Source organism: Fulvia fulva, chromosome 1 (assembly GCF_020509005.1).
Source record: "Fulvia fulva chromosome 1, complete sequence".
In the NCBI taxonomy this organism is placed as follows: domain Eukaryota; kingdom Fungi; phylum Ascomycota; class Dothideomycetes; order Mycosphaerellales; family Mycosphaerellaceae; genus Fulvia; species Fulvia fulva.
In genome coordinates, this window is record NC_063012.1 from 1838289 (window position 1) to 1976436 (window position 138148).

At 51.1% G+C, this 138148-nt stretch overlaps 35 protein-coding genes across 35 annotated transcripts; 19 read left to right on the forward strand and 16 right to left on the reverse strand.

Moving 5' to 3' along the window:
* Positions 1–11402: 11402 nt before the first annotated feature.
* Positions 11403–11826, forward strand: CLAFUR5_00436 (rRNA-processing protein cgrA; the record flags this gene model as incomplete). Its single annotated transcript, XM_047899584.1, has 2 exons — positions 11403–11627; positions 11686–11826. 2 exons carry the CDS (start codon positions 11403–11405, stop codon positions 11824–11826), a joined length of 366 nt encoding a protein of 121 aa, XP_047757412.1.
* A 2369-nt stretch (positions 11827–14195) lies between these two features.
* On the forward strand, positions 14196–15386 carry CLAFUR5_00437 (uncharacterized protein; the record flags this gene model as incomplete). Its single annotated transcript, XM_047899585.1, has 1 exon — positions 14196–15386. One exon carries the CDS (start codon positions 14196–14198, stop codon positions 15384–15386), a length of 1191 nt encoding a protein of 396 aa, XP_047757411.1.
* A 321-nt stretch (positions 15387–15707) lies between these two features.
* On the reverse strand, positions 15708–16598 carry CLAFUR5_00438 (Short-chain dehydrogenase/reductase ABA4; the record flags this gene model as incomplete). Its single annotated transcript, XM_047899586.1, has 3 exons — positions 15708–16099; positions 16163–16217; positions 16284–16598. The coding sequence occupies 3 exons, from the start codon at positions 16596–16598 to the stop codon at positions 15708–15710; spliced, it is 762 nt and encodes a 253-aa protein (XP_047757406.1).
* A 457-nt stretch (positions 16599–17055) lies between these two features.
* Positions 17056–18033, reverse strand: CLAFUR5_00439 (Xylosidase/arabinosidase; the record flags this gene model as incomplete). Its single annotated transcript, XM_047899587.1, has 1 exon — positions 17056–18033. One exon carries the CDS (start codon positions 18031–18033, stop codon positions 17056–17058), a length of 978 nt encoding a protein of 325 aa, XP_047757405.1.
* A 280-nt stretch (positions 18034–18313) lies between these two features.
* Positions 18314–19717, reverse strand: CLAFUR5_00440 (uncharacterized protein; the record flags this gene model as incomplete). Its single annotated transcript, XM_047899588.1, has 2 exons — positions 18314–19545; positions 19606–19717. The coding sequence occupies 2 exons, from the start codon at positions 19715–19717 to the stop codon at positions 18314–18316; spliced, it is 1344 nt and encodes a 447-aa protein (XP_047756355.1).
* A 547-nt stretch (positions 19718–20264) lies between these two features.
* Positions 20265–23798, forward strand: CLAFUR5_00441 (uncharacterized protein; the record flags this gene model as incomplete). Its single annotated transcript, XM_047899589.1, has 3 exons — positions 20265–20493; positions 21037–21222; positions 21280–23798. The coding sequence occupies 3 exons, from the start codon at positions 20265–20267 to the stop codon at positions 23796–23798; spliced, it is 2934 nt and encodes a 977-aa protein (XP_047756356.1).
* Positions 23799–24304: 506 nt separating this feature from the next.
* Positions 24305–25172, forward strand: CLAFUR5_00442 (uncharacterized protein; the record flags this gene model as incomplete). Its single annotated transcript, XM_047899590.1, has 2 exons — positions 24305–24951; positions 25043–25172. 2 exons carry the CDS (start codon positions 24305–24307, stop codon positions 25170–25172), a joined length of 777 nt encoding a protein of 258 aa, XP_047756353.1.
* A 165-nt stretch (positions 25173–25337) lies between these two features.
* On the reverse strand, positions 25338–27068 carry CLAFUR5_00443 (uncharacterized protein; the record flags this gene model as incomplete). Its single annotated transcript, XM_047899591.1, has 1 exon — positions 25338–27068. One exon carries the CDS (start codon positions 27066–27068, stop codon positions 25338–25340), a length of 1731 nt encoding a protein of 576 aa, XP_047756354.1.
* An 809-nt stretch (positions 27069–27877) lies between these two features.
* On the forward strand, positions 27878–28368 carry CLAFUR5_00444 (uncharacterized protein; the record flags this gene model as incomplete). The annotated part of the gene is made up of 2 exons (XM_047899592.1): positions 27878–27906; positions 27954–28368. The coding sequence occupies 2 exons, from the start codon at positions 27878–27880 to the stop codon at positions 28366–28368; spliced, it is 444 nt and encodes a 147-aa protein (XP_047756359.1).
* A 652-nt stretch (positions 28369–29020) lies between these two features.
* CLAFUR5_00445 (uncharacterized protein) lies at positions 29021–31358 on the forward strand (the record flags this gene model as incomplete). Its single annotated transcript, XM_047899593.1, has 4 exons — positions 29021–29026; positions 29084–29246; positions 29304–29415; positions 29471–31358. 4 exons carry the CDS (start codon positions 29021–29023, stop codon positions 31356–31358), a joined length of 2169 nt encoding a protein of 722 aa, XP_047756360.1.
* Positions 31359–32235: 877 nt separating this feature from the next.
* On the forward strand, positions 32236–36128 carry CLAFUR5_00446 (NPC intracellular sterol transporter 1-related protein 1; the record flags this gene model as incomplete). The annotated part of the gene is made up of 2 exons (XM_047899594.1): positions 32236–35968; positions 36025–36128. 2 exons carry the CDS (start codon positions 32236–32238, stop codon positions 36126–36128), a joined length of 3837 nt encoding a protein of 1278 aa, XP_047756357.1.
* A 2705-nt stretch (positions 36129–38833) lies between these two features.
* On the reverse strand, positions 38834–40769 carry CLAFUR5_00447 (ABC transporter G family member 1; the record flags this gene model as incomplete). The annotated part of the gene is made up of 2 exons (XM_047899595.1): positions 38834–40529; positions 40582–40769. The coding sequence occupies 2 exons, from the start codon at positions 40767–40769 to the stop codon at positions 38834–38836; spliced, it is 1884 nt and encodes a 627-aa protein (XP_047756358.1).
* Positions 40770–43386: 2617 nt separating this feature from the next.
* Positions 43387–45637, forward strand: CLAFUR5_00448 (Molybdenum cofactor sulfurase; the record flags this gene model as incomplete). Its single annotated transcript, XM_047899596.1, has 3 exons — positions 43387–43719; positions 43772–44226; positions 44281–45637. 3 exons carry the CDS (start codon positions 43387–43389, stop codon positions 45635–45637), a joined length of 2145 nt encoding a protein of 714 aa, XP_047756361.1.
* A 1913-nt stretch (positions 45638–47550) lies between these two features.
* Positions 47551–48013, reverse strand: CLAFUR5_00449 (uncharacterized protein; the record flags this gene model as incomplete). The annotated part of the gene is made up of 2 exons (XM_047899597.1): positions 47551–47677; positions 47745–48013. The coding sequence occupies 2 exons, from the start codon at positions 48011–48013 to the stop codon at positions 47551–47553; spliced, it is 396 nt and encodes a 131-aa protein (XP_047756362.1).
* Positions 48014–48147: 134 nt separating this feature from the next.
* CLAFUR5_00450 (3-phytase A) lies at positions 48148–50208 on the reverse strand (the record flags this gene model as incomplete). The annotated part of the gene is made up of 7 exons (XM_047899598.1): positions 48148–48203; positions 48257–48473; positions 48562–48936; positions 48992–49171; positions 49225–49339; positions 49402–50023; positions 50079–50208. The coding sequence occupies 7 exons, from the start codon at positions 50206–50208 to the stop codon at positions 48148–48150; spliced, it is 1695 nt and encodes a 564-aa protein (XP_047755169.1).
* A 202-nt stretch (positions 50209–50410) lies between these two features.
* Positions 50411–50716, reverse strand: CLAFUR5_00451 (uncharacterized protein; the record flags this gene model as incomplete). The annotated part of the gene is made up of 1 exon (XM_047899599.1): positions 50411–50716. The coding sequence occupies one exon, from the start codon at positions 50714–50716 to the stop codon at positions 50411–50413; it is 306 nt and encodes a 101-aa protein (XP_047755168.1).
* A 357-nt stretch (positions 50717–51073) lies between these two features.
* CLAFUR5_00452 (uncharacterized protein) lies at positions 51074–53418 on the reverse strand (the record flags this gene model as incomplete). Its single annotated transcript, XM_047899600.1, has 2 exons — positions 51074–52833; positions 52896–53418. 2 exons carry the CDS (start codon positions 53416–53418, stop codon positions 51074–51076), a joined length of 2283 nt encoding a protein of 760 aa, XP_047755171.1.
* An 814-nt stretch (positions 53419–54232) lies between these two features.
* Positions 54233–55549, reverse strand: CLAFUR5_00453 (BSD domain-containing protein; the record flags this gene model as incomplete). The annotated part of the gene is made up of 2 exons (XM_047899601.1): positions 54233–54540; positions 54598–55549. 2 exons carry the CDS (start codon positions 55547–55549, stop codon positions 54233–54235), a joined length of 1260 nt encoding a protein of 419 aa, XP_047755170.1.
* Positions 55550–56401: 852 nt separating this feature from the next.
* On the forward strand, positions 56402–57415 carry CLAFUR5_00454 (uncharacterized protein; the record flags this gene model as incomplete). Its single annotated transcript, XM_047899602.1, is given in 2 exon segments — positions 56402–57265; positions 57284–57415. The coding sequence occupies 2 exon segments, from the start codon at positions 56402–56404 to the stop codon at positions 57413–57415; spliced, it is 996 nt and encodes a 331-aa protein (XP_047755173.1).
* Positions 57416–57547: 132 nt separating this feature from the next.
* Positions 57548–59062, forward strand: CLAFUR5_00455 (uncharacterized protein; the record flags this gene model as incomplete). The annotated part of the gene is made up of 3 exons (XM_047899603.1): positions 57548–57735; positions 57785–58009; positions 58057–59062. 3 exons carry the CDS (start codon positions 57548–57550, stop codon positions 59060–59062), a joined length of 1419 nt encoding a protein of 472 aa, XP_047755390.1.
* Positions 59063–63306: 4244 nt separating this feature from the next.
* On the forward strand, positions 63307–65769 carry CLAFUR5_00456 (Sporulation protein kinase pit1; the record flags this gene model as incomplete). The annotated part of the gene is made up of 2 exons (XM_047899604.1): positions 63307–63483; positions 63541–65769. The coding sequence occupies 2 exons, from the start codon at positions 63307–63309 to the stop codon at positions 65767–65769; spliced, it is 2406 nt and encodes an 801-aa protein (XP_047755397.1).
* A 932-nt stretch (positions 65770–66701) lies between these two features.
* Positions 66702–67906, forward strand: CLAFUR5_00457 (Exosome complex component RRP42; the record flags this gene model as incomplete). Its single annotated transcript, XM_047899605.1, has 2 exons — positions 66702–67214; positions 67322–67906. 2 exons carry the CDS (start codon positions 66702–66704, stop codon positions 67904–67906), a joined length of 1098 nt encoding a protein of 365 aa, XP_047757187.1.
* Positions 67907–68390: 484 nt separating this feature from the next.
* On the reverse strand, positions 68391–70111 carry CLAFUR5_00458 (NAD-dependent protein deacetylase hst1; the record flags this gene model as incomplete). The annotated part of the gene is made up of 2 exons (XM_047899606.1): positions 68391–69772; positions 69826–70111. 2 exons carry the CDS (start codon positions 70109–70111, stop codon positions 68391–68393), a joined length of 1668 nt encoding a protein of 555 aa, XP_047755177.1.
* Positions 70112–71345: 1234 nt separating this feature from the next.
* Positions 71346–74471, forward strand: CLAFUR5_00459 (Ubiquitin-conjugating enzyme E2 S-C; the record flags this gene model as incomplete). Its single annotated transcript, XM_047899607.1, has 4 exons — positions 71346–71496; positions 71567–71739; positions 71790–72416; positions 73035–74471. 4 exons carry the CDS (start codon positions 71346–71348, stop codon positions 74469–74471), a joined length of 2388 nt encoding a protein of 795 aa, XP_047755176.1.
* Positions 74472–75561: 1090 nt separating this feature from the next.
* Positions 75562–78000, reverse strand: CLAFUR5_00460 (uncharacterized protein; the record flags this gene model as incomplete). Its single annotated transcript, XM_047899608.1, has 2 exons — positions 75562–75592; positions 75722–78000. 2 exons carry the CDS (start codon positions 77998–78000, stop codon positions 75562–75564), a joined length of 2310 nt encoding a protein of 769 aa, XP_047756432.1.
* A 977-nt stretch (positions 78001–78977) lies between these two features.
* On the reverse strand, positions 78978–82333 carry CLAFUR5_00461 (Isoleucine--tRNA ligase; the record flags this gene model as incomplete). The annotated part of the gene is made up of 2 exons (XM_047899609.1): positions 78978–81562; positions 81622–82333. The coding sequence occupies 2 exons, from the start codon at positions 82331–82333 to the stop codon at positions 78978–78980; spliced, it is 3297 nt and encodes a 1098-aa protein (XP_047756433.1).
* Positions 82334–82524: 191 nt separating this feature from the next.
* On the forward strand, positions 82525–85128 carry CLAFUR5_00462 (Transcription activator AMTR1; the record flags this gene model as incomplete). Its single annotated transcript, XM_047899610.1, has 4 exons — positions 82525–82626; positions 82673–82702; positions 82771–84360; positions 84409–85128. The coding sequence occupies 4 exons, from the start codon at positions 82525–82527 to the stop codon at positions 85126–85128; spliced, it is 2442 nt and encodes an 813-aa protein (XP_047756434.1).
* Positions 85129–85180: 52 nt separating this feature from the next.
* CLAFUR5_00463 (uncharacterized protein) lies at positions 85181–86782 on the reverse strand (the record flags this gene model as incomplete). Its single annotated transcript, XM_047899611.1, has 1 exon — positions 85181–86782. The coding sequence occupies one exon, from the start codon at positions 86780–86782 to the stop codon at positions 85181–85183; it is 1602 nt and encodes a 533-aa protein (XP_047756435.1).
* Positions 86783–87576: 794 nt separating this feature from the next.
* Positions 87577–89109, forward strand: CLAFUR5_20123 (Fe(II)/2-oxoglutarate-dependent dioxygenase; the record flags this gene model as incomplete). Its single annotated transcript, XM_059462960.1, has 1 exon — positions 87577–89109. The coding sequence occupies one exon, from the start codon at positions 87577–87579 to the stop codon at positions 89107–89109; it is 1533 nt and encodes a 510-aa protein (XP_059318853.1).
* Positions 89110–89626: 517 nt separating this feature from the next.
* CLAFUR5_20124 (uncharacterized protein) lies at positions 89627–90214 on the forward strand (the record flags this gene model as incomplete). The annotated part of the gene is made up of 1 exon (XM_059462961.1): positions 89627–90214. The coding sequence occupies one exon, from the start codon at positions 89627–89629 to the stop codon at positions 90212–90214; it is 588 nt and encodes a 195-aa protein (XP_059318854.1).
* An 899-nt stretch (positions 90215–91113) lies between these two features.
* On the reverse strand, positions 91114–91884 carry CLAFUR5_00464 (Nicotinamide riboside kinase; the record flags this gene model as incomplete). Its single annotated transcript, XM_047899612.1, has 1 exon — positions 91114–91884. One exon carries the CDS (start codon positions 91882–91884, stop codon positions 91114–91116), a length of 771 nt encoding a protein of 256 aa, XP_047756436.1.
* Positions 91885–92367: 483 nt separating this feature from the next.
* Positions 92368–94192, forward strand: CLAFUR5_00465 (Far upstream element-binding protein 3; the record flags this gene model as incomplete). The annotated part of the gene is made up of 2 exons (XM_047899613.1): positions 92368–92407; positions 92463–94192. The coding sequence occupies 2 exons, from the start codon at positions 92368–92370 to the stop codon at positions 94190–94192; spliced, it is 1770 nt and encodes a 589-aa protein (XP_047756437.1).
* A 960-nt stretch (positions 94193–95152) lies between these two features.
* On the forward strand, positions 95153–99121 carry CLAFUR5_00466 (Dynactin, isoform; the record flags this gene model as incomplete). The annotated part of the gene is made up of 1 exon (XM_047899614.1): positions 95153–99121. One exon carries the CDS (start codon positions 95153–95155, stop codon positions 99119–99121), a length of 3969 nt encoding a protein of 1322 aa, XP_047756438.1.
* A 221-nt stretch (positions 99122–99342) lies between these two features.
* CLAFUR5_00467 (UDP-galactose transporter 1) lies at positions 99343–100524 on the reverse strand (the record flags this gene model as incomplete). Its single annotated transcript, XM_047899615.1, has 1 exon — positions 99343–100524. The coding sequence occupies one exon, from the start codon at positions 100522–100524 to the stop codon at positions 99343–99345; it is 1182 nt and encodes a 393-aa protein (XP_047756439.1).
* A 523-nt stretch (positions 100525–101047) lies between these two features.
* Positions 101048–103487, forward strand: CLAFUR5_00468 (Acetoacetyl-CoA synthetase; the record flags this gene model as incomplete). The annotated part of the gene is made up of 8 exons (XM_047899616.1): positions 101048–101960; positions 102017–102144; positions 102198–102496; positions 102555–102689; positions 102756–102898; positions 102951–102982; positions 103053–103146; positions 103198–103487. 8 exons carry the CDS (start codon positions 101048–101050, stop codon positions 103485–103487), a joined length of 2034 nt encoding a protein of 677 aa, XP_047756430.1.
* Positions 103488–138148: the final 34661 nt, after the last annotated feature.

A 138148-nucleotide genomic window follows, 5' to 3' on the forward strand; every position in this document is an offset into this window, starting at 1 on the left:
CGTTAGTGTCGACTTATATACCCCGGTGACCTTCCTTAGGCATTAGTTTTGGATCTTCGCTAGCGGCGCGACGAGTCCCTTCGATAGGTAGGCCCTCTCGCCTAAGGACTATACTTAGCTACTATAGGTAAGGACTAGCCGTATAATAGCGATATATAGAAGTCGTAACTACTAGAAGTCCGCCCCCTATATAGACGTAGTAAGCCTCTAGTATAATACTATATTCTATTTAGCTTTCCGTAATATTGCCTATACGTACTTCCTCTACCGTAGCGCCGGGTCTACCTATAGTCCGAGGATCCTAAGCTGACTTACCGGGTTAGTCATGTACCCCTATATCTAGATAGAAGCTTATTTATTATAGAACCGTAGCCGGCGCGTAAAGTGTATTAGATTGTACTTCTCTAGGGCAAACCGAGCCCCGTACCTCCTAGCCTAGTCCTCGTAGATCTTATACTTCTCTTCTAATAGCCTATAGTTCTCCTTAGTCGAGGAAGACTACGCTAGGATGTTCGTGTCGTCTATGAAGCCGCTCGTAGCGGTGTTCTAGGATTCTAGGGCTAGGAGTAGCGTCGCTATAAAGAAGAGGAATAGAATAGGTACTAGCGTTAAGCCTTACGGGATTCTAGTATAGACTACTTGAAATGGGCTTCTGTACTAGCCGACTAGGATCGACGTACTACGGTTTTAGAGGTAGGACCGTACGAAGTTGATAAGCTACTTAGGGAGTCCCTTCGACCTTAGGATATAGAGTAGCCGCGGGTATAACACGTAGTTGAAGGCTCCCGATATGTCTAGGCTAAGTAAGGAAGCTACCTTATCCCTATTCTTATACTAGATAGCCTTTACCTAAGAGGTAATAAGTTCTATCGTAGATAGCGTCGATTACTATAGGCGCGTACCTATCTAGGTGTCCGGGAGTAGGGAGTATTCCTCTACCGCCTCGGAGAGTCTCGTTATAACTAGCTTCTTAAGCGCCTTCCTAAGAGTGTTAAGGAGCGCAATTAGGCGGTACGACTTTACCTACGTATAGTCTTCCTTTTACGGCTTACGTAGGACTACTGTCGTCGATTATTTAAAAGCTATCGGGTGGTACCCGGTCTGTAGGTAGGCGTTAAAGATCGCTATAGCTACTAGGGCTAGTTGAGCTCTATACTTCTTTAGTAGCTCGTTTAGGATCCTATCCGGCCCCGGGGCTTTCTTCGCCGGCAACTTCCTTAGTATAGCGGCAACTTCTCCCTCGGACACCTCCTATTAGACCGCGATACTAGGGTCTAGGGGAGTAGAGCTATTTATGTCGCTTAGATTAGCCTCGACTAGGGGCGGGAAGAACTTGCTAGCTAGTAGACGCGCCTTAGCCTCGGGGTCGCTAACCGGGCTACTAGGCGATTATAGTGCTAGGATAGAGAAGGAGGGGCCCTATATAGGGTCCTATCGGGCCTATTTCGCTAGCTTCTATATCCTCGCTAGCTTGCCGGCGATTTCTTCTACTATAGCCCTCTAGCCGACTACTTTCTCCCTCCGTATTATAGCTTTCTTCTATTAGTATACCTCCCTATATACGTTCTAGGCCTCCTCGCTATAGCTGCTCGTCTATACCCGGCGGGCTCTCCTAGCTTCTCTTACTACCGTAGTACACTTTAGCGTCTAGTATAGTTTAGACTATATCGTTAGTTAGGTAAGCGGAACGTAAAGTAAGGTCGCTTTCCTTATTTCGTCTATTAATCCTTAGACTGCCTCGTCTATCTCGTCTTTACTGTTATATTAGTACTACGCGATCTAGACTAGCCTCTCGGAGTTACAGAGGTACGCCTAGTTATTAGCCTAGTAGGCCTTTCCCTAGTTTAGCTTAGAGGTTCTTACTAGTATACGTTATATCTATATTATAATAGAGGTCCTGACTAGTATATAGTCTAACGACGCCTCGAGTTTATATTCGATCCTATAGTAGGTTACCGTATAGTAGTAGCTATCTAAGATCTAGGAGAGGTCGATCGTACCTTAGAGTCCCCCTCTCTTCTAGGTGCCTAGGTCCTTCGGGGTATTAAGGGCAATTACGTTACTCGCTATCAAGTCGAGTACTTCGTCGGCTATAGGGTGCGGCTATATAAGGCTTTCCTAGGAAGGGTAGTATATATTAAAGTCTCCTACTACAATGTGGCACCCTTGTCTCTTGAGCGCACTGTCTAGGTATCTATAGACCCCTAGGTCGCGGCTAGACCTCGAGGCTAGCGGTTATATATATAGGTTGTGTATCTAGGTACTACCTACGTAGAGGGAGGTAATATCGCCCCCGCCTTCTTCGTCTACGTAGTATACTACCTCCTAGTCGGATTCTAGTATGTCCTTACTAATATAGAAGTACGTACGGGGTCTACCGTCGCCTCGTAGGTATATCGTATAGCCTAGTGACTTATAGGTCGTTAGTCTCTTATAGTACGGGTTAATCTATAGCTCCTAGATTACTAGGACGTAGTGGACGTACGGGTCCGCCTCGTATAGGAAATAGTTCTAGACTATGTCCTTACTACAGTTAACGTTATACTAGATAATACTAAGCGTATCGAGGCTAGTTATCGGTATCGACAATTATTTCCTCTATAGCGTCCTATGTCCTACTACCTTATACGTCCTAGTCTACGCCTATCGGCTATATACTAAAGGGGAGCCGGGCCTAGTTAGATTCCCTCGCCGTAGCTAGTAGAGTACGTAGCCTCCCGTACGCCCTAGGTTACGTATCCTTTATATTATTCTCGGCCCTAGGGCGCTTATACCCGACCGCCGCTAGCTAGTTCCGGTATAGGCTAGCCTCGCGGTCGCCGTAGAACCTTAGGGCGACGGTTCTGTTTGTAATTGCCTTGTTTTTCGCTAGTTTCTACTATAGGCATTCCGCGCTATACGATAGGTAGTGCCCCGGACAGTTCGCGTACCGTCTCGTAGCCGATATATAGTCCCTAGACATATAGTCTCCTATATAGTTCGAGCAGGCCTACTTGTTTATATACGTGTAGGTTTAGTATCTATACTATTAGCATTTAAAGCATTAGAGGACATAAAAGGATAAGGAGTGCTTTTCTACTATCTTAAGGCTATATTGCTAGATTAGGCCTTATTCTTTCGCTAGATCCGCCGCTTTCGCGTCTTATAGCTATACTATTAGCGCCGAGGCCTTCTTACCTTCTAGCTATTTCCTATAGAGCTAAGTCGCCTTCTAGATTAGAGAGTTTAGGGTGATCGGGTTGCCCTCTTAGAGAGTACGTAGGTGACCTTAGTTAGTTAGGTCGAACTCCTTAGGTATATCGTAGACTAGGATCGTGAATTACTTCGTTAAGACCTTCGCTAATACCGTAACCTTAGATACCTACTATAGTTATGCCTCTAGGTACCTCCTAGTAGTAGTAGAGCTAGTATAGATCTATAGAGTACCGTTAGACTATTAGTTTACTACGACCACCCCTAGCTAGTTAATTCGTTAGGCGAGCTCCTTATTCGATAGCTTCGTAACTTCGGCCTAGTCTTCCTTTACTATAATACGGATTGTAACTATATCGTACGTTAGGCGGGGGCCTAGTATCGATACCGCGACCGATACCTAGCTATAGGGGTATTGATTCCGGGTGGCCTTATTAATCGCCTAGGACGTCGTCCTTATTTCTTATTGCCCTCGGTAATACGATAGTATAAGCGCCGTACGTAGCTAAGTGATTATTACCTATAGAGACCGGTATAGGGGCTAATTATTACTTTCTATACTTTTTACGTCCTCTATAAGTTGCTACTAGTTGTCTTAGGGGAGCTTCGCCTATAGAGCCGTAGGCGCCGTTAGTACCGTAGCCTAGGCTACTATTACCTAGGAGTTGCCTAATATAGCTAGGCACCTCTACGGCGTCTAGAGCTAAAGAAATAGAGTGAAGAGAACTTTAAGCTATCTAGATTAAATAAGGTAGAACTCCCTTAATACCTCGTATTACCGTTTGAGCGACTTCGAGTCTACTTAATAGGTACGTACGTTATACCCCGACTCGCTATATCGCTTATAGCGTCGTAGCCTTAGTACTAGCCGAACACTATCTAGCGACTCTCTACTTACTTCCTACCTCCTAGTATCCTCTAGAGGTATGAATAACGACGCCTTATCGAAGGTTAGAGACTATCTAGACTAAACGTACTTACGCTTTCGTACTTTCCGCTATATAAGGGCCTCGTTAGACTTATATAGCTAACTAATCTTGCTTCGTATAAGAGCTATCTAATACGCTATCTCTCTACTCCCTCTCTATTACTCTATTAAACGACCTTCCTCTTTCTACTACGCCTTTCTAAACCCGTAACGACGCTCTAAGACGTAATGACACCTATTATAAACCCTGTCTCGTCGAAGTTATAGGTGTCCTAGTTAAGGATACTATACTTCTCCTTTATATTACGTATAAGCAAGAACTGAATATTACTATATACTCGTACTAATATAACCCTACCTACTCGACGCGTCGGCTTATCGATCTCTACGCCAAAATAAGACATATTCGAAAGCTCTTATCAAGGCTATTCTAACGATATACAAAGTAGGCCACTACCCCTAGGACTAAGGGAGTTCTACCTTATTTAATCTAGATAGCTTAAAGCTCTCTTTACCCTGTTTCTTTAGCTCTAAACGCCGCGGAGGTGCCTAGCTACATTAGGCAACTCCTAGGTAATAGTAGCCTAGACTACGGTACTAACGGCGCCTACGGCCCTATAGGCGAAGCCCCCTTAAGACAACTAGTAGCAACTTATAGAGGACGCAAAAAGTATAGAAACTAACGATTAGCTCCCTTACCGGTCTCTATAGGTAATGATTACTTAGCTACGTACGGCGCTTATACTGTCGTATTACCGAGGGCAACAAGAAATAAGGACGACGTCCTAGGCGATTAGTAAGGCCACCCGGAATCAACACCCCTATAGCTAGGCATCGGTCGCGGTATCGATACTAGGCCCCCGCCTAACGCACGATGTAGTTACGATCCGCATTATAGTAAAGGAAGACTAGGCCGAAGTTACGAAGCTATCGAATAAGGAGCTCGCCTAACGAATTAACTAACTAGGGGTAGTCGTAGTGAACTAATAGTCTAACGGCACTCTATAGATCTATACTAGCTCTGCTACTACTAGGAGGCACCTAGAGGCATAGCTATAGTAGGCATCTAAGGTTACGGCATTAGCGAAGGTCTTAACGAAATAATTCACGATCCTAGTCTACGATATACCTAAGGAGTTTGACCTAACTAACTAGGGTTACCTACGCGCTCTCTAAGAGGACAACCCGGTCACTCTTAACTCTCTAATCCAGAAGGCGACTTGGCTCTATAGGAAACGGCTAGAAGGCAAGAAGGCCTCGGCGCTAATAGTATAGCTATAAGACGCGAAAGCGGCGGATCTAGCGATAGAACAAGGCCTAGTCTAGTAATATAGCCTTAAGACAGTAGAAAAGCACTCCTTATCCTTTTGTGTCCTCTAATACTTTAAATGCTAATAGTATAGATACTAAACCTACACGTATATAAACAAGTAGGCCTGCTCGAACTATATAGGAGACTATATATCTAGGGACTATATATCGGCTACGAGACGGTACGCGAACTGTCCGGGGCACTACCTATCGTATAGCGCGGAATGCCTATAGCGGAAACTAGCGAAAAACAAGGCAATCATAAACAGAACCGTCGCCCTAAGATTCTACGGCGACCGTAAGGCTAGCCTACACCGGAACTAGCTAGCGGCGGTCGGGTATAAGCGCCCTAGGGCCGAGAACGATATAAAGGATACGTAACCTAGGGCGTACGGGAGGCTACGTACTCTACTAGCTACGGCGAGGGAATCTAACTAGGCCCGGCTCCCCTTTAGTATATAGCCGATAGGCGTAGACTAGGACGTATAGGGCAGTAGGACATAGGACGCTATAGAGGAAATGATTATCGATGCCGATAACTAGCCTCGACACGCTTAGTATCATCTAGTATAACGTTAACTATAGTAAGGATATAGTCTAGAACCATTTCCTATACGAGGCGGACCCGCGCGTCTACTACGTCCTTATAATCTAGGAGCTATAGATTAGCCCGCACTATAAGAGACTAACGACCTACAAGTTACTAGGCTATACGACATGCCTACGAGGCGACGGCAGACCCCGTACGTGCTTCTATGTCAGTAAGGACATACTAGAATCCGACTAGGAGGTAGTGTACTACGTAGACGAAGAAGGCGGGGGCGATATTACCTCCCTCTACGTAGGTAGTACCTAGATACACAACCTATATATACAACCGCTAGCCTCGAGGTCTAGCCGCGACCTAGGGGTCTATAGATACCTAGACAGTGCGCTTAAGAGACAAGGGTGCCACATCGTAGTAGGAGACTTTAATATATACTACCCTTCCTAGGAAAGCCTTATATAGCCGCACCCTATAGCCGACGAAGTACTCGACTTGATAGCGAGTAACGTAATTGCCCTTAATACCCCGAAGGACCTAGGCACCTAGAAGAGAGGGGGACTCTAAGGCACGATCGACCTCTCCTAGATCTTAGATAGCTACTACTATACGGTAACCTACTATAGGATCGAATATAAACTCGAGGCGTCGTTAGACTACATACTAGTCAGGACCTCTATTACGATATAGATATAACGTATACTAGCGGGAACCCCTAAGCTAAACTAGGGAAAGGCCTACTAGGCTAACATCTAGGCGTACCTCGATAACTCTAAGAGGCTAGTCTAGATCGCGTAGTAGCAATATAACAGTAAAGACGAGATAGCCGAAGTAGTCTAGGGGTTGATAGACGAAATAAGAAAAGCGACCTTACTTTACGTTCCGCTTACCTAACTAACGATATAGTCTAAACTATACTAGACGCCGGAGTATACTACGGTAGTAAGAGAAGCAAGGAGAGCCCGCCGGGTGTGGACGAGCAGCTATAGCGAGGAGGCCTAGAACGTATATAGGGAGGTATACTAATAGAAGAAAGCTATAATACGAAGGGAGAAAGTAGTCGGCTAGAGGGCTATAGTAGAAGAAATCGCCGGTAAGCTAGAGAGGATATAGAAGCTAGCAAAATGGGCCCGACAGGACCCTATATAGAGCCCCTCCTTCTCTATCCTAGCGCTATAATCGCCTAGTGGCCCGGTTAGCGACCCCGAGGCTAAGGCGCGTCTACTAGCTAGCAAGTTCTTCCCGCCCCTAGTCGAGGCTAATCTAAGCGATATAAACAGCTCTACTCCCCTAGCCCCTAGCATCGCGGTCTAATAGGAGGTGTCCGAGGGAGAAGTTGCCGCTATACTAAGGAAGTTGCCGGCAAAGAAAGCCCCGGGGCCGGATAGGATCCTAAACGAGCTACTAAAGAAGTGTAGAGATTAACTAGCCCTAGTAGTTATAGCGATCTTTAACGCCTGCCTATAGACCGGGTACCACCCGATAGCTTTTAAACAATCGACGACAGTAGTCCTACGTAAGCCGTAGAAGGAAGACTATACGTAGGTAAAGTCGTACCGCCTAATTACGCTCCTTAATACTCTTAGGAAGGCGCTTAAGAAGCTAGTTATAACGAGACTCTCCGAGGCGGTAGAGGAACACTCCCTACTCCCGGACACCTAGATAGGTACGCGCCTATAGCGATCGACGCTATCCGCGATAGAACTTATTACCTCTTAGGTAAAGGCTATCTAGTATAAGAATAGGGACAAGGTAGCTTCCTTACTTAGCCTAGACATATCGGGAGCCTTTGACTACGTGTTATACCCGCGGCTACTCTACATCCTAAGGTCGAAAGGACTCCCTAAGTAGCTTGTTAACTTCGTACGGTCCTACCTCTAAAACCGTAGTACGTCGATCCTAGTCGGCTAGTATAGAAGCCTATTTTAAGTAGTCTATACTAGAATCCCGTAAGGCTTAACGCTAGTACCTATTCTGTTCCTCTTCTTTATAGCGACGCTACTCCTAGCCCTAGAATCCTAGAACACCGCTACGAGCGGCTTCGTAGACGACATAAACATCCTAGCGTAGTCTTCCTCGACTAAGGAGAACTATAGGCTACTAGAAGAGAAGCACAAGATCTACGAGGACTAGGCTAGGAGGCACGGGGCTCGGTTTGCCCTAGAAAAGTATAATCTAATACACTTTACGCGCCGGCTACGGTTCTACAATATGCAAGCTTCTATCTAGATATAGGGGCATACGACTAACCCGGCAAATTAGCTTAGGATCCTCGGACTATAGGTAGACCCGGCGCTACGGTAGAGGAAGTACGTATAGGCAATATTACGGAAAGCTAAACAGAATATAGCATTATACTAGAGGCTCACTACGTCTATATAGGGGGCGGACTTCCGGTAGTTACGACTTCTATATACGGCTATTATACGGCCAGTCCTTACCTATAGTAGCTAAGTATAGTCCTTAGGCGAGAGGGCCTGCCTATCGAAGGGACTCGTCGCGCCGCTAGCGAAGATCCAAAACTAATGCCTAAGGAAGGTCACCGGGGTATATAAGTCGATACTAACGAGGATACTTAAGTACGAGACCGCTATACCGCCGATCGACCTATATATCTAGGGACTACGGACCTCCTACTTAGGCAAGTCGGTATAGTACCTAGTATAGAAGGTCATCGCTAGTATAGTCGTAAGGGCCCGCGAATTAGTACTAGCGTATAGGGGCATTCGACCCGGAAACGAGCCGAACTACCGGGTAAGGGACGAATAGCTAGTAATATAATAGGAAGGTAAGAAATCGTTTATAGAGCAACTATAGAAAGAGAGGTGGAACAACTAGGTTGTAGGGTATAGTAGACGCCCTTAGCTAGCGGGACAACCTAAGGAATAGTTAGCTACAAAATCCGCGGTTAAGTACCCCCCGAAGCTTATCTACTACCGCCTTACGAGGGCATAGAGTAGTATAGCAACCTAACTACGAAGCGAACATATCGGCCTCTAGGGGTACCTATTATAGAGGAAGGTTCTAGGATACACGAATACTAGCTACCCCTACGGCTATCGCTCCTAGAACGTACGGTACGCACTCCTCGTCTATCCGAGGTGGTCGCTAGGAAGGGGGGAGTAGATAGCAAAGGCGAGGAACCGGACGATTAGGGCACTTCTTAACAACGCTAAGGACCTACGGCGTATTACGAACTAGATACTAGAGAAGGGCTGGCTAGAATAGTACCGCCTAGTAGGAACAGTATAGGAAGAGAGGATACGACGTAGCGCGACGAGACCGGCTAGGAGCGGGGGCTAACGGGGTAGTGACATAGACTACGTACGTTTAGAGGGAAAGCTAAACTAGATAAGGAGTAGTCGGGGGCGGGAAGGGTTTTCACCTATTCGGGTTTCCCTTTGTATATAACAATAGATATATACCTATATAGGCCGGATAGGGTCCTAGAACAGGGGAATGACAAATCTATCTATCTATAAGCAAGAACTACTTCTTAATAACGTCTAGATCTTCTATTAGGGCTCGCTAACGATCGTATCTACGTATTATACGAACTATTAGCTTACGACACCGCCTAATAAACCTATCTATCTAATTAAGACTAGCGGGCTTAAGACCCTTCTCTTATAGTAATAAATCGGCCATTACTCGTATACTAGCCTTTAATAGCGGGAAACCTCTAAGATCTAGCTCGAGTATATACTTAAGTATCACCCTCTCTTCTAGCTCTATAAGCTTCTTCGAATTAGGCTCGTAGTCACTCCGAGGAGGTTGTCTATTCAATCGATACCCTAGTATAGTTCGAGACGCGTCGTATACCTTTATAGCAAGTCGATTCGTAATTATCGCGTCGCGTTTTGTAGCCTAGATAGCTAAGGTTAGTTTGGCCTCGTTTAAAGACAATATACGCTATAGTAGTAGTTATATAGCTATATCTATAGAAGTGGTATAGTTCTTAGCAAAAGTGGCCCGCTCGGTAGTATAGCCCGCTTAGTAGTAAAGTACGTTAGCGTATATTGTCTTTAAACAAGGCTAAACTGACCTTAGCTATCTAGGCTACGAAACGCGACGCGACAATTACGAATCGACTTGCTATAAAGGTATACGACGCGTCTCGAACTATACTAGGGTGTCGATTAAATAGACGACCTCCTCGGGGTGACTACGAGCCTAATTTAAAGAAGCTTATAGAGCTAGAAGAGAGGGTAATACTTAAGTATATACTCGAGCTAGATCTTAGAGGTTTCCCGCTATTAAAGGCTAGTATACGAGTAATGGCCGATTTATTACTATAAGAGAATGGTCTTAAGCCCGCTAGTCTTAATTAGACAGATAGGTTTATTAGGCGGTGTCGTAAGCTAATAGTTCGTATAATACGTAGATACGATCGTTAGCGAGCCCTAATAGAAGATCTAGACGTTATTAAGAAGTAGTTCTTGCTTATACGTAATATAAAGGAGAAGTATAGTATCCTTAACTAGGACACCTATAACTTCGACGAGACAGGGTTTATAATAGGTGTCATTACGTCTTAGAGCGTCGTTACGGGTTTAGAAAGGCGTAGTAGAAAGAGGAAGGTCGTTTAATAGAGTAATAGAGAGGGAGTAGAGAGATAGCGCATTAGATAGCTCTTATACGAAGCAAGATTAGTAAGCTACGTAAGTCTAACGAGGCCCTTATATAGCGGAAAGTACGAAAGCGTAAGTACGTTCAGTCTAGAGGGTCTCTAACCTTCGATAAGGCGTCTTAATTGATACCTCTAGAGGATACTAGGAGGCAGGAAGTGAGTAGAGAGTCGCTAGATAGTGTTCGGCTAGCACTAAGGCTACGACGCTATAAGCGATATAGCGAGTCGGGGCATAACGTACGCACCTATTAAGTAGACTTGCTAGATAGCGAAGAATCTGAAGAGGAATTGTCCTCCTAGTAACGATTCTGTAGGATGTCGTCGTGTTAAGATACCGTCGTAATCAAAGTGGAAGTGGTATAGTTCTTAGTAAAAGTGGCCCGCTCGGTGGTGTGGCCCGCTCGGTAGTGAAGTACGTTAGTTAGTTAACTATATATATATTGTCGATCTAAGTCTAATAGCGACGAGACAACCTAGGTAAAACAGACAGCTTGTGTGGTTTTGTAAGGTGAAATGTACACGAGAAATACAAGTCTGCAAGGCGCGATGTTGCGGAAGTCGGAAGAAACCAAGTGGGGGTCAATTACTGCCATGGTGAGTTGTTCCTTCGTGAGAAGAAGCGACTCATTGAAGTCAGATTTCGATGACATCCAAGACGAGGGCCCGCGATTGGCGGCGGCTCGCTCAAGCGGCTCCATCAACCTAGAGCCCGGCAATTTTGCGCCATTTTCCTGTGAAGATCTTCCCACAACTCGAAATCGTACGAGCGCCGAGTGTTCGTAGTCGCTAACATCGCCATGGCTGAGACGGTAGCTTCGACGCCCGCTGCGATTCCTGTCGCAAAGGCTGCGCAGGTGACCGGTCTCCGCAAGAATGGCAAAGGCTGGCACGAGACTAAGAGGCCCTTCCGTCCGACTGCGGGACAGACAGCGTATGCGAAGCGCGTAGCGCGGGAGTCGCAGGTCAACGAGATCAAGGCTACTGAGAAGGAGATGAAGGCAGAGAAAGAGGAAGAGCGACAGGTACGTGGGACTTCTCGGAGTACAGTAGCCACCTGCAAATACTGATTTTCTGGTTCAGCGGAGGATTCAAGCCATCAAGGACAAGCGCGCTGCGAAAGAGGAGAAGGAGCGCTATGAGAAGATGGCAGAGAAGATGCACAAGAAACGTGTCGAGAGATTGAAGAGGAGGGAGAAGCGCAACAAGCTGTTGAAGTCATGAGACACTGAGAGCACGTTCAAATACGCTATGATCGCACGAATGTCAGCCCGGCAGACGTGTTGTGCGGGACATACTACATGCACAGAACGCAGTGACAGAGAAGGTCTCCCTCCTCTCAGGGGCACATAGCTGGCTCTGTCAGGTCACGACAAGGGGCTGCAAGCAGTGGACTGGCCGACTTACGTGCAACATCAGGTCGCATAAAATGGCCGTGGAACCATACGAGTTCAGGCTTTGTACTCGAAACAGCCCACGCGCATGCTCATATGCGCCGCAGCTCTAATATCCTACCGGAAGTTATATCAGACACGATCTCCGATGAGACGGGCGCCGATCTACAATCGCGGACGGCGAATGGAAGCACTTTACCCAGCATGGTCATCCGGTGCTGCGAAGAAGTGAGAAGAAGCGTGCTGCGATCATACGGCTCTTGTAAGGGAGGGCGCGCGAGGGTTGCGGGATTCGTGAGACTATCACCTTCCGTGCACGGCTGCATGTGAAGTCACCACTACAACAATGATTGTAAACATCAGTACACCTTGTCTCATTCAATCGACGCAAGAAGTCTGCAGATCAGGCACACAGCTATACGTGACAGCGATCGAGGCCAACGCATGCAAGATCGTGCAGTAGTGCCTCACCTTCTGCATTCCTGCTGTGGGATTAAAGTCTTTGGACACTTCTTGCTGTCCGTTGAGGAGCAGAGAGCAGAGCTATGTGAAGACCGCAAATCAATCGGTGTACTGTACATTTTCTTCGTGGCTGGCTCCAGTCTGAAATGGGCCATAAGATCTGGATGGTCAAACGGCTCGGCTCCAATGCTTTTGCGCATAGCCGTGAGTAGACTACACTAACTCAACGTCGCTTATGTGCGCGCTTCTCAGCACATGCCCCAGAAGTGGGAACAGGAAGGCGAAAGACGAGACAACGAAGGCCCATCGCTTCGAGGGACGACACTCGGCAGCCGGGACCGAATGGAAAGTTTTGTGTATCGAACCTTCCACTTCCACATCTCGACCTCGAAGACTCTCATCATCAGGCCACGTCTCGATAGTGCTTCAGCACTTGCGAAACAGGTCTGCTCGGCAGGGCGCTTTTCCCAGTCGACACAGGTTGCTCGCATGACGAATTTGATGGTTTCTTTCCCTCATGCCGAACCCTTACTATGCCGCCTTTCAATCGAAGCCACCAAGGCCACCTGCTCGGCACTGCTCAAGATGGACCCAGCATTTCGTTTGCGGAGAGCGTTCACCAGCAGGGCAGATACCGTTTCAACTCCAGACTTCGTACCGCGTTCTGATTTGGAGCGGCGAGAAAAGGTCCCAGAAAAGCGGTCTAGTCCATTCTTCGACGGCAGCCACATGCGCGCTCCACAGATTTGCTAGACCGAAAAGAGACATTGACGGCTTCAAACTTCGACACCATCGCCTATCCCGTCAAAGCCGTGCTCGTAACCATCACCTGCAGGCTTGAGATCAACATGCCGGTGAAAGAGCAGTATGCGTGCTGCATCTCACTGTAAGGCCCCGTATACCTCATCGCGATTAACCTGATAATTTGCTATAATCTCTAGACATTATCGGTTTTCGATTATGAGAACCTGTGCGTATGCCTCGAGAATCGATTAAACTATAAGATTATGAGATTATCTCGCTGTTCGCTGCTCGCTGTCTCGAACAGGCAGCTATATCCTGATAATCGAATAACCTGCTTTCTGGAGGTTGTTTCTCACCCAGAATCCGATAATCTACAGCTTGCATTTCAAGGGCACGTGACGAATAACTTGGAACCTGAAGCCGTATACCAAGAATCCTTAGGTTATCGATTAATCTGGCCCTCGATTTTAGATTATTGAGAATCTATCAGATGATCGATGAATCGCGATGAGGCATACGGGGCCTAAAGCAATGGCAGCGACTTCACACACTTCAGACTGCTACACATCCAGTCTAGCGACTCACTGTCCAAGCTAACCTTGGTGGCGGACAGCAGACATCCACAATGTTCTCGGCGACGCCACGACTAGAGGCCGTTGTATCTTAGTGCACGCTCAGCAAGGAGAAGAAGGTTCACATCGAGCTAACGGACAGACAGCCGTGCGTTCCACGCTTCAATCATTTCAATGCACATGGCGCCAGCCAGAACACCGTTAAGATGCCACGACCACGCAATATAGATCTCCATGGGATAGCGAGGCGTAAGGCTCACCTACGTTTCGCTCCTTCATTGCCCATCACTCGTCTGAATCTTTGTTGACCAGTGACCTGAACTTGCTTCAACTCACTTTGGGACGAGCACATACAGCAGCCTGTTGCGTGTAGCATACGGAGTCGATTCTACAGCACGATACTTGTTTCACATCAAACGACATGGGTCTTGCGTCCTTCTTCGCCCAGTGGCGTGGACCGAAAACAAAAGCCGAAACACATCGGTCGCAACCAGCACGTCGCTCAAATGGCCTTCGTTTGGCGTCCACTCCGAGACACGAAAGGATCGGCTCATACGAAACAACAACGGGACCGATGATTGCATTGCCTTCACATCCATCCACCGCTGCAACAGCTCGCGTTCCCGCCAGCAAAGAAGAACGGAGGAAAAGTAGAGGTGCAAACTTGTCACAATACAAGACACAGACTCGATCGAGCGACCGCCGCAGCAGCATTGTCGGAGGCCGACCTGATGATGATGAGAATGTTCCTTCCATGCCAGGACGAGCCTTCAGGCGAGCCGAGAAGTCGCGAGATGAGTTCGAGATGATGCCACCCGGCACTGCTGCGTCGAACGAGTCGCAGACGTCCGCCACTACTTCCAAGTCGAAACGATTCTCCTTCGGACACACGTTGAGCAGGAGGAAATCATGGTTCTCGTCCAACCGACCGACCATAACGGCAGCAGATATGCCACCACTGCCGCCAATGCCAATTAGCGTGCCTGAAACGAATCCGTCCACGACAGCCACCGTGCCTTCGGATAAGAGACATCGCAGAGCTGCGTCCAGAGCTGCGTCCATCGGATCTACTACCAGCACCGTGAGAGGACCAAAGCGCCGCTCCTGGTGGGCATCCTCAAACCCAGACGACTCGGAAGATGAGGAGGTCCCCCCGGTCCCAAGTCTTATCCGTGACCAGAATTATACGCCAGATTCCATGAACAGCGATCCGTTCGATCACGTTGATCTGTCTCGCAATCCAGATCTGACCGAGACGACAACACGCACATCCTCCGTCAAATCGCCCCGACCGCTCAGTGTCTGCACTGTGAAAACTGTCAGGTCATATAAGCCCAAGTCAGCAGTGAAAGGCTTCATGAACTCAACAAGCGGCGCAACTGAGTCGGCACGTCTTAGCTACCGGAAATCGTTCAACATCCAGGACGATGCAGCTATGGTCTGCTTGACAGACGAACAGCGTGTAGAGTGGGCGAAACTCATGAATGAGGGGGATACTTTCCGGGACCGACCGAGCCTAAAGTCGACGAACAGCTATGCGTCAGAAGTCAGTGTCAAGGACAGATTTGCGAATGACCAAGCTCTTGCTGCGCTTGAGTTTGGGACTCGGTAGCGCGTGCGACATTACTGCTCATATGTTGAATATAAAGGTGCATTGGTGGCGTCTAGATGGGAACAGGACTTTACGAGTATAGAAGAAGTCATGCATTTTATGTCACCCGGGTTCCGTTTCCTGCTATGGAGGCTATCGCCGTCGTCGCCATGTAGAGCTTCGTAGTGCACTGACTGGCGAACGAACAGAGAATTCGAAGGCTGATCTACCTTCAAGCGTCACATAGTAACAAGCTACGCACCGCTTCCACAGCAACAACCCAAACCTTCAGCATCACCCCCTTTGCCCACAACCCCACACCACCAACCCCCACCACCCCAATCAGCAAGCCCATCCAGCATCAACAGCATACGTAGCCCCCGTCACGAACGTCGCCTCATCACTCAACAACCACACAATCAAAGTGGCCACCTCCCCCGACGTCCCCAGTCGACCCAGAGGCGTCGTCTCCTCACTCTGCTCCACGCCCTCTAAAGCGTTCCGCTTGTCCATCAGGGGCGTCTGGATCGAGCCCGGAGTCACGGCATTCACGCGAACGTTGCGCGAGCCAACTTCCTTGGCAGCAGAGCGGACGAGGCCGAGAACGCCGTGCTTGCTTGCTGCGTAGGCGGCGTGTTTGGCGAATCCGAGAGTGCCTTGGACTGAGCTGACGCAGACTATGCTTCCCGGACCGGGTATTGCTTGGAGTTCGGCTCGGAGACAGTACATCATGCCTGAAGAAGATTTCCAAAGTTAATGCATTGCAGAGAACCACAAAAATGTGGATGGAAGCGTACCCGTAAGATTAACAGCCATGATAAGATCCCACTGATCATCCTCAAGCTCTTCTACCTACACGTCCCACATCATCAGCACATTCCAACATTTCCCCTTCAAATACACCAACATGTTACACACCATCCTCGTCCCATGATGCTTCCCAATAACTCCCGCACAATTCGCAGCACCCGACAACTTCCCGAATTGCTCCACCACACCTTTAATCCAATCATCGACAGAATCTCTCTCCGCCACATTAACTTTCGTATACCTCACCCGTCCCTCAAACGCCCTCAAGGTCTCCTTGGCAGTTACCAGAGCAGCATCGTCGACATCGCCAATTGCGACTGCAGCGCCTCTCGACAGTAGAAGCTGGGAAGTCGCAAGGCCGATTCCGCTGGCTCCACCTGTGACGGCGTAGACTTTGTCTTGGAGGTCGTTGTCGCGACCCATTGTGGTAGGGGACGAAAGCGAGGGATTCGATTCACGGGTGATGGTGTAGGACTTGACAGCGGTATCGATGGGTGACTGACCGGCTCACGATGTACCGTCAAGTCGGATCTTTGGAGAGCGATGTGGAGCTCCGGGTAAATAGAACTACTACCGGGTGAATTGTGAGGGATACGAGAGTCGTGTTCTCTTGCGTTTGGGAAGTCACCTTCTGTATTCGGCGTATTGTCTGCGTCTCAACCGTTACCGTGGGCTAGTGGTATGATCTGTTGGTCGTCTATGGCAGGTGCGTGATCACTTCATGCTCTGCTTCCGCAGCGTCTAGGCCAGGCATTGACGTAGCCACTTGGGAGGCAGAAGTGTGACAACTGCTTGTCCACTGTTCACATGCTTTAATATCTTGTCATACGTTGGAGCATCAAATACCTCCATCATTTTGCCTACCAACGTCACGCTCCAATCATTCCTGAGGATGAGCCAACCTCAACCGCCCCTCCTCATCATACACAAGCTCCCGAATCTTCGCAGACCGCAAATGATTATGCCCAGATATCGAAGTATCATGATAGCAAAGATACGTCTTGCCCTTGAACTCAACAATCGAATGATGCGTAGTCCAGCCCTGTACCGGCTCCAGGATCCGACCGGCATAGGTGAAAGGCCCAATGGGTGAATCCCCTACTGCGTAGACAATGTAGTGAGTATCGCCTGTGCTATAGCTGAAATAGTACCTGCCATTCGGTCCCTTGTGCATCCAAGCAGCCTCGAAGAAGCGTCTGTCGTGGTCGCTGGAGTGGATCGGCTTCCCATCGCGGTCATTGATCACAAGCTCGTGAACGCCTCCGTTGAAGGACTTCATGTCATCGCTTAGTGTCGCCACTCGAGGCGTGAGGGCTGCTTCATCTCCGGCAGCCTCCATAGTTTGATAGGCATTGCCATCAAATTCGCCCGTTCGCCAACACTGAAGTTGACCACCCCAAATACCGCCAAAATACAAATACGCCTCGCTATCATCATCAACAAGCACAGCAGGATCAATACTATAGCTTCCAGCAATAGGTTCCGCCTCCGGTTTGAATGGTCCTTCAGGCGTGTCACTCACAGCAACGCCAATCCGGAAGATACCCTCTTTGTCCCTAGCTGGGAAGTAGAAGTAGTACTTTCCGTTCTTGTAGCCACAATCGGGTGCCCAAAGTTGCTTCGAAGCCCAGGGGACGTCTTCGAGACCGAAAGCTTTGCCGTGGACTGTTACTTTGCCGCCTATGTCGTCCATGGAGAGGACGTGGTAGTCGGCCATGTCGTATTGGCTGCCATTGTCGTCGTCTGGGATGGTGGTGCGGCGATCGTGGGAAGGATATATGTATAGTTTGTTGTTGAAGACGCGGCCGGAAGGGTCGGCGAAGAAGTTGTCCTGGACGAGGGGTGCTGAATCGGCCATGTTCGCGGGGGGAAAGAGTATGTTACTTTGCCCTTTGGAGACGTTTATGAAGAACACAGGCCTCATATAAGTGTACTGTAGATTAGCCTCTTCAGTGACCATGGTCCAGCTTAGGCTAAAGTGAGACGATCGGCTTGGCACCAGCATGCAGTCTGCCGTGTCTGGAAAGTCGCTGCTTAAATGCATGGCTCAACAGCAGAGTGTAGACAGTGCTCAAGGTGGTATAGTGCTTGGTGGTATCAACGATGCTGACAGTAAGGCTATCGGAGACTTACCACACTCAAAGCTTTCTGCACCAGTCTCTTCCGTGATTGACCTGCCAGTTGCACAGCGCCGTCTCCATCCCTGCTCCTAGCAGACCGGCAAAGAAGATACCAGCGCTATCGCTCACAGTGACCGCTCCAAGGCTGAATTCTCGCTCTTCGTCCGCTATGTCTTCGCGGATGGCAGCAAATGTCGAGACGTAGACCAGACCACCAAGTAGACCTTCCCATAAAATGACGACAAACACAAACCAGACTGTTGGGATGAACGGAAACAGAGCGTGTCCTGCGAGGGCGACTAGGTTGAGAACTTGGAGGAAGGTCGGAGTGTACAAGCTCCTGATGCGGATGAATGGTAGTGAAGACCTCGAAATGAAAACTCCCACTTGGTAGATTGTGCCGTAGGTTGGGTAGAATGCTCGGTAGTGTTTGAAGGGCGACTCGTCGAGTGGGAACAGCAAGGTCGGTGCAACGCCCTGGTTGATCGTGTATTCCGCCAGGTAGACCAGGAACAATGGAACCATGTACGGCACGACCAGGCCTTTGGCTCGCACGAGCTTCGCTTTGAGATCAATCCATGCTCGCGCCATCCAGGTGTGATGTTGTCCGTATGCTGGTGAGGCGGATCTGGCAGCGCTTTGCGCGAGCAAGCCGGCTGATTCGGGGTGCTCTGTCGCTGCCACATCCTCCTCGCGGTCCACTTGTTCGTATCCTCGCTCTTTTCGGCGCGCGCCCTTCAACGGCGCCAGAGGTAGCAGCATGAAGTAGCTGCCCAGCATGACCACCGACAGCACGGTGCTCGATAGTAGTGTCGCATGGACGCTGACCCCAAACGTCGTGGTCGCGAGAGTATAGGCACCAGCTCCGATCAAACCTGCTGCACCAGTGCCTGATCCCCACGCTGCTAGACTGAGGTGCCCATAGTAATGTGTGAGGCTGAGGAAGTTCACTTCTCCGGCGCCGGAACTTATGTTTGCGACAACTATGCCAGCTAGCTTACTGGACAAACTGAATGCGTCTGTAGTGTTCGGCGAGAGGGCGACCGCCAGCATGCCACATGTTGACAGCAACGCAAATATCACTGTCCTTACAGAGTACGGTATCAGGTGTATGACATAGGGCGTGACAATCTTCGTCGCCAGTCCGGGCACGATGCATGCTAGAAGTACTGTCGCTTTGGGTATGGACGGTCCGACGAGGTCGAGGGCGGCGGTGAGGATGATCACGTAGAAGACGTTGTTGATGAGGCCTACAGTCAAGTATCAGAAACGTGATTGGAGGTGTGGCAGCCGAAACATTGCAGCCTTACCGAACAGCCAAAAGGCAAGACAGACCCGGATCGATGCATTCTCGAACTTAGAGTTGAGGCGGCTCACAAACAACCGCCACGACGATGAAGGCGCGCCCGGCATCGGTAGCATGTCCCTCTACATGCCCTGAAAGGTGGACACTACGTCGGTGTGTCGGTAGAGGAGAGGGTGAACCGTGAGAGGAAGGAGTGGACTCAGTGGAGAACGACGCAACAAAGAACAAAGGCACGTGAGAGTGTACAAAACGACGATGTTGCTTTCACATGATGCACACGAGGCTTTTGAGCGTCCCGAGAGCTTTTTGGGTAAGGTGCAGGTGCTGATCGGATCCTTGTTCCCTGCTAAACCTTCCAAGATCGACAGGGAAGGTGCGTAGTGCGAAACCAAAACAGTGCGTCCAGTTCTGTGTCCTCTCGAGCCTCTTGCTTCCGCACTGCGCAGGGAGAACCACCGTCTTCTTTCCCTTCCCACTCTTCTGCTTCCGCACTGCTGTAGCATTGTTTCGTCGCTCAATTGCACGTACAACGCGTATATCGCCTACCCACCCCTCCCCGACATGGGAGACATGGCTTAAATGGCGACATGATCGACAACGTCTCGCGCTCGCCGAGAGAGCCGCACGAAACGAAACGCCGCTCCGCATACAACGATACACATAATGGATCGCATGCCGTATGGTCGGCCACAGGAGCGTGAGCTCGGCCACAACCAGACAGCACCACCGCCAGCGAGCCACGCATCTCCGTTCCCACCGCCCACAACGCAGCAGCCACCGATGCAAATACCATTTTCCGACCCGTTTCACTCGAGTCGAGACCCTTTCCTGCCGGGCGGGAGCAGACGCAGCAGTCTGGGGTTGTCGTCAAGAGCATGGCCACCATCGCAAGGTACGTTCCTCGCCCGGCGACATCATCATCACATGGGCTGGAATTAGAAGGGCGTGAAGGGGAGGCGGGAAGACCAGGGATGGCTGCCAGAGATGCGACACGCGCCAAGCAATCAAAGCAGAGCTTCTGCAGAGCGATAGCATCAGCTTATCCCGCAGCCCACCCCAACGCGCGGAGGAACGCCGGGCGGTCAGGTACATGCCATCATCGCCCGCAGCGTCTTGCAGGTGTTTCGCAGCCGCTGCACCATCATCCGCTCGCTTGTCGGAGCTGTGCGCCGCATGATTCAGTCAGCCAGCTCGCCAGCTCGGTCTGGGCGCGTCGGTATGATGCAGAGTACCGTTTGTCCACGTCGCATGGATGTGCCCTGCTGCTGGTCACTGCAGCACAGCGCAGGCTCAGCGGACAGGCATCTGGGGCTGAGTGGATTCACATCCCCGCATCGGCCTGCGCCAGGATCTCAAACTCTATGCGGGAGCTCTCTCGGCAGGCTCTGACAGCTCATGTGAACGAACCTTAATCGCTGACTTTTACTTCGTCCAGGAAACAACGCTCCTGTCTCTCACCAGCACCACCCGCTGCATCTCTCGCCGCCCGCCCAGCCTGTGTCGCAAGGCCCGCCGCTGCCCCCGCCGCCCGCCAATGGTCTCACGATGCCACCGCAGCCTTACGACGATGTGCGACGACGCTCCATTGGCGCTGCGGGCAGCCCTCAGCAGTACGGACGAGGTGACCATCGACTGCACAAATTTTCGAGCTTCGAACGTTACTAATGCTGCCGAACAGCTCCTGTAGACCCACCGCCGCCGCCCCCATCATTCCCTGCACGAAATATGCCACCGCCGTCTCCACCGCAAAACGCGCCTCCTCCCTCGTCGCATTTCGGTCCTGCACCCCGTGGTCCCCCGATCTCTTCTCCGTTTGCAGCCATGCGCGATCCTGCCAGTCACCGACCAGACATGTCGATATCAGCGATACTCGGTGGTGGGGACGGTCACAGGCCGAATGGCTCACCACACAGCTCTGCAGTCGCACCAGCGCTGACGCCACGGTCGATGCAACCACCATCGCCAGGAAGAGCTCGATCGTCTAGTATGCGTGAAGCTGGTGATAGAAACATGAACAACTCGAGTCCTCCGCGACCAGGGATGTTTGGAGAACCAGCGCGCATGGGATCAGAGCCACAAAGAGATGGAATGTATGGATCTCCTCATTTTCGACGAGGACCAGGACATAGTTTCCTTGCGTTTCAGCCTTCGCAAGAGCATGCGCATCACTTGAATGGACACGGCGCGCCAGTGCGACCAAACAGTCAGCCTGTCGAGACCTTCCCACGGCATGTCGATGATCTGGTTCGACGTGAAGGGCCTTTTGAGCAGCGGGCTGGTCCTTTTCGACATTTCGGCGAGCCGTTAGCATCACCCAGGCACGAGCCACCGCCGCTTCGTCAAGAACGACCGATGTTCCAGGGCGGCCTTACGTCCCATCCGCAAGAGAATGCCACATACAGCAGCCCTCGAATGGACCGCGAACGTAGCTCGCAAGGACCGTCGCGATTCCAAGGCGGTAACTTCCCGAATCCACTGCGTGACGAACAACAATCATTGTTCAGGCCGACGTTCCCGCCAACATCACACCCTGCACCTGAAGCACCGAGAGAATCGATCGAGAACCGAGCACAAGACACGCGAAGGCAACTCTCTCGGCCATCGCCTCCTCCAATGCACTTGCCTACATATGAAAGAGGGCGCAATGGCTTCGTGGATCGACCTATGACGTTGGAAGAACATCAGCGGATGGAGATGATGCATCGTGAACAACATCGCAAAGAGAGTGAAGGCTCTGTGCACCGTGCGCTCCTCAACATTAGCCCGGAGCTGGACCGTCGCGGTCGCAACTCGCCTTTACCGCAAGCTGTCCAAGGCGCACAGCCTAGACACATCGGTCCTGGAGGGGATAACCCGGGAATCAAGATGGAATTTGGCCGAATGTTCTCGGGTTTGGGTGCAGGCGTTGGTAGCACCACGCCCAAGCCGCATTCCCACCATCCGCCGAACGGCGACACTACACCATCGCGCATGAGTCCGTCCTTGAGACACGTCGAGGGCAGCGACCTGGTGCGTGCTGCCGTTGCAGAAATAGACGAACGGCGAGCCGGCTCGAAGGCTGGGTCGAGAGCTGGAAGACGCAATAGACGGCGGTCCAGGGACGATGCAGAGCACCTGGAAGGCGATGGCAGAGGCACACCAGATCTGCAGCGCGGCGGCAAGCGTGCGAAGACTGCGCATCATCACCATCATCACGTGCATCCGCACCACCATCATCACCACCATCACGAAGGAGGGGAGACTACTCCGGGGCCACACAACATGCCACGCTTCCCTTCGAATCCACTCTCGCACGCCAATCTCGCGGCCAGCCAAGCGCATCACCATCATCACCACCATGCACATCCCACACATCCTGGACATCACCATCACCACACGCCACGGGCAGCACCGGCTCCTCGGAAGCCAGCAGTCAGTGTTATCAGCAAGAGGGTCCTCGAAGAAACTGCGAAGAAGCCGAGAAGGCATCTTGGCTCTCAGCTCTACACAACTGACGTGACGCTTCCCGCGCCTGCTGATATCCATGTTGACTCGAAGATTAAATTCGGCAGTACATCGAAACCGATACCAGCTTTCCACGACCACCAGAATTGCACGTTCACTGTCAGAGTACCTCGCGACTATCTCATACGCAGCGATACTAATGCAGATGAATACAATTTGGAGGCGATATGTAAGCGACGTCAGCTGTGGGGAACCGATATATACACAGACGATTCCGATGTTGTCGCCGCTGCGGTGCATTCGGGCTGGATTAGAGGCGACTTTGGCGAGCACAATGAAGACATCCGGCAGATCTGCGACAACACTTCAGAGCGCGATGTGGATGACGGCCCACCGCTTTCGCTGGACGAACGTCCGGCTAGGCCAGTCAAAGTGCCAGAAGGCCATGATGCGCATATCACCATTGTAATCTTACCACCGCTTGAAGCCTACGCTTCCACACATCAACACCACATCTGGTCGCGGGACTGGAACAAGACTCACGACGGAATGTCCTATATGATACACAGGATCGACTTTGTTGACGAAGGTAGATCTGGTCGCTATGTAGAACGAAACGGAGCCGCTCGCAAAAAGCGAATCGCGATTGAGGAAGCAAACCGCAGGGAGGCAGCAGCTGGCCTCTTGATGTTTGCCAATGGCTCAGGAGCTGGGCCCAGCAGTGGCAGCGGCACCGTTAGAGTCGGGGCATGAATATTGTAGCAGTTGGTATATGTATGAATGGTATGAGCCACGACTGTAAGCATGCTGAACATCCATGTCTGTATATCCAGCACGAAGCCTGATAGCCTGCGACTAGTGGGTGGCACCTCCGCAACGATTCGATGACATCCCGATTCCTATGACATGAACACTGTGACGCAGCAACTGGTGTAAAATGGCAGTGCCACGCTCTGCTTCCAGTCACTTCCAGGGTCAGAGGAGTCTGGTATCATTGAAGAATGTTAAGATTGCCGCTCTGCGGTGGAAGCTCCCGCACATGTGAGAGTTCCGCGAGTAAAGTGAAACTCGACGTGAGGGCGAAGCGATCACATGCTAGATGTGAGGAACGTGATCACGCGATCTCAAACATGCGTCACTTCTGCCTAACCTCACTTTCACAGTGGAAGTGAGCTTGGTCTCCTGACTATTATATCTCGCCTGCACTTCTACAAGCTTGCCACCAACCGTTATTGCCGCCACAAGCCATTGCCGAGACCATGCAGAACACCACTAACCAGAGCGTTGTTGCTGACGATGCATCACAGAGTATCGACGAGGGCGTGTACATCCAGGAGAATGGTGATCAAGTGGCAGTACCCGCACCCGCATCACTGAAGAAGAACAAGAAGAAGGCACATAAGCCGATGAATGCAGCGGAACAGGTGGCGAGTATGGCGATGCTGCAGGAGAAGCTTAAGCTGTTCGAGAAGGTTGGTGCTACTGCTGCTCGGCCAGTCGATACTACTGCAGAGGTCCCGGTTGCGGTGGAGAGTCCAACGACTCCAGAGCCGGTGGTCAAGAAGCGCAAGGTTTCAGATGTCAGAGCATTGAGCAGCGACATGCCAACCCCAGAAGCTATACCTGCGGCTGTGCCACCGGCCATCAACACCGCCTCACCGAAGAGCGTGGCCACCTCGAGACGCCGCGGCTCTTCAATCGCTTCCAGATCGTCGGAGCAGGAGGATCCGTACTGCCCGAACAAAGTCAAGCAGCTTATGGACAAGCTCAACGGTCTTGGTATCGGAATGGAGAAGGCAATCTCAGAAGTCATATCTCGCGCCAAGAAGCTTGTCGTTGGCGAAGGCGCTGAAGCAATCCGTGACAGACTCACTGAGTTGGAGAAGGAGTGGAAGATGGGAAACAGGTACGTTTCCGCCTCGCTTCCGATCCAACATCAGTTGCTGAGACACTGCAACGCATCTCTGTGGGTATAGCTGACACTCTCCGTCTGGTAGGGAGCATATGCAGAATCTCGTCAAGTTCTCGGAGCGCAATGGCATTGTTGCGATGGGAGGCGTGCAGGTGCCGAGTGGTTCGCTGGATGTGCCTGTACAGTCGGAAGTGGTGTCGAATTCCAACGAGTAGAAGGCGTGTGGGTGGCATGGGAAAAATGACTGGAAGGAGAGTTGCTTGATGCTTGCTGGAATACTGGAGAATAGGCCTCTCGAAGAAAGGACTGCAAGCTGAGCAATGGAAGAAAACATGGAGCTGGTCTCCACACACTGTCGCGCAGAGATAGTGTCCTGTATGCTAAAGCCTCGCCGTACTCTCCTCATCCAACGCCGTCTCAAAACGTTTACACCAAGCCTGCACCAGCGCCGGGTCCAGTCTCGTAGAATCCACAGACGGCACACAGAACAGCCCATCCTTAGTGCCACCAATACCGACCAAGAACTCACCCTCCCTTGCACGCACACTCGATGTCATATCAGTGAAGTCCGCCGCGAAGTCTTTGCTCGGATCATCCAGATCATAGAGGCCTCCCTTTACTAACGCTTCGCGATTCCCCACCGAGCTCACGCCACACGTCTGCATCGTGGGGTTCTGTCGTGCAGGATACTGCCCCTGTACATCGAGACCCGATCGTAGATGCGCAGGTGTCTGTACTTCTGCTCGCTCCAAGCTGAAGAGGTATTGATTCGCCAGCACGAGACCAGCTCCGCGACTGCTTAGAAACTGCTTCGTGGCATCGTCCCCAGTAGGTCTGGCTCGCTTCTGATACGTGGCTAATTGCCGCTGAGCCTGGCGCGCTAGTAATCGGAGTCTTCCTTCGAGATCCAAGTCCGATGATAGGAACGGCAGCGCGATCCCGTCGGAGAAGGCGAGCATCATGGAGTCAGGCTCGTTGTGGAAGTTGAAGAATGCGCGAGGATTTAGAGGGAAACCGGTGATGAAGCAGTCCCGGCCGTTGGCTGGGACGTCTGGGTACCGTCGCTCGTGGAACTCCATCATGATGAGGGCGGCGAGGGCGTATATGCCGGCTCCTAGGCTGGTTTTCACGCTTTTGCATATTCGACTGAGGCGGGCCGTGCTCGTGGCGGAGATGTGGATGTAGGATGGGAAGGTGTTCAAGACAGGTGTTTTTGTGTAGTCCAGCACGCGCTTGTATACTGGCGACAAAGGCACGGCGCTTTCTGCGACCTGCTGGCGTTGTAAAGGATTGCTGAAGCCTACGGGGAGAGGCTTTCGTACGTGGCGAAGCATCCTCGTAATGGCCCAGAACCATCTTTGTCGCGCGATGCTGCCTGTGATCTTGGGATATAGAGCCTCCTGAGGGAGCGGAAGATGCTGCGCCATGGATTCCGGTCTGATGGAGGTGGCAATGCCTTGACGCATAGCATCCGGCGACTCATTCAGGATATTGATGAAGTCATTCATCCAGGCGTACGAGCATAGACCATCTGAAATCTGATGGGCCATTACGAACTGCAGTCGCAGGACAGTACGGCCATTAACCCCCTTCACTGGCAGCACAAACAGCTTTGAAAGGCTCTGTTCAGGGTCAACAATACGCCCAACATTCTTGCAATGAGCATAGAAATCTTTCGTGTCCACTTCATCGTAATAGTCCTCGAGAAAGATTAGATGCCAGCCAGCATCTTCAATCGCGTGTCCTACATTCCTCGGAATCTTGACCTGAAAATGCATGCCTAGTATGGCTGTTGAAGCTGGGTCGTCGTCGTTCTCGCGGCAAGTCCTCGCTTGCAGTAGCAAATGCCGACATCGCATTCTCGTCCACGCCAGTAAGAGTCTTTCTCGAAGATCCACCCTGGAAAGTTTTGAGGTTATTTGGACTTCCAGGAGACAGTTCATGTCGGCCTTGCCTTCATAGTATCGTCCGTCTGCGTCGAAGGAAAATTCCACCGGCCCCAGTGGTCTCGAGAAGACTTTGCCACTCGGTGACTGAGTCTCGCGCCATTGGTAGCCCTCATTGTTGCCATAGCGGTGTAACCAGTGCGGTTGATGCTGCTTTCCAGCCATCCGTGTTCAGGGAGCGATGTTGAAGAGTTGTATACGAGAAGTTGAACATAGTTGACGACATGTTCATTGGCTTGGCTCGACGCTAGGGAAGTGGAGAGCTCAGAGGATCGTCGGGAAGGATGTCAACTCACCAAGGCGACTGTACCGTGAGACACTGAAGCTCAATGAATGTTCGAAGTCCGAGAGCCACAACGCTGTGATATAATGAGACGTCATCACATGCTCGTAGCTTCGACGGGCGTTTCCAATCAAAGTTGCAGCACAGGCACTATCTCAAAAGCCCGAATACCTACAACTTTCACATCACTTTTATTGAACGCAAACCAGGAGAGGTCCTGTTCGCCCTCTCCTGTTGTTTGGTTTGGTAGGGACTGTGGCAGTGGAGGCAGCAGCATGAGGCAGCGATGGCAACGCGTCCGCTACCACCACCACCACCACCACCACCACAGTTCCGTTGTATTGTTGTAGGAAGAAAGAAGAAGGGATGACCTCGAAGAACAGTCTTTTGTGCTGACGACTCGGCTCTCGAGTCTACGCCGAGGCCACGCAAGGATAAAGAGACTCGAAGACGCGAGGAGCAGAGGGCGAGTCGGTCGTTGCTGAAAGTGAGTCGGCATGTGTGTATTGTGATAAGAGATCTTACTAGGGTGTGGTGAGATTGGGCCCGATGAACTGGGTGCGCATGTGCAGTTCGGGTGCGAAAAAGGTCCATTCACTCGACCTTGAATCAGTCCCTCGCGCGTCAGCTTTCGACTCGCATAAGAATTTCTTCGTTCTGAACTCTGACTTCTCACCTGCCACAACACGCAATGGCCCGCACACTCCACAAGGCTCGCAGGTACGTCCTCCAACATGCAATGAGTGACTCTCGCTGATATACGACAGCGCCGGTGCGGCCGAGTCGAAACCATGTCGGCTTCTCGAACTCCCAGCAGAGCTTCGCACTCGGATCTACGAGTTTGCTCTCTTTCCCACCCACAATCAGCCCGTCACAGACGCAGAGCTGGCACGACAGAATTACAGACTCAATGGCTTCGTCCCTCATGGTCGTACCAAACCCGCACTGGCCAGGTCCACGGGCTACTACGACTGCTACATCTGGAAGCGCGACCGCTCCGATCCAACTCTCCAGCGCCCTTCACTACTAGCAGTCAATAAGCAGGTTCGTGGTGAAGCCTCCGAGATCTTCTACAGCAAGGCAGTCTTCCGGGTCCCGCTAGCAGTCGATCTCGGTGGCTCCTTCGGTGTGAGGATGGCGCAGAAGTGGTTGGGCTCGTTGTGGGCGACCAGCTCGCCTTAGCCTTACCGCAAGCACTGTACAATGGTCAGCAGTACAACATGTCTGGATGATGTGCTCAGGTAGTATCATACCGTCTCTGCATCTCACTCGCCATGCGCCCGTTGATAGCATGCGTGTCATAACAATGAATGTCTAGCAGAGCGGACGAACTGTATCTACCAAGTCAGCTAAGCGGAGGGATCATGAAGATTACTTAGATCCTAGAGCTATATACTCGTCTCTACTTGCCCCCTGTTCAGCTCATCTGTACAACGTCGAACCATGCCATGTCGTTTCTCGGGAGTACTCAGAGTACGACAGCTGTAGACTGCAAGGAGCGATGATCTAGATTGATGTGCGGCAAGGAGTTGTGAGGTGAACAGTGACGGGAAGGCGACCGCTCTCGGGCCCCTTGTCCGTTTCCTTGGCGGGCTGGACCGCGAACGTTGCACTTGCTGCTCAAGACGGGACATTGGTTGAAGACGACCACTTTCTGCTTTTTTGCCATCACCACACACACCCGCACCAGAGTCATCGGGCCCCAACTCGGCGCAACCATCTCATCGCGCTCGAATACCGCATCCACCGCACAACACACCACCACCACCACCACCACCACCGTCATCCGCAATCCTTGAACACCCCCGAGACATCCAAACTTTCCCGTAGAGGCATGGCCGTACGCCAGCCCATCTACCTCACACACGCCGTCTGGATGTACTGACTGAGGATGCAGCAACCACCTTCGCAGCCGCGCGCCTACTCGCAAGCATATCTCCCCAACGGCGGCGCACAACAACCCAGCGGCCCTGTGCCAGGAGCTCGACCACTCGACCCCAACCAAGGTCGCGTGCAGCAGCTCGGCCATGCGCGAGTGCTGTGTATCGCAGACGTGCGAGGTAATGACGCATCGGACACATACCACTACAGTAAGAGCATGGCTGACATGTGACAAGGCAACCTGCGACAGCTGAACGAGCTTGCACGCAACGCCAAAGCCGACTACATCATCCACACGGGCGACTTTGGTTTCTACGATGACCAGTCGCTCGAACGCATCGCAGAGAAGTGAGACAAACGAGTCGACGACAACGCAGATCCACCACTAACACACTCACCACAGGACACTCAAGCACGTAGCTCAGTACTCGCCGCTCCTTCCCGAACCTCTCAAGGCCGACATAGCACGCACCGGTCCTCAGCAGTCGATAAAAGATCGGTTCCGGCAAGAACGCCTCCCACTCTCAGAGCTCCCTCAGTTCCTCAACAAGTCCCAGCGCCTCGATGTACCTGTCTACACTGTCTGGGGCGCCTGCGAGGATGTTTCCGTCTTGGAGAAGCTGCGCTCGCAAGAGTACAAGGTCGACAACCTGCACATCATTGATGAATCGCACTCGCGACTACTTGATGTCGGTGGCATCAAGCTGCGACTTCTCGGCCTTGGAGGTGCCGTGGTTATGCACAAGCTCTTCGACAACGGCGAGGGCAGGACAACCATTGCAGGTGGCCAAGGAACTATGTGGACAACCCTCCTGCAGATGGGTGAGCTGATCGACACCGCTAACCGCGTCTACGATCCTACCGAGACTCGAGTCCTCGTCACCCACGCCTCGCCAGCTCGTGAAGGCCTCCTCAACCAGCTGTCTGTGCAACTGAAAGCTGACTTCTCGATATCCGCCGGTCTCCACTTCCGATATGGCAGCTCTTACAACGAATTCTCCGTCAACCCATCTCTCGACCACTACCGCGGCAAGCTTTCCGCATCGAAGGCTTCCTTCAACGACGTGTGGGAGACTGTCAAGCATGAGGTGGAGCCAGCTGTTTCGGAGAACGAGGCACAGAACAAGCTCCTGCAGGGTGCTCTGGATCTGGTCAGCAAGATGCCTACCAACGCCAGTGGCGGTAACCCATTCGGCGGAGGAGGTCAGATCAACGGAGCCGTCGATGAGTCGGCTTTCAAGAATATGTGGAACTTCAACTTGGCTGACGCTGCTTTCGGCTGGCTTGTTCTGGACATCGACCAGGGTAGAATCGGTACGGAGATGCGCGCGCAAGGCTTCAACTTCTCGCATCGCTCAGGCAAGACACCACAGAGAGCACAAGGGCTGCCGCAGGCACCGATCAACGCAACGATGCAGCCAACTGGTGGCGTCCTGCCAACTCCCGGCCAGCAGCCTCCACCAATGGCCCAGCAGCAGGCACGCCCTCCACAGCAGGCGAACAACGTGCCACCTCAGCAGCGCTCGCAGCCACCAAACGCTCAGCAACAGGCACGACCCGGACAACAGCAATCGCCGGCACCCGGTGGCAAGCCAGCTACACCTCAAGCAGCACTGACCGCCAACGGTACAACTGCACCAACTGCTAACCTACCGACCAAGGATCTTCCACAGACAAACGGCACATCAGCAGCTGAGGTCGCCAAGCCTGAGACACCATTCCAGAACAAACAAGCCAACGCCGGACAGTCACCACAGCAGCAGGAGCCATCCAAGGGTATCTTCGTCATGAACGGACCAAGCAGCATTGACGAGGTCAAGTCAGAATTGTTCACTCCTGAAGATGCTGCTAAGATTACGGACGTGACCAAGGCAGGTCCACCAGGTCGCTGGGCAGTCCACTTTGCCACTCCGGAGATCATGCAAGAGGTCCTCAAGACTGGCCAACCCAAGGAGGCCGGCGAGAAGTATAAGGGCGTGAGGCTTACGGTTTATAGACCAAACCCTAGCCGAGGCAACTATGGCGGCGCTGGCGGCTGGGGTCCTGGCCCACGAGGAGGTCACAGCAACAGAGGTGGACCTGAGGGTCGCGGCGGCTACCAATCCGCAGGAGGCGCTACAACTGGTAGTGACAGCGAGTCCGGACGTGGTGGTCGTGGACGCGGCCGAGGAGGAGCATTCCGAGGCGAGAACCGCGGTGGCCGTGGAAGCCGTGGCGGACGTGGTGGGGAGCGTGGTGGTAAGCCTGATGGTGCTGCTGCCGCTGCTGCTCCAGCTGGAGGCGATTCTTAGAGGGGTCCCGCCAAAGGCACGCCATCGCGCGCCGACTCAACAGCACCAACGAAGACACCAGAGGGCCGCAGCCATGGTCCGCAAAAGGCCAAGCCGCAAGCAGACTCACGCCCAAAGACACCCATCATTGTCGATGGCAGCAGTGGCAGTGGCCCCAAGGGTGCTAACGGCGGTGCTCAGGCAGCCGGATCGCGCGTGGCAACACCGAAGCCCAAGCCAACAACGCCGGCTTCAGTGCCAGCGGAGAAGAGGAAGTAAGGTCGGAAGGTGAGGAACATGACGCATATGCATTCTGTCAGAAATTTGGACTCTTCAATAGACTGGAGAGTGGAGCATTGAGGTTGTACTGCCAGTGATATACCAGCCTACTGCATCGTTTTGTCTACGAAGTGGGACACAGATGGGCGAGCTTGAGTGTTGTATGTAGATTATCGTGGGCGCCGAACGTGGAGGAAAGATGGCAGCAGTAGCTAACTATACCCCTACAAGCGTTTTGACTCATGAATGTAATGGCAGTGTATTGAATGTCGGTGGCGCTTCACATGTTTCACTGTGCCTGAGGCTCTGCGGGTGATTGGCGCAGAATGACGTTCCAGAAGTGGTGATGCTGCGAGACGATCAGCTGTCGCCTGCCTGCTGCTACCACGGTACTCCGTAGTCCGTACCTTGGTTTGTGCTCCACCATCTCTCCACCACAAACACAAGCACTCAAACATCTCCTGTTTCCGCCCGACGGCACGACGTTCCAACGAGGGCACATGCGTTACGAATAAGTTCACGAATACCTATCTGAAAGTACCACACCGATAGCTCGACAGCTCTGAGGTCCAGCAACGCCGAGAGAGCAAGACCCGCCGAGGGAGGGGCGGGGCGCGCGATGGGGTGGAAGAGCGCAGCAACGTTGCTGTCAGTCGCTGGCCTGATCACATCAGCGACAGCAGCATCGAAAGAGCCAGACTGGACCACCAAACACGAAGCCGGCCGCTGCGCAATCCGCGGTCAATGTGGCAAGCAGAGCTTCTTCGGCTCAGAGCTGCCTTGTCCAGACAATGGACTGGCCGAGGACCCAGCGGACAAAGTAAGAGATGATCTAGTGAAGCTATGTGGGCAAGAGTGGGCAGATACAAAAGTGTGCTGTGACGGCGACCAGATCGATGCGCTCAAGAGCAATCTCGCGAAAGCGAATGGATTGATCTCCGGGTGTGGAGCTTGCAAGAAGAACTTCTATGATCTGTTCTGTACCTTCACTTGCTCGCCGGATCAGTCACTCTTCGTCAACGTGACCAAGGCAGAGGCGAAGGGCGATAAGTTCATTACGACGGAACTGGATCAGCTTATAGGTGATGGTTTTGGTGCTGGGTTCTATGATAGCTGCAAAGACGTCAAGCTTGGCGCGACGGGAGGCAAAGCGATCGATCTGATTGGAGGTGGAGCGAAGAACTACACACAGTTCCTGAAGTTCTTGGGAGACAAGAAGCCTTTTGGGAGTCCGTTCCAGATCGACTTTCCGAGGCCAGGTGATGGCAAGTTTGAGGGCATGAAGCCGGTATTGGAGGGTCCGATACCTTGCAACACCACGGATGAGGCGTATCGATGCTCTTGCGTGGATTGCGCTGGGAGCTGCCCAAATCTGCCAGAGGTCACGGAGGCGGAGCAGTGTACTGTGGGACTACTGCCTTGCTTGAGCTTTGCGATTGTGGTCGTATACTCAGTCTTCATCACGCTGCTCGTGCTGGCTGTTACCGGTCATGTGGCTGCTGCGAAGCGACGACAGAGCAAGAATGAGCGATTGCAGCTGCTTCAAGATTCTGCTCCGAGCGACGATCAGGACGAAGGAGACATGGTGCATGGTGTGGCCATGACGGATCGACCGACGAAGCAGTATGTCGTCAACACATACTGCGATCGCGTCTTCGCCAGCCTGGCGCGAACATGTGCAAGATTCCCCGGAATCACGATTGGGACCAGCTTCATCATTGTTGGGCTGCTCAGTCTTGGATGGCTACGCTTTGCTCTGGAGACGGATCCTGTCAAGCTTTGGGTTGCGCCTGATTCTGCAGCTGCCTCCGAAAAGAAGTTCTTCGACGACAACTTTGGGCCTTTCTTCCGCACCGAGCAGGCTTTCTTGGTCAATGACACTAGCGATGCTGGACCTGCGCCTGTATTGAGCTATAACACTCTGCAATGGTGGTTCGATGTTGAGAGAAGGATAAGGGTGCAGAAGAGCTTCGGAAATGGATACACACTGAAGGACGTCTGCTACAACCCGACTGGTGAAGCATGTGTGGTGCAGTCAGTTTCAGGATACTTCGCCAGCACTGGCCTGGATCAGGAAGACTGGGAGGAGCAGCTGAATAGCTGTGCTGAGACACCGGGAGATGTTCAGTGCTTGCCAGAGTTCAAGCTTCCATTACCAGCAGAGCGCCTCTTGGGAGGATACAACCACACTTCCCAGCAAGCCACAGCTGCTGCTGCGCTAATCACTACCTGGGTCATCACCAACTACAACCCTGGCGATGAGCGACTCGAGAAGGCAGAAGAGTGGGAGGAGAGCACCAAGCGCCTTCTCAAGGACATCACCAACGAAGCTGCCGAACGCGGCCTGCGATTGAGCTTCAACACGGAAATCAGCTTGGAGCAGGAACTCAATAAGAATACCAATACTGATGCCAAGATCGTGGTCATCAGCTACATCGTCATGTTCATTTACGCTTCGCTGGCTCTCGGCAGTACGACTGTGACCGTCAGCACCATCCTGCGAAACCCTGTCGGAGCTCTGGTTCAGAGCAAGTTCATGCTCGGCATTGTTGGCATTCTGATTGTCCTGATGTCAGTCGTTGCCTCTGTCGGCATCTTCGCAGCCGCTGGCGTGAAAGCGACGCTCATCATCGCTGAGGTCATTCCATTCTTGGTTCTGGCTGTTGGTGTTGACAACATCTTCTTGATCGTGCACGAGTTTGAGCGCGTGAACATTAGCCACGCAGATGAGCCGGTCTCAGAGCGTATAGCCCGAGCACTTGGCAGGATGGGACCATCGATTCTTCTCTCTGCTTCGACCGAGACTGTTGCGTTCGCGCTTGGAGCAGCGGTGGGAATGCCAGCAGTGCGAAACTTTGCGGCGTATGCTGCTGGAGCAGTATTCATCAACGCTGTGCTGCAAGTCACCATGTTCGTGTCTGTGTTGTCGCTCAATCAGCAGCGTGTCGAGGATGGTCGCCTTGACTGTATTCCTTGCGTTAAGATACCACAGAGCCATAGCATGCCTGGCGGGTTTGGCGGTGCTCCGTTCAGTGCCTCGGACGAGGAGGGATGGCTGTCGAGGTTCATTCGCAAGTACTACGCGCCAGCTATCCTTGGTAACAAAGCAAGAGTCGCCATCCTGACTATCTTCTTGGGCTTCTTCGCTGCTGGCATTGCACTCTTGCCGGAGGTTGAGCTTGGTCTGGATCAGCGTATTGCCATTCCCTCGGACAGCTACTTGATCGACTACTTTAATGACCTCGATCGCTATTTCGAGCAAGGTGCTCCGGTGTACTTTGTCGTCAAGGACCTCAATGTTACGCAACGCCTGCACCAGCAGCAATTGTGCGCACGATACACGACTTGCAAGGAGTTTTCCATCAACAACATCCTTGAGCAAGAGCGCAAGAGGCCTGAAGTCAGCTACATTGCAGATGCCACCGCAAGCTGGATTGACGACTTCTTCTCCTGGTTGAATCCAGAAATGGATCAATGCTGTGTAGATGGCTACAAGGCCTGCTTCGAAGGACGCAACCCACCGTGGAACAACACACTTTACGGCATGCCAGAAGGCAAGGAGTTCACCGACTACGCTAAGCGATGGCTGAAGGCTCCTACCGGAGAAGATTGCCCATATGGTGGCTCAGCTGCCTATGGCGATGCAGTTGTAGTCGACGACAAAGCCTTGACGATCCCAGCCAGCCATTTCCGAACTGCACATACTGCACTGCACAGCCAAGCCGACTTCATCAATGCCTATGCCTCTGCCCGCCGCATTTCAAACGACATCAGCGAGCGCCACAACATCGAGGTGTTCCCCTACAGCAAGTTCTACATCTTCTTCGATCAGTATGCGACCATCGCGAAGACGTCTGTTGGCCTTGTTGGCGCCGCGTTGGCGTGTACGCTTGTCATCACGAGCTTCCTGCTCGGATCGATTCTGACGGGCCTGGTCGTCACGATGACTGTCATCATGATTGTCGTCGACATCGTCGGCACCATGGCTGTCGTGGGAGTTTCCCTGAACGCGGTGTCGCTCGTCAACATCGTCATCTGCGTCGGCATTGGCGTCGAGTTCTGCGCTCATATCGCGAGAGCTTTCACAGTGCCGTCAGCTTCTGTCCTTGAGCGTGCGCAAAGCAAATTCGGGGGCAAGGATGCAAGGGCTTGGGCCGCTCTTGTCAACGTCGGAGGGAGTGTCTTCAGTGGCATCACGATTACGAAGTTACTGGGTGTTTTCGTGTTGGCGTTTACACGGAGCAAAATTTTCGAGATCTATTATTTCAGGGTTTGGTTGAGTCTTGTGGTGTGGGCGGCGTTGCATGCGTTGGTGTTCTTGCCGGTTGCGTTGACTCTTTTTGGTGGCACAGGTATGTTTGTTCGATGATGACAGAGGGTGAAGGGTGTGTGCTGACATGATTGACAGGTTACATTGATCCCGAGAGTGATGGAGGGCTGGAGCAGGATTTGGCGAGTCGGAGGTATAGGGCGCTTTTGCCGGATGATGAGTATGATAGTGATGATTATTGAGTGAGGAACGGAAGGGACCGGGTGAGTGTCGAGGGTGCCTTGAGTGGCGAAGCTACATCGAATGGTATCGCTAGATTGGTATTGCCATTGCTGCAGGCCTCTTGAGGATATTGCCTAGATCCTGAACTCACTATGAGCCTCAGTATGACATGAGTGGCGGATTATGATACAGGGTCACAAGGCAGCAGATCCAGACTGCGTACTAAGTGTTATGAATGATGAATGCTGATAGTCATGAAGGTTCTTCAGAAAGACACTAAGTCGTTAAGACGTTCCTGACTCTACGAGCACAAAGCATGCTCTCTGCTATGGCGGAATGAACGATGGATGAACGACATGAACTCGTGGAGGTATCTGGTAAAGGTTCAATACTTGCCTCGCTGACTCTCACAAGTTGCAAGGTCATGGGCGACACTGTCCGGAAAGTTTAGAAGAAGTCGATACAGACTGATCAGCATCAAATACCCTATTCCTGGGCAACACTATAGCGCGCTGAATACTTCCCGATATGGACTGCTGAAACTGGTTCATCTTAGTCCGTGAGAGGTACCGCCAAGCTGGATGATTTGGATATCAAGTGGGCAGAGACGATGGAAGTTTCGTCCCTGCTTCGTGCTGCGGCGCAGCTTAAGATTCATTTGAGGTGGCGATTGATCTGTTTGCGTGCGGCACGGCTGGTAAAGTTGGATGATGCAGATGGAGGAGGCGAAGATTGTGAAGCATGTGAGGCATGTTCGATGCATGGGTTACTCACTGCCTGCCTATCGCTCCACATCTCTCACACCGACGAAGTCTGCAGGCGGAGAACACGCAGTATCATAGTTGGCAAACGTACTGTACTGTACCTTGAACCTTCAAGAGAGGAAGGAAGGAAGGCAGTGTCCGCATCGCAGCGCCAGCACTTTACCGCCACCACACTACACCTCATCATGATGTGCTAGCTCGCGGTTACACTCACAGGATTCGCCATAGCTCACACAAGAGGAACACGAGCTGAAGATGTCGGTACCCGTACGCCAGGCGGGCAGGTTAATCTATCTATGCACGCGATATCCCGATCCCGATGCCACTTTGACGTGGCATCCTGGAGGGGGCTAGTTCGTGGCGTTTCGTGACAGGTGGAAGTGGAGGTTGCAGGGGAGGCGGCGGGGAGAGGGTTTTGCCATGTGGTGGGCTTGAGGATAGGGGAGGGGGAGGTCGAGGCGTTTGCAGGTCTCCTATTCATAAAATGGCCTGTGGGGATGATGGGAGGGTGAACGACGTGAATAGATGCCAGTGCCGCTGCGTTGTGGTACCTCCTCTCACATGGAGGACAGAGACTCAGCACGAAGTACAGCAGGAAAGCAGGCAAGCCAGCACCTCGACCTCGCGTGCCTGGTTCCCTCATGCAACACGACAATACAATGATCGGCACGTGCAGTGCAATGCAATGCAATTGTGCACGAGCACGAGCACGAGCACGAGCTGTTGTGATACCGTCGCAGTCTAACGCAAGTACAGTATGCACAGTAGTCACCATGCAACTTCACCCATCAGAATAGCAGCAACAATCGTCACTCGACTTAGGGCCTGATGGAAAGGACTCGGGTCGTTTTTTTGGTGGTGTAGGTGAAGTACTTCTGTTTGGAGGGCAAGCAAAGCAAAGCAATATTTCCTACTGTCGCTATCCAGCTGGTCGCTCATGCGGCTTGTAGTACGAAGGTACTGTATAATAGTCGTGGCCAGGGTAGCTGGACTGCACCTATCCGCCCAGCGAGTCGGAAGACGGCGAGTATCGTTGCAAAGCAATGTAGCAGGTCGTACTGTATCTCCCACGTCGCGTGCTGTTTGGTGTGTAGTCCCTATCTCCCAATCCCTTGGACATGGCACATACTCTCCCCTCTAACACTGTCCAGTACTATGCAGAGAGCTGTTGTCACTGCCACGGTTGTGGTGGCTTGAATGTCAGAATGTGCCTGCTTTAATCCCTGCCGCCTCGTCGCATGTGCATATGTCTGCGTGTAAGCTGCAGGGCATGGTAGCTTCCATGGCTACAGTATGTGCCATGCCCATGCCGCGTTTCCCACCTGGTCGAGTCGTGTGGTCTGCTATTGCAGTGCTGTGTCACCTTTCATATGTTGAGACGTTGACATTGTGGACCGAGAAGGAGTAGCTTGTGGATGAATGGTTGGAATGGTTCATGAGTGAGAGTGTTCGATCGTATAATCTGTACACAAGAGGAAAAATGTTACAGGATAGTAGCTCTCTAAGAACTGGTATCTACAGTCCTGGGCATAGCTTTTACAACCCCTGTATTTACGCTAACCCCTTCCGGCTATCCATGTCCATCTCAGAAGGTGTTGCTACCTTCAATCTCACTATCAAGAATGGGCCAAGCTCACACCTGAGGACATACAACGTATATGCAAGAGTATGCGAGAACGCTGCGAGGCAGTAATAGCCAACAATGGAGGACACACCAGGTGGTGAGCTACGCCAAGCAGTGGATACATCCTTCCTAATGAGGAAAGGTGAAAGAACAGGGGTTGTAAAAACTATGCCCAGGACTGTACCACAAATATCCTTACTACGCCAGTGTGGCTCCAATTGTAAAACGTCTGTAGGTCGTAGCATTCCTTCTCCCATATTGCAGACATGGCAATTATTTCCGCTCCCATCGTGACTTTCAAAACATCGCAAAAAGGAAAAAAACACAGTTTCGACCCCTAGGTCCTGCGCAGGTAAAGAGTGATCCAGCACAGTATCCGGTAGCCAAGAATGATACCGAGCATGATGCCAACCCACTTGCCAGTCTCACCGGTCTTGTAGCCGTAGTTCTTCAGCACGCCAGTACCTGCGATCATGCACTGGTGTGCAAGTTCAGTCTCGTACATGCATGAACATTCGCCTTGCGAGTCCATGCCGCAGGTGAAGTTTCGCTGTCCGAACTCGTTGACCATCATGCCTTGGAACACGTACGACTGGTAGTCGATGTAGTGGAAGACGTATCGCCAGAAGGGGTTCAGTGTCTGTGGTGGTACCAAGAAACCACCTGTGCACATCCAGAGACCGTTGGCGAAAGCAGTTCCGGCAAGGGCGACCACGAAGATTGGAATCAGAGAGCTGACCAGGACGACCAGAGATTCGGCGGCAATAAGATCCAGGAAGAGCCACATGACCCATGTGAAGAAGGCCTGTGCGGTTGGCCTGAAATTGGACAGCCAGTAGGCAACGATCGAGAAGAGCATCGCAATCAGGAACAGGTAAGGAATACCAGTAATGAAGTTGGCGACCAGGAAGGAAGTTGGACCATAAAGACCGTTGGCGCGTTCCTTGATAAACAAGGCACGATCTTCCAGGAAAGCCGGGATATACGCCACTGCCATGAAGGACATGAAGGCTCCACCGAAGAAGATGGCGTTAATGAAGGACTGAATGTTGCCTTGGTCTGGATTCAGACGGAGCCAGACAGTTCCCATCATGACCGCGAGACCCATGTACATGGCGATTCGGATACCGTAGGCAATAATGTCGCGGTACGACTTGATGAATGCACGGTGGATGAGTGCAAGCGGGATGGCGATAGCGCCAGCGGACTCGTCCTTGAATTCAGCGTTGACGTCGGTGTCCATCGAGTTGCGTGCCATCTCGTCCGTCAGTTCGGTGACTGTGGCGGTGGCGAGACGTGACTTGTGCCACGATGAATGCACCATGTTCAGCTGTTGATCGACTTCACTCCTGTCGCGGGCAAAATCCGTGTTGACGAAGTCGATGATGAACTCTGCTGGGTTCATGTATAGTGGAATTGGGAAGCCACAGGCATCAAAGTACGGCTGCACCTCAGACACTGGTCCACTGTATGCTGTGCCACCCTGTGACAGCAGAAGGAGCTTGTCGAACATGGCAAAGGTCGAAGTCGAAGGTTGATGTATCGACGCAATGACGATGAGGTTGTGCTTCTTGGCAATATCCTTGACGAAGGAGATGACCTCGAACGAGGCCGCCGAGTCCAGACCAGAAGTGGGCTCGTCCAAGAAGAGGAGCTTTGGGCTGGTAATGAGTTGAGCTGCAACACTGACACGACGCTTCTGACCACCAGAGATACCCTTCCTGATCGGTGTACCGATCAAGTTGTTGGCCTGGCCTTGGAGACCGAAGGCTGTGAGAAGTGCCTCAATACGCTGGATGCGCTCCAGCTTGCTGACGGTCTTTGGCAGTGACAATCTCGCTGCGAAGTTGAGTGTTTCCCGGACTGTGAGCGAGCCGACCAATGCATCTTCTTGTTCGACATAGGCTGAGATTCTGCGGAAAGTCTTTGGATTGGCTGCTGAGCCGTTAATGTATATCGCGGCCTTGACGCTGGCGGCCAGCGAAGCTGTTCGGTGGGCGAGGACGTTCAAGAGTGTGGACTTTCCGGAACCGCTGCGATGTTGTTAGGAAGGAGCTCTGTGCGCAAAGAGGCGGTGTGACTTACGAAGGTCCCATGAGAGCAAGAAGCTCACCGGACTTGACGATGCCATTGATGTCTGATAGGATGGTCTTGGGTTGCTGCGACTGTCGGTCCTTGACTGTGACTGTGACACCCTTCCATCCGAAGCTGCGGATGTTGGTGTTGGTGAGCTGGGCGTAGTCGCCACCGATCATCTTCTCGATGTCGGACATCTTGGAGTATCTTCTGCGATCTGGAGTCGCAGCTCGGTCGTGCTGTGCCAGTGTGGTGGGGTGCGACCTGAAGCGCACCGTTGAAGGCGGTTGTGTAGTGAGTGAGACCGCGGTGGTGGTTGGAATGGGAAGAAGACGCCGCCTAAGTCAACGGGCTTGCGTGGTGTGTTCGGTCCCCTCGACGCTGCTGCCGGTGTCAGGCAGGTTGCAGGCGTTTCAATTGCAATGCCCAAGAGTCAGTGATGGTCGAGGTGTGCCACGCCTGCGGAAGCAACGAAGAAGCAGACGCAGAATAGCTCGGAGCGGCCGTTGAACTCGACAAGAGAAAGGAGTGGATCTGTGACAGGCAAGAATGCGGAGCGCTCTCAGTAATATCGATCCGCGCAGACTTGTCAAGTTGTCACGGGGCGATGCCGGGGGTGCAAGAGACGGGCAGGACGAGCAGAAGAGAGCGTTTGGAGGGCAAACGAGGTATCAAGAGCAGCGTTCACGGCTGGAGATGCTGAACGCACCAGCAGAACGGCCCCGTCGCACCCTTGCCACAATCACAATGGACTACTGTATGCCTCCCGGTCGAGAACAGGCGCTGCAGAGGCGTGGCTCTGTGGGCAGCCCAGTGCTTCTCGCATCGCGTCTAGTGAGTGGACGTTCAACACCAACCCCGGACGCCGTCGCACACGATGCGCGATCCCTGTCCGGCGCCCCTGTAGCACTGTTTCAGTGCAGTGGGGGGGGGGACCGGGCCCACGCCTGACTTTTGCGAGCGAACTGCGACCAGTAGTAAGCACCGGCACTGACAAACTGTGCCTGCCAAGCCGACAGATCGAGGTGCACATCTGAACGTTAATCCTGCGCGCCATGTACGAAGGTTCGACTCGACTCGCGCTCCACGCAGGAGTAGCCAGGTACGAGTTTCTTAGTGTGTCCCTGATGAAACTGGAACTCCGCACACAACGCAAGTACTGCTCGGTGGAGGAGGCCGTTGGGGCTCGGCAATCTCTCTGCGGTGATGCTGAATCTTGTCCCCGTCCAACGCCACCGCTCCCCTGTCCGCGGTGTTCTGGCGGTCGCTGGGCAGTCGTCGTGCCACCGACGCAACGACACGCGACTTTGCACGGCTCGCTGCAGCAGCTGCTCTCCCCCGCTGGCCGTCGCTGATGGGTCGTCTAGCTGGCACGCCGTTGAAGGCTTGGGTCAGACACGGGGCCACGCTGCGTCTACCGGCTTGCTGCCGCGGCTTGCCGAGCGTGTCAGAGCAGCAGCACGCCGGCGAGGCTTGTTTGGGAAATTGTCATTTTCCACCGTTCGGCGTTGCGGGCGCCGGGCGGTATCTTTGACGCTCCGAGCGGCGGCGTGCCCAGGTGTGAAGTCCAGACAGGGTTAAAGTCAGTCCTGGTCGCGCTCCAATGCAGCTAGCGGGGCGTCTGAGGCTGTGCAGTAGCGCAGGCATGTCAAGGTCCGATGAGGCTTCCGCAAATCATCGACAAGTCGCCAGTGCCATGTCTCAGGGGCCTTGGAGCTTGTCGATCCATAGCAAGTGACGTGTGGACGATCGTGGTGATGAAGCTGGGGAGCAGCGCCCGCGGCGAGGCCTCGACACAGAGTCATGCCAGTGATGGTGATGCCGATGATGATGCTGGACGCGTCGCACGCGAGGTACAAGCACCCTCGCCACATCTGCTACGGCAGTCTGCCGCACCATACAGCCCCCGTCACCAGCCTCACAGCCTGGTAGTTCACATGGCATGGCGCATGCCGACGGGTCGGCCGTCCTGCAAGCTGCAGCAGCTGCTGCGACAGTGAATCGCCGACCCACGATGTGCGTGATGGTGTGCAGGCGCATCACAACAACATTGAAGCCGGGAAGTCGCAGACGCGCTGCACTGTACCACCACCGCTCTGCTGTTCCTGCCGAGTCCCGGGATACCGTTGGGCACACCGATTGGCAAGGTTCGATACTGCGCGTCTTGTGCTCTGGTCTACTGGAAGTAGATGATATTGTGGCGCCTTACCGTATGTCAAGTCGTGGCAGTCTAATCGGACAAGGTTTGCATGCCGCGGTCGCTGGGCCTGCGATCCACGACGTGTCGACGTTCTGGGCGGCCAAAATTTGAGTACATACGCCTGACCTGTCTGGTCGTTACTCAGGAGGTTGTGGCTGCAACTCTAGTGAACCGCCGTCGACCCTTAGCAGAGTTAGAAAGGCCAAGTCCCCCCAAAATGGCGAAGAATGCACGGCCGTCTACCGTTAGCGAGCACATCCCAGAATACAGTACTCGCCGTCCAATTGTTGTTGACTGCCCGTTGCGCTCATCTGTCAAGTCGCTGCACTTAGCTACGTCTTGTGCTGCCGGGCCTATCCACTCGCTACTGTCGGCTATGACCTTGCCTGGTTCACTGCTGCACCCCGGTGTACCCATCTCCCAGGCACCTTCGCACACCTGACGTCTATTCTCCGACCAACACTTGAACACCTCCCGTCCATCCACAGCACACCAGCGCGGCTCGACGCCTTACCTAATATTCTGTTTGCTGCACCGCTGGAACAACACTCTTTGGATAATGAAACGAGCTTCGCAGCAGCTTTGAAGCCTGGAACAAGCACACACTTCCGAGAATGATGGACATTCCGGCGCACATCTTGGACGCTGTCCAGACCACAGACCTTTCACAATCGAAATCACTGGAGACGGGAAGCAGGACGTCCCGAACCTCGCCATTCTCTTCACGATTCCCTGGAATGATACACGACGCACATTCTTCGGCAGAGGATGTATCAACGACGAGCGATTCCGACCAACATGGCTACCAGACCGATTTCACGACACCAGCTTCTTCAGACTCGAATTTCTGTCCAGGTGACATGCAGCCAGACGATGTGGAGGACTTCCGGGACCGCGAGTACCCTCAGCTCAAGGGCAAGACCTACCTGGACCACGGAGGCACGACGGTACGTTTGCTTGAGGTGACCAAGATCTACGTGACGTCGCTAACGTCTACAGCTCTACGCCAAATCGATGATCGAGGAGTTCTCGGCAGACATGATCAGCAATCTCTATGGCAATCCACATTCGGCATCAACACCTTCCGCAATAGCTGGCCACCGCGTAGATGAGATACGCGAGCGTGCGTTACGTTTCTTCAATGCGGATCCGGAAGAATTCGATCTGGTGTTCGTTGCGAACGCTACTGCAGCAATCAAGCTTGTGATCGATTGCTTCAAAGACCACGCTGCCGCTAGCAACACTCCTGTGTGGTACGGGTACCACAGAGACGCTCACACTTCACTGGTTGGTGTTCGTGAATCGACCAAGATGCATCGATGTTTCACCAGCGACGAAGAAGTGGACATCTGGATAAACAGTGGCGGTTTGGGTGGTCCTCGTGCAAGGCAGTTGGGTTTGTTCGCGTATCCAGGGCAGTCGAATATGACCGGTCGACGACTGCCGCTAAGCTGGTGAGTTTCTCGTTCCTTGCTTGTTTGTGGACAGGTGATGTTAACGTTACGCAGGCCTAGCCGTATCCGCAAATCGTTCCACAAGGCCGCAACATATACTCTTCTGGACGCAGCTGCGCTTGCGAGCACAGCGCCACTTGATCTGGCTGACCCAGCGACGGCACCTGACTTTGTGGCACTCTCCTTCTACAAGATCTTTGGCTTCCCTAACATTGGCGCACTTATCGTACGGAAGGAGTCGGCGCACGTACTCGAGAGCAGGAAGTACTTTGGTGGCGGCACCGTGGAGATGATCATCTCCATCAACGACACATGGCATGCCAAGAAGGACACCTCGATACACGATCGACTGGAAGACGGAACCTTGCCATTCCACTCGATATTTGCTTTGGATCACGCCATGAATGCTCACGAACGACTATACGGGCCAAACCCGATGAAATTCATATCCATGCACACTGCGCAATTAGGCCGACAGCTCTATGATGGCATTGCTGGTCTCAAGCATGCGAACGGGGCGCCGCTATGCCGTATCTACAAGGACGAAGCAGCTGTGTATGGCGATCCGTCTATGCAAGGGTCGACCATTGCGTTCAATGTGCAAAAGTCAGATGGAACGTTGGTTGGATTTGAAGACGTGGAAGAAGCTGCAGATGAGCGCAACATCTACGTGCGTAGTGGCTCACTCTGCAATCCTGGAGGCGTGGCAACATATCTCGGCTGGTCACCAGCAGAGATGAAAGCGGCTTATGCTGCCGGTCATCGATGCACCAACCCAACGCAGGTCATGCTAGGTAAACCGACAGGAGTTGTTCGTGTTAGTCTTGGTGCTATGAGCACGGCAGGAGACGTGAACATTCTCCTCCACTTTCTGGATGAGGTCTACGTTGAGAAGACAATCGACCCACGATCAGCCACCACAGCACAGCACGCATCCATGATCTTCGCGCCAGCCAAGGACTCCGTCATCTCGACCACCTTCACGCCACCACCCCCACTTGACATCAGAGCAACCCGGAAGAACAGTTTCTTATCAGCAACAGGTACACCCAGCACCGCGAAGAGCTTCGACATGGGAGACTCGAAATCATGGGAAGCCGGATCCGGCGCACCCCCGACACCAGACCGGATAGACATCGCCCGACCGAAGCTGCCACCATTTGTGCCAGCAGACTACGTAAAACTACGAAAACCATGGGAAGCCGAAATGCGACAGAATGCCGCCAACTACGCGATGGAATTCAAAGTACGCGAACTCGAAGACGCCAGCATGTTCTCGCGGAACCCAACACCCAGCGTCAAAGCGAGGAGGTTCGGCCGCAGCGTCGTCAACCTCCTACGAACGAAGAGCCACGTCGGTGCGGGTGCGGATCAGAGGCATGACCAACCACCCTTACCAGCACCAGCATGATTGATCCCCTTGTCGCACCAACACTGTTTTCACATCACTGGTGGCAAATTTTGGCTGCATTCCGCGCTCGCAACTATCACAAGGGAACAAGTGGCCCAACAGGTGTGTTTTTCCGGATGACAGGCCGCCAGCGTCGCCAATACCTCCCTTGGAGAAGCCACCGAGCCTTCCGAGTCTTCCGTCCCAGATGAAATCACAGAATGGTATGGAACGGGAACATATCAAAAACGTGGTTCAGGCGCTTGGGATGTTATCTTGGCACGTATCACTTCTACTCTCTCACTCTGCTTTGTACTCTTTGTTGATGGGGCAATCATTGGTCTAGCATGGCGTTTTCAGGCGTTCTGATGTTGACTGTGTTGGGGAGGAAAAGATTTTATTTTGTGGCAGAATCATGATACCAAAGGGGGCTGTAACGTTTATCTTCATATTGTCAACCATGTTCATACGGACGGCACAGGACCTGGCTGGGAGCGGGCAGAAGCTCTGTCGGGAGGAAGGAACATCTTGAGAAAGAACCTGGGCAGCCACGAGCTTCCACAAGAGGCAGCAGCAGTTTTTTTTGACACGGCAGCAAACATGTCACATGTACTACACAGCAGACTTTTGTACATATGCCGCAAGACACCCGGAAGATGATGGGGTGTGGAATTGGGCCATGAGGTGGCCGAGCAGAGCAGTATGCAGTATGCAGTATGCATTAATGGACGAGACTAGCAAGCAAAAAGATCCTTCGAACCCACTCACTTCCTCAATGCAACGGTGATGGCGTAGACGTCTCGGATTCGGGCGTCTATGATGAGCTGTCAAAGCATGTATCCGTGGCGGCTTGCGTGTTTGACAGGTACGAATCGAGGCAACAAACACGCAATCATACCGGAGGACAGGTGAGGTGCCGTCTGGTACTGTATCCTTGAGGATAGCCACACGATGGGCGGCCACGAGACAGCTCTAACGCCCTGCCCTGCAGGTATCCGTTCATCAGACCAAAGACCGGAGGACCAAGTGCGCTCATGATGAAAGCTCTGGAAGCGCCATTGTCTTCGATTGATGATGCGCGTCGCCGTCGAACTTGACGGAACCGTTTATTGTCATGCCATGTCTGGGCGGAAGGGAAGGCGTTGCCATGATCCACCTCCGATTGTGGATCGTTGCACACACCGCTGATCCCTTGGGCGGTTTATGTCGGCACCCAGACAGCGGGAACATACTGCAGCGGCACTACGCCGAGCGCGCATACGGCCCGATGCTGGGAAGCATGCAACGCACTGATTACCAGGTCGGTGGATAGGTGCATCTCTTTCGTGCTCCACTCCACCAGGAGCTGGCTTGTGGATCCGTCGTGTCGTGGCACAGTGGCACGAGTGGTCACGATCAGAACGCAAGCTACGCAAGGGTGCCCTGGTCGTTTTTCTCGCCACCGGACTCCACCACATGACCTCACCCGGCGGTTGCAGTTGTTACACGGCGGATCTGTCATACGACAATCGAAGGACAGCAAATTGAGCATTCTGGTTTCCCCATCGACTGGAAAAGTTGACCTCATCGCCCTGTCGTCAAACCAGGTGAAGTCGATTTTGTCAAATCCGGCTCATCATCCCTTCCGGGAACCAGGACCATCTCTCAAATCTTGACTCGAGCACATGGCGCCAATGTCGCAAGCAAACACCGTGCCACGCCTAGCAGACAAGGAAATTCCTGTCACTGTTGTGATTTCATTACACTTTCCTGTGTCGTTTCAGATGACGCCATCCGGCCGAGATGTTTCCGCTCAGAGAGAGTCAAAGCCAGGGGAAGGAAAATCAAATGCGTGTTCTTGGCCACATTCGGGGACTCGAAGTTTGAAGATGGCGATGGTTCTAACTTCTACGCGCACCTGTGGCTGCTCTCCCATGTGGTATAGGGCGGTCGTACTATCGGAAACGAGGAATATCCATCAAGCCGAGTTTTCCCAAGCAGAAGCTGGTGGCGTTGGCGGAAGGCAGCCCGGCAGGCGTCGTGAATTGGATGTTGGGCGATTGGGATTCGGTGACCACCGCTCTGGGTATGTTACCTGTTACCGAGCTCGAGAATACGTCTAGAATCGTGTCAGTCGTGGTGATCATACCTGAGTGGATCTCGCAAGGCGAAGTGATCTCGCGTGCGAAGCGTGAGATGTGATTGCCATGTTGCGTTGGTCTTGCAGCGGCCTCGCGGCTTCATGGTGTGATGGTGTAGTGGATCGACCGAATGACCCGCGCAGGGCAGCTTGAAACACATCGAATTCTCGGAGGTTTCGATGGGATCTCCTTCTCTGCAAGTTGTACTTGATGCGAACATATGATCGACGCGGGCCTGCCCAACAAGTTCATCAGTCGTGTCTACGAAACTTTCCATGGTGGCGAATCGCGAAAAGGGTCAGTTCAAGGCTGAAGGTTCCGCATCACCGCAGCCTCGCGGCTTTCGCAAGGCAAAGATCTAGTCGGGAAGACTATGCTGATCGTTCTTTGCAGCTGCTGCTATATCGAAGCCTACTCAAAACTTTCGATGTTCTCCGCGGTGTATTGACCCGGATGGACGACAATACCTATAAAAAATTAGCGGAGGCATTAGGACTCATGTCAAATACGGTGAACTTACCAGCGGTGCGGTTGTTTACTGTGCCGTCGTAGTCATTGCCGTTGGTGGCGTTGTTGAGGGTATAGTTGGCAAAGCATGCAAAGTCGTAATTCGCCAGCTCCATGTTTTCATACTGACTGGCCAAAAAGTTGTCCATCGGGCAGAGACCATCGGTTCGGCCTTGACATTTCCCACCGCGAATCGTGTCTAGTGGCACAATGCCATTGTTCAGTCGCATCTGAGGGAGTGCAAAGTTAGCATACTTTGGAGGTCATGCTGCACAGCTGTACGCTGAGTAGCAAAGGGGCGTGTCTGGAGCCACTTACACGAACGAACTTGTGCGATGCATTCGCCGCATCATATCCGTACTGCGTTGGGTAGTACTGCGTTCTGCTGTTGCGCTGCACCATTGGGTTGGGCTCTGCACAACCGATGACTTCCGTGATCAGACGAGCGCCGAACGGTGTTATGCGGGACAGGATGAAGTGACGGTCTGGGTTCGGTGGGTAGGTCGAAACATCAGGATGGTCACGGTAATAGTCGACTGACATCGATGTGAGCAGCGAGACGATGATGTCGTCGTGCGTAAAGTCGGCGTAGAATGGTATGTCCAGAGGAAAGTCCGCAGCATTGTCTGTGATGGTGCTGTTGACGCTGCTGTTGCTGCTGGTGATGTACTGCTTCGTCAGGCGAGCAATGAGCTGTGGAGATCTGGTCAGCTTGATGTACGTCGTCTACCTCTACGAGAGCCCTTACCTCCTGCTGATATCCAAGACCCTGCGCCCGTCCAGTCGGATTACCCCAGGCATAGTCATAGTAGTACTCAATGTCCAGAGTCTGCTCAAACCCAGTCCACTCATCGGCAGTGAACAGGTCACAGAAGTCGCTCGTGCCTATGTATCCAATCTCGTAGGCACAGAGCGATTGCATGGCGTACTATCGGATCCAGTCAGCATCTGCGGAAGACAATAGGGCTGAGCAGTACCTACCGTGTCGTTGACGTTGAGCTTGAGACCTTTCGGTACATACTTCTGCAGCCGAGCAGTTGCTGGTCCAAGATAACGGGAAACGTATTGGTAGAATAGGAGGTTGTCGCCAATATATCTGCGGCATTGTCAGCACATATGGCCGCCCCAAGACGCAGCCGATACCTGTTAGCCACCCACCCAACATCCGCAACCAAGTCCCGGAAGCAAGAGTCATACGATGCCAGAGTATTATTCTCAGTGCCACCCTCTGGAATCACCACAACATCAAACAACGACCCATTCCCAAAAGCACTAAGCGTAGGATCAACAGCCTCATAGAACGAAGGGCCAAAGAACCCCAACGCCCAAGAAATCTGCGAGTTCTGAATCCTGCTCTGGCCCGTAGTCCTCAACACCGGCTTCGGCCTCGCAGTCCCATTGGCATACGACCCATTGTACTGCACCTGGCCAACAGAGGCATTGTACAGAAGACGCCCATACTGGTTCCAGAACTGGACACCGCTCGCAAACTCCGTGGTCGCTCCAAGTCCGGTAAGGTACGATTCGCCCATGCGGTACTCGTAGCTCTTGAGGAAAGACAGTGGGCCTTTGAAGCGAGCGTTTGGATGCGCCTTGGTGAAGTTCAGGATTTTTGCAGCGAAGCGCTCATCGTTTATCCCGTCGTCGAAGTAGCTGGTCGGGAAGCGCTGGGAGTGTCTTTGCAAGGTATGGACCTGCTCGACCTGACATCCATCCGGCAGGCCGACGTCTTGTACACCAAAGACATCGGCGGGATTGTCGCGGTAGGTGGAAATTTGGCCTGAGGGTTGTCAGTGGTACGTCTCTCACGTGGTGTTGTTAGTGAGAGGCTTCACCCCAATGCTGCGAGATAACATTAATATCAGTCAACAGCGTCTCATCCCTCGACGTCTCCTTCCCGTGTTCACGACTAGCCTCCACATGCGTCAACGCCAACAAGGCCAATGTACTCGCGGAAACAAGCATTTCGATGAAGAAAGATGATGTGGAGATACCAGCTGCAGCAGGTGGCAGCGATCTTGGCCAGCTCTTATGCTTTGCTCACCCAAGCGTGGGCCAAGCGTGGACCACCAAGTTTTCTCGCGAAGCAAACGACAATCTGGCCGCTTAGCCCACTGCAGATAAGGCCGCCTCCATGCGATTTGCTGAGAGATTGAGATAGCATGTCTTACGGCAGAAGTTCTGCCGGAGTGGTCGTCATGCCGTGAGAGTTCGTCGGGAGGAGCCGTGCAAGGATGCCACGTGTGCCGGGCATTGGCATTGAGTTTGAGGTGAACGGATATGCTTTCTCAATGCCGTTGATGAGCTTGTTGCTGACGAGGCTGTGGGGTTGTAGGATTGCTTCGTAGCTGACGATGATAGCAGCGGCGCCGTTTGGCAGACAGTCTCTCCATGATGTCAGGCGAGTCGAAGGAGCCTTGGTTGTCGAGAGCTGTCGAGAGCTGTCGAGAGCTGTCAACGATAATCCCTCCATGATGAAGGAACAAGAAGGCGACCAACGTAGAACCTCTGTTGTTTGCTTTCCACTATACATACCCGCTGAACCCAGATGGTGACCATCGACTAAACGTACATCAACACGTTCCCTTCCCATTCCTGTTCTCTCGCAAGACTATTTTCTTCCCTCTGCCCTCTTCCATCATGCGGAGAACGACATGCCTGAGAGATTACCAAGAGAGCCACCCAAGTCAGAAGATGTGTCCCAGTTTCCGTGAATCGCTTCCTCAGCATTATCTTCTCACCCGGAGTTCCCGCCCTCATCGGTCACTACAACTTGCAACACAAGTCAACGGCTTAGATGTGCCTTCCACAGCACACAACATCATAAACCTCAAACCTCCCGGTCATTCTTCTTCTTCTTCCCACGCTTCTTCCTCTGTTTCTTCTTACCACCATCACCACCACTTCCACCTTGGCCATCACCGTTCGGGAAATCCTTCCCCTGCGAGTTCTCGTTGTCGCCATTGGTGCTTCCCTCGTTACCAGTGTTGCCCTCTTCACTGCTCGACGTCATCTCCAGCACCGTCTTCTTCATGCCACCAACATCAACAGTCGTCTCGGTGATGCTGCCAGAGCGCGTAGCTAGGCGCTTCTTCGAGCGGTCAAGTGAAGGCGAGTCCGGGAGATCGCCGACTTCGTCATCCTCTGCGCCGTCGCCGACGACAAGTTTCTCAGGCAGTGCCAGCGGTTCTGGTTCCTGCTGGCGGTGCTGATCTTGCTCATTGTCGGCGTCGTTTGCATGGTCGTCTTCAGGTCTTGATATCGTGTTCTCTGCCGCGATTCTGCTCGCTTCTTGCGCTGACATGCCTTCACTGGCTGACATGCCTCTGGCTCTCTGTTGTGTTGGCGAGTCCATGGTACCATAAACTGCTGCCGCACCACCACTCGAGCTCTTACCCCGTAACGAGTCGACTTCTGCAGATTCGGTTGCTTCAGCAATAGGTGAAGGCTGCTGTTTTGGGCTCAAGATTTCAGTACCAGTAGTGGTGGCCTTGTTCTCAGGTATCGTGCCAACTCCAGGTTTGATCTTGACCGAGCTGAATTTCGTTGTTCGAGGGTGCGCAGCCGCGTTGCTTGGTCCCAGGTGCTTCAGGTGTTCCATCACATCTGATGCGTTACTTCGCACTGGCACAGTCTTGCCCACCTCCCGAGTCGAGTCTGATGCCGCACTTGACTTCCTACGCATCAAGAATGTGGTCTGGCCATTCGCAAGACTCGGTCGTTTGCTGTCCCTCGTGTCCTTCTTAAGCAGTGGCTCGTTTTCGGTCGCTTCCTTGCCATCGTCTTCGTCCCCGCTCACTGCGTGATCACGCTCAGCAGCGAATTGCTTCTTCCCGAATCTCGTTTTGGGCGCAGGAGCCATTCGGCGGATAGCTTTGTGTACATCCACGAAGACGTCGGACTCATCGATGATCTCCTCGCCAATCAACTCCTCAATAACATCTTCCAGTGTGACAACGCCAACTGCACCCTTGTCTTGGCCGGGGAAGTCTGAGACTAGCACCATGTGACTCTTGCCTTCCTGGAAGAAGTTGATAATGTCCAGACAGGAGGTGCGCGGTGCTGTCTCTGGAAGTGTCGCCAGCGCAAAGTCGCGAACTCGCTTGGCATCCTCTGGATCATAAGTGATTAAGATCTTGACCAACAGCATTCCCACAAAGTTTCTCGGGTTGTCTGGAGCATAAATCGGTATCCTCGAATATCCTTGAGACAAGATCGTGTCCATCATTCGCTCGTCCAGGACAGTGTCCGCACTCATGGTGAAAACATCCTGCATCGGGGTCATGATGTCTCCAACAGCCTTCTCCTTCAGGTCCAGCACACTGTTGATGATCGTCACCTCATCATCCATAAGACCGTCTCTTTGCGTCAATGCCTTCTGCTTGTGCAGACTGACCAGCGTCTTCAGTCCTGCCTTCTTGTACATTGTACCATGATCTTCACCAAGAATCCAGTCGAGGAGTTTCGCAGTAGGCCAGGCCACGGGACTCATGACCCACATGAGCCCAAGAACCAGAGGCGCGCAGTACGCTCCAATAGAGAGTCCATAGCGCACACAGACAGATTGAGGTGCAACTTCGCCGAAGATGACTGCCACAAACATTAGCACACTATCTTCAACCCCGTATCCCCCCTCGAAGAAGTGAACATGCCAATCAAAACAGTACTGCTAACAACCGCCGGCCACCCACCACCAAGACTTCGATCGAGCACAATAGGCAACGTCTCGTTGGTGATGACATTGCTCAGCAGCAGCGTAACAAGCACCCAATGTTTCCCCCTGCCCAGCAACCTCAACACCCTCGCCGCATGTCTCTTCTCTGCTCCCTCTCCTGATGTCGCTATCACCTGCAGATATGTCTCATCCTGCCCCATCAACGCGATCGTAAGACCAGCGAAAACACCACCCAGCAGGACCAGTGCTACCGCCACGCCAAGGTATATCCATAACGACGGGTCGTCGGGGTCCTTGGGGAGGTCATCGTCACCTTGGTCGGCGAACGTGGAGAGGATAGGTGCCGCGGAGGCGAGGGGGAGGAGCAGTAAGCGGGCTGCCACCAGGACGGCGGGTCTCAAGGTCGCGAAAGCATATTGTTGAGGTGAGCGCGCGGCGGACGTTGTCGCGTAGCGCTGGGGGTGTTGTTGGTGCAGGTGCAGACCTGCCAACATAGACATACGAGCCTCTCCAACGCCGCGCACCTTCGTTCGGTCACGAGCTGTGGTACTTGTTGGTGAGATGCTGCGTGGGAGTCTGTTTGTGGGTGAGAAGTGCTGCTCCTTTGTTTTCGCTGCCCACACCACCGACGACGGAATGCTGTGGTGCACGATGCAAAGTGGTATTATGTGGGTGGAAGAGATGCAAACGCAGACGCAGACGCGCGGATGATTTGGGAGAGTGTGCAGTTGTCGGATGCCGCAGTGATCTTCTTCGTTTAGACTCCACTCTCACACACGAAGCGATGCAGCTATGACGGGATGGAGACTTGACTATCAGCACGTTGGAAGCTGCGGTCCGGACAAACTCAATTCGAAGGAATCTTCTGCTCGTCCTCGTCCTTGACTGCTTACGACAATACTGTCATTCGAGTACACATACATGTGCATGCTATCGTGCCTTCGTAGTGGTGTGCTGAGATGGTTCTGAGTGTGCGGCACACTGATGAGCTCATCCCAGCAAACGACGGGGATTGAGCGCCTGCGTTAAGCCGTCCACACTGGTGCTGTCGTCACGCATATGCCTCTCTTGGCCGGTGCGGAATGAAGACACTCAACACTGATCTATCCGACGACATGAAGAAGCGCTCAATACAAACACTGCATACTGTACTCCTATACACCATCAACACCGCGCCGAGTGCATTCAATACATGTACTCCATGAACCCCGCTTTCCTGGTAGCATATCCCTGGTATCATATAAAATTGGCGCGCCGCAACCTCAGGCAGAGCATTGTCAAAGCAAATGCACGAGCAGAAGCCACGCAGAGCTCTCACTCCCAATCATCGTCGCTCTCGTCGTCCTTCTTCGCAGCCTCCTTTGGACTTCCCTGCGCACGACTAGTAGCACCAGAGACCACATCGTAGCTGGCATCCGAATCGGCGACACTCTTATTCTCGTCGTCGCTTCGTCGGGGCTCATTAGGCTTAAGGTGGGCGGTCGTGGCGGGAGCTGGAGCGTTCAGGGTGGTTGTCGATTCCGAAGCTTTGCTGTTGGTCGCATGAGGTGGCTGCGGTGTGGACGACTCTTCTTCATCGTCGTCGTCCCATGCCACCTCCTCTTCAGTGTCTGCTGTGGCACCTACAGTCGCAAATGTCAGCATAAGAGCTAGTCAAGCCGTTTCAAAGAAACACTCACCCTTCAGCACCTCCTTCCTCTTCTTCTCGTCCTCTTCCACAGCTTTCCGCAAGAAATAGTATCTGCTCCAGAAAGTCTTGTACTCGACCTTCTCTGGAACAAGCTTCTCCATGGCACGCCTGAGCTCCTCGTACTGCTCTAGATCTGTAGCTATAGCTTCGGTCTTCTTCTCAGCATCGAAGTCCTGCTCCCACGTCTTCCACTCCTCGCCTTCCGGATCTTCCGTGAAAGAGCTCGCGGTGGTGTGGATAGCGTGCAGTTGTGCGTCTAGTCGTGTCGTATGGAAAATCTTCTTGCCCGTGCCTGGCTCCTGTGTCTCGAACAATACTTCGCTACCGGCCTTAATCTCATCGTCGTCCGGCGCCGAGATGGTGACCGCATCTCGAAGGAAGTTCCTAACATTGCTGCCGAATTTCAGCAATGCTTCGTCCGCCGCATCTTCTGCCTTTTGCAAGTCTTTTAGCCTGCTCACAGCAGTTGCTCTCAGACTCGCAACCAAGCTTCCAGCTTCCTTCACAATATCAGCCGGTAGGCTCTCTGGCTTCGTTGCACCATCATCATCTTTCGCTTCTCGCTCCGCGCCTGTGGTCGTGATCTTGGGAACTGCCTCTTCGCCCGGTATTTGAGCTTCAGGACCAGCCTCGGCATTCAGTGTCATGCCTCTTGTCCTTTGCACGACCTGTTCCCTCAGACTGCTAAGCCCCTTCGTTGCTTGTTCTGATGCTTCCGTGGCTTCCTTTTGTAGATCTTGCACGAAGGTTTCTCCTTGCTTCCGCGCCTGTGAGAACCATCCTCCTAGCCTTGCGCCCCATGGTGAAGCTGACACAGCCTTGAAGGCTTCGGAGAACTCGGCGTTGAGGTTGGATTGTGTCTGACTGTTGCCTGAATCGGCGTCGCGTTTCTGATCGGGAGTTAAGGCTTCTTCTTGTATGTGGTCATAAGCTACATCCATAGTGACGACAATGGCTAAGGTGATGTTGCAGTAGGACGGGAGGGTGTGAGACAAGAGAAGTAGGTGATCGCATGAACGCATGTGGCTTCAAGGTGTACTACTGTACCGAGCACATGCAGGGACTGTGCACCTCCAGTGGGGAAGTGGATGTCCTGTCCTTTTCATAAACACTACCTACTGACAATGATCATGTGGTCTACAATATTGTCATACATCGTCCAGCGACCAGCCTCATCAGCGTGCGTGTGGTAGCGACATTGTCGATGCTCGAAGATGAGTGTTCACGCATGGCGTGACCTCGCGTCAAATCCGCGCAAGATTACCATCGCGTCGCAACGCGTAGGGGTAAGTCTGCGATCCATCACATCGTCTACTGCAGAGCTTTCTCGCTCTTGTGCCTCTGGATCTTGTACAAGGTTGCAGCAATGTCTTCAGTGACTGTCCTGCAGAACGCGTCTCCGCAGCATTGCAATGCTCACGAGCATGTGAAGACCGAGCCAGCAGACAATGCCATTGTCGAAGATGAAGATCATGACGACGAAGATGAAGACGAGGACGAGGACGAGGAAGACTATGAGGACGACTCAGTGGCCGACATGGATGAAGAAGAGACCGAGGAGGCTCTGAAAGATGCTCTGCTGAGCATCCACCACGCTGGCGATTTCGCCTCATGGATGCATATGACTGACTACGTGGACCCCGGTCTGATCGTTGACCAAAACGGACCTATTGAGCTGCCACTGCAAGAAGCTGGCGCTCGTCGCATCATCGCAGCGTCTCATCAAGCTCCCTTTGGTCTGGGCTCCGAGACCATTGTTGACAAGTCAGTTCGTAACACTTGGGAGCTTAATCATGACCAATTCTCCTTCGCCAATGCAGGATTTATGCATTCTATGTCCAAGATCGTCCGCGAATCTGGGAAGCGACTCTAGAATGCTTGGTACCATGATAATTTGTCTCCCTGCAAAACACAAAGGGGGCGACCTGGTGTTGTCCCACAACGGCGTTCGGAAGCGGTTCACAACATCAACCCAACAGCCGACGTGCGCGTGCTGGTATTCCGATGTGGTTCACGAGGTCACCAAGGTCACAGCAGGCTACAGGCTGGTGTTAACATTCAACCTGGTCATGCTCGAGCCTGAAAGGACCGCACTGCCGGCTGCTGAACTCATGCTGCAACAACCTCTTTTGCAGCGGGCGCTGAAGGCATGGACGTATCACGGTGACCCAGAAAAAGATCTACTATTCGCGCTCGATCACAAATACACCGAAGCAAGTCTCAAGGCTAGCAGCCTCAAGACAGTCGACAGAGCTCGAATGACTGCCTTGCAGCGTTATGCCGAACAGTTCCGCTACGACATATTCCTGGCTACCATGGAGCATTACCGTCACGGGCAAGCAGAAGACGACTCCGACCCTTACGAGCGTGGCACAATGTATGGTTGCGACTGGGATGAAGATGAACGTGAGTACGATGATCACGGGTATGGAGGTTATGGAGACGGCCCTCACGGAATCGACGAGGTCTTCGAGAGTGAAACGAAGTTGAAGCATGTTGTTGATCTGAAAGGCTTCCCGCTGCTGAAGGACGTTGACGTTAAGGAGGAACAAGTAATCAACCTCGACCCTTACGACGAAAGGGAGCCAGACCGGCATGAGTATGAGGGCTTCACGGGCAACGCGGGAGCTCAGTCTACGCATTGGTATCCGGACACGGTATGTCTCCTTCAGCAGCTGATGTATATCGGGCTGACAGATCAGGTCGTGGTCCTTGTTCCGCATGCTCGGGTGGCTGATTTCTTGAAAGCACCATTCTCATCATATGGGGGGACACCATTTGAGAGCATGGAGGCAATCGTGAAGTGACTCTTGACCCGCCTCAAGCGCGATTTCCGTGACAAACACGTTGGAAATACACTGACGAGCCTTGCTCAATATGTCCTGGCTACTAATGCAGCTGCAAAGCGCCAGGATGCCGGTCTTGTACCTCGCCCTTACATGACCTCCGGCAGCAGACTTTTCCCCGATGCGGTCATGAATGGCGTCGTACTGTCCTTGGCCGCATTGAAGAGGATCGACTTACTCCCCGCCGCTATGATGGCCGTCCACGGCAGCCTCTCGCCAACAGTGCACAAGGCGATCGGGATCACGTTGAGAGCAGCAGACCCGCAGGCGCTCAGGACTATGTGAGTTCTCGCTGGCATCAATCGAGAAGAGTACCCTGACGAACGACAGGATTCCCACGGCGCTCTCGAAGATCAGCAAGATCAGCGAACGCTTTGTCGTTCTCCAGCAGTTGTTCGACGGCGACATTCGGAAACACGAAGGATCGGCAGCAGAAGCAGCAATGGAGGTTGTCAGGGGGATCTTGTCCGATTGCTCTGCTCCCATTGTTGATGATGGCTACGCGTTGACCGATGTTGCAGTCTGCCTCAACGATCAAGCATTCGTTAACGATCGGTAAGCTCGCCCAAGCCCTGATCCTGATAGACACTGACCTGTAATAGGATTTTGAAGCTGCTGGGTCAGCGTCGCCGACAAACAGACTTCCTGCTGGCTTTCCTGTCCTCCTGGAGCACCAGAGGATCCGCTGGGACGGATCTCGAAATGATGGCCACTTTCGATTCGGTGTTCGATCTCCTGATACCCAGTTTCAACCTGGACGTAAGGGACACCCAGCCCGTCAAGCGACAACGAGTGGATATTGCTCAGCCTCCAAAGCAGAGCGTGTCCCCTTCGAAAACAGCTGCTGACCTCTACTGGGTCATGGTATACCTCGTGAACCACGAAAAGTCCCACCAGCTTCAAGAACTATGCCGAGCTCTCTCCAGCGAGGTTCTTCTACAGCGACCAGAAGTGCTTCGCAGCATCCTGATACCATACTTACGACACGCACAGGGGTTAGCCGCGGGTTGTCTGGAGAATGGGCAGCAAACCTGTGTTCTGCAGATATACTTCAGCATCCTTGACGCCTACCTACGCATGTACGTCCAAAAGCAACCATCTACCGTGGAGAATTGGTCCCGCAACCGCGTCGCCTGCAGTTGCTCCGACTGCTTCAAACTCAACCTCTTCCTAATCAGCTCAATGCATCAAACCGAGCGCTTCTCCGTCAGCAAGCCCCGTCGCCACCATCTCCACATCGTCCTCGACAATGCTCGCATCAACTGCACCCACGAGACAGAGCGCCATACACGACCAGAGACTCTCGTTGTGACCAAGCGAGATCGACGGAAAGGGGTGTACGATGCGTGGTTGGCGCGTTGTCTTGAGGCGCATAATGAGATCAAGCAGTTCGATCAGGAGTTACTGGAGAGGATTTTGGGGGAGAGGTATGAGGTTGTTAAGGATATGCATCCTATTATTACGGATGATGCGAATGCGCCCTCGTTCTTACAGCGACCGGTGCTGCGGGAGAGGAGGAATGGCCCTATTGCTCTAGCTCCTGCTGCGTCGAGTCGAGCTGGGACCAAGCGCAAGGTTGAAGTGATTGATCTTTGTGATTCTGAGTAGCGGTGCATGCTGCTCGGTGTCAGTGCAGCATCAACCGCACCGACGCATCCACACAACAAGAACCATGATCGCAGAAGTGTGTGATAGGTAAAGGCCTTGCTTTGAGCTGGCTCGTGGATATCCCACAATAGCTACGAAAGTAGCAACAAGTCCTCACATACCAGCATCTTCCCGGCGCCTGAAACGCCGCATTCAGGAACATCTGCATCTCATATACACAGGAGCCGACTGCCGACGTGAGCATGCCGACTCATATGATACTGCCGAGAGGAATAACCTTGGTTGGAAGTGGAGTTTTCGGGATAACAATAGCGCGTACGTGACGAGCGTCCTCACGGTGGTAATAGTAGCCGGGAGCTTCTACGTCTGGCTCGGAGGGCACGCTCGATTTTATCTGCTGGACTGAGGCGATACATGACTTCGCGGGTTGCTATTTTGTGCAGGAAGCTTGCTGGTGGACTGGAAAGGAGTCGACTTGGCAGCAGATGCGGCATGTGTGCGGATGCTGCTGTACCGCTCCGAGTGTGCCAGCATTATGCGAAAGACCTCCTGGTTGGCATCGCTGTCGACCTCGTGTCATTCTGCTCTGGCCTAGCAATGGTCAATGACCTACCCTGAGACTTGGTCGTGCCGACACTGCCACTGCAAACCTTTCATCAACAAGCTCGACCTTCCTCGCGCCCCAGCAGGAGACAGCAATAGCCACCATGCCATCTCCAAAAAGAAGAGCACGAGCACCTCCAAGACCAGATGCGATCCCCCCTTTCACCTTACGGCATGCGCACGAGCAAGGCTTCATCTCGGCCTGCGAGATCTCTGTAACGTAGATCTCAGTGCTCACGGCCTACAAGGTCTCACGACCCACGCGTTCACGCCCTTTTCGCTATTTCCAACCACAGGGCAATGTTCCAGAGGCAATATGTCGTAACCTACCGAGATTAGCAGTGCAATCCACCCAACCGTGCCAACCTTGCCACCCAACAATCTCTCTGCAAAAGTTCGTCCATGAGTCGATCATGTGTTAGTAGATTCTGATGTCAAGGAAGTGATACCAGGTGTGACAGCTTGGTGATATCCGAACTTCAGCCTCGACCGGGTGATGGGTGATGGGTGATGAACGATCGCCACAATTGCTGCATCTGGAGGGAGAAAGATCGGAGATGTGGCTTCTTCTTCATCTTTTTTTGCATGAATTAGTTATTCATGGTTGATCTTTTGTTTGATGTATTTCGAGTGGTAAAAAACTTTGCATCGCTATCGACGGCTGTCGACTCGTGAACAATTAACTCTACGAAGAACAGCCGCCGGACTTGTCTACCGCTCACACACACTTCGAGCAAGGTTACCATGTAACTAGCTGCACGAGTCAGCCAGCGCACGCGACGATGGCGTGAGGTACAGTACAGATCATCAAGGGTTTGAGCTCCTTGATGCGTCGCGGTGGGAGTGCGGTGGCGATAAGTCGGCTAGCGAGCTCGACCAACATACTGTATACTACTTGGCGAGCGGGCTACTGTGCTTGCGGCTATACCTGCCAGTGGTAGACCTACGTGGTTGTCGTTGAACGGTGACCAGCCAGCAGCGTGTCTTACAGTCACGGCTGGTCTCGACGATTTTGATCCGTTTGACCGCTTGACATGCGTGACATGGCATGCTGCCTCCTGCATTCGACCATATGCAAGACAAGTGGCTAGCAGCTGTGGGTGGGTGAGTAGTAGAGACAGACTTTGCGGTGTATGCAGCTGCTCAGGAACAAGGCATGGACGAATCGGTTGTTTCGGGAGGGTGCATTTGTCGAATCTCTGCACGACGTATGGCGGTTCATCTCGTCAACGATGCGACAGGTGCTGGGGGAGCATCGAAGACTCTGTCTTCTGTTGTGGGTGATCGACGGTGACCTCACCAGTCTTCTATCACGACTCCGACACGGCGAGATGCAGCAGGACGATCGTGGCTTCAGAGTCAAGAGCTCCTGCTGGTGATCTTGTCTCGCGCGTCAAGTAAGCTTCCCGACAGGAACACACTCCCCGTCCCGGCCGCTCATGTCCAATGGACCGGGACAACGGCCAGGCCAGTGAGGCGTTCGGTGACAAAGTGGTTACACCACTGCCAACATCGCGAGCTGAGCTGTAGTCCACGCTGCCAACAATCCTGCTGTTGCTGCTCGCTGTCCGTGTTCGGGACTTTTCGCTGAGCAACATCGTCCTGCACCTTCTGCCCGTAGGGATCCTGCCTCGCCTCGGCAGTCGTCCCTTCCGATTTGACAGCACGCCTCCGCACCTGCCAGCTCACCAGGCCCTTGATGATAACGCATCGTTGCTATCGACCCCGCTGCGGCGACAAACACTTCGCGATAGCAGCGTCTGTCGGCGCAGAGCGTGTTTGTTGATTAAACATGCAGTGCAGTAGATGTGTCATGGTGTGCCAGTGGTTCTGCCGCCCGGTGCTGTGAGACGGCAGGAAACAAGACGAGCCGGCATGGCCCAATCACGCATTGAACTCTGTTCCTGGTCGCTGCCGGGGATGCAGACCCGAAGCGACGATACTTCAAACCTCGCCCCTGACGCTAACCCAACGCCGTTGCATAGGCACAAGTCCGCACAGGGGGTAGGCGCACCGGCTAGGGAGACGACGAGGGTAAAGATGCGCGTCTGATGGCTGTTGCTGTGCTAGAGGTGCATTGTTGCGCTGGACGATGGAACAGGGCTGTCGAGCTGTAGCCTGTAGCGCTGTTCGTGCCTGCAGCTGCCTCGTGGCACGTCCGCAGAGAGCACGTCCACGTCCACGTCCAGACGCGACGCGCTCGAGCACAGCAGCAGGTGACAGCGTGCTGCAGCGCCGTTTCTGACTTTCTCACTACGGGCGCGCACACAAATGGTGCAGTGAGTCGTGAGTCTAAAAACAGCATAGCCCGGAATCTTGCACGATTCAGCCACTTGGTGTGTTCCCGCCTCCTGCCTCACTTGCTCTGCCGCCCGAGAGGCTCCAGGGCTGTCACTGTGCGCGGCGCCTCCCTGCTCTTCTCTTCAGGCGAGGTCCAAGTCTGCCGTCCCCTCATCACCGCCTGTAGTCATCTGCGACAGACGCAAAGCCAGCTGCATCACGCACACATCGACTATTCTGTATGGCGGGCCTCACGCTGTCCACTCACATCACGCTCTGGGCAGCCAGCAGACTCTTCGTCCACTCCCACGTCACCGCTTGCTAGTGTCGCGTCCAGCGGCCGAAGACTCGATTCATCATTCGCAGGCAGCGTGTGAGGCCACCGGCCGTTGCTCTCACAACAACGCTCCCACAAGCGCACATCTGTGCATCGTCCTGCTCGACAGCGCGCCGCTGCCACTCTCCACCCACCCTGGCTTCTCCCCGGCCCTGCCAGCAGTCCGCAACCTTCTGGAGACGGCACTAACCGCGATCAATATCATTCATTACGCCCGTCCGTCCTGCTGGCCACCTCGTGTCTCACTTAATTCCCGCCTAAATTAACACAAGGCACGATCGCTCCTCGACGGGCATCCCTCGTCGGCACTCCGCAGGACACACGCGTTGGCTTTTCGAAGTCGAATGTCTGCATCATCAAATTCCTTCTCGACCTCCCTCTCCATACAGCCTTTCGACAGAGCGCACCGCAGCGGCTCGAACCGTTGGGGAAACACGGACTCTGCCTCGAAGCGAACCTCCTTTCGTGTGCCAAAGCATCGACCTGTCTCATCATCTTCTAAAGGACCCACTACAGGCCAAAGGGACAAGCCACGAGCCACGCTACTTCGGCATTGGTTGAACTTGTCTCTGATCGACTGCTAGAGGACACCATCCTTTCGGGTACCCATCCGCCAACCGTGGAATTGGAGCCTCCCTTATCTCGACCTACCGGCGCACCGCATCCTCGACATCAACTTCCAGGTCTTCACCGTCTACACTCTTTTACGTCCCACTCGACGCCAGTACCAGACCCTGACTCCAGTCCCCTGGGTCACCATCCTTATCCTTTGCATCGACCGTCTACTTATCGACACCAACTAATCTCTAATACTGTGGCCTTAACGGTACACCTGCTCGACCGCGATCCATTGGCATCTATCATCACATCCATCAAAGGTACGCGTGGCGACTGGCTGTTCTGATATAGCAAGCTGCTGACCTCACATCAGATCCCATCATACCACACATCACGCTCTATGCCACGGTAGCAATCAGTCAAAGTGCGGCCCAAAGCTTCAAAGTTCGAAGCCATCAAAGCAATCATGACTGTCGCGTATGACAACATGTCTTACCGTGGGTGGTCGTCACAGTCACACTCTGCTGTGTGTCTCGAGGACAAGTTCGAAATCCTCAAAGACATTGGTGATGGCAGCTTCGGCTCTGTCACTCTTGGCAGGACGAGAGGCGCTGGCGCACATCTTGTTCGAAGGGGAACATTGGTACGTGCCACTAGCAGGATTCCACGCGATATGTTTGACGACTAACGCGTTGAACAGGTGGCCATCAAGACGATGAAGAAGACCTTCGAGAACTTTGCACAATGCATGGAGCTACGCGAGGTCATCTTCCTGAAGTCATTACCTAACCATCCACATCTCGTGCCAGCGTACGACATCTTCCTCGATCCATTGAGCAAGAAGCTGCATATTGCCATGGAGTACATGGATGGCAACCTCTACCAGCTCATGAAGGCACGCGACCACAAACCGCTCGATGGTACAAGTGTGAAGAGCATACTATTCCAGATCTTGGAAGGTCTCGAGCACATCCACGATCACCACTTTTTCCATCGCGACATCAAGCCGGAAAACATACTTGTCTCCACTTCAGCACCTGAAGCTGGCAACACGTTCAAGCGATACTCGCAGCTCGTAACGCCCCCATCGACTCCTCCGACATACTCGATAAAGATTGCGGACTTTGGTCTTGCACGTGAGACGCACTCTCGCGTTCCATACACAACATATGTGTCGACAAGATGGTACCGTGCTCCGGAAGTGCTCTTAAGAGCAGGTGAATACTCAGCACCTGTGGATATCTGGGCTATCGGCGCGATGGCTGTGGAGATTGCGACATTGAAGCCACTATTCCCTGGCGGTAATGAAGTCGATCAAGTCTGGCGAGTGTGCGAGATCATGGGAAGCCCGGGCAGCTGGGTCAGCAAACATGGTCAGAAGGTTGGAGGTGGGGAGTGGAAAGAGGGCATCAAGCTCGCTCAGAAGCTTGGCTTCTCCTTTCCCAAGATGGCTCCGCATTCGATGGAAACGGTGCTACCAGCACCACAATGGCCGGCCAGTCTGGCACACTTCATCACTTGGTGTCTTCTGTGGGACCCAAAGAACCGACCGACTTCGAGGCAAGCTTTGGAACACGAATACTTCAGAGATGCGGTCGACCCACTGCGGCCAAAGAGCAGTGCGGCTCACGCCTTGGGACGCAAGCAGTCGACGCTTGTTAACAACGACTCAAGCGAAGGCCTACCGATGCTGTCGACAAAGACGTCATCGTGGTTCAGAAAATCAATGGGTGCTCGCGAAAACGTTGCACCTGCTGTGCCAGAGCACGTACAGGCCTACCAGAACTCATCGCCACGACCCTCTCCAGTACATGCCAACACGACCGACCCGGCTCTTGTCGCAGCTAAGGGCAGACCAGCTGCTACCAAGCGTGCGACCTGGACGAACGGTGCTGCAAACAACGCGGCTCCGATCCCGATTTTACCTTCGATTCGACCTATCTCCCCACTACCAGACGCCACTGTAGCGCAGGCAAGCACTCGAAGGGCAGAACAATCAGACGAAAGGCCTGGCAAGAAGATCGGGAGGCAGTTATCGGTCAACTCTCAGGGCAACCACTATGCTGACATGCACCGGCAAGAGGCTGAGCGAGCTCTCACTGGCGCCACTGGTCTTCAGTCGCCCACTGGCAGCCAAAGGGAAAGCTTCTTCTCGCATCTGCGGAAACGAGCACGAAGGCTGTCAGGACGTAACTCAGGTCCAATGTCACCCAGTGCTGAAGACGCTGAAGCCAATGTCGGATGTGCTCCATGGGCCTCGAACAACCGGCAGTCAGTACAGGAGCCACAAAGCATTGCCTCTGTGGCTGTCGATCCATCTTCCGACCCCAACTTTGCCGAGCTCGATCGTGCTTTGCAGAATGTGCGCTACAGCCTTGACGCAGCTGCCGGCGCTGCCAATCCACAGCCCAAACAGCCAACCAAGATGGCAAGCAATCCGACTCTGAAGCGCCACCATTCTGTGCCATGCAGCAAAGAAGAGGTCACTAGCAACCCAAGCATGGCGAATCGTACCCGGAGGTCTCTGCGCCACGCACCAAGCAGCCGATACGAAACACCTTGCGAAGAAGACGAGCTACTTGACGAGGCATTGTCTAATGCGCACCAGGCGGCACAGAATCTAGATAACGCGCCATCGATGAACACCACGGCGACCTACCAGCCAGCTCGCCCTCTGCTGCCACAGGCAATATCTGAGCCTGCATACGCCGCGCCATACCTGACGCCATCTCCATCAAAGGATCAGATGAACATCAGCTATGGTGCGATGGACTACAGTCCGACCAAGCCGGTGGACATTCCATCAATGCGTGCGCAGCCAAAGGGTGTTGTTGACCCACAATGGCCAACACCACCTTACGACGAGAATGATTGGGCGTCAGCGGCGGCGGCGAGCATCTTTGCCACGCAAAGGGCTTACCAGCAGTAAAGCAATCTGTTCACGGCCGTTCGGATCTAATGCTACAGACGCCGAGGCGTTTGGCGTGGTATGGCTCTCGAAAACCCATTTCCTTTGTTTTGTCATCTACAGCATTGCGTCTGGCGCTTGGGTGTATAATCGGCTCTTCCTGGCTGAAACTCGACTGGCTGGCCTCGAGCGGCACTCTTACCATCATCTTACCGGAGTTTACGAGCGGTCGGGAAAGGGAAAACATTCGCTTGCACAAGCGCGAACTACGGCGTTCAACCATGTACAGGAACTTTTACCACGGAGCATCTACAGCTTGCTCGACCAGGACATTTATCTGGCACCATCATTTATCGCATCTGTATCAAGCTAGCTCAGCGCGAGCGCAATATCTCTTTCGATCTCAAATGGCCCCCTGGACTGGCTCTATCAGGCTCAGCAGGAGGCGTCGTGTACAAATGGAAGGGAGGAGGAGTGGAGGAGCCATTTTGTGATTTTCTGCTCAGGACTCGTCAAATTCGAAAAGACATAGATCGGTCAGCTGATACCCCGAGAGCGTGGTCTAATACCGCTCGATTGTTAGTGAGGATTACCTAGAAGGCAATGGCGCCTGAAGGCGTGCATTGCTAGATAGAAGTGTACTTGAAGTTTTGAAACCACTCGTCGATCCACTCTCACTACTCCCCTCTCTCTGAATGTGACTGTGAATATGGGATCCTGCACGTGGTATCGACAAATATTCTCTCTTCAGATCGCGTCTACCTCACTCCGCAGCACTTTCGCGTTTCTCTTCGTGGGAGCTCGAAGCTCTTTTCGTCCGTCGTGAAGTTCCAGACTTGGTCCTCTCACCCTTCCTCCCCCAACCCACACCTCACAACTCCACGACCACAACACCTCCTCGCACATACCGAATGTAACTAACCGTCATCACCTCTACGACCGCAACAATCACCATGGCACCCTACACCAACATCCCCCTCTCCCCCGCCGAACTGTCCTACCTCCACCACTCCCTCTCCCAAACACCACCCATCCGCCCCGACGGCCGCGCTCCCACACAATTCCGCCCTCTAGTCGCCGAGACAGAAATTCTGCCGAGCGCTAATGGCTCGGCGAGGATTTGCTTTGCGGATGGGACGGAGGCGATTGTGGGGGTGAAGATGGAGGTTGAGAAGACCGTCTTGGTGGGAAGAGGTGGTTTGCATGTGCAGAGGGAGCAGGAGCGGGGAGAGAGGAGGGTTGATGGGGATGTGGATATGGATGGTGATGGGGAGTATGAGGAGGGGAGAGGAGAGGGAAGGGACGAGTGGTTGGAGGTTGCGATTGAGATTCCCGGTATGAGAGATGACGATGCGTTGCCTGTGTTCCTGGCTGCGATGCTTACGGAGGCTATGCTGGCGGATGGGAGTGGTGTCAGGGATAGGTTGTGGATCAATGGGAGGTTTCACTGGAGGTTGTTTGTTGATGTAGGTGAAAGATCCCAATCCTCCTCTATGCCAGGATGAGGGCAGACACGGGGTTTTTTTTGGAGACATGATGGGGAAACTTTTGTTAACGGTAAGGGAAATTACAGATTCTCCTTCTCTCGCAGCCGCTCTCGTACCCTCTCCCTCTCTTGTCCTTAACGACACACCTCGCGCTCCTGTCGACACGCATCCCCGCGCTCATCTCAGAACGCGACGAAGACCCCATCTTCAACGACGACTGGGAAGCTTCAACCTACCTCTTCCCCCGAGACGACGCGAGTGGGAAATCCACCACGAAACCTCCCATCACCTTACTAGTGATGACAGCAGGCTCCAACATCCTCTTCGACCCCAGCAAAGAAGAGCTAGCAGTAGCCGACGCAGTAGTCGCAATATCAGCAGCAGCACAGGGACAGGATAGACAGATGAAGATGGTGGCGCTCAGGACGGTCGATCCACCCTCGAGGTTGACGGCCGCGGGTGTGCCGAATCGAGCGGATACTACGGCTGGGGGTGGGATGTCTGCGGAGGAGACGTTGAAGCTGAGGGAGAAGGATGCTGGGCAGAGTGTTTGGAGGCCACCGCGTGGTGGCGTGAGTAGAACGCTGCTGGCGCAGATGATTAAGGCGGTGGTTGAGCGGGGTGGTGTTGGGCGGGAGGTTATGGAGGGGTTGAATGCTGTGGAGACTTGAGTGGAGAGGACAGGCGGAAGTGTATGGCGAAGAATGGAGGCTCAAAGCTACCAGCGAGGACTTTGCGCCTAAGGATCCCCGACGGCCGATATGAGAGGGCAGGTGAAGTCCTATCGAGGAGTCGATCGAGCTTCGAGCGAAAGACCACCAGGTGCAAGACCGCCATGGGCGAGGGATTTGATAGACGTCACAGGAGCGAGGAGCGACCACGAAAATGTGTGAGATTGTCCCCAAAGCTCGAAGAGTGTCAATGCGAACCATATCAAGATCAAGACCAAGACCAAGATCGACTGCGCCGCTACACCTCTCTATCCTGTTGGTCTGTCTAGCAGTACACAATTGTCACCATGATGCGCCACACCCCTCAGCATTCCTGTACGTTCATGCATCTCATCATATACCCCCCCCCCCAAACGCCTGGCTGAAGGTTCTGAGGGCTCGTTATACAAGTATTGAAAGTCGTAGTCGTAGTTGTAGTCGTGCTTCACGGCGTGGGCGTGAAATCTCCATTCAGCATCCGGAAGACGCTGTTGGTGTTCGTCGTCTGTTTCGATTTCTGCGGACTCGGATTCTGCGAGCTCGATTTTTGAGGACTGCGGTGGACTAGCACAGGTGCTGGATCGTGAGCACCGCCATTATCCGAATCGTCCGACTCCTCGATCTCGGGCTTCCTAGGCGCGACTCGGGAGATGTGACTGACCTCGGGGTGTGGCGTAATGTCCATGGTGTAGCCGGTGGTGGTGGGGATCATGTCGTGTTTGAGGTTCCAGCCTGCTCTGCGGCATAGCTCGTACACCACGTCGTCGCAATTACCAAGGAGCTGGATGTCGAACTCGACGTGCTTGATCGGTTCTCGCGAGATGTAGATGTGGGGGACTGCGTGTGGGAGGAAGTTTGGCATCTCGCTGACTGGAGCCACTTTCAAAGATGTGCCAATGACGATTACAAGATCTGTCTGCTGAGCGTCGCGCTGGGTGAAGGTGTCGAAGAAAGTGGTGGGTAGCTGCTCGCCGAAGAAGGTGATGTCTGGCTTCATGATGCCGGGCTGTGGTATATCGTCGTCAGCGTCCGAGTCTGCGGAGGAATACCGATTCTTCGACTTTGAACGCTTCTGTGGTGGTAGTGCTAGTGCCGAGCTCCTTAGAGCCTCTATGCATCGCTTGCATCGTGCGACCCGCTTGGCACGAATATCGCTGAAGATCTCTGTCCCCTTGACCTGATGCTTGCACTTGCGGCATGAAGCAGTAGCAAAGCTGCCATGACACTGGATGATGCGATTCCTCTCGATGCCTGCCACTTCTTCGAGATTGTCGATGTTTTGGGTGTAGTTGGTCTGCAGTCGGCCCTCGTCCTGGAGCAAACGGATGAAGCCGTGGGTCGGCGAGTATCGCTTCTGGCCTGGCAAGATGTCTCCAGCTAGACTGTAAAAGATCTCAGGCCTCTCGTCGAAGTTTCGTATATCGAAAACATCCTCAGGCTCTGAATAGCCCATTTCTCGAACCTTGTCGTAGAATCCGGTGCCCTTGGAACGGAAGTCGGGTATGCCGAGCGAGGTCGAGATGCCAGCGCCGGTGATGACCATAATGTTGCAGCTGCTTTGGAGCAGCTTTGCAGCATCGTCGATGGTGTTCCATTGCGAGAGCTTTGTCCTCTTATGATAGAAGCGCACAATGGCCACGCTCAGTAGTCGTAGATAGGTGTCGTCCTCAACCGCTATGAGAGGGTTGACTCCAAACACGACACCGAGTTGACGAGGACTTAGTCCCTGGTTATTGATTGCATCGTCGAAGAAGTCTTCTGGTCCCACTTGGCGAAGCTGAGCCTTGTAGGCAGCAATCTTGTCGGCAGACATCGAGAAAGGTCCATCTATAATTCAGTTAGCGGTAGGTTCTTTAGATCATCTGAACGATGAATTGTACCATCTGTTATGTCTGCCCATGGATTCAATTCAGACTCGTCCAGCATGTCTTCCAGGTCCGAGGTATCACTCTCGTCGTCGGGAAACTCGTCGTCCTCTATGTTGCGCGGAGGAGGCGCCTCGTGTGGTCGCGTGTCACTATCCCGAGTTATGGCCGGTGGTGGTGGTCTTTCAGAAGCAGCGGTAGTGTGGTCTTCATGTGTGAGGTCCACCACCTCGCTGTACCGCCTCTTCTTCCCAATGTCGAGAGGAGTTGCCTCAGCGGGGAGGATAGTTGGTACAGCCATCGTGGCCCGACCATGCGGGTAGTGGCTTCTAGCAAACAAGTCGCGGTTTATGTAGGGAGTAAGATGCGCCTGGATTTCTAAGTTGAGCTTTGGGCTCAGCGCATGCGACGAGAGCCAATCAATAATCTGGCGCTAGCGAACACTTTCGACGCACTCTTGCCAGTTCATTCACGAACAGCAAGCAGAAAGCAGAAAGCAGAGCGGCAGCATGGGACGTCAGTGAATGCCTAGGTCACCTCGTCAAGTCCTGGACGCCATCTGCTACGTGTTCTTGGAATCACAAGCACTGTTCACCCAGCAAGTCTCGGCGGCCATTTGTCAATCTTGTGTCCCTTCACCTTTCACAGTCCCACCAGCAATGTTGCTATGTTTGCGACTTCATTTCTTTCGACGATCTGGGATTCATCCTCCAGTACCCGTGTAGGAGCCGAGGTTGTTGTTTACAGACTGCATAAAAACCTGAGTCTTGCTTTACTTCAAAGCCGTCATCACAGCCATCGATGTCATTCGGCATGCACACAAAGCACCGGCTGACAACTAGCATAGTACAAGCAAGCCAGAAGACTCGCCCAAGTTACAAGGGCATCTCTCTGACAGATGTGAAGTACTATGGTCAGTGGGAGGAACAGTACCAAACCCCTCGTCCGGCAAAGGACGGAACATGTCGGGCGTAGTTCTACGGCCGACTTGACGGGGCATTGATGGGTCGGTGGTCGCAGAAATGGTGCATGTGGCCTGCAAAGCACATCTTTCTACATGTAATCTCGAGTACCACGACATCATCGGTCGCCTTGGCGATGACTTTGTGAGAGTCGTGGCGCTGGGAAAGCCGCCGCGATCCATCGGGCCAGAGTATTCGATGACCTCGCTCGGCCGCAATTCGAAGGTACTACTGTACTGACAGCTCACGCGGCCACCGGAAGTTTCTTCGTCTCCAATCGCATTGCAGCTTGTCTCAGCAAAACATCGTCGTCTGATTCAAGCATTGCAAGAAAGGATCGTCCCTTGCCGATCTCCGTAAGGTGACATGTCCCATCTGTCGGAGGTGGGAGGATCCTGCCCCAGACTACCTAGGTACTCTCTTCTGCAGGGCCAACTACACCTGCGTTCCAGATCTCTCTGTTGTTTCAATAACAAGAACATCACAAACACTCGATCAGCGCATAGTGCCAGCAGCATCTTTTGGCAGTGTTAGCAGCGCAACAACAGATCTACCACCACGACTCGAGGCACAATGCCCATCATACGGAACCCGTTCAAGAAGAACGACGAGAACGTGCGACCTCCACCAACGGTCAACGGTGCAGAGAAGCCACCGACCAGTAGCAACAGTACCAAGCAGTTCAACGTCAACGACAAGGAACCAGTCGAGTACAAGCTCAGTGGTGAGTCGGGATGCGCCTGGGATGGCGACCTCGGACCAAGCCCGGACCAATGCTGACGACTGCATTCCAGAGATTAACGACTCTGGCGTCTACCTTCCACCTTCGCCGACTGAAAAGAAGAGCTTCTGGGGAACGACAGCGTCGAGATCAACCACGTCGTCCTCGCTGCACAAATGCGCCTTCGACGAGAATGAGCCGTTTAGTATATCGCGAGAGTCGTTCGACTCGTATCGCAGGTCATTTGTGGGTGAAACGCCATGAACCTACCACGGTCGAGCGGCTAACGTTTGCAGGACATTTCCGCTCGATCGCCAGTAGTGCAGGGACAAGAAGGACGACCACGCGCATCGCTCGACAGCCGGACTTTCTTACCGCCACCACGCAACTCGAATTCATTCTATCGACCGGTACAGGTCCCGCAAACGCAAGAGGAGGATAAGTTCGAAGATGTCAATATCGACGACCCGAAGCCGCAACCAGCGAAGAAGAAGGGCATATTCGCTCGAATGCGAGACAGCGATGACCACGCAGACTCGAATGGACGACCTACTTCGAGTGACAAGCATAGCACATGGCACAATCTGACGAGCAGGAGGCGGGGCCAGAGTGGACAAGGCGCCGAGTTAGGTTCTATTCCGAAGAGAGACGGTACACCCAAGCCTGAGAAGCAGGAGATTCCCAAAATTGAGCAACCGAAGCCGGAAGATTTGAAGGTGGAGCAAATGACATTGGAGCAATCGAGACCGGCCCAGCCCAAAGCTGAACCACCGAAGCAAGCAAACTCAGAAGGGCAACCGCAGGCGCAAGCGACGGCACCTCAGCAAGAACAAGTAAAAGCACAAGCACCAGCAACGCCCCAGCCGACTGTCGAGTCTGTACAAGCGCCGAAAGCGGAGCACACTCGGGCACCAGAGATCAAGGTGGATTCTTGAGCAAGTTCTCCGAGGCAACAGAGGACTTATAGATGACGGCTTGGGTAGGCTTGGTGTTATTTTTCGGGTTTGGGGTGTTTGGGTTAGGGCACAGGACATGGTTGAACCAGCGGAGCATGAATTGTCCTGGTCGCATGAACGGAATGAATACAAATGCATGATATACGCATTGATGCACATAGGGCAGCGTCCAGGAAGACTTCACACAGTGTGCGTGCATAGCTGGTAATGAATGAGACAACGAGGAAGAATGCATGAAGTCGAAGTCAATGTCGTTCATGCGGGCCCGAGTCGACGATCCCCGCCTCTCCACAACGCGTCTCAGTCGCGTGGTTGAACGTGCAGAGGCGGCGCTCATTCACTGCCATTGCTGCCATTCACAGACCACCTACTCAATCGCATTTCGCTTCTATTGTCTTTTCCGAAGACTTGCTACACGACATAACCTTCCGATTGACCGGCATAAGTAGACCAGCATACGACAGAGATTGCATAAGCAGAGCAGAGAATCGTACACAACAGCACGCATAATATCTCGATATGGTTCGTATTCACCAGTCGCATCCACTGTCATGACTCCGGAATACATGGCTGACAGATGACTAGAACTCGCGCGCATTAAAGCGCCTACGCGCAGACCACGGCGCATTGCACAGCCAGGACTTGCCCGTCAACTACCTCTTCCACCCGACTTCTTCACACAACGACGATCTCACACAGCTCGACATCCTCCTTGCCGGTCCAACACATACACCCTTCGCCCAAGGCGTGTGGAAGCTCCATCTCAACATCCCACCCAACTACCCCGAACAACCACCTACTGCGAACTTCCGAACGCCCATCTTCCACCCCAATGTCGACCCTCAAACTCTTGGTGTATGCGTTGAGACGCTCAAGCGCGATTGGGACAGCAAGTTGACGTTGCGCCATGTGCTCGTGACGATATCGTGTCTGCTCATTCAGCCGAACCCGGACAGCGCGTTGAATGCAGAGGCGGGAGCTTTGATCCAGGACGACTATGAGAGCTTTGCGAGGCAGGCGGAGATGATGACCAGCATACATGCTCGGATACCGCGAGATCTTCAGGTCCATGTGGCAGAAGCGCAGAACAGAGGACAAGATTCAACCCAGGATCGGGACCCAAGAGAAGACCAACATGCGAAACCAGTCGAAGAGGCCCCGGTGGGAAGAAGACGGACGATTGCCAAAGTACGGCACGCGCGTAGAGGGGAAACATCGCCAACTGGACCGCCTGCTCGGAGACGACAGCAAGCTCCTGCCCGACGTCGACAGGATAACACCTTCGTACTTCCAACAGGCAACGATGATGTCTTCGGCCTCACACCACCTCCACGAGCGCAGGCGATGGGTTCCATAGACGAGGACGGCGACAGTAGCATGTTGGACGAGTCAGAGCAAGAGAACGACGCAGGTCGTTCGCCATTGAAGCAAGATACACCCAAGCCAGCAGCGACGCCCAGACGACCTAATGGCCGAGTCGTACCCCTGGGCGAACTCATCCTCGACCAGGATACTGACGAGGATCTTTCCGAGGACCTGGCAGAGTACCCACCAAGTCCACGAAAGAGCCCTACGAAGAGTGCACAAAAGCTACGGCAGACAAGACACCACGACTTGAACGTCACCTTCGAGCGACCCGAAAGCAGCAGAGACGCTGCACAAAGAGCACCAAATCGAACGCCCCCGAACATCATCGAGAACACTTTAGCCCAAGACTCACCTTTCTTCATGGACGTCACCTTCGACGAATCACTCTCACCTCGCAAAGCCGGACGCGGCCTCTTCCAAACGCCAGCTAAGCGATCCGGAGGTCTCTTCGGGGGAAGCACGCAGGGACCCGTGCAGAGTGGTGGCATAGCTAAGAGGATGTCGCCTTCGTCTGCACAGAAGCAGCGGGAGGAGCAGGTGCGACAAGATGCGTTACATGCCAGGCTCTGGGACTTGTGTGGACGTGACATCAAGCGGTGGAATCGAGGCGATTTCGACGGGGAACCTTTCAGGAGGGCGGCGGGGCGGTGGTGATGCAAGGCAAGTGGAGTTAGGTTGCTGTTGGACGGTGGACAGTGGTATCCATTCTCTTTGGCCTAGTACGTGTAGTCTTTTCGATACGACGCAAAGCTTGCCATTGGCTAAGGCTAGTGAAATGGTAGCAAGCGCTTGGGTTGCCCACGTCTTGTGTCTCTCTTCATTCATACTGGTTCGAGTGATACACCCTACGCGTAGCTACAGCAGACGCCCTGTCGCACACGGGCAACCACATCTGACAGCTGCAACACAAATCCTTGAGGTGTGGGCTGTGTCGCGTGGGGAGTGACAAAGAGAGCTGCAGAACGACATACCGATCTTTGAGGTTGGCTCTAGATCCCAGAGCAGCTGCAACGATAGATACATTCGTCAGATTCTAGTAGCAAAGAACTACTACTGCAGGGTCTTCGTGTCGCAATTGGATAATTGACAATTGTCCTTCTCTCACATCTCTGCTCGAGAGCCTCAAGGGAATCACATCACTCAATCAAATAGCAATGGACCGCCCCCTTCCACTCCCCTTCATCCCCCAAGAACGTCAACAACCCTCACAACACTCCAACCCAGTTCCTCCACCCCCACCTCCGCCAAAATACACCCTCGACATCCCCCCTCCCTCCTACCAACCCCACGCCAGTGGGTACGCCGGTTCATGGTACCATCATCACTACCCCCACCCACACCACCACCGTCGGCAAGGTGACGAAGAGCAACAACAGCAACAACCCGCAAGTCCCATGAACCACTCACTCAGACCTGGGCACGCTGGCAATGCGACCAATTGTGGATGTCGGAGGTGTCATGTGGGGACTTTCGTCTTGGTTGTTGCGGCGATTGCGACGTTTGGGATTGTTGGGGGGTTGATGGTGAAGGCGAGGGGGGGTTAAGTTAAGGGGTGTGGGTGTGGTGGAGCTGGGGGGTTGGAAGGATTTGGTGGAGAGGCTGAGGGATTGCGATGCTGGGTGTGGGGTGTGAGGTGTGGGAGGATGGTCGGGGGTGGTGTTGAGGGGTTTGGGGTGGTGGAGAATTGTCGAATTGTGCACAGATACTGATCGAGCCCTTTTTTTCCTCCTCGAGGTCTCGTCCATCATGATGGTAAAGGCTTGCGCTTGACGTCCCTGTGTATGGTATCAGCTACCGTCCGACTCATGGTGGAGAGTAGCACGTCTGTTTCGCACTTCCTGGCAGCCTGGTACTGCTCATCTTCTCCTAGAGTTCTGTTGTCCCTTCACTTAGAGTTTACTTACGCATGCTTTGGTCTTTCACGCAACGCCGGCGGTATCTCAACTTCCTTCGCATCGGCCGCAGCTTCATCGTTCTGCAAGTCTGAATTCGCCGGCTTGCCTGCTGTCTTCTGATACCATTGCGCCTTAGCTTTCTGCAGAGCCTGTGATGCGCTCGTTCCCGTCGCCACGAGCCTTTCTTGCGCCCAGCCAACGTAGCTCTGCTCATTCTTCTCCTCGATCTGTTTCTCGAGCTTTTGAACGTCCTCGTCCGATACCTCCTTCTCTCCACTGCCGGTCTGCTCGGACTCTGCGCGCTCACGCTCCATCTCATCCTTGGCTTCTTGTAGTTTGAGCGCTTCTTCCTCTTCCTCCATACCTTCAACATCTAGGTCTTCGAAGCCGATCTGCTTGAGAATTCTGCCAGTCAAGAAGCGATATGCAGTGTGCCCATTCACAGTATCGCTGACGTCCACATTCTCGACGCCCTTAACGTTCTCTACGGCCTGTAAGCCGGCAATGCCAAGTGAGACACTTTGACTGCGATACAAGAACCCAAGGATATAGTCGTTCGTACTGTAGACATTGACAACTCGGCCAGCAACGACGGACCTGATCATTCTCCAGTCGGCGGCAGTTGAAGGCGCCGGAGTTCCTATCATCACGGCAGACTCGACTAAGCCGAATGCTTTGCGCTCGGCAAGCTTCTGCAGACACGAATAGATGACCTTGCCACCCAAGCTGTATCCAACCAGATTGACAGGGCGTTCTCCTTGAGCCTTGTTGATCAATGCGTCTGCAAGAACCTCGCCTGCTTTGATGGCACGATAGTTGGCAACACTGAATGGATTATCGATGACTCGTCCAACCTTGAGCAGAGCAAGTGGCCATAGTCCAGCAGTTAATGCGCCAAAGAGAGTCCTCTTGATGATCTCAACTTTCGCATAACTCCAAGCAGCGGAGGTGACCATCGTAGTCATAGCATTTCCAAGCGACATCAGGCTCTCGAGCTCGAAGCGTAACGCGAATGATTCAAGTTGAGCTCCAAGCACTTTCCAAGGCTCCACAACCTCATCCTGGTTGGTTAGCCAGCCACTGATGCCGATGGCGATACGTAGTCGTCGGTATTCATTCTCGATCTTCCGCGGCTTGTGATGATCTCTCAATGGAATGAAGGCGAAGTCTTCGACCTCCCGTGCATACTGATCCATCATCTTGCCCGTCATACGTCCACCGTATGCGCCAAAGAGACTTCCGACAAGCACAGAACTTGCAGCCAATGTTCCAAGGTAGCCAGCAGCTGCGGTTGCGCCAAGGCCTAGCCCGCCCATGACTGTTCCGATGCCAGCAGCAAGAAGCGGTGCCGCCAGACCACCAGTGATGCCAATTAGGGCAGCTCCAGCTACTGTAGCTAGGCCGACCTTCCACTTTCGACCGCTCTTGTTTTCTTCTGCTGCCTTCTTCGTCTCTTCGTCTGCATTCATGCTCTCGGCAGCTGTCAGCAGGACTCTGGCAACTTTACTCTCGTCCGTAGCAAGGAACTCGATCGGGAGATGTAGGCTCGTAGACAAATGCAGCAGCAGAACTCTTGAATGAGCTTGGTAGTTCTCCAAGCTGAGCAAGAGAAGTAGGACGGAGTGCAGTATAACAGCTCGCTTCTCTTCCGGCAAGCTCCTCAATGTGTTTTGTACGGGCGGATACAGCTGCAACATGGAGTGCTGCACTCCCTCGTCGTACTTGGGCAGATCTGGGAACTTCATTGGAGGCGCCATTTGCTGTTCCTGATCGCCGGTCTCTTTCTTCGGTGCAGCATGCTTTTTCTGCTCATCTGCTACCTCACGAGAGTTCACAACTTCACCCACCCTCTGCATCACAGCAGATCGCCAGTCATCGAAGTGCTTGAGAGCAGCAGCGTTGAGCTCCTGCATCTTCTCGGCACTCAACTCTTTCTCGCGTTGGGCTAGCTCTTTCTCCTGCTTCTGCTTTAGGTCTGCAGCCTCTTTCTGGTCCTTTTGTGTCTGACCCATGACGTCTTCCTCCAAGACTGCAGCAGCATCATTCTCACTCTCTTCACTCTCGACATTGGCGATCAAGTCGGCTTTCTTGCCAGTCTCTTTCGCGTCAAAGGCGTCCACGATGACCTTCCTCATAGCCTCGGTACAGTCCGCGATCAGGATAGTGAGAGCGCTTCGATCATCTTCGGTCTTGAGTACTGTCGTGAGCGATTCTCCATCCTCGCTGTTCGCACTGGCATTGCTCTGACCCTTGAGAGCCGCCGTGGCTTTCGAGAACATGCTCGACATGTTGGCAACGGTAGTGAAGCCTGATCGCTGGTCCTGCTGCGCTGTTTATGGATGATATAAAAGGTAAGCCGGACAGTCGTCCAGGCATGTGTTGAAGTGCGGAAGTGACACGAACCTGAAGCTCACCTCACCTGCGTCTTCGCCTTACGTCATTCTGCTGCAGTATGGTTTCCTGCCTTGCGTTACATACTTCGTACATGTCCTGGTTTCAAGTCCACGTAAGCTGCCAAAGCTGTGCCTTGAGATCGAATAGCTATGCTTGCCAATGGATGAAACGCAATGTTGGCCATCATGGAGGCAGCCACCTATGCGCTCGGAGCTCGACAAGTACGTCGCTGACAAGTCAAGTTTCCTAACCGTCAGTCGGGTCCTGGGCAGCCTTTGAGATCATAGAAGCTGCATGTGCTATGAGTATGCTGTGACCCGCAGTGAATTCATTGTTTATTGTCGTTCAGCATCAGGAGACCGACAGTCCTTGTGTAGGCAAAAAGTGAAACCAGGCACGTTCCTTCGTGCCCCGCACCGCCAAGTCTCATCACATGCCATACGATGCCACGAAGACCAAAAACATAGAGACATGCCATGTATGACACCAAAAAGAGAGTGCCCACCCGATGTTGCTGCGGACGAGGTTTGAACTCGCGCCTCTCTCGAGAGCAGAGGTCAATGGTGTAACTTAAATCTGCCGCCTTAGACCACTCGGCCACCGCAGCTGTTGGATGCAAACACATCCGGTGGAGCGTGGTAAAGCGGGAGCACCCGCGCTCAATATATTGCTTGCTATTGGCCGTGTAGCTGGAAGCTAAGTGAAAAAGATTTTACGAGGGAGAATGCTATGAAGATGGCGAAGCATGCATGTCAGACACAACTCGGCCAGTGGCAGCCATTCACGGATAGGCCATTATTTCAAGAAGTTGCGCTTGTTTTTACAGTATGCTACAAAGTGTACACAGTCGGTAAGTCGAGTATGATCAAGCCTAGTCGCTCGTCGGGAGGTGGTTGTCAATATATCCCTCTGCGAGTGCCTCCACGCACTGCGAACACGGGACAGTCTTCTCTTCTGCCGTATACTTCCAGCATCGTACACACTTCTCGTGCTCTGGGGGCACCACGACAACTCTCATCTCTGAACCGAGCTCGGTGGCTTGGCCCGTGGAGTACACGATGGGCCGCGAGTAGTGCCATGACTCTTCTCCAACCTCTGCCACGTTACCAGAGTCGGCTTTGTGATCCGATGTCGAGTACACCGTGGCTTTACTGACGACAAGCAGGCCAGCCAAATCGTTCTGCTTTAGCCAGCTGCCGCTCTTGGAAGACAACAAGCTATCCGGAAGATAGATCTCGACCTCAGATGCCAGACCATTACCCAGCTTTCTCGCACCGCGAGCACCTTCCTGCGCAAGCTTGACTGCAGAATTGATACTCCTGAACAGCTCAAGCGCCTCGTCCAGCTGCTCCGCGCTGTCGAGACCTAGGGTCGATACATCTAATGGCTGCTTCCAGATCTGTCGTAGAGGATGTAATGAGAGATCTTGAGCAGTGCCGCCAGGCAATCTCGTCATCTGCTCAGGCGACCAGGCCCATATTTCCTCGATTAGATGAGGTGTCACAGGGGCAAGCATCTTCATGAGCTCTTGCATGATGACAAGAAGCACTGTCTGGGTGTGTCGCCGAACGGATGTAGTGCCAGTGTAGCACCTATCCTTGATGATCTCGAAGTAGAATGCGCTGAGTTCGTTGTTGACGAATTTGTTGATCTCGTTGATGGCGGCGTAGAATTTGTACTCGCCGGAATAGTCAAAGACACTCTTGCTGCATCTCGCCAGTTGATGCAACACGACCTTATCAGCGAAGTCAAGCTCGGATAGCAGATTTACATCTGGCGAGTGAGTAGGATAGTCGTGTAGCACACCAAGTAGGAACTTGAATGTGATGCGGTACTTGTTCAGTGCCTGTTGGACGCTTTGCAGTACAGGCTGTGAGATTGATACGTCTCGGGTATAGTCCGACGAAGCCACCCATAAACGCAGAATATCAGGACCCATGGAGGCAGTCTTCGACCCTGTAGGCGCTGGCTTCTTGGCCTTGTTCTTGTTCTTTCCTCTTGGAGCACTGAGAAGTGATCCTGAGATTATCTCATCCGGTGAGATGACGTTGCCTAAGCTTTTGCTCATCTTGCGGCCATCTCCATCGAGAGTGAAGCCGTGGGTGGTAAGTAGCTTGAAGGAAGCCATTGGCTTGTTGTTTGAATCTTGTGTCGCGACTGCAGTAAGCAAGCTGCTTTGAAACCAGCCACGATGCTGATCGGTGCCTTCCACATAGACATCACTCAGATGGCCGCCCTGGTGTCTGTTCTGGAGCGAAGTCCAAGTAGTCCCAGAGTCGAACCACACATCCATGGTGTCTTTGCCTCGGATCCATTTCTCAGGTTCCAGTGATGAATGCAGCCACGATGCTTCGTCCACAGGATCGGAGAACCATGCATCAATGCCTCTCTCGTCAATGATAGTTATGATGTGGTTGATGCTCTCATCTGTGATGCAAGCTTCGCCAGTCTCTACATTGTACAGTGCTGGGATTGGAACACCCCAGGCACGCTGTCGTGAGATGCACCATTTACTTCTACCTTCAACAAAGCTTCGAAGTCGTTTCTTTCCGCTTTCTGGAATGAACGTAACATCATCGAGCGCTGCCAGTGCCCGATCCTTCATGGCAGAGGCGTCTGCAAACCACTGTGCGGTGGCACGGACAATCACAGGTTGCTTAGTCCGCCAATCGATTGGGTTCTTGTGGATAAACTTGTGCGCAGCGAGAAGCAGACTGCCATGGCTATGCGACACGTCTTTTGGGATGAATAGGGATGGGGACTTCAGGACATCGAGCACGGCTTGCACTCCTTGCGTCTGCACATCCAATCCCGTGAATGCCTCGCTATTGCCAGCTGGAAACGCCTCGGATGTGTAGCGACCTTCGTCGTCCACGGGTGCTAACGCGGGTCCGACGCCCTGTTGTTGGCAGACTTGGTAGTCCTCCATGCCATGTCCGGGTGCCATATGAACCAGACCAGTTCCAGAAGTGGCAGTCACAAAGTCGGCCTGTAAGATCGGCGAAGCCGTCGCGGTAAACAAATTGTAGCAAGCTGAATTGCCGTCCGCAAGTTTAGCTCCAGGTATTGCTTCTGTCAATGGGCTGATAATGTGGCCTTCGGGTAGATGCGACTGGACATGCTCGATGCGATCCTTCGCAACAACCACTTGTTCTTTCGGAGTATCCTCATCTGAGACTGAGCTAATTTCGGCTACGACGTAATCGATGTCATCCTTGACCGCAATGGCCTTGTTCGCAGGAAGTGTCCAAGGCGTGGTGGTCCAAATAAGAGCACCCATGTTGCCAGATGACACCAGAGGATGTTGCTTCAGTATTTTAGGCAATCGTGTGAAAGGTAGCTTCACAAACGCAGCAGCGCACTGATGATTGTCGTCATACTCAAGCTCGGCCTCTGCTAAGGCAGTACGTGAGGAAGGTGACCAATACACAGGTCTATGATGTCGCGAGATAAGCCCTGTATCGTCCTATCAGTTCTGCCTGAACATACGTAAGCACACCAAGCTCCAAGCCTACCTTTGCGAACCATCTCGTTGAACACGCCAAGCTGTCTCATCTCGAAGTCCTTGTCCATGGTCTTGTACGGAGCATCCCACTCGCCCATCACACCCCATTCGCGAAAGCTCTTCTTCTGTACTTCGATAGTCTCGCCAGCTAGTTTCCTGGCTGCGGCTCTGATATCGGTTGCAGTCATCTGGCTCGAAGCAGCAGCGGCAGCCTTTGCCTCTTGACCTGGGGAGTCTTTCATCGCCTTTGCTCCCTTGCCAGGTGACTTTGGTTGCTGTAACGCTTTGAGCTCGATGGGCAGCCCATGACAGTCCCAACCAGGGCGATACTGCACTCTCTTGCCTCGACCTAGCTCTGTTCTAAGCATCAAGTCCTTCAGGACTTTGTTGAGCGCATGGCCAACATGGACCGCGCCATTGGCATATGGAGGGCCATCGTGCAGCACGAATTCGTTGTCAATTTCCTCGCTTGTACCGTCACGTTCGCGCACTATCGTTCTCGGTCGATTGGCTCTCTGCCAGGCATACAGGTCATCGGCGCATCGTTGGCGAGCTGATTCGATTTGTTCAGCGCTGGGCCGGGGAGGGAACTTCGATTTTGGCAGCGATAGAGTGTCGCTCCAGTTGTCCTTGTGTTGGGCGACCTCACGTATCTTATCTAGGAGTGCCCGGTTATCATGCGATGCAGCTCGGAGTATGCGACTCGGTGAGATGGCGGACATACCTGCATGCCGTTACAAGAACATAGGACATCGGCGTTTGATATGACCTCCGACGACTGCGCGTTGACACGTGTAAGCCAGTCGGCGTGGCTACCGAGCAGGCTAGACGATGCTCGTGTCACTCTCGCGTGGCAGCGACGACCGAAGCGGGGAAGTCGCCCGACTGCCAACCTGAATTCACTCAACGCAGCATGTGCGTTGGCCACCTTGCAGACAACAAAATCAGTATCGGAGAACAACAGCCGATGCTGCGCTGTCATGGCGCCCAAGAACAACAGATCCCGGAGTGGTTGGTAAGTCAGAGGAAAGATTTACTGGGAGAGAACGATGTACTGACAGCTCTATCGCTTGACTTGCCGTCAAAGGAAGGTATGTCATATCCCTCTCGTGATGCGCACGTGGGCGACGGCATGCTAACGTGTTGTGCCTCTCGATAGCTCAAGTGCAGTGAGGAGAAGCCGACGTGTGCGCAATGCGTCAAGGCCAACCGTGAATGTGTGCCGAGCTCGGGCATCACCTTTCGCCATCAGCAGAATCCGTCTATGAATGGCGACAAGGGCGACGACAGTCTGAAGAGCTTCTACGGCTATAAGGAGACCTTTGCCAAGGAGACGCAATGGGTGTCAGTACCTACAGATCTGACGTTCATCCACACCACCAACCCGTACGAGGATGAGGAAGGCGAGGAGCTCAGCGCATCTCTGCTTGATCCCAATACCCAGTGGTTGGCGGTTGAGCAGCCTGGCTTCCATCACTCGAGACCGGTAGGAGACTTTACCCTCCCTCAATCATCCTATCCTGCGTACGCCACACATGGACTGGAAGCTCTCAGTGCGGTCGCCAGCCAAGATCAATACAGCTTCGCCCCACCACCAGCGCCGATGAGCCGCCATGAACGGACAGCATCGCTACAGTCGCAGCAGACCCAGCCCATCATATCACCACCGCCAAGCCATGCAACACCGAGCCAGGGACTGGATTTCATCCTTAATCCAGCATCGAATCTATCTCCAGCGGAGAGCAACCTCGATCCGCAACTGCACCCTCAAACACCCACAGCCGCATCCGTAAACACTCCACTTACCCCTTCTCATGTACGTACCACATCGTTATCTACCGCCGGGCGGACAAGCTTACGTTCCAAAGGACATCATCGACGACCTGCAATTGAGGATCCCGAGCTAGCGTTCCTGCTTCGCGATTACTGCGAGCGACCTGGATTATGGATGGATCTCTTCGACCTCGATTTGTTCTTCGCTGCCAAGGTCCCTGTTCTGGCGGTCACTTGTCCCTTGCTATTATACAGCTGTGCTTCGTTATCGGCCAAGAGTCTTGCTCGGGTCAATGGGCGGAAGCCCGTCATGGGTGGACAGGTCTCCACATCTCGACAGAGTAAAATGGAGTTCTGGCCAGGTCCTACGCTGGACCAGGAAGGCTGGGTCAGAAAGGGCAGAGAGTACTACGATATTGCCGTATCCCTCCTGCGGCAATCGTTAGCTGGTGCCTCACGACCGCCGACATCATCATTACCCGAGGACGCCACACCGGGCACGATTCACACCGCACAAGGTTCACCTCTCCCCACGACAGACTCGGACGAACTAGTAGCTGCCACAGCCATTCTTTGCGTATACGAATTTCTAGACGCCTCAGGAGCCGAATGGAGTAGACATCTGGACGGCGCAAAGACACTATTCGACATCACGAAAGACCAGGTCCTCACACTGCCACCATCGCCAGTCTCAATCGCACAGCAGGTCACGCAGCAGCTGGCGAGCCAGTCTGGGTCAGTACAGCCAATGCCGACACCAAGAAGAGGTCTCAGCCAAGGCCGAAGGGCGGTCTTCTGGAACTTTGCGAGGCAGGATATGCTTTCGGCGTTTATCAATAACACCTCCACACGTCTGGATACTGGCGATCTACCGATGTGGCGATCAGCTGGTCTGAAGCTCACACCAGAAGGCTTCGTGTCGACGTCGAATCCGTCAGATCCGGAGTATACCTCCGACCAGGCTATGAATGACGATGTAAGTATATATGACATCTCTTTGTCCTCCATCGCTGACACCCCACAGATGGTCGGGAACGCCCTAGCCTGGCTCGTAATGAAACTCGTAAATTTCATAGCAGCCGGCGACGACGTCCCCTCCAACGTCTCTCCCCTCGGCCTCGGTGTCCGCCAGCGCGAACTCCTCGACTACTGGGAATCCCTCAACGAACAACTCGTCGTTTGGCACGACGGCCTCCCCGCCATCTTCCACCCCACCGCAATCCGCGGCTCGAACGGCGAAGAATGCGGCACGGAGAAGTGGTTTCCACTCTCGATGTGTGCTAGCACAATGCAATGGTTCAACTTCGCGAGAATCCAGCTCCTGCATAACAAACCACACCTATCGACTGCAACGCCTGTGCTGGGAATTCTGGGAGCTGGTGCGCCGGGAACAAGTCTGGCGACGAGGTATGCTAGTTATGCAAGCATTCTGCAACAGTCAAGAAGCCATGCAAAGGAGATTGTGGCGATTTCGCTCGGGAGGGCTGACGAAGGGACTCGTGTACATGCTGTGCAGCCGCTCTGGACTGCTGGGCTTGTTTTGGGTAACGATGACAGGCCCGGTGAGAATGGTGAGGTCAGTGCTGAGACCGAAACGTGGCGGCGGACCATTGTCCGGTTGCTGCGCGGCATTGAGCGAGATATGGGCTGGGCTAGTGAATATCGTGTGCAGAGTTTACTTGAGCTTTGGGGTAGTCTGCCTTCGGATTGGCCTCCTGGTGATAGTCCGGTCGAGCAGCTCTGAGGTCGGCAACAACGACAGCTTGTACATAGGTGTACAGTCACGAGTTGACGCTTCATGACACGCTTTGCCACGCTGGCACCCAGTTTCCTTTCTCTTCGCCTTGTGCTTGCTGGTAGGCGGCCATGAGGGCGTTGATTTGTTCGTCAATGCGTGCCTTGCCGCGCTGGAGTACTTCTTTCTGTAGTTTCGTCATGGTGTCGAGCTCCTTGAGCATGCTGTCCACCAGGGACGAGCAGTTTTCTAAGATGGTCTCTAGACTCGAAGGTGAGTCTGCGCCATGCCTGGGCGGTGGAGGTGGCAGGACACTGATGTCACGCTGTATCGAGCGTAGTTTCAGCGCCAGCGACGTATGTATCGCTCGCCACGATTCGGGTAAAGCTTCGATGAAAGTAGCTGGGTGCTGATCGTTCAGCAGAAGCTCCTCAGCTTTCGTCGCCCAGTCATCGAATGTTTCCACCAGTTCCGAATGCCGACTCCCCGGGTCTGTATGTGCTCGAAGATCCGTCACAATGCGGCTCAAGGTCTGCAAATGCTCAGCCATCAGAGCTGCATCAGGACACCAAGACTCAAGGGCATTGAGGTTGACAGCTCTACGATGCTGTTGTTCGTGAGCGCGGATGTCTTCGTACTGCTTGCGTAACCTGGCGTGTCGTTTGCTGAGCTTCGACTTGGCACTGGCTTCGAAGGCTTGCATGACTTGCGCGGCACCTTCGTGCACCAAGGACAGTTGGATAAGCTCTATCTGCTCCAATGCGACATCAAGGGTCATGGGCACATCGGGTTCTATGCTTGCAGGCGCAGCTGACTTTGCGGGCTTCGTAGCAGGTAGCCCAGGCTTTGGAAGAGTAGACTTGGCAGGACTATAGTGTTGCTGATAGGTAGAGAAAGTCGGTCGCGAGGGTGGTGGCATTTGGGAGGATCTCGTGCTCGGCCGCTGCGAACTTTGGCCAGGAGGCGACGCGGGTGCAGGTGATGGCTGTGTAGAGCGCGAAGATGGCCGGTCAGCAAATGACGGCTTTGCAGCAATTGACGACCGCTTCTGAGCCGTGGTAGATGCAGTCGCCCTCGTGCTACTGCCTCGTGTTGGAATCGCTTGCTGCGCAGGCGGTGCTGCAGGACCTCCTGTCCGAGGCGATTGTGGTAGCTTCGTGGAGCCTGTCCGCTTGATAGCATTGTCTGCCTTTGCTGCTCCGCCTGACGATGGCGTTGGAGCACGATTACTCCGGGCGCTGGTCCCGGTGCTCTCCTTCGAGGGAACTCGTGTGTGTATGCTACTCGTCCTCGCTGGCACCGAGCCCGGCAGTCGCATAGATGTCGGCCTAGCTGGCTTTGGCGGAGGCGGCATGGCCTTTCTCTCATCCATCGCTCCTGCCCGTGTGTTGACCTCACTATCCGATGTGTCCTCTCTAATCGTTCCCACCCTTTCGTTGTCGTTGTCTGGTGATTGTTTACGCGAAAAGGTCGGTAGTAGGCTACGTCGTTTCGCCTGTTTCGCGGATGCGCCGGAGGGGGGAACATCTATGTCGCCAATGTCGTCGCCGTCTCCTAGGTTTTGCAGCTTCTTCATGTGGTGTGATGGGACTTCGAACATGGACATTGGTCTTGCTTTGCTAGCGGGCGGCCGTGATGACGGCAGACGGCTTCCTGAAGCCATGATCGATTCGGATCGTGAGTGGATGCGGTGGCCAGAACTCGACTGTTCAGCTTATAGTCATCGAGGAGAAGATAGTCTCACAAAGGGAACAACCAGGAGCAAGCCGTTGGAAGTTATGTTCCGGTTGTTGACACTACGGGACCCCTGCAGTGCTGTCGCGTGGGGCGAGGGCTCGCGTCAGGCTATGTATTGTCCTGAAAGCTGCTTCTTCTCCTGCATCCCGTCACCATCGAATTGACACGAGCAGTGTACTCCTCAGAGATGCAGTACGCTAGGATGCCACCGCGGTTGTCGCAGAACAGCTGGCATTCCGTCAAGGTCGCGCAGAGACACATGCTACAGCACTGCTTGCTACTCCGTGTCTATCCTCCATGCTTGAGGTCACCGGTAACGGGCGTCATGCTGCAAGCAATCCTGCAGAAGTGTGGTTGGGGCACACGACCTGATATACAGCGGTACAAACATAAGTACAAGTTCTGGTCACTTCTATGACTTGGAGGTTCTCTCGACAGGACACACCGTTGACCTACAAGCAACGTCACAGCTACAGCACTCTGCAGTCTAGTGTGACACACCACGACCTCGAGATCTGACCAGAATTGCCTTATCGCGGCAACACAAGGAGTACCGGGACCCGAAGCTGCAACTGCTCACAGGACGGGGTACACTGCAGCACCATTGATCGTCACGACCATCGTGGTCACGCTGACGAAGGCTTGCTTCTGCTAAGGCAAAGGTAGGTCCCAGCTTCAATCACGCAGCTTGACACCACAAACACTTCCTGTCTTCACAACATGCCACTGCAGCCTTCAGCAGAAGTATGCCGACGAGTGACAGCACCATGCCTCGGGCAGCAGGACCAGGCGGCCTCGAATGAGCGAGCCCATGTTCAGCAAGATGTCAATGTGCGACTGCAGTACCTCAAGGATGACCCGATCTACAAGAAGCAGAAGCCGCTTCAGATCACGCCGAACTTCTTGGACACAGAAAAGAAGACCAACGTGGGACTGGCCCCTGGCCAGCCGGAGACCATTCATGATGTACGTGGACGCATGGACCAGTTCTCACTGGACAGCCATGGGTTTCAGTACGTACATGCGCCTACATCTCTCACGGAATGGGCGTCTCAGCCGAAGATCGCAAAGGCCTACCTACCTGATCTGGAGCAGCTGCTCAAGCGAGAAGTCGCTGGTTGCGACGAGATCATATTCTACGATGCGAGGATTCGCCACTCAGACGAAGCTGGCCTGCGGATCGATGGCCTCTCGTACAATCCTTTCGCTAGGCAAGTGCACACAGACAATACCGAGAAGAGTGTCCTACATAAGATACGCAATCTCACCGAGATCAAGGCCGACTACCTTTTGAGTGGACGTGCTCGTATTATCAACATATGGCGGCCAATCAAGCATCCAGTATATGACTGCGGGCTTGCAGTCGCCGATGGTGGTAAGCTCCGGCAGGATGATGTGATAGAGTGCGATCGACATCGGCATGACACCAACGAATTCTGGGATACTATGGGAGTTATCCAATACAGACCAGGCTTCGAATGGTACTACATGTCCGAGCAGGACGAGCAAGACGTACTTCTGTTCAAAACATACGACAGCGACACTGGCATCAAAACGCGAACATGCCTCCATACTGCCTTCGATCTACCATCCGTGCCCGAGAATGCTCCCACGCGAGAAAGCATAGAGGTCCGAGCTTTGATTTTTACATATCCTACCACTAGCCAGAGACCGTTCGGCGCATGGACTATGCCTCAGCCACTCGCGGAGAGTCTAGAGCAAGGCCATCTCAAGCGGGTGGACGTGGAGCACAACATCACTGACTGCCCTCGAAACGACATAGACGAGGGTAACGAGATCAAAGCCGCCATGCTGCTACTCCGGAAACAAGAAATACAGAGGCTCGAGACGGAGCTTGAGCACGCTCGCAAGCAAATCTCCATATATGGGAGGTGGACCGAGGCATTACAGAGTCAGATCAGAGACCTTAATGCGAAGCTCAAGCAAAGCGAGTTCGATTTGAGGCTCGAGAACCAAGGGCTACGAGCTCAGCTAGTTGATGTCCAACTGCGTCATGGCCATGTCAATGTCAGTGATGATGAACGAACGATACTGCACCAGCAACTAGAACGAGCACAGTACGAAGTGCAAAAGTGGCGGGCTGAAGCTATGGGCTATGGCAATGATGCGGTCAGTCGAGTCTGGCAAGGCAGCGTCGACGAAGCTATTCGACGAGAACGTGAGAAAGATGCCGTCGTCATCAACAGTCTACGAGCTGAGCTTGAAGGCCTAAGAATTGCACAGGCTTCGTAGACTTTGACGCTTGCGAGTATGGCTGGTGACCAGGCTTTATCGGGGAAATGGGTTTTGCTTCGATGATCTATGGCCAATCAGAATGTCGACGACGACGATGATGGAGGAGGTGTAGTGTGCATGGCGGCTCGACGGCGGTAAGCGATTTCAAGTAACATCACCACATGGCAACCTCGTGCCGCAAGCCACGACATCTTGAGACGAACGAGGTAGGTCGATCTCTGCCTCATTGAGCGACAGCAGCGGTGTCTTAAAACGCGGCTTTGCCCAATCAAATATGGTGTACATGAACTTCAGCCCTGGCGCTCAGCTGCCACACTCGATAAGCCCGAGGCCAACTCTTGAAGCTCTTCGATCTTTCTTACTTCCACGATCAGATGCTCAAGGTTACACGACATTTGCAAACGGAGCATTATTTAAAGTGTGACCTTGCTTGATGAGTGCAACATGTCATCGGCTTGCTAGGCAAAACAATGGTTCTGTTGTCCATATACATTCCAAAGCTACTGACAACAACATGCCGTTCCTGAACGATCCTCGAGAGCTGCTAACGCCCATCATGAACGAAGAAGCTGATGCAAAGCCAGCACACTCTCCATTCGACGAAGATGACCATAAACCCTCGTTAGATACCCAAGACCAACATGATGAACAAAAAGAGACCCCCACCAAAGACGACCTCCTAGCCCGCCATCTAGAAACCATAGCCCTCTCCTTCATAACCGCAATCAACACCCGCAACCTCGACCCCTCCGTCGCCCCCTGGTCCACCTCCATGGTTGACCACTTCACCACCGGCTCCGGCACCGGGGCGCGCCCCTCCGCCACCAACAAAATCGAAATGCTAGCCGGCCACCGCAAGCTCGCCGACGCAAACCCGAATTTCCAGATAAGGATCACGAGTTTCACTACATTTGTGAGTGAGAAGATTGGAACGGCGCAGGTTGTGATGAATGCGCAGAGTACGGGGGTGCCGGGGGTGCCGGTGGGGTTGTGGAGGAATGCAGTGACGATTCTGGATTTTAGGATGGTTGGGCGGAGGTGGTTTGGGGTTAGGGAGAGTACGATTAGTGGGGCGGGGAGGATGGATCAGGATTGGTTTTGAGGGGGTGGGGATAGGGGGAGGGATTTGGGGACTGGAGTGCTGCTTGTTCGTGGATACCGTGAGACTGGATCGCACGCCTGGAGATGCACATCATCGAGCCACCTGGAGTCCTTGGGGACTTTGCAAAATCTCCGGTCATGCCGCAAGGTCTCAAAACGGGCTCTATATCATAGCGATCGTTGAGATCACGGTCGAGGTCGCCATATGCGGCACTCTGCGCACCTCTCGATCGGCTCGGAATCGACTGGCAAAGGTCTGGCAGTCATCTTGCGAGTATGCTCGACGTAGATTTGACGTGGAACGCCGCGGAGCTGGTCCACCAGAAGGCTTGCAACGGACTGTGCTGTTCTGCGAGCGTTCCAATGCGCAAGCGGTCGCTGAGATCGCCTGTGCAGCACCGCCGAGATCAATGGTCAATGGTCTAAGAGGGGTTTTCAGGCATCCATCTGGATATCTAGGGAGAAGTCGCAGGGGCTGAGGTCGGCGAAGGAATGGCGGTGTGTAGAGAAGCCAAGTCAGAGGGCAGTGTGGTCATGGCCGAGAAGTCGAAGGATTAAGTCTCGATGTTGACGAGATCAGCTTGGTTCGAACAGCTTTTCCTGTGCGAATGTGAAACAAATGCTGCGCCTGGCAAAAGCTATGGGTTGAAAGCGCATCACTGAGCAAGAGGTCGATTTGTAGTACCTGTTGCAATGAAGTGTAATTCCATATTGTGTTCCCGAGGACCACCCACGGTGCTTATTGGGTCATGCTGTTGAAGCCGCATTCGCGACAATGGTGCCGCCTCGAATCAATATTTATCCACTGAATCGAGAGCTGCCGTCAAGTTGAACCCTTCGATCATGCCTCTTGGAGGTGTAAGCCTTTTTAGTACCCACATCTTCTTGGACGCTCAACGTTCATGATGGCCTTCTAGACTCTGTGAAGTGCTCCAAAGCTTCGTCGAGCACCTCATACGCCCACTGCAGACAAGCTGTCATATCGCCTTGCGCATCTTGTGGCATTGCGCGGATCTTCAGCTGATCCAACGCGCTTTCATTAACTCCGCCCTCGACATCGCCGTCCTTGAACAAGAAGGCGTGGTCCTTAACATAATTCGGCCAGACCACATTGTCGACATAGCCTGGTGGATCCTCCCAGAATCCTTCCAGTGTCACATAACCTGATCTCGCCTCACGGCGTGATTTGGCAGTCTGGTAGTCAGTCCGCAAGAAGAGCTTGATGTCGAACAGAACTCGCACGCTCTTCATCCCTTCGGAGTACAGTAGAAAGCCATCGATGATAGCAATGGGTGGCGCATCTGCGAACATCCACTTTGAAGCCTTCCACTTCATGTCTTCAATCGCCACTCGATCCACATTAACTTGACCAACAGAATTCCGATCCTCCTTCGATGTAAAATCGGGTGGCGACATGCCATTTTCGCGGATATATTGTAGTGCTTTCTCAAAGGCAGGAATATCGATCGACTCCAGACAGTCCCAGTCAGCAACTCCGTCTTCATTCACGGGAATCTCGGCATCAGTCTTGTAGAAATCGTCTTCGTGGAGGATGAAGGCTCGAGGGAATATGTCCCTCAGAAGTCGGGCCAAGGTGGTCTTGCCGGAGGACGAGACGCCAGAGATGCCCAGGATTAATGCCTTGCTGTCGGATTCGCTTGCTTCTGCCATAACGGAGTGATGATCGTGACCTCCTTGCGATTCTCAGTACCTTCCTCTTGACGACGAGTTGTGCCCGTGAAGCAGTGACAAGAACTGTAGGGTCCCGGAAGGATGCTCGCATGTGAGTATGTGGCCAAACAGCTCCTTACAATGATCCTTCACAAGGTACTCACTTGACGCTTGTTCATGTGTTTGGTTCACTTTCATGGGTGTTAATTATTGGTTGATGAAGCAGTCCACGCACGTGCCATCCGCTTCAGCAGTTCCGGCTCCGGCAAGCTTCACAGACAATCTCCCTCTCCTTCCTGCAAACTTGGACATCCACCTTCTTTTCCACCACAACTCGTCGCGTCCTTCCCACACCCTCCGACAGCATCACCATCACATCGCGAACATCATACTACTTGCAGTCTCAACGCGCGACTCTATACGCCCAGAGGTCGCCAGTCACACATACAAGTGAGCTCCGCGCGACAAAGCGCAACCGCGATCATGGCGCAACCAGACATATCGCAGATTCTAGCTGCACTCGGTACGCTCTTCCCACGAACTGGCTCTACCCGGTGTGTACTGACGATTATGACTAGCAGCGCAGCAGGCTCCCGCGAATGGCACACCACAACAAGCTGCACCGCAGCATCCTCCCCCTAACCAGCCACCGCCAGGTTATCCACCCATGGGACTACCATCAGCACCTCCCAGCGCGCCACCACAGCAGAATCCATACCTTCCGCAGCCTTCACACATGGGCAATGTCGACCTAAGTGCGATCAAGCCGGTTAGTAGCGGGTCTGTGAGCATTGCAGATGCTATCGCGAAGGCAAGGGGCATTGCCGAGAGCCACGGCGTCCAGTCTTATGAGAATCGTCAAGCTTCTGCAACTCCTCGTGGCGGCGATCCGCGCCTGGCGGGCAGAGCTGGTCGACGTTCGAGATCGAGATCGCGCTCACCACCACGACGCGATAATTACGGCGGAAACCCATACCGTGACGAGCGCCGCGAGGATCCACGCCGAGGCAGCTACCGTCGGTCTCCTTCACAAGATCGTAATGACTTCCGCGGCGGCCGCGGCGGTCCACCGATGGGCAACCAACGTGGTGGAGATACCGAGACCGAGACCATCCGTGTAAAGTCTTCTCTCGTAGGTTTGATCATTGGGCGCAACGGTGAGAACCTCCGTAAGGTTGAGGCCGAAACCGGTGCACGCGTTCAATTCATTCAGGCAAGTGATAAGCACCAAGCTGAACGCCAATGCACCATTTCTGGTTCCACACGCGCACGAGAGAACGCGAAGACGGCCATTTTCACTATAATCGAGGAGAATGGTGGCAGCACGCCATCTCAAGATAGAGGCGCATACACACCCGGCATGCCTGGTAGGGCCAAGGTAAACCTACCTGCATTACGCGAAGGTGAGGCTAGCAGTCAGATCATGGTACCAGACAAGACGGTGGGCTTGATCATCGGACGTGGCGGTGAAACCATCAAGGAACTCCAAGAGAAGTCTGGATGCCATGTCAACATCGTAGGAGAGAACAAGAGCGTGAACGGTCTGCGCCCTGTCAATCTCATTGGCAGCGAGCGTGCTACAGCTCTAGCCAAGGAGCTCATCCTGGAGATCGTCGAGAGCGACAGCCGTGATCAACGTAGTGGTGGAGGCGGTGGTGGTTCCGGTACCAATGCAGTCGACCAGATGCGCGACCGTGGCTATCAGAATGACAACCGTGGTGGCCGCGGTGGCGGCGGCGGCGGTTATGGCGGAGGTGCTGGTGGTCGTGATCACATCGAGAAGACTATCCAGGTGCCATCTTCAGCTGTCGGCATGATTATTGGCAAAGGCGGCGAGACCATCAAGGACATGCAGCGCACGAGTGGCTGCAAGATCAACGTCAACCAGCCTCAGCAACCGGACCACCACCGAAACATTGACCTTGCAGGTACGGCAAGAGCAATGGAGGAAGCAGAACGTATCATCTGGGAGAAGGTCGAGACTGTTCGGCAGCGTGATGCTGCTGCTGGTCGTGGTGACGGTGGACGTGACCAAGGCCAATCACAGTATGATGGATACTCACAGCAGCAGCAAGCACCTCCTCAGGTGCCCAGCTATGGGTCGTACATGGGTGCCGGAGCGCCACAGGTACCCCCAGCAATGCCGGCATTCCAGATGCCACCCATGCAACAAGCGACGCCACAGCCTGGAGCGCAGCCATCGAGTGATCAGCCGGCCCCGGACCCATACGCCGTGCAACAGTGGTATGCGCAATGGTATGCGCAGCAGATGAGCAACCAAGGCGGCGCACCACCAGGCGCTCAGTAAGCCCATTGAATGGTGTGCTGAACTTACCGTGACGATGAGATGATACCGTGATCGGGTGACTTTCGACAGTTGGCTTTTGACGGTTTTCACCCTGCTCCTGGACTGGTGATCTTTGCGATGATATCCGCGCCTCAGGCGCCATGACTGTCCGTCTACTCGATCGACATGGTTCTTTTATGCACTTTGGGGAAGTGAAGCGTCCGTCTGAAGGTGCAGAAGCCATCGTGTGCTGCATTCGACTCTTAAGCGCCTCGTCATCGGTCATGCAATGTCGTCGATGTTATTCATTGGACTCGCGTCATCGCGTCTACATCTACGTTCTACGCTGACACGTCCGTCCTTCACGGGATCGCCTGCATGGTCAACGACGGGCCTGATCGTGTCTTCTATCGCCAGAGAGATACCATGGCTTCGACCTAGAATGAGCTGCCAGGTGCCAGAACCGCCCCATTGGCTTCACGCTCCTGCCGTGGTCTATCATACAGTGGAATGGGGTGCGATCCTAGGAAATGGTTATGAAAGCAAAAGCGAGTACCATGCATTATGCGCGAATAGGTTGCATGGACAGTGGTCTTTCCCCTGCCAGGAGGCTCAGGACTACAGGCAAAAGTACTCTCAACTCTGTTATCGTAATAGCTTTGCAGCGTGTAGAACAGCAGCATATCTAATAATACCAACCTTTGCCTGCTTCCGTACACTGTTCACCTGTCAGTAATTCAATCATTAATGAAATACCCCTGCTGAGTAAGCCGAATATCTCCAACGCGTCTAATGCTTTGTGGAGAACATGACCCGTGCCATGAAGCGTCAACAATCCCACCACGAACTCGACGACTTGCATATACAATTCATGCGCGATTTGTGACGGCCGACTTGGACAGGAGACTTTGGCGGACGACCGGCAGACTACACACAACACAGATGCTTCGAGGGCGTTATGAGCGACTGGGATGAAACAGCATGAGCACGCCTGCACTGTCCGTCGGGCAGAAGGTCGAGCTCAACGACGGCCGCATTGGAACGATCCGATATTTGGGCAGTACATCATTCGCGGCCGGCGAGTGGGTGGGTGTCGAGCTTGAGGAAGCGACGGGCAAGAATGATGGCTCCGTCCAGGCGAAGCGATATTTCGAGTGCGCCGCTGCACACGGCATCTTCTGTCGCGACAGTGGCATAAAGGATGTGCTGCCGGAGCCCAAACCAAAGGCCAAGCCGGCGGGCAATGGCGCTCCGGTCAAAGGCAGGCCGAGCAGCATACAGGGAACATTGAATGGCACGAGGCGGCAGACACTGCAGCAGGATGCACCAGGCAGGAGAGTGAGCACGCTACAGAACAGTCCGACACCCGCAGGAAGAGTCCCTAGTGGTATCAGGTCGCCAGTCAAGTCACCGACCAAGCAGCTCGGCACCAATGGAACATCCAGCGCCTCAACCTCGAGGACTGGAACACCACCGGTCACTGGCAAGAAACCTGTTGCAGCAGGTGCTGCAAAACCGAGTAGAGCTAGCATGCTTCCACCGAGCACAGTGGGCGCAGCTGCAGGGCGGAGGACGTCTACCCTTCCCTCAGCAGGCGCAACGAGGGCAGCTCGACAAGCACCGCCATCGACCACCACCTCGAGGAGTTCTGCCATGTCGAAGACGTCCGCGGTCTCGCGGGCAGCACCTAGCACCCGACCTGGATTGCAGGAGCGATTACGAGCTGCAAAAGAAGAGTCCACGGGTGACGAGGCCAGTGAGCGCTCTAGTGTGCTGTCGCCCAGAGAAAGCGCAGCATCAGAAGTCGCAAGTCAAGATGAGGCCGAAAGTGAGATGGACGAGCGAGACGACACTATTACCAACTTCGCACCTCCGCCAGTACCACCCGTTCCACAAGAGCCACCACCTCCTCTATCAAGGTCAAGACGGACCTCCTCGCCTGGTGCGTCTATACATTCTCAACGCACTCTACGTAGTGGAGCCGCTTCCAACCGAGAGATCGAGGAGTTGCAGACAAAGGTGCGCTTACTGGAGCGCAAGCGAACCGAAGATCGAGAGCTCAAGCAGAGCCTGGAGAAGGCAGAACGCGAGCGTGACCAGTACAAGGGTATCATAGAAAAGCTGCAGGACAAATACCGGCCTTGGGGTGCAGAAATTGAGAAGCTGAAGAAAGAGCTAGCAGAGTACCAGAAGCGAGTAGAGGACGTGGACGAGATGCAAGCAAGACACGAAGTCGAATTGGAAGCGGCCTTGGTCGATCGGGAGTTTGCTGAAGAGCAGGCGGAAAGTTTCAAGGAGAACCTTGAAACTCTTCGCTCGAAGAATGAAGAGTATGAGCTAGAGCTTGACATTTTGCGCCAAGAGAAAGAAGGATACAGTACCGCAACGACTCCGGAGGACCGCGCGAGCGTTGGGTGGCTTCAGCTGGAGAGGACAAACGATCGTCTACGAGAGGCACTCCTCAGTCTTCGCGATATGACCCAGGACAAGGAAGCGGAGCTTAAAGAGGAGATCGACGCCCTGGAAGAGCAAGTCAAAGACATGGAAAGCATGAAGGGCCAGTTCGAGGGCACGAAAGAACAACTTCTTCGCAGCCAAAGCCAGTGTGAGGAGCTCCAGCAGCGACTAGAGGCCGCTGAGGTCGCCGATGAAATGATCGAGAATCTTGGTGAGGAGAACGAAAACCTTCGTCTCAAGATGAATGAACTGCGCGGAGCCATTGAGGACCTTGAAGCTCTGAAAGAATTGAACGACGAGCTCGAAATCAATCATGTTGAAGCCGAGAAGCAGATGCAAGAGGAGCTTGACTTCAAGGACAGTTTACTTCTGGACCGTGAGCGAACCGCGAGAGAACAGCAGCAGCAGCTCGATCAGGCTGACTATAACATCAACCGCTTCAGGGAGCTTGTCACTCAGCTACAGAGTGATCTGCAAGATCTAGAGGCCAGCAAGCAGATATCCGAATCGGAAGCTGCCCAGCTGTCAAGCAAATCGCGAGCCATGATGGATCTTAACCACAAGCTACAATCAAGCGCCGCCAAGACACAGGTCAAGACAATCGATCTCGAGCTGCGAAAGCTGGACGCAGAACAAGCTTCTGAGCATCTGGCGATCATCCAGCTGTTCTTGCCCGACTCTTTCGAGGCTGAACGTGACAGTGTTCTGTCACTTCTACGCTTCAAGCGCATCGGTTTCAAGGCCAACTTGATACAGAGCTTTGTCAAGGAGCGGATCGCTTCGTTCGGCACTCGAGCCCAAGATGAGGCGGTCTTTGCAGCATGCGATGCGCTCGACAAATTGACATGGATTACTGGAGTGGCAGATCAACTGGTCAACTCTATTAGCAGCTGCAGCGCAAACACGTTCGCGCAGTACGGCGGCGCACTGTACGAGCTCGAAGTCGTCGAGCGAACCATGAATGACTATGTCGATGCGCTGCGGCGTGATGATCTCAACGAAGCGGACATGCCTGTCCGTCTCGGCAGATCGATCGAGGTCATGACACATCTGTCGAGTCTACATCTACACAACGGGTTGGCAGACCATGCGGACGACCTCATAAACAGGGCATTGTTGTTGCAAAGTCGACTCGACAGCGCCACCACGGCATTCACGTTGACCAAGACGATGATTCAGAAGCACTTGCCAATACCTTCGGATGAGGACGACGAAGATGATGACGGCAGTACGTCTGATACTGCGCTGATCGTGAACCGACTCAAGTCCATCATTGAGCAGACGAGGAACGCGAAGGTTGTTTCCGGGAAAACACATCGGGCTCTCTCCGATCTACAAGTCAGCCACATGACCCTGGATCAACGTTTCGTGGAATACTTCGAGAAGGTTGAGTCCGTCGTCTCGCAGATAGCGACATACGCGTGCCAGTGCGGGTCCAGCCTGCAAGAGACGTTCTTCGAAGAGGGCCGTAACGAACCTTTCACGCCATCAGAGGTGGCAGCTGTGCTCTCGCGAGTCGCTACAAGCTTGTTCTCGCTACCCAGCGCTGAGGCTGGACCGTACGCCACTCTTGCCACCAAACTTCGTGATCTCAGTAGCCTGTTGACCGATCTCTCTGCGCTACCTACTGATATTGACAACACAGTTGAGTTCGAACGAGCTCCAGCGCCATGGGTGGCTCGGGCGGAAGAGCTCAAGCAGACCAAGATAACATCTGGCGAGGTTGAAGCCGAGCTGACGAGAACGCTGGAATCTGTGCGCGAGCGCGACAGTGCCCTCAGACAGAAGGAAACCGAGCTCGAGGAGCAGAGTGTGCGCATCGAAATGCTCGAGGCCAGGATGAAAGATGCCAGCAAGCGATCTGCTAAGATCGCTGAGCTTGAGCGTAGCCTACGAGAAGCAAAGGAGAACGAAGCCAAGGCCAAGGGCGAGCTTAAAAATGCACGACAAGAATCGCAGCGTGACCTTGATCGTGTACGCGATGAGATGGGACGACTGGCTGAGGCACGCAAGACAAGTGGCCGTAGCCGAGAGCTCGATGGCGATGCAATGGGCGCGAGTGTAAGGATCACGATCAAACGGCAGGAATACAAGATTGCTGGTCTTGAAGGTGCCGTGAGGTATCTCAAGGAGGACAATCATCGCCTACGACTACCCGCCGCAACTGCACCAGTGGCCACGCAGTCAAGCATCGGCTGGCTGAAAGATCCATTGCAGAAGCCACAAAAGGCTTCGAAAGTGCTGCAAAGAGAAGGCAGCAAGGCCCTCGAGCAGTTGCTGGTGCTTGCATCGCAGCCACCCAGCATCGACCTTACGAAGATGCCGGAGAATAAGCTTGCCTGGCGACCGGCGAAAGAAAGTAGTCGTTGGCAAATCGAACACAGGAACGAAGAATGGGCTGACTGGAAGCAGTGGCGGGAAGAGCTCATCAGTAGAGCAACAATGTCGATGCCCAGAGGCGGCAGGGTGGCGACGAATGGCGTTGCGGCATAGCGCAGGCAGACTTGCTGTGATCGACTTTCGGCGTCTTTGATTGTATAGCGCTTGATCCAATGATACCCACGTAGAGCAGAGCGAATTGAACAAGCTGTGAAAGTATGTTACTTCAGATACGTTCTCGAGACGAAAGTGAGAGTGACAGATCAGTACTTCGGCTGTAGTCTTCTTGGTCATGTACGATCTTGCCTGTATCTTTTTTACATCTTCAACTTCCCTCATGCCTTGGCCTTCTTCTCCTTCATCTTCCGTTCCTTCTCCCTCTTCGACAGCTGTGCTTCCACCCCCACACCACCAAACACCAGACCAACTCCCAACCACTGCATAGCACTCAACGTATGCCCAAACCACACCACCGACAGAATCATCGTCAACATCTTCCTCGTGACTGTAACCGTCACCAACAACAAACTCCCAAAAATCGACAAGGTCATGAAGATGAACACCTGCCCCATCGCACCACAAGCTGCAAACCCTAAAATGTCCCAACCGACAGCTGGGTGCCTTTGCACGAAGCTTAACGCTTCCTGTAGTTCCCCGGCACCCTTGACGTCGATGCCGGTTAGGGCTCCTAGGCCACTTTGCACTAGGTACGGGGAGACTAATAGGAAGGTGGATGTGAGGAATGTCGACATGATGTTCAGGGCGCACATCATCTGTTGTCCAGTATAGGGTCTGAACGACGCATAAATATCATCCTGCGTCGAGTTCGTGAGGCCGTCGAAGAGGAGGTTCACGCCCAGGAGTCCTAGACCGTAGATACTGTTCCCGCTCTGGTTCCCCTTCTTCTTCGACCCGGAGCCGGAGTGGAGTGTGAAGACGGCCACGCCGGCGGTCACGAGTGCCACCACGGCGTACTTGTAGAAGGGATACTTCTTCCGGTACAGCGTAACGTGTAAGAACATAACCGGCAACAGTTTGCACGATTTCGCGAGGATGAAAGTGATATAATCCACATGCTGCAAACTCGCATACCCAAACGGACTCGCGAGCGAACTCGTCACAGCCACCAGCGACAACGGCCACAAGATCTTCTTCGAGGGGTAAATTGGTAAATCCGCGGCGTGCTTCCGCGTGAGGAGGATATAAACATACCCCAGAGCTGCCGCGAAGAGCGATTGGACGGTGTTGATGACGACGGGGTATTTGAAGACTTCGCGGGACGTTTCGGTGCCGTAGTTGGTGGTTGTGATGCGTTCTTGGAGCACGCCCCAGGTGAGGAAGGAGGCGTAGATTCCGCCTACGCAGATGAAGAGGTTGGTTGTGTTCGCGGAGTCTTTGGCTTTGGAGTCGGTTGTGAGGGATACGTCGTTCTTGCCTGCTATTGTGGGGCCGTTGGCGAGGTTGGGGAGGTTTCCGTCTGGTTGTCGATGGCGGATGGAGCCATTTTGGGTGGCCATTGGGAAGGTATATCGATGGGGTTGGCTGTGGTGAGTTTTCCGAGTGGTCGTGTTGCTAGCAGGTGTTCAATGGGGAGAGGGTCCTGCGCATGCGGTGCGTTCCAAGAGCGAAATTGTGGTGGAATGCGAAGACGTCAACTCACTGTTGGATCTAATGTTTTGAGATGAGGCCTGATGAAGAAAGGTGTCTCTCCTGGAAGAATGCACGGACGTCTCTCGGCAAATTGCCGTCCGTCTCACGAGTCGCAACGTGAAGTCAGCTCCTTTTCTTGCCTCGTGCACATCTTGGACGAACGACATCGTGAAGGTGATGGTTCTTCAGGCTCTGTTCTGCTGGTAGCGGAAGACTTGGTTCACAAGACATCTCGCCTGACCTATCCTCGGCATATGCAGTCTGTCCCCGCCGACGCCGTCCTTGCCGAGCGGTATCGCCATGATAAATTGATAATGTCCTGCTGGTGCTGCTGTAGAAGAGGTTCGTGGTATCAGTTTTGCTCGCCGGCTCACCATTTCCACCCAGGGCATGGCCGTTCCAGAGCATGTACCGCAGCCAGTATGGTTTCCCTCCAATGCCGGCACGACACCTATGGACGGCTATCGACGACACATTAACAGGAAGTTCTACCAGAATCTGAAGACTACCCAAGATGTACATAGATGGAGTGTCCACCGGCCCCAGGACTTCTGGATCCATCTGTGGAAATGGCTGAAGCTGACGCCTGCTCTACCTCCAGGAACGACACAGGCTTACGACCCAGCCATCCCCATGAGCCAAAATCCTGAATTCTTTCCAGGTCTACAGATGAACTACGCAGAGAATGCGCTCTTCTCAAATCCAAATGACGATGCTGTTGCCCTCATTGGCCTTCGAGATGACACCAACCTCGATGCAACCGACGGCGAGACTTTGACTTGGCATCAATACAGAGAGCAGGTACGTCTCACTGCAAGTGCATTGAAGCATTGCGGCGTAAAGAAGGGCGATAGAGTCGCCGCTGTTGTCGCAACCTCGATGTGGGCCGTGGTGCTATACCACGCATCAGCCAGCATGGGAGCAATCTTCACATCGATCAGTCCTGACCTTGGTTCGGAAGGGTGTGTGTCCCGATTGCAGCAGGTTACTCCTACCATACTCTTCGTGGACTCCCATACGGTATACAAGGGAAAGACTGTGTCCACATCCTCGAAGTTGGACAGCATTATGGAACGTCTCGAACCGAAGCCTCTGGTCTATGTCGTGCCAATAGAGCCGGAACGTACAAAGCATCAGACGATCGACCACTTCCTGGAAATGGCTGATCCGGCTGATCCTTTGGTCTTCACTCGCGTACCGTTCAATTACCCACTCTTAATATGCTACTCCTCAGGCACGACCGGTGCACCCAAGTGTATAGTACACCAGCACGGCCTCATCCTACAGCTGAAAAAGATTGCCGGTGAGTACCGGTGAACATATACGTTTGCGAAATGGATAACCACTGACTAGGACCAGTCCTTCATAACTCTTCAACTCCAGACGATATCATCTTGCAGTACTCCTCGACTTCATGGGTTGTTTTCTATGTAATGTGCGGGTACATTGCCGCCGGTGCTAAGACAATACTGTACAACGGCAGTCCGGTGAGTCTTTCATTTCGTTAGAACGACGAGCAACTGATCGATCTGCGTCTTAGATGTACCCAGACACCAATCAGCTTCTGCGAATGATTCAGAAGTATCGCGTGACCTACTTCGGTACCTCACCACGATATCTGCTTGAGCTAGAAATGAGCAAGGGCATACCGAAGAACGATTTCGACTTGTCTTCCTTGCGTATAGTCTATACGACTGGCGCCACTCTATCGTCAGAACAGTACCGATGGTTCTACCGCTCGTTTCCAGCCCATATCCACCTTTGCAATACAGCTGGAGGGACAGACATAGCAACATCACTGATCGCAGCCGACCCTTGTGGCCCGATATATGCTGGAGAGTTAGTATATGTATCGACTGAACCGATGTTGGTGGTCTGGCTGACTCAAACCCCTTGGCAGGATGCAGATACTTGCGCTTGGGCACGACGTGGATATTGCAGACCCCGAGACTGGCGACTCTATCATGATGTCTGGTGAAGCTGGAGAACTCATTATCAGGTCGCCATTCCCTAGCATGCCTTGCTTCTTTTGGTAAGTCCTTCAAGCCTTCGCTCCATATCCCCTCGTCCAGTTCAGGCACTGACAGCTTCTTCACAGGGGGGACCACGATGGATCACGATATAGATCTTCTTACTTCGAACGATTCCATGGAATAGATGTATGGGCGCAGCACGATTGGCTTCAATACAACCCGAAGACTGGAGGCATGATCATGCATGGACGATCTGACGGGGTCTTGAGTCGGTCTCGCAACACACTTCTAGTCACTCCAAGCACTGACATGTCTTACAGATCCGTCTGGCATTCGCTTTGGCTCTGGAGAAGTAAGTATAGCCTATACGTCGAATGAAGAGCACGACGCTTCTCACGTGCATGTGCTGATCATGGCGCTAGATCTACTCAATAGTCGAGTCTCCACTCTTCACTGACCAGATATCGAATAGTCTCTGTGTGGGGCGCAGAAGGCCACAAGATAAGGACGAAGATGGTCCGTAAAGGCATCGCGACTCGTGAACTCATATGAACTGACAGATTACAGTGTTCCTTTTCGTGGTCATGTTACCTAGTCAGCAACTGACTCCAGAACTATCTCAGAAGATCAAAGCAGCAATCAAGAATGGACTATCGCCTCGCCACGTTCCCAAATTTTTGATAGCAGTGCCAGAAATCCCGACTACCATCAACGGCAAGAAGGTCGAGGCTGCTGTGAAACAGACGATCAGCGGCAAAGACATCATACCAAGCAACACCGTCTCGAATCCAGGATCGATCGACTTCTTCAAGCGGTTCCGAGAGCTCGAACATGAGCCAAGAGCGAGCAGACTATAGTCGGTCGAAAGGTCTGCCAGCTCGTTGCACTACGATAGATGCGAAGATGACTCTGTGGTCAAAGGAAGACTTCGCCGAGCTGTTACATCAAGAGCGTACAATAGAGACAGGGCTTGATTGCACGGAGATATTGTCAAGCTTCACTAAATAGGCAGCTCAAATTGCATGACGAGAGTGTGCATCTGCGACAAGCGCCCAAATGCTTGACGATCTGTGCATGTCTGCTCGACGGGATGCTTGCCGCTGCTTTGTACAGATCACTGCAGAAAATTCTAACCGGGGTCACCAAACTTTAAGATTCTATAGTAATACAACACTACTACCTTATTTCTCTATATATAGCAGTCCTATTACGTTTAATAAGTGTTTATCTAGTACGCCTAAAGTTATTATATCTATTAATCTAGTTAGGCCGTTATATCTACTACTATCGTAAGTTACGTAGCCCTCTAAGTATAAGCCCGTATCTCCTAATTACTACTTCTACTTCTACTAACCGGTTATTTACCTACCGCTATACCTACTATATAGATAGATAGATTATTCATTTGCCTATTTTAGTGCCTCTTAGCCTATATAGGTCTCTCGCTATAGAGTATATTTATGTAGGTAGGAAACCCGAGTAACGGGTAAAAACCTCCTCTCCCTCTCCTTAGATTTGTCCTTCTCTTGTTCTTCCCGTTTTCCTCCCTTTAGGGTACGCTAGTATTATAGTTATTACCCTATGACTACCTTACCCGTAGCCCTAGTTCTGTCCTCCTCTTTATTCCCTATTCCTCTATCCTCCTCCTTATCTCTATTACGGGCAGTGATCTATAAGACGATAATGTAGGGTTGCCGTAAAACAAGCGTTATTTAGTAAGGCTACGAAAGAGAAGCGCGAAGCGTACGAGATATATAAGGAAGCGCTAAGGCGCGCGACGTTACGGTAGTAGTAAACCGTAATAGTACCCCCCCTTTAGATCGCTATCCGTCCTCTGACGGCTCTGTCTCTATAGTAGTATATCTACGAAAACTATATTATCCTCTAGTCTACCTTATTTAGCTTAAGCATCCTCTAAACCCTTAATATCCTCCTTACTATCGATTACTATATCCGTCGGGCGGCTAAGCTAGTACGGCTATATAGAGGCTTAGGGTGTATAGCGACATCCTTGTTCTAACGCTTATTAGAGAGACTTCTATCCGTTATTATCCTTATATAAGTAGGTATACGCGGTTCTATAGTAGCCCTAGCGTATTAAGTATCTAAGCCTATATCTATAGCGTTCGTTTCTATAGAGCTTTATAGGTTAACTATAGGCGTATCGATACTGGCTATAGGATAAAACTCTATCGTACTCGTATCAAGTCTTGTAGAGCGGCGTAACGTCCTTACTTATAGCTTAGACGCCGTTACGGGCGTATTAGTTTATAGTATAACTACCGGTATAGACGTACTCGCGTTCTCCGTAGGCACCTACCTAGACTTAGTATAAGATCGTAGTATACTAGTAACTCGGTCCTTATTAGGTACCTAGTCGTACGGCGGCTTAAAGTCGGCGGGTATAGACTTCGTCGGAAAGTTATAGTAGAAGTCTATAATAGAGGCGGCTACTCCTACTAATACTTCTAGTAGCTTCTAGCTCGGCTCGCGGTATCCTTTCTACTTTACTAGGTACTTATACTCGTCTTGCTTTAGTAGTAAGTATTTTAGTAGTCTTCCCTTTAGCTTAAAATATTTCCTATCGAGTATATCCTCTACGAAGTACTCTTCGGATGTTTCGCCGTCGTCGTCGCGGGTAATCTCGATTAGAGGCGGCGGTACTAGGATCTGTCTAGGTTCGGGGTTATTAGTAGCTAGTTATAGGAGCGAGGCGTAGAAAGTATTATAGAGATTACCTAACTAATCGGGTATTATAACGCGGTAAGCATTTTGATACGGGAGTACTACGGTGATCTCGTACGGCCCTACGTTCTTAATATCGAGCTTCTTAGACGGGCGTATTGTTAACTAGTTAGTAGTATTAATATAAACTTCGTCGCCGATGTTATAATTCGGAGGTAGCTAGCGATATACGTTTATAAAATCTACTTATAACGCTTAGGCTAACACAATTTCTTGCCTTAGATATACGTATATCTAGTTTATACGCTTAGTAAACGTATTCGTAGATTCTATATCGAGTCGTTACTTATAGGGTATAAGCTTTATAGGGGTAGTTAGACTAGTATCCGTAAATTCTAGGTTACGACTAGTATTAGTATAGAAGGGTAATACTCTAGTAGTAGCTAATATATAAATGTTAGTAGTAAACTCGGCAAGTAGTAACTAATCGACCTAATTATCTTAGGCGTAGTTAATATAGGCCCTAAGGTAACGTTCTATAACCTTATTCGTATTTTTAGACTATCTATCGGATTCTAGGTAAAAGGCTGTCGATAGTCGTTATTAAATACCGAGTAGGGAGCAAACTCGTCTCTAGAACGTAGACGTCTACTAGGAGCCCCGATCCGAGACAATGCTCTTAGGAATACTATAACATACAAAGATATAGCGGATAAAGATATATACGATATATAGGGCATCTATCTATAGCACTAGGATTAGGTGTCTCTCCTGAGTAAGCCTATCCGTAACTATAAGAACGTTCTTATACGTTTGTCTATCGGTTAAGCTCTTACTTACGGACAAATCTATAACGAAGTTAATAGCGATATCCTCCTATACTCCGAAGGGTACCGGTAATAGTATAAGGAGGCCCTAATACTACTAATTTGACGGAACCGTTATTCTATATATAATATAATTACGGACGAATCTCTTAACCGTTTATACTATACGTAGCTAGCGGTAGTATCTACTAATCAACTCGAATGTCTTTTTACGGCCGGGATGCCTAGCCGCGGGTATGTTATAGAAACGTTTCGTAATTAGAGTACAAAGTTCTACTACGCTAGTAACTTCTAGGACAAATAAGCTATATCCTCCGTAGGCGTTCTTTATATAGATTATACTATCTTCTACTTTAGACGTACGATCGTCGATCTTGTATTTACGTAATAGGGGTACTTACTAGTTCTAGGATATCTATTATATAGTAGCCTAAACGGTCTCTTCGTTATATAGAGCCTTAACTTATATAAGTAAATCCTACTATACTACCTACTACGCTACCTCCCCCTCCTATAGCTCGCTTAAATTGAGCTTAATATCGAGGCGAGCGGGCGGTAGGATAACCTAGCTCTAATACTATAGACGTGGATCGCTTAGATCCGACGGTAGATCTTACGATTGTCTAGTAAGACTATTAGGCTTTATGCCCTATATAGATAGATAGATGTTTCATTAAGCTGTTATAGTGCCCTTTGGCCTATATAGCTATACTATCTTATTTTTGTATATATAGAGGGGAAACCGTATTAGTAAAATCCCTCCTCCTTCCCGCCTGTCTTTTCCCCCTAGTTATCGTCTTAGGTTTCCCTTATTAGGGGTACGCTAGTGTTATAGGCCTGCCCTAATAACTACCCTATCTATAACCCCCCTAGCTTCCGCCTCTTATCTATCTACTCCTCCGTCTCGCTAGCGAGGCTAAACTACTAGAGGTATCCCTACTATAGTATCTACCGAGAGATTTGGCGAATATTACCTTTATCCCTTATAATTGACTTATAGTCTCTCCTTCCCGCTTAGTGCCTCTAATTTCCCCTACCTCTCGCCTACTACGGGAATCGTAGTAGTATATATTCTAGGTTTTACGATAGGTAGCTATACTAGTAGGCTAGGCTATAGATGTCTAGTACGCGTCTCCTAAATAGGTAGGCCCTTAATCTAATATGTTCGGACCTGATTTGGATCGCTATACTTGCTTCGGCCCTTGTTAGGTCCCTATATAGCTAGTAATTATGTCTCTAGAAGGCTCGGAGTACTATCGGGCCTATTGTCTTAGGGGGCTTCCTTTTCTAGTCCTACTCCTATAGATAGCTCGTAATCTATTCCGCTAGGCTTTAGGTCTTAGCCTTACTCCCGCCGGCCTAGCGAGTCCTACGCTCCTCCTCTTTTCGTACTAGCTATTCGGTGCTTATCTATACGGCCGTAAAGGTAGTAAGGTCATCCTCTTTTTAGCTTGTCCTATGTCCGGCCCCTCTCCGGTAGCGGCTTTCTATCTTATTCTTTACCTCCTAGATCGTAGTTTATACTAGGTAATCTATCGTCTTTATCGCGTATTAAATTCTTATTCCCCGGATATACTAGCCGATTAGTAGTGTTCCTGTCTCTATTTCTACCGTACTTATTAACGTTATCTTATATACGCCTAGTATCCTACGTAGGTTGCCTACCTATATCCTGTTTAGGGGTTGCTCTATCCGTTTCGGGATCGGCTTGCCTACGCCTCCAATTCCCTAAATCTGTGCCTACTATAATATAGCTAGTCTAACGATCGCCTTATATATTACTCTTGCCTTATCGAATGTTACTCCCTATATAGATGCCGTAAGCCTCTTTATCGAGGCTTTGTTAACTGACGCTCGACTCTAGGCTTTCTTAATCTATACATTCTAGCTTAGCTTTAGGTCGAGCTAGATCCCTAGTACTCGTAGCTCCGCTAATAGCTTAGTCTCGTAGCCTTAGATTCTTACCGCCGCCTTTATATTATAGTATATCCTCGCTTTACTAAAGTGTATAAGTTAGTACTTTTTAGGGGCGAACCGGACACTATACTTCTTTGCCTACTCCTCGTATTTCTTGTGCCTATCTTTAAGGAGGCGACAGTTCTCTTCTATCGAGTCTAACTAGGCTAGAATGTTTGTATCGTCTACGAACCCTAATACTAAGGTTTACGGAGAGGTAAGTAGGGGGATTAGATTAGACATAAATATTAGAAATAGGATAGGGGAGAGAGTAGATCCCTAAGGTATTCTAGCCTCTACCTTTACCGGGTCGGACGTAAACCTTCCTAGGACTAGGTATGTCGTCCGTTCCTAGAGAAAGGAGTAGACGAACTTCGTTACCTACTAGGGGATGCCTTTCTACTATAGGATATATATTAGCCTTTAGTATAAGACATTATCGAAGGCTCCTACGATATCGAGGGATAGTAAGGACGCCGCTCGGTTCCTACCGTAGTACTAGAGGGTCTAAATTTGCTCCGTAATTAGCTCTATTACTATTAGTGTCGATCGCTAGCTTCTTCCCCCTATCTATAGTACTAGGAGTACGTAGTTGTCCTCGGCTAGCTACGTAAGTCTCTAGGCTACTATCTTTTCTAGGACCTTCCCTATCGTGTTTAGAAGTGCGATTAGTCTATACGACTTAGGCTAAGTATAGTCCTCCTTCTATAGCTTACGTAGCACTACTGTTATAGACTCTCTATACGGCTTCGGGTGATACCCTAGCCGTAGGTACGCGGTAAATAGGTTTATAAGGCTCGGCGCGATCTCTTCTCTATACTCTTTTAGTAGTACGTTTAGTATCCTATCTAGGCCTAGGGCTTTTCGTCCTTTTAGCTTACTTATAACTCCTATTACTATATTAGAGCTAACCGCCTAATCTATGTCTAGGGGTTCCGGGTATATACTCGGGTCGATGTCCGTAAGGTCTGCCTCTACTTACGTCGAAAAGAAATGGTCGGCTAATACTTTTGCCTTGCCCCGGGGCGTAGCCTAGGCAATCCCTTCGCGGTCTACGATTAGGGGGAAGTAAGGGGCTTATTGCTCTTTAGGTAGTCGTGCCTATTTAGTAAGTCTCTACATCTATTCCGGGTTTTCTATAACGAGCCCGATCGTTGCTCTCTAGTCCTATAGCTTATCGCGTCTTATCTATACCTTCTTCTCTTATGTCGCGCGACAGTATTACTCCTACGTCTCTTAGGTATGCTCCTTCGTCTACTATCGCCTTGCCCTTCTAGCCTCCTTTACCTTAATAGAGCATTTAGGGGTCTAGAAGGCCTTCTACTACGTTAAGGGCCGGAGTAACGGCGTATATTACTCCGCTACTTGCTATATAACCGAGGTAATCTGTTCCGCTGCTTGATCTAGCTAAGCTATCGTCTCGAGTTCTCTATACTATAGTAGGTTCGCTATTAGGAAGCCTCTTATATCGTCCTAACGTGCCTTCTTCTAGTTACGGCGTAGTTCGCTTACTAGCTCCCCTATCGCCTTTACCCCTAGCGTCATTTAAATAGGGATATAGTCTAAGGAGGCTTCTAGCGCGTAGTTCGGTCGGCATTAGACTAGTCTCTCTTTAAGTTCTCGTAATAGAAAGTATAGGTCGATTATACTTATACTTATACGGGCCTTCTACGTCTATATTCCCTTTAGTATTACTAAGGCCATTCCGTAGCGTACGGTTATATCTAGTAGCTTTCCCCCTAGAAACGCGTACGGGGGAGTGAATTCGAGTCCCTACTATAGGTAGTAGAGGTTAAAGTCGCCGAGGAGTACTTGCTTCGTATCTTAGCTTAGGGCCCGCTCTAGGTAGGCAAGGGTTCCTAGTTCCCTACTCGTCCGACCCCGCGGTAGCGGGTTATAAACGTTATAGATCTAGATAGAGCCTTATGTCGTGTCGATCTAGATTGATATTATGTCTCCTAGGTTACCCTACTACGGTAGTATAACCTTCTACGACTTAAGGTCTATAGTCTTGCTTACGTATATATATATCCTTAGGATAACGCCTCGTTAGCCCGCGATTACGGTGTAGTATCTCCGGTCATTATAAGTAGCTAGGAGTCCTATATAGGGGTTGATCTATAGTTCTTATACCGTAATAACGTAGTACCGTAGCGGGTCTAGCTCTTATAGAAAGTAGCGCTAGACCTTGTCCCTACTTTTGTTTACGTTATACTATACGATAGTGATGTCGTCGTATAGTATCATTCGTTATCCGTAAGGTCTTATACCCTATATACCTAGATAATAGGTGATTTTGAATACGAACTATACTAGGAACTATAACTAGCGTACCTACCGTCTATTAAGTTATTTCGTACTTATAAAGTATTCTAGGTTCTTATAATCGGAGTAGATAATAACGGGATTGTTATCTATATCCTTCGTATTCTCGAAATCGGTGTCTATATTATCGTCTAAGGCTCGCTACTAGCTATATAACTAGATTCTCTTAAAGGCCCTAAAACACGATATATTCGAAAGCTCTTATTAAGGCTATTCTAACGATATATAAAGCAGGCTACTACCCCTAGAATTGAGGGAGTTCTACCTTATTTAATCTAGATAGCTTGAAGTTCTCTTCACCCTGTTTCTTTAGCTCCAAACGCCGCGGAGGTACCTAGCTATATTAGGTAACTCCTAGGTAATAGTAGCCTAGGCTACGGTACTAACGGCGCCTACGGCTCTATAGGCGAAGCTCCCCTAAGACAACTAGTAGCAACTTATAGAGGACGTAAAAAGTATAGAAACTAACGATTAGCTCCTATACCGGTCTCTATAGGTAATGATCACTTAGCTACATACGGCGCTTATACTATCGTATTACCGAGGGCAATAAGAAATAAGGACGACGTCCTAGGCGATTAGTAAGGCCACCCGGAATTAACACCCCTATAGCTAGGTATCCGTCGCGGTATCGATACTAGGCCCCCGCCTAACGTACGATATAGTTACAATCCGTATTATAGTAAAGAAAGACTAGGCCGAAGTTACGAAGCTATCGAATAAGGAGCTCGCCTAACGAATTAACTAACTAGGGGTAGTCGTAGTAAACTAATAGTCTAACGGTACTCTATAGATCTATACTAGCTCTACTACTACTAGGAGGCACCTAGAGGCATAGCTATAGTAGGTACCTAAGGTTACGGTATTAGTAAAGGTCTTAACGAAGCAATTTACGATCCTAGTCTACGATATGCCTAAGGAGTTCGACCTAACTAACTAAGGTCACCTACGTACTCTCTAAGAGGACAACCCGGTCACTCTTAACTCTCTAATCTAGAAGGCCACTTGGCTCTATAGGAAATGGCTAGAAGGTAAGAAGGCCTCGGCGCTAATAGTATAGCTATAAGACGCGAAAGCGGCGGATCTAGCGTTAGAACAAGGCCTAATCTAGTAATATAGCCTTAAGATAGTAGAAAAGCACTCCTTATTCTTTCGTGTCCTCTAATACTTCAAATACTAACAGTATAGATACTAAACCTACACGTATATAAACAAGTAGGCCTACTCGAACTATATAGGAGACTATATGTCTAGGGACTATATATCGGCTACGAGACGGTACGCGAACTGTCCGGGGCACTACCTATCGTATAGCGCGGAATGCCTATAGCGGAAACTAGCGAAAAACAAGGCAATTATAAACAGAACCGTCGCCCTAAGATTCTACGGCGACCGTAAGGCTAGCCTATACCGGAACTAGCTAGCGGCGGTCGGGTATAAGCGCCCTAGGGCCGAGAATGATATAAAGGATACGTAACCTAGGGCGTACGGGAGGCCACGTGCTCTACTAGCTACGGCGAGGGAATCTAACTAGGCCCGGCTCCCCTTTAGTATATAGCCGATAGGCGTAGACTAGGACGTATAAGGTAGTAGGATATAGGACGCTATAGAGGAAATAATTGTTGATACCGATAACTAGCCTCGATACGCTTAGCATTATCTAGTATAACGTTAGCTATAGCAAGGATATAGTCTAGAACCATTTCCTATACGAGGCGGACCCGTACGTCTACTATGTCCTAGTAATCTAGGAGCTATAGATTAACCCGTACTATAAGAGACTAACGACCTATAAGTTACTAGGCTATAAGATATACCTACGAGGCGACGGTAGACCCCGTACGTACTTCTATATTAGCAAGGACATACTAGAATCCGACTAGGAGGTAGTATACTACGTAGACAAAGAAGGCGGGGGCGATATTACCTCCCTCTACGTAGGTAGTACCTAGATATACAACCTATATATATAACCGCTAGCCTCGAGGTCTAGCCGCGACCTTAGGGTCTATAGACACCTAGATAGTACGCTTAAGAGACAAGGGTACTACATCGTAGTAGGAGACTTTAACGTACACTACCCTTCCTAGGAAAGCCTTATATAGCCGTACCCTATAGCCGACGAAGTACTCGACTTAATAGCGAGTAACGTAATTGCCCTTAATACCCCGAAGGACCTAGGCACCTAGAAGAGAGGGGGACTCTAAGGCACGATCGACCTCTCCTAGATCTTAGATAGCTACTACTATACGGTAACCTACTATAGGATCGAACATAAACTCGAGGCGTCGTTAGACTATATACTAGTTAGGACCTCTATTACGATATAGATATAACGTATACTAGCGAGAACCCCTAAGCTAAACTAGGGAAAGGCCTACTAGGCCAATATCTAGGCGTACCTCGATAACTCCGAGAGGCTAGTCTAGATCGCGTAGTAGTAATATATTAGTAAAGACGAGATAGACGAGGCAGTCTAAGGGTTAATAGACAAAATAAGAGAAGCGACCTTACTTTACGTTCCGCTTACCTAACTAACGATATAGTCCAAACTATACTAGACGTCGAAGTGTACTACGGTAGTAAGAGAAGTAAGGAGAGCCCGCCGGGTATAGACGAGCAGCTATAGCGAGAAGGCCTAGAACGTATATAGGGAGGCATACTAATAGAAGAAAGCTATAATACGGAGGGAGAAAGTAGTCGGCTAGAGGGCTATAGTAGAAGAAATTACCGGCAAGCTAGCGAAGATATAGAAGCTAGCAAAATGGGCCCGATAGGACTCTATATAGGGCCCCTCCTTTTCTATCCTAGCGCTATAATCGCCTAGTAGCCCGGTTAGCGACCCCGAGGCTAAGGCGCGTCTACTAGCTAGTAAGTTCTTCCCGCCCCTAGTTAAGGCTAATCTAAGCGACATAAACAGCTCTACTCCCCTAGCCCCTAGTATCGCGGTCTAATAGGAGGTGTCCGAGGGAGAAGTTGCCGCTATACTTAGGAAGTTACCGGCGAAGAAAGCCCCGGGGCCGGATAGGATCCTAAACGAGCTACTAAAGAAGTATAGAGATTAACTAGCCATAGTAGTTATAGCGATCTTTAACGCCTACCTATAGACCGGATACTACCCGATAGCATTTAAACAATCGACGATAGTAGTCCTACGTAAGCTATAAAAGGAAGACTATACGTAGGTAAAGTCGTACCGCCTAATTACGCTCCTTAATACTCTTAGGAAGGCGCTTAAGAAGCTAGTTATAACGAGACTCTCCGAGGCGGTAGAGGAATACTCCCTACTCCCGGACACCTAGATAGGTACGCGCCTATAGCGATCGACGCTATTCGCGATAGAACTTATCACCTCTTAGGTAAAGGCTATCTAGTATAAAAATAGGGACAAGGTAGCTTCCTTACTTAGCCTAGATATATCGGGAGCCTTCGACTACGTGTTATACCCGCGGCTACTCTATATCCTAAGGTCGAAAGGACTCCCTAAGTAGCTTGTCAACTTCGTACGGTCCTACCTCTAAAACCGTAGTACGTCGATCCTAGTCGGCTAGTATAGAAGCCTATTTCAAGTAGTCTATACTAGAATCCCGTAAGGCTTAACGCTAGTACCTATTCTGTTCCTCTTCTTTATAGCGACGCTACTCCTAGCCCTAGAATCCTAGAACACCGCTACGAGCGGCTTCGTAGACGACACGAACATCCTAGCGTAGTCTTCCTCGACTAAGGAGAACTATAGGCTACTAGAAGAGAAGCACAAGATCTACGAGGACTAGGCTAGGAGGCACGGGGCTCGGTTTGCCCTAGAAAAGTACAATCTAATACACTTTACGCGCCGGCCACGGTTCTATAATATATAAGCTTCTATCTAGATATAGGGGCACACGACTAACCCGGTAGATTAGCTTAGGATCCTCGGACTATAGGTAGACCCGGCGCTACGGTAGAGGAAGTACGTATAGGTAATATTACGGAAAGCTAAACAGAATATAGCATTATACTAAAGGCTTACTACGTCTATATAGGGGGCAGACTTCCGGTAGTTACGACTCCTATATACGGCTATTATACGGCTAGTCCTTACCTATAGTAGCTAAGTATAGTCCTTAGGCGAGAGGGCCTACCTATCGAAGGGACTCGTCGCGCCGTTAGCGAAGATCTAAAACTAATGCCTAAGGAAGGTTACCGGGGTATATAAGTCGATACTAATAAGGATACTTAAGTACGAGACCGCTATACCGCCGATCGACCTATATATCTAGGGACTACGGACCTCCTACTTAGGCAAGTCGGCATAGTACCTAGTATAGAAGGTCATCGCTAGTATAGACGTAAGGGCCCGCGAATTAGTACTAGCGTATAAGGGCATTCGACCCGGAAACGAGCCGAACTACCGGGTAAGGGACGAATAGCTAGTAATACGATAGGAAGGTAAGAAGTCGTTTATAGAGTAACTATAGAAAGAGAGGTAGAATAACTAGGGTGTAGGGCATAGTGGACGCCCTTAGCTAGCGGGACAACCTAAGGAATAGTTAGCTACAAAATCCGCGGTCAAGCACCCCCCGAAGCTTATCTACTACCGCCTTACGAGGGTATAGAGTAGTATAGTAACCTAACTACAAAGCGAATATATCGGCCTCTAGGGGTACCTATTATAGAGGAAGGTTCTAGGATATACGAATACTAGCTACCCCTACGGCTATCGCTCCTAGAACGTACGGTACGTACTCCTCGTCTATCCGAGGTAGTCGCTAGGAAGGGGGGAGTAGATAGTAAAGGCGAGGAACTAGACGATTAGGGCACTTCTTAATAACGCTAAGGACCTACGGCGTATTACGAACTAGATACTAGAGAAGGGCTAGCTAGAACAGTACCGCCTAGTAGGAGTAGTATAGGAAGAGAGGGTACGACGTAGCGCGACGAGACCGGCTAGGAGCGGGGGCTAACGGGGTAGTGATATAGACTACGTACGTTTAGAGGGAAAGCTAATCTAGATAAGGAGTAGTTAGGGGCGGGAAGGGTTTTTACCTATTCGGGTTTCCCTTTATATATAATAATAGATATATACCTATATAGGCCGAATAGGGTCCTAGAATAGAGGAATAACAAATCTATCTATCTATATTCCTCGAATATATTACTAAAGATTAGGATATTATCTAGGTATACTAAATAGAAGTTATCGAGATACTCCCTAAGCGTATCGTTAATATATAATTAGAATGTTCCTAGAGCATTATATAGGCCGAAAGGCATTACTATATACTCGAATTGACTATAGCGAGTACTAAACGTAGTTTTCTATTCGTAGCCCTCCGTAATACGAATACGGTTAAAGGTAGAGATGACATCGAGTTTAGTAAAGTACTTCTTCCTATTTAGGCGGTTTAGCGTTTCTTAGAATAGCGGTATTAGGTATCTACTTTTAACCGTAAGGGCGTTAAGAGCTCTATAGTCGATATAGACCCGTAGACCGCCGCCTAGTTTATGTATAATTAGTACTAGTATAGAAGCTGGGCTCGTACTTTGTAATATCGCTCTAGATTCTAGCCAATTATCGACCTACTTCTTAATTACCTTATTCTCGCGAGACGATATTACGTATAGCCGCTTAAAAGGAGGTGACTTAGTTTCGTCTTTAAGGTGTATTTTATAGTCTTTACTAGGGCGGTAAGGTAGGATCTTTAATATATCCTAACGGTTAAAATAGTCCTCGAAATCGTATAGTTCCTAGGGTAAGTAGACCTTAGTATCTTAGTCCTTGTCTTTACCTTTTATAAATCTATCGAAGTCGCTATTCACTATTATTATACATACTGTTAAGGGGTTTACTAACTACACCTTCCGAAGGTTTATAGCGTAGAGCCTAGTAGGATCAAAGTCTTACCTAGTCGCTACTATTATATAGGCTCGTAATAGGTTAGCGTAGTACTTCTGACTAGGTAGTATAATCTATATTATATAGACTTCCGCTCTTTTCTTATAAGCTAGTTTTGCTACGTAGGCCGCGGAGATATTTATAATATCGATGTCTAGTTCTAGTTCGACAACTCGTTACTTTTGTTTCGTATATTAGTACGGTCGCTTTAACGTCTTAACGCCGTCTACCGGTAACGGTTATTAAGTATATATACGGAAGTTATCCTCTTCGTCCTCGAACGTCGTATAGAACTATAGTTAGGGTATATACTTAGGTAACAATAGCGTAGGAGCGTATAAGAGCGCGCGTACTATAGGGTCCGAACGAGATAGTTGTTATTCTACGAAGCTACGAAAGAGGAGCGCGAGGCGCGGCGAAGTTATAAAGCAAAGCTAAGCCGCGCTAACCCGATACGGAAGGTCCGCGGTTTAGCCGGGCCGACGTAGCTATAGTAGGGGGTCGCGGGCTGCCCGTAATAGTACCCCCCCTCCTAAAACACGCCTTAGTCCTCTAAGCGTTATCTACCTTATAAGGCTACTTACCTATCGAGCTCTATAACTACGCGAACGCCTAATTATCCTCTAGTGCCCTGTCGTTATCCGATAACATCGCATTCGCTCTATTAAGACTATCCTCGACCGGCTTCCTTCGAGAAACATATTACCTAGTTAGCTAGCTTACCCTAGACCTAAGTCTGTCTTCGGCTAGTACTCGCGTATAATCCTTATAACTAAAGTTGGGTATTATTATAGGCTCTATAGACTCTACTCGAGTATCGAATATATACGGAGTAGATTCTATTAGAGGTAAGGCTCGAGGCGACTTATTCGTAACGGTGTCTTTCGGAATAACCCTAATCGTGTTAAGCCCGAGCACCTTAGTAGCTAGTAGGGACTAGTTAGATAGAGCTACGAAGCCTATAGGCGTAGACAACTCCGGCCGGTTATAGTGAAAGTCTATAATAGCGGCGGCTACGTGTTTAAGTATATCCTCTATAGGTTGCTAGGTCTTACTATCCTCCTCGTTCTAATATCTAGCCTATTTCACCTTATACTATATATCTACCTTACGCTTATGCCCCTTCTTCACCTTGCCTACCTGCTTACGGGTGTATATATTAAGGATCTTTTCTACCTTGTATATATACGTAGGTGCTACTACTATATCGGCTACTATATTAGCCTCGGTAGTATTAGGTTCGATAGTTATCGGTAGTAGCGGCGCTAGATACTACCCTTTAAGTAGTAGGAAATCGGGGTGGTCGGCTCGTTATAGTAGTGAGGTGTAGAAGTAGTTATTAAGTCCTACTAGAGCGTCTAATAGTTTTAGTCGATAAGAGAGTCTAGCCGGTATGACTTCCGTAATCTAGTAAGGGCCGGTATATCTCCTATCTAGCTTCTTAGATAGTCGAGTCGTACGGATATTCTTAGTACTAAGATATACCTAATTACCTACCTTATAGTCTAGAGGAATACTTTAGTAGCGGTTTGCTACTTCTACTTAGAGAGCTTATAACATTCGTATATTCTCTTAAAGGTGCTTATAAAGCTCGTAAATTCGACGTATAAAGGTTTCTACTAATCGCGTATCTAGTCGCTAGAGAGTAGTTAGTCCTCCCTCCTTTCTAGCGTTTAGGTTAACTCGCTCTATAAACTTAGAGTTGTAGCCTAAGGTAGCGTAGAACGGCGACATACTAGTAGTCTCGGACAGGTGATTATTAATCGCGAACTAAGTAAGGCATAGCCATTCTGCCTAGTCATCCTATGCCTTATTAGTGAATATACGAAGATACTATTCTATCGCCTAGTTAGTACGTTCTAACTATCTATTAGTTTCTAGGTAATATAAAGAACTTAGCTTACGATTTGTACCGAGTATCTTATAGAGTTTCTTCTAGAAGGTAGTAACCTACTACTTACTACGGTCTAATATAATAGTGTTAGGAAACCCGCGCCAATAGAACATATATTTAAGGAAAAGCCTTGCCGTATTCTGTGCTATCATTACGCTAATAGGGATCAGCTCGACTTCCTTAGTAAGCCTATTAGTAACGGTCATAATGTTGTTATAGACTATACCGTTAAGAGTACTATCTACGAGTCCGATAACGAAGTCGACTACAATATGTTTCTAAGGCCGATCTAGAACAGGAAGTAGCTATAATAATCCTAGTGGCTAGGAGTATAGAGATTTTGTTATACGGTAGGTATAGTAATTCGCGGTATATCTACGTACGGATCTTGCTAATCTAGGCTAGTAGAATTCACGTACTACGAGTTTATAAGTACGAGCTCGTCCTAGATAGCCTACTACTAGAGCGTTATAGTTTATCTTAATTATCCTAGTCTATAAGGCTTAGTCATTTAGTACCTATAAGCTCTAGCCGTCGTATTAATTTCGAATATATAGTAGGTCGCTATCTACTTTATAGTGTACTAGGTGAATCTTCGCTCTCTATAGTAGTATAGGAGTACGGTCTTTCTATAGGTCCTTAATCGCGGTTTTAAGCTCGTTATCGGTTACGTACGCCGTCGATATTCGATACTCGAGTTCGGCTTCCCGCTAACTTTTACGCGTCGCCGGTTATTTAGTAGGCGTATCTCGTTCTATAGGTATAAACTCTTTAGCTTAGGGTTTAGCTATACTAGTTCCTCTTCTTCCGGCGTATCTTCTACTATTGCCTATAGTAAGGCGATCTTAAGCAATCGCTTAGGAGGTAGTAATGTCTAATACTAATGCTAGTTCCGAGGGTCGTCTACCCCCTACGGAAGGTCCTAGCTACGTCTCGTTAGGCTGTCTAGCTTTATACCTTGAAGTCCTAGACGGTATATTATCTTAAAGTTGAACTATAATAAGAACTTAGCCTAACGCGCTTGTCGCCGATTTAGCTACTTTGTCTTTATAAAGTATTCTAGGTTCTTATAGTCGGTGTAAATCTTGACTAGCTATAAGTCCTTATTATCTACTTCGTAGGCGAGCTCGGGTCTCTATTCCTTAAAAGCCTTGATAATAGCTAACAGTTACTTGTTCTAGATTTCATAATTGCACTCCTATAGACTTAACTTCTTCGAGTAGAAGGCTATAGGATATAGTATACTATTCTCGTTATACTACGAAAGTACGCCGGCGTTTATAAAATCTAAAGAATCTACCTCTACTACTGTTTCCCTACCTAGTATATAATGTACGAGCATACCGGCTTTACTAAACGTAGCTTTCAAATTGTTAAAGGCTCGTTAGTAATCTAGTGACTATTGAATCCTTCTGTTCTTATAATTGCTTAGTCCGTCCGAATTGGTCAGGTTTGTAAGAGGAGTAGCTATACGCGAAAATGCTTCGATGAACCGCCTATAGAAGTTAGTAAATCTAAGGAAGGCCTAGACATCCTTTAGGTTCTTAGGAGCTTCCTATGTCTAAATACATTCGAGTTTCTCGGGGTCTATCTCGATGCCGTTAGGGGTTATAATTAGCCTAAGATACTTCACCTTCTATTAGTAGAATTCGCTTTTATTGATGTCTACTATAAGTTCTATATCGCGTAGCTTAGTAAGAACCTTCCGTACGTATTTAATATACTCCTCTAAGGTGTTACTAAAGATGAATACGTTATCTAGGTAGGCCGATACAAAGTCGTCTAGGTGTTCTTATAAGACCTTATTAATATATAATTAGAACGATACTAGTCCGTTATATAAGCCGAATAGTAATTTTAGACACTCGTAGATGCCGTATCGTGTCGTAAACGCCGTTAACTACTCGTGCCCTTTAGCTATCCGTAACTTGTTAAAGGCTACTATAATGTCTAGCTTCGTAAAGTACTTCTTACCGTATATACGGTTAAGCGTCTCTTATATTAAGGGAATCGGATACCGGTTCTTGATAGTGATCGTATTCAATCCTCTATAGTCGATATAAACACGTAGCCTACCTCTAGGCTTACGTACTACTAGTACTAGTATAGGAGACTAGCTCGTCTTTTGCCCTACTTTCCGTACCTTCCCTTTAGATATTTACTCGTCTAGCCATTTCTTAACTACCTCGTTCTCCTTCTTAGCTAGGCCGTAGGGCTTACGGTATAGTAGCTCTTATAGACTATTAGGCTTAATATAAATCTTATGATCTACGCCTAGTCGGTAAGGTAGGAGTCCTTTATAATCCTTAGCTAAGAAAGCGTCCGTAATATCGTAGTATATCGGCGGCAACTTCTCCTTCGGGTTGTGATTAAACTGCTTGTTTAAGAATTAGTCTAGATTATTAGTAGCTATTATACTTAGCTTAAGCTCTCCGCCGTCGCTCTTACGCCTAGTAGGCATAATATAGAAGTACTTAGCCCTAGGCCGGTAAGCGTACATCCCCTACGCGCGTTAAGAAACGCCCTAGTAGTCCACTTCTTTATCGTCTATGTCTTCTAGGTTATATAATAAGACGTTTAGCTCTGCTCCTCCTACTATAAAGCTCGCTACTTCTCTAGTAAAGGGCTCTAGTCCGTACCGTACTAGTGCCTACTTCTTCTTCTCGCGGTAGTTTAGAGATTATACTATTGTCGATGTCTTATTCTATAGATAGTAACTAAAGCAGTAATCCGATCTAAATACCACCTCGCCTGTCTCCTAGAAAATGTTTAGGTTGTACGCTATAAGCTACGGTAGGCTAAAGACGATATCGTATTCGAGGTCGGTGACGTAGTATAACATTTACTCGTAATAATCGCCGATAACTACGTCTATAAGGGCTACGTATATAATCTACCGCGTAGTGACCGTTCTATCTCCTAGTGTTAGTCGTCGGCTTTACGTCAAAGGGATTAGGGGTATTATATATTTACGTATAAATTTCTAGTTAAGAAAGAGAGAGGTAGAAGTAGAATCTATAAGGCCTCGAGCCTTTCTATATTATATTATTACGGGTAACACTATATAAGGGTATATAGCTAGCTATTGCTTATCTAGTACGTATACCGATATCTTAAGCTCCTTACTATAGTCTATTACCGTCTCTTACATTCCGTGTCTCTTAATCTTATACTCTTTCTATCCTAGGAAGTTTGGGTAACCGCTATCTACTACGCTTAGGTAGCGGTCGTACTATTTCCCTACTACGGATCGGCGGCTAGGGAACTAAGGTTTACGTTTAGATTCGGCGTAGTATTACGTAGATGCGGTAGGCAATAGTCGCTATTATACCTATATATTAGGCCATTACTATTATTATCGTTAATTTCACGGACCCATCTCGGGTACTAGGACGAGGACCATTCAATCGATAGCCCTTATCAAGACGAGCAATCTACTCAAGCAGTAGCGACCCGCCTACGCTAGCGGCGGCGCAATTGTGATACAAAAAAACCCCAAAACCGAGGTCCCCTTCCCCTAAAGGCAGACCCTAGAATTGCGGAGTTGCGGAGGACAACTGCCTAATTAGGAAGCGCGACCCCGAACAACAGCGAAGGATAGCAACTAACGAGAACCACAGCCTTGCGAACATTCTACACTAAGAGTCAAACCGGGGAACAAACCAAGAAAAAACCTAGGACACAAGCCAAGGCCTACTATATAGAAAGCAGAGGCCAACGACAAACAACATAGCGTAGACGACCCTATATACGGAGGCGGAGAACTTACTAGGGGATGACGAACACCCAGCCCGGGTATATAAGAACACTATAGCACAGCTACTAGGAGCGCTAAAAGCGCTATTATACCAAATCCCGAAGACAATCTAACAAGTAACACAGAAGGTAGCCTAGAAACTAACTATATAGGCAACAGTAGCAGTAGGCAAGAATCAACCCCCTCCGAAGGAAAGTAAGGCGGTACGCCTATACATTACTGATCCGGCGGAGAAACAAGAAATCGCAGCCCTAACAAGCAAGGAGATTGTCGACAGAATCGGCCAAAAGGAGGTAGTTAGGGCGAGGGTAGAAGCAACAGGCGTAGTAAGACTCTTTACCGTATAAGAGTCTAATAGACGAAAGCTAGAGACCTATAAGGAGTGGACTACTAAAGTCGCGAAGTCGGCACGAGTCTCCTACCAACAGTATACCGTCATCGCCTACGGGGTCCCTAGGACATTCAAGGTCGAAGACCTTCCCTACCTCTAAGTATAGAACCAGAACACCTCCCTAGAAGTACGACTAACGAAGGCGGCATAGCTATATAAGATAGTAGACCGAGAAAAGACGCACTCATCGCTTATTATTTAGGTAGAGACAGCGGAACAAGCTAACTAGATATTAGACAATGGGCTATTCTAGAACTACGAGAGAATGGACACGGAGATCCATTAGAGCAGCCATAGGGTACTACAATGCTTCCAATGCTAACAGTACGGTCATATAGCCTCAAAATGCGGGGAGAAGACCCCAAGGTGTCCTCACTACGTAGGCCTACACTAGGGAAGGGAATGCCCAAAAAAGGAGAGCAGGTACGTATGCTACGGCAGAAGGCACCCAGCGTATTCAAGCCAATGCCCGGCTAGAATAGCAGCACAAGAACGAGCGAGACAAGCAAGGATCTCTACACTAGCTAGGTACCCCTAACGACAACAGGAGGGACCTACCGTGTATAAGGGCTTCGAGCCGAGCAAAAGGAAGAGGGCAGAAGAGACGAACAAGGGAACCTAACCGCAAACGCATCCACCTCCCGGTCGGCCTCGACACCTTAACCGGGCAGCTAACGAACTAGGCCAAATGCGAATCTTTGGGGCGCCCTAGCGGCCCTAGGGCCAGCCGGATAGCGAGATACAGGCTCAGGAGACACAGCAGGTCAGCACGGAAATGGACCTCACGGATAACGAATAATACTATACGACGACATCACTATCGTACAGTACAACGTAAACAAAAGTAGGGACAAGGTCCAGCGCTACTTTCTATAAGAGCTAGACCCGCTACGGCACCACGTTATTACGGTATAGGAACCATAGATCAACCCCTACGTAGGACTCCTAGCCACTTGTAATGACCGAAGATACTACACCGTAATCGCGGGCTAACGAGGCGTCATCCCGAGGACATATATATACGTAAGCAAGACTATAGACCTTGAGTCGTAGAAGGTTATACTACCGTAGCAGGGCAACCTAGGAGACATAACATCAATCCAGATCGACACGACACAAGGCCCTATCCAGATCTATAACGTTTATAACCCGCTACCGCGGGGTCGGACGAGTAGGGAACTAGGAACCCTCGCCTACCTAGAGCGGACCCTAAGCCAAGACACGAAGCAAGTACTCCTCGGCGACTTCAACCTCCACTACCTATAGTAGGGACTCGAATTCACTCCCCCGTACGCATTTCTAGGGGGGAAGCTACTGGACATAACCGTACGCTACGGAATGGCCTTAGTAACACCAAAGGGAACAGAGACGTGGAAGGCCCGTACTAGTACAAGCACGATCGACCTATACTTTCTATCACGAGAACTTGAAGAGAGACTAGTCTAATACCGACCGAACTACGCGCTAGAAGCCTCCTTAGACTATATCCCTATCTAAACGACGCTAGGGGTGAAGGCGATAGAGGAGCTAGCAAACGAACCACGCCGTAACTAGAAGAAGGCACGCTAGGACGATATAAGAGGCTTCCTAATAGCGAACCTACTATAGTATAGAGAACTCGAGACGACAGCTCAGCTAGATCAAGCAGCGGAACAGATTACCTCGGTCATATAGCAAGCAGCGGAACAATACACGCCGTTACTCCGGCCCTTAACGCAGTAGAAGGCCTTCTAGACCCCTGAATGCTCTACGAAGGTAAGGGAGGCTAGAAGGGCAAGGCGACAGTGGACGAAGGAGCACACCTAAGAGACGTAGGAGCAATACTGCCACGCGACACAAGAGAAGAAGGCACAGATAAGACGCGATAAGCTGTAGGACTAGAGAGCGACGATCGGGCTCGTTATAGAAAACCCGGAACAGATGTAGAGACTTGCTAAATAGGCACGACTACCTGAAGAGCAACAAGCCCCTCACTTCCCCCTAATCGTAGACCGAGAAGGGATTGCCTAGGCTACGCCCCGGGGTAAGGCAAAAGCGTTAGCCGACCATTTCTTTTCGACGTAAGTAGAGGCAGACCTTACGGACATCGACCCGAGCACATACCCGGAACCCCTAGATATAGATTAGGCGGTTAGCTCTAACACAGTAACAGGAGTTATAAGTAAGCTAAAGGGACGAAAAGCCCTAGGCCTAGACAGGATACCAAACGTACTGCTAAAAGAGTATAGAGAAGAGATCGCGCCGAGCCTTACAAACCTATTTACCGCGTGCCTACGGCTAGGGTATCACCCGAAGCCGTACAGAGAGTCTATGACAGTAGTGCTACGTAAGCTATAGAAGGAAGACTATACTCAGCCCAAGTCGTACAGACCAATAGCACTTCTAAATACGATAGGGAAGGTCCTAGAAAAGATAGTAGCCCAGAGACTTACGCAGCTTGCCGAGGACAACTACGTACTCCTAGCAACACAGATAGGGGGAAGAAGCTAGCGATCGACACTAACAGCAATAGAGCTAATTACGGAGCAAATCCAGACCCTCTAGCACTACGGCAGGAACCGAGCGGCGTCCTTACTATCCCTCGACATCGTAGGGGCCTTCGACAACGTCTCACACTAAAGGCTAATACATATCCTACAGCAGAAAGGCATCCCCTAGTAGGTAACGTCGTTCGTCTTCTCCTTTCTCTAGGAACGGACGACATACCTAGTCCTAGGAAGGTACACGTCCGACCCGGTGAAGGCAGAGACTAGAATACCTTAGGGATCTACTCTCTCCCCTATCCTGTTTCTGATATTTATGTCGGATCTAATCCCCCTACTCACCTCTCCGCAAACCTTAGCATCGGGGTTCGTAGACGATACAAACATCCTAGCCTAGTTAGACTCGACAGAAGAGAACTGTCGCCTCCTTGAAGATAGGCACAAGAAATGCGAGGAGTGGGCAAAGAAGCATAGTGCCCGGTTCGCCCCTGAAAAGTACCAACTTATACACTTTAGTAAAGCGAGAACACACTATAATATAAAGGCGGCGGTAAGAATCCAAGGCTACGAGACTAAGCCATCAGCGGAGCTACGAGTACTAGGGATCTGGCTCGACCCGAAGCTAAGCTGGAATGTACAGATTAAGAAAGCCCAGAGTCGAGCGCAAGTCAATAAAGCCTCGATAAAGAGGCTTACGGTATCTATATAGGGAGCAACATTCGACAAGGCAAGAGTAATGTATAAGGCGATCGTCAGACTAGCTATGTTGTACGGGGCACAGATTTGGGGAACAGGAGGCGTAGGCAAGCCGATCCCGAAACGGATAGAGCAACCCCTAAACAGGACACAGGCAGGCAACCTACGTAGGGTACTAGGCGCATATAAGACAACGTCAACAAGCACGGTAGAAATGGAGACAGGAATACTACTAATCGGCCAGTACATCCGGGGAATGAGAATTCAATACGCGGCAAAGACGACAGGTTACCTAGCACAAACCACGATCTAGGAGGCAAAGAATAAGATAGAAAGCCGCTACCGGAGAGGGGCAGGATATAGGACAAGCCAAAAAGAGGATGACCTTACTACCTTTACGGCCGTACAGACAAGCACCGAATGGCTAGCACGAAAGGAGGAGGAGCGTAGGACTCGCCAGGCCGGCGGGAGCAAGGCTAAGACCCAAAACCTAGCGGAACAGATAGCGAGCTGCCTATAGGAGCAGGACTGGAAAAGGAAGCCCCCTAAGACAACAGGCCCGATAGCGCTCCGAGCCTTCTAGAGACATAATTACTAGCTATATAGGGACCTGACAAGGGCCGAAGCAAGCATAGCGATCCAAATCAGGTCCGAACACATTGGATTAAGGGCCTACCTGTTCAGGAGACGCGCACTAGACATCTATAGCCCAGCCTGCTAGTGTGGCTACCTATCGCAAAACCTAGAACATATGCTACTACGATTCCCGCAGTAGGCGAGAGGCAGGGGAAATTAGAGGCACTAAGCGGGAAGGAGAGACTACAAGTCAATTATTAGGGACAAAGGCAACATTCGCCGAATCTCTCGGTGGATACTACAGTAGGGATACCTCTAGCAGTTTAGCCTCGCGAGCGAGACGGAGGAGTGGATAGACAAGAGGCGGAAGCGAGGGGGGTTGTAGATAGGGTAGTCATCAGGGCAGGCCTATGACACTAGCGTACCCCTAACAAGGGAAATTTAAGACGACAACGAGGAGGAAAAGACAGGCGGGAAGGAGGAGGGGTTTTCACTAACACGGTTTCCCCTCTATATATACAAAAACAAGATAGCATAGCTGCATAGGCCAAAGGGCACTACAACAGCTTAATGAAATATCTATCTATCTATATATTAGGCATTTAGGGTTAGTCGATACGTAAGAACCTATACGGTAGCGGTAGTACTTTCGTTATTCTAGTTATTCTAGCCGCTATTACCGTTCGAGTTACTATTACTACGGGGGCGCTCCTTCTACGGGTATAGTCGATCTATCTCGTAGAAGCTCTCGTCTAGTACGGTATACTCCTCGATAACGTCTTATATACTATCTAGGCGGCGGTCGACTTCGCGGTCGCTAAAGGTCTTAATAAAGTACTTACGGTTTAGTCGGTTACGGAATAGTATAAGCTCGGTCTTATCGGTCTATAACATCTAGGCGCGTAACTTCGAGTAGCGTATATAGAAGGCTATAAAGGTTTCGCCTTGTTCTTGCTTATAGGTAGTAATGTTAACTATAGCCTTAGTTCCTTCATTACGTATACTATATTGGCGTATTATCTAATCTAATAACTCTTCTCTAGTCTTGAACTCGTTAAAGGACTACTGTCTAGGTATAGAGATCCTCGGCTTAATACTTCGCTAAGGATTACCTTACGTCTACCTATATACGAAGCGTAGACTATCTGCCTTAGTACGGAAGGTTACTACAGTTAGCTTTAGGAGAACACTACTATACTAGCTGTCGAAATTAGGGTCATTATCGTTCTTAAAGTGCTTAGGGTTAGGTACACCCTTACCGATCTCTATACCGCGAGTAAGGGTACGGTTAATAGTAAAGAGACGTTCTAGGAGGTCAACTAGTAGTGTCTAGGTACGGGTATTACGTATTCTCGAGTTACGACTATTGTTAGGTCCTAGTCGCGGACGGTTATTATTACGTCCTCGGCTATTATTACTACGGTCATCGTCGTCTCTATCGTTATTACTACTACCGCTACCGCTACCTCTACTAGTAGCTTCGCGATACCTACGTAATAGCTACTCGAGTAAGGTCTCGCGTAGGCGGGAACGAGAGGGTCGGCGGCCTAAGCGGCCCCTACCTCCGTTCTATATAGTGTCTCCTACCTTAAGCCGAGCCTTTAGGTTATCGACTTCTTGTTATAGGGCCTAGTTCTTCGCCTTAGCATCTTATGCCTTCTTCTTCTCCTTCTCGTAGATCTCGCTAAACTACTTATATAGGTTATTAGCTTCCTTATATTTCTTCTCTAGCTCTTATAACTTAGCTAGGTCGTAATCCTTCTTACTCTTAAGATCTGCTACCATTTTCTATATAACAAGCTCTTTACTTCGTAGCATCTTATAGATACGGTCGTATTCGGTATATAGCGTAGTATACTAGGTGTTCTAGAGGTCGTTAGCTCGCTCTATTATATCGAGTTGTCTACCCTTAGTAATCGCCGTATTAACTACTTATAGTACGAAGTCGTAGGTGGTCTTCGGGTATTAGGATATAAGGGTCGTGAGGTTGTCTAGGGTGACATTCTAGTATTCGGATACGAGAATGTGTTCTGCCTCGTCGAGTGATAGATACACCTCGTCTAGGTCGCCGCCTAGGTTCTCTTCGAGCTTGAACTCGAACACTTCTATAAAGTCAATCTTACTACCTTCTTCTCGCTCGAAGGCCTTCTAGTAAGCTTTATTAATCTCTAATTATAGCGCGATACCGGTGTCTACTATAACCCGCCGGTTATCGTCCTATATCTAACTCTAAGGAAAAGAGGAGAGGTCGGGGAAAAGAGATATACGCTACTTACTTTTGCCCTTAGGCTTAGGTAGCGGTAGTATACCGCCGTTCGCTGTTTATAAAGTTATATTGTCTAGGTTTAGGGGAGGCGTAACGGTGCCTATATCCTAACTATCTACGAGCGCGCGACTACCTACTAATAATGTCGCCGCGTTACGTTCTCTAGGTATCTACGCGCTATACGCCTTACCGTGTTCTATGTTCTAATACGACTCTACGCGTTCTCGAGTTCTACGGTTCTGTCTGTTCCTATTATTACGCGTCCCCTACCTAGATCCGCGATCTAGGTAGGGTAGTAGAACAAACTATAAGGGCGCTCGTACTATAGGGTCCGAACGAGATAGTTATTATTCTACGAAGCTACGAAAGAGAAGCGCGAGGCGCGGCGAAGTTATAAAGTAAAGCCAAGCCGCGCTAACCCGATACGAAAGGTCCGCGGTTTAGCCGGGCCGACGTAGCTATAGTAGGGGGTCGCGGGCTACCCGTAATAGAGCGGTAGCTTCGTCGGGGTTATCTTCTACTATTAGCGGTCGATAATTGCCTAATAGTACTAGCGTAGCTAGAACTTAATAGACTATACTATTAGATACTTATTAGACCTCTAGTTTACCTTATAGGTACGGCATTTCAAATGATTTATTATTATAATGCCCTTCTCCTATTATGTCTCTAGTTCGTAGTCTATAAACTAACTAGAGCCGAGCACGATGTTATACTCTAGTGATTCTACTAAATAGTAGCTAAGGATTTCGACGTAGCCGCCGATATTAAAAGGAAAGTACGTAGACTTAGTAATAAGCTCGTTAGCGGAGCCGCTATTAGCTAGTCCTAATTAAAGAGGTCCTTCCTAGAGTCGAGGAAGATTATATATACGAGCATATATAGAATTTATGTACTAAGAGGTAGTACTATAATTAAGGAAGGTAAGAGCTTAATTACTATCTATACTACTAGGTATTATAAGGTAAGGGGACACTCTCGGCCTTAGTGCCCCTCGTATAATAGGCGGTGTTAGAGAGCTTACTAATATACGTAAAGCGTACTCTAGTCCTTATATTACCGTATCTCGCTATATTTCCTTCTTAGTATTATATTCGTAAGTAGGACTAACGGTTGTCGTACTTAAGCGTTAGTCTAGCTATTTCCCTATTACTAAGGGTTGGCCGGTATCTATATTATAGAGCTAGTATTCGCGCGCGGCGGAGGGCGCTTATACTACTTAATAGAGTAGTCTAGTAAGTATAAGTTATAGTCTATACGCCGGTAGCGGACATAACCGCCTACTACGATAATACTAGCCTTCTCCTTAGGCTCGAGCTTCTTAAGTTCCTTATATTCGCGCGGTATCTAAGCGTATAGCTTAAGGCCTAAACCTTAGGCTACGCCGGGCGCGGTAGGTATAGTACCGTTACTACCGCTAGTACTATAAGGTAGTCGTAGTATAGCTAGGGTCTTTGACTTGAGGCGCTCGAACTTAGCTTCGAGCTTATAGTATAGGTCGACTAAGTCTTCGCGGTCCTTAGTCTCTATAGGTAGTACCTCTATATATTTATAGTTAAGCTTACCCTCGAGTAGGCGGTGATTAGTCTTGGCTAATAGGTCGTACAAGTTACGCTATTCGTCGTACTTAGTCATAAAGATAGAAAATGACTCGTTCTTACCCTACTATAAGACCTAGAGCTTCTAGAAGGCCTTACCTACGACGTCCTTCTTACTATACCGATCGATAAGGAATTAGATTATCCTATCGATAGACTTAAAGGAGTTAACGTAATTGCGCTTAGTACGCTTAGAGGGTACTCGCGGATTATATAGCTAGTACGGGTACCCGTCGAGGTAGTTAAGGATATAGCGTAGTCCGTCCTCGATAGTCTAGAACTATATTACGGACAGCTTAATCTCTAGCTAATTAAGCTAACGGTCAAAGTTTATATTCTTGTTATCGAACTTACTTTCTAGGTCCTTAACTAACTTGTTAGTATATATAATATTAACGGAGGGTTCGATAGTAGTGAACTAGCTAACGGCGGTATTGCTAGTCACCCTAGAAGCACTACTAGGTATGCCCTAGCGTTCTCGTCGTAAGGAGTTACGGCGTAGGTAACGGCATAGTCGACTATTATCTCTACCCTTATCGTTATTAGAGTTGTCTCCGTCGTTATCGCTACTACCTCTACTACCTCCTCGTCGGGTGCCTCTACCTATACGGTCCTACTAAGTAGGAGGCGTAGGTGATCGTAAAACACCGTTACGACGAGGGGAGTAGACGCGGACCTAACGACTACGGTCATTATTATTACCGTTAGTACCGCTAGTATCGCTAGTACCGTTCGTGTCCTTGGCTACTAGCTAAGCCTTCAGCTCTACTACCTCCTTGTTTAGAGCCTAATTGCGCTCAGATAGGGCTTTAATGTCCTTAGGTAACATACCCGCCTACGACTCCTCGACCTGTCCGAAGAGCGTGTCGTTGTCCTATCGGAGGCGCTGATTAGCTTCCTTGAGGTCTTATATCTGACTCTTGTACTTCTAGTATTTGTTAAAGTAGAATGTGAAGAGGCCCTTAACATCCTTATCCTTTTCGAGTTGACTAAGACTCTCGGATACGATGTCACGTTCCTTCTTCATATCGGCGTACTTGCGCTATATAACCTTGTTGGCCTTCTTTAGGGACTCGACCTGGTTGAAAAGTGTGATGAAGTCTGACTGTATCTGGCGAACGAGGTGAAACATGATCTCCGGGTGTGCTGTAGCACGAGTCGCGAACTCGGCTAGGCTCTTGATAGTGGCATGCTCCAAGGCGATTGCCCACTCCTTAGGTTGGCGCATGTCATTGGTTTCACCATCTTGTATAGATATATCATCTCTTGACTCTGTGATCTTGTACACCTTGATTCCTCCTTCTTCTGAGATTCATTCTTCGTCGAGGAATTGTACGAAGTTGATAGGGTCGGAGGTCAAGGCAAACTGCTGTTCTTCAGGCAGCAGATCCTTCTCGATCTCTTGTTGTTCGGCGGCGAATGCGTTCGAGTCGTCGTCGGAAGGGAAGGCACCTAGGGCGGTATCGATGCCTGGGTTATCGAGTGTCTACGTTTCAGTAGATGCGGTTAGGAAAAGCTCAGCGCGTGCGAGCGACTGACGCTTGTACTTGCCAAGATCTGGATAAAGAGGTTGCTTAGGCAAGAGCACCCCGTTGGCAGTGCCACCGGGTGTAGCCATGTTGTGCTGTTGCGTAGTAGATGAGACTGCTCTCTCAGTAGGCATGTGAGGGCCCTATGAGAGCAGGGAGGCGCGCGTTTTGCGCGAAGGAGAGAGGTGATCTGTTGACTTAACTGATGCGCTTGTTTGCGCGACTGTAGTTGTTGTTGGTGCGCCTGTACGCGCGACTCGACGGTTGGTGACTGTGGTGAACTTGACCTGCCTTGACGCGCACTTTGCTGGTGCGATTTGATTGTGACTGCTGGCCTGACTGGATGGGCCGCTTGTAGGACCGAACAAACTATCACGGGCAGTGATCTGTGAGACGACAATGTAGGGTTGCCGTAAAACAAGCGTTGTTCGGTAAGGCTACGAAAGAGAAGCGCGAAGCGCGCGAGATATATAAGGAAGCGCCAAGGCGCGCGACGTCACGGCAGTAGTGAACCGTGACAATCTCCTCCTCCTTTCTCTCTTCCTCCCTCTTCTCAATCCATCTCTCTGTTTCCACTACAAGAGAGAACTGTTCAAGGTAGTTCTCCGACAGGATCCACCTTGTTACCCTTTATATGTCTCGTTTGTTCTTGATAATGGCTTGGTACTGCCTATCTCTTGCCTTTGCTCTCCATAGACTCCTCCCTCTGACCTACTCCTTGCAGACTAGGACCATGTGCTCCGGGTCCTGGGACAGGTAGCCACATAGGCAGCTCTTAGATTCATGTCCTAGGACTCTTCTTTGATGCAAGTATGCCCTAAGCCCAATGTGCTCAGAACGGATCTGGATGGCTATACTTGCTTCTGCCCTCTTCAGGTCCTTATAGATGTGGTAGTTGTACCTTCCAAATGTTCTTGCTGCTAGTGGGGCCCCTGGTCTTACGTGCTGTTGGCTCCAGTTTTTTTCCCAGAGGTATCCTGCAATTTGCTCAGCTTGGCTTTGTTTCTTTTTGTCTTTGTCTCTTGAGCTGGCTTGGCCTCTGTGGGCCTCCCCTTGTTCAAGGGCTGCCGTGATCTCTTGAAATGTTGTAAGGTCTCTTTCCTTTTATGGGATCATGTGTGGCCTGTTAGGTCTCCTCTTCCTTGTACATTGGGTTCTGATCTTCAGTGTGGCTGCTTGGATGGCTCCCTATACTTGGTATGCAGATGTCCTGCCTGCATATTGGCTCCTTAGGCCTTGGAGGTATTCTTTGATAGGAGCAGTTCCTGACTCCATTTCTAATGTCTTGTAGGGAGTTGACTTGTAGGCCCTAAGTACTCTCTTCAGGCAGGCTGCTTAGGCTCTGTTAAGGGGTTCCTCAATCCTCTTTGGGGTGTGCTTTGCTGCTGCCTAGACTGCTGCTCTATACATCATTGCAGGTTTGACAATAGCCTTGTACATGATCTTTGCCTTAGAGAAGGTTGCGCCCTATGTGGAGGCTGTAAGCCTTTCTATAGACTGTCTGTTTGTGTCTGCTCTTGCCTAAGCCTTCTTTACCTGTGGACCCCAGCTAAGCTTTGGGTCGAGCCATATCCCTAAGACCCTGAGTTCCTGTGTAGGGTGAGTTTCAAAGCCCTAGATCTGTACTGTTGCCTACAAATTGTGTTTTGTCTTTGCCCTACTAAAGTGGATAAGCTAGTACTTATCTAGTGCAAATTTTGCCCCGTGTTCCCTTGCCTATTTCTCGCACTGTTTATGTCTTTCCTCGAGGAGGTTGCAGTTGTGTTCTGTGGAGTCTGACTATGCTAGGATGTTTGTGTTATCTACAAATCCTAATGCTGTAGTGTTTGTTGTCTCTAGGAGTGGCATTAGGTCTCCCACAAAGAGGAGGAAGAGGATTGGTGAGAGTGTGGATCCTTGTGGGATCCCTGTGCGTGCTATTGGTGTCTGTGGGGCCTTATAGGTTCTAAGGAGGATTTGGGTTGTTCTGTTCTAGAGGAATGATTACACAAATGTGACGATCTATGTTGGGATAGCCTTCTGTTTTAGGATGTGGATGAGCCTAGTGTAGGAGACATTGTCGAAGGCCCATTAGCTCCACTACTGTAAGGGTGGATCTCTTTCTCCTGCCCCCCATCTGTGTTGCTAGGAGGAGGTTATGTTCCTCCACAATCTCTGTTCGCCTCTGAGCAATGATCTTTTCAAGGAGCTTTCCTATTGTGTTCAGCAATGCAATTGGCCTATATGACTTTAGTTTGGTGTAGTCCTCTTTCTAGGGTTTCCTTAGGACACATGTGAGGGATTGTTCGAAGATCCCTATGCAATAGCCTTGTGCTATACATTAGGTGAAGATTGGTGCCAGTACTAGGGTAATAAGGTCTCTACATGCCTTCAGGTAGCAGTTAGGGATCTTGTCCGGGCCTAGGGCCTTGTTTCCCTTGAGTTTCTCAATGACTCCCTCAATCTCCTTAGCATCTACATGCTAGCTAGCCTCTCTTGGTTGTGGGATGTCAGCTCCTAGGATGTTGCTGAGGTCTGCCTCCACCTAGGTCCCAAAGAAATAGCTTGCAAATGCCTCTGCCTTCCCCTTAAGAGTGGTTTGCACCTGTCCTCTCTGGTCTTGTATTAGGGGAAACTGGGGTAGGGAGTTCTTCTCATCTTCGGGCTTCCTTGCCCACTTGGCTAGCCTCCAGATTTGTTCTGGATGTTCTGTGATCATCCTAACAGTGGACCTCTATTCTTGCTGTTTGTCCCTCCTAATCTGTGCTTTCTTGGCTTGGCAGGCATTGTTATAGGTCTCCTAATTGGCCTGGGTACGTTGTTGCTCCCATCTTCTCCTTGCCCTTCTTGCGTCCTTGACCTTGGTTGTGCATTCATGTGTCTAGTATGTCTTCTGGTATAGTGACCACCTCTTCTTAGGTATGTAGGCTTGGGCTGCTCTCTCTATAGCTGTCACTAGTTGTGTGGCAGCCTGGTCAATCCCCTCTATTGTGTACAAGTTGTCCATGTTCATCTATTCAAGTTCACCCTCTAGCTGTTCCTGCACTAGTGACCAGTTGGCCTTTTTCTAGTTGAGCTTCTCTTCTGGCTCCCTCTCTTCCTCAACCGTGAGCTGGATGTCCGTCTGGATTAGGAGGTGATCCGATGAGGACTCAAGGTAGCTGCTCACTTTGCAACTCTCCACCTTCTGTGTTAGGGCATAGGACATAAAACACAGGTCTAGTGTGCTAGAGCTGTTGTTTCTTGCCTATGTTTCTGTTCCCTTTGGTGTGACTAGGCCTAGCTGGGCTGTCTCCATCTGGCTAATAAGCCTGCCTGCTAGGAAGTGGTGTGCTAGGGAGAAGTGTGATCCCTATATTAGGTGATAGAGGTTGAAGTCCCCAACCACTATGTTCTGGGCTTGTTGACTCATTGCCTCTGGAAGTCTTTCCAATGTGTGTAGCTGTGTGCTACTCCTAGACTCTGGGGGTGGGTTATACACACTATGGACCAGGATCTGGCTATGTGATGTCGTTAGTTATATTGTAGTAATGTCCCTGTCAGCACTTGGCAAGGCTTGCCAGTCCTCAGTTAACACCTTCTTGCTGATATAGATGCAGGACCTTGGGACTCCCTCTGTTCTGTTGACCACTAAGTGATACTCTGGGCTCTTCACTGTTGAGGGGATTCTGGTATGTGGGCTGATCTATAGTTCTTGTATTGCCACAATGTGGTGTACCTCTAGGTCCAGGGCTTGCAGGAAGCTCCTCTAGACCTTGTCCTTGCTTTTATTGACATTGTACTGAATGATGGTTAGCTTGTTAGTGTGAGGCATTAGGACATGGGTGTGTCTGGCTGGTCATGTGGTTGGTTGTAGGGCTGGTTCTCCTAGCTTTGTTGCTCTATTGATTCCGACTCCTCCCGCTAGCTCCCTATCATCTGGTGTATCTTCATCTGTCCATTGCTTTGTCCTGCTCTAAACAGGTGTGTTGGCCTCCCTATTGCAGGTATTAGCTCATCTTGCGGCCTTGGTCTCTTGTTTGGGTGAAAGGTCCTTACTGGCTAGTCTTTTTCCCCCACTAAGAATCTTGTAGGAGTTGTTACTCTTGCTTCCCTCACCTTCCACTAGGCTACAAGTCTAGCTGGACATTAGTTTGACCATACTAGATGTTTCCTTCCGCAAGCTGCACATCTCGTGTCTTCCTTCTTCTTCTAGTACTCCTAGGTTACGTGATCACTAGCACAGTAGGAGTAGACTAGTGTAAGTCTGTTACACTTTAGGGCAATATGGCCATACTGTTGACACTTAAAACATTAGAGGACTCTATGGTTACTCTGATATATCTCTGCTTCAAGTCTCTCGTAGTCCCAGAATAGTCCTTGGTCTAGAACCTTGTTTGCCTAGGCTGCAGTTCCTACCTATAAGATGAGAGATGAGGCCTTCTTAGTCTCTTCAATCTTCTTCCTGACCTATGCCACTTTTGTGATCTGTAGTCCTGGGACTGTTGCTTAGTTCTGTCTCTGAAGGCTTAGCATGTCTTCTTATATGTTGAAGGATCTTAGGACTCTATATACAATGACTATATATTGCTAATAGGAGACCTTTACTGTCTTACCAATCTTTAGTGTCTATTCCTTATTCATCTCTAGGGTCTTCTTGTCCTATATATAGGCTATAAACAGTCTTACCCCTCTATTGTCTGCCTTTGCTCCTACTATCTGCTTCATCCCGAGCTTTTCTACTATCTCCCTTCCTATCATCTTGCCTACCTCTTCCTTCTCCTACTGGTCTGTGATATATATACGGACTACCGTACTTTAGGGGGCTAGTAGGGGGCTCGTTACTACTATAGTATATGTCTTTAGGCCTTAGGCCTACCTTAGGTCTTTCTAGAAGGTGTTTCTTGTCGCTTCGATTGCTCTATTAATCGTAGTTCCTATTTATTATTTGAGTGCTTTCAGTCCCCCGAGGAGCTCACTTATTACCCCTTTTAGTACTCTTTCTAGGAATTGTCCCTCTTCTACTATTACTATCTCCTCTGCCTTTCTATAAAGTATTCCCTATTTATCTCCTCCTCGTTCTCTGTCTTTTTCCGTCGCCGGCGTCGCTATTCCGAGTACTTAGGGGTTGATCGTTCGCGTTATCTATATAGGGATATAGTTAGAGGATGTAAGGTCCTTATATAGTTAGTAGTTATGTCTCTAGAAGGTTTGAAGTACTATTAGGCCTATTGTCTTAGGGGGTCTCTTTTTCTATTCCTTACTCCTATAGGTAGCTTACTACTTATTCTACGAGGCTCTAGGTCTTTACCTTACTTCTATAGGCCTAGCGGACTCTCTACTCCTCTACTTTCTATTATAAGTAGGTATAAGTACGTAGTCGGATAAGGTATAAGTCGAATAGATGCTCTATCTAAGGGAGGCGCGGAGGGCGCGAGAGTTATATACGGGCGCCAAGCCGCTAGTCGGATTAGTTAGCGGGCGCGAGGTCTAGGTACGTGCCCGCGGGTTTAAGTAAATATACGCCGGTACGGTAATACTACCCCCCCTCTTAGAGTACGCTCCGGAGTACTCTCCTCTCCTCTTATATCTTTTATTACCTTCGTAAACACCTTATTATCTATTAGACTATACGTATCGCTCTCTTTCTTATAAGCCCGGAGGCCTCGTTCTACCGGTATTAGAGTCATCGCTACTTTTACTAGTTAGCGGGCTATACGTATACCTATAGTATTCTTATTCGGTATCTAGTCTATAGGTAGTTAAAAACTAGGTAGCTTAGTCGCTCTCGGGTAGTTATAGTAAAAGTCGGCTACGGAGGCGGCGGCGGTCTCGATAACCTAGTTCGTAGCTTTATAGGATAGCTTATTATATCTAATATATTTCACTAGGTATTCCTAATATAGCTATTTACCTCCTACCGGTGTTAGTCCTCGCGGCTATCTCTTCTTATAGTCTAGAATTTGCTTAACTTCCTATTAATCGGGTTCGGCGGGATCGGTTTCGTATTATTCGTCGTCGACAATTCGGATCGGTAGTAGTACGGGTTATGTCTGTCCTATAACCGGCGGATAAACTAGTATAAGAAGGTATAAGTAGAAGCGATTATCGATATTTAAAGTAGGTAGGAGCTCTACTTTATAAGTGTTACCCGGTAGTACCTCCGTAATCGCGTACGGTCTAGACTACTTTACGTCTATCTTACGAGAAGGTCTCTCTATCGTCTAGTTCTGAGTACTTACCTATACTTCGTCGCCTTCGGCGTATCGTAGTATAGGTATACGCGTCTAGTTTACGTACTTAGCTTAGACTACTTATACTAAGGCTATCTACTATCGTAAGTATTCGTATATCTCTTATATCTTAGCCGTAAACTTGTCCGTAGACTCGGCGTCTAGTCGCTATTTGTATAGTATTAGTAGTATAGGCAAGTCTAAGTCGAACTTAGAGAACCTTAGATTACGCCTAGTATTAGTATAGAACGGTAAGACGCCTATTATAACGGACACTACATTATTTGCTATAAACTTAGCTAATAGAGTCTAATCTAGCCAGTCGTCCTAGGTATAGTTAATAAAGATACGTAGGTATTGCTCTATTACTTTGTTTATATTCTCCGACTATCTATCTATTTCTAGGTAGAATGACGAAGATAGCTTTCGACTAATACTAAGTAGCGCGTATATCCTACGCTAGAATACG